The sequence below is a fragment of the Plectropomus leopardus genome, chromosome 17 (genome assembly GCF_026936395.1).
Source record: "Plectropomus leopardus strain MGB_pleo_1.0 chromosome 17, ASM2693639v1, whole genome shotgun sequence".
NCBI lineage: Eukaryota > Metazoa > Chordata > Actinopteri > Perciformes > Serranidae > Plectropomus > Plectropomus leopardus.
This window is the reverse complement of record NC_142192.1, coordinates 14187612-14309507: the sequence shown is the minus strand read 5'-3', so window position 1 is coordinate 14309507 and position 121896 is coordinate 14187612. Positions and strand designations below refer to the sequence as shown.

The 121896-nt window shown below is 39.9% G+C and overlaps 8 protein-coding genes and 1 long non-coding RNA gene across 18 annotated transcripts; 4 read left to right on the top strand and 5 right to left on the bottom strand.

The window, feature by feature from the left end:
* Positions 1 to 10311: 10311 nt before the first annotated feature.
* On the top strand, positions 10312 to 13769 carry LOC121958089 (interleukin-6-like). Its single transcript, XM_042506956.2, has 5 exons — positions 10312 to 10407; positions 10491 to 10684; positions 11726 to 11824; positions 11923 to 12066; positions 12957 to 13769. Exons 1-5 carry the CDS (start codon positions 10392 to 10394, stop codon positions 13191 to 13193), a joined length of 690 nt encoding a protein of 229 aa, XP_042362890.2. The 5' UTR covers positions 10312 to 10391; the 3' UTR covers positions 13194 to 13769.
* Positions 13770 to 14552: 783 nt separating this feature from the next.
* Positions 14553 to 18380, bottom strand: tomm7 (translocase of outer mitochondrial membrane 7 homolog (yeast)). Its single transcript, XM_088090500.1, has 3 exons — positions 18214 to 18380; positions 16203 to 16251; positions 14553 to 14962 (listed from the first exon to the last, which is right to left on the bottom strand). Exons 1-3 carry the CDS (start codon positions 18314 to 18316, stop codon positions 14947 to 14949), a joined length of 168 nt encoding a protein of 55 aa, XP_087946626.1. The 5' UTR covers positions 18317 to 18380; the 3' UTR covers positions 14553 to 14946.
* A 990-nt stretch (positions 18381 to 19370) lies between these two features.
* Positions 19371 to 44374, bottom strand: hycc1 (hyccin PI4KA lipid kinase complex subunit 1). 3 transcript variants are annotated; one of them, XM_042506196.2, is made up of 12 exons: positions 44194 to 44374; positions 34768 to 34849; positions 33971 to 34072; positions 32614 to 32793; positions 31444 to 31524; positions 31246 to 31361; positions 29687 to 29782; positions 28755 to 28871; positions 27409 to 27496; positions 25551 to 25713; positions 24122 to 24465; positions 21384 to 21567 (listed from the first exon to the last, which is right to left on the bottom strand). In XM_042506196.2, the coding sequence occupies exons 2-11, from the start codon at positions 34816 to 34818 to the stop codon at positions 24167 to 24169; spliced, it is 1293 nt and encodes a 430-aa protein (XP_042362130.1). In that variant the 5' UTR covers positions 34819 to 34849; positions 44194 to 44374; the 3' UTR covers positions 21384 to 21567; positions 24122 to 24166. The 3 variants fall into 3 exon arrangements, with proteins under 3 accessions (XP_042362128.1, XP_042362129.1, XP_042362130.1); XM_042506194.2 differs by lacking the exon at positions 24122 to 24465 and having other exon boundaries at positions 19371 to 21567; XM_042506195.2 differs by lacking the exons at positions 24122 to 24465; positions 44194 to 44374 and adding an exon at positions 39871 to 39965 and having other exon boundaries at positions 19371 to 21567.
* Positions 44375 to 44674: 300 nt separating this feature from the next.
* Positions 44675 to 49989, bottom strand: LOC121958258 (uncharacterized). The gene is made up of 4 exons (XM_042507143.2): positions 49559 to 49989; positions 47986 to 48064; positions 47644 to 47865; positions 44675 to 46914 (listed from the first exon to the last, which is right to left on the bottom strand). The coding sequence occupies exons 1-4, from the start codon at positions 49613 to 49615 to the stop codon at positions 46526 to 46528; spliced, it is 747 nt and encodes a 248-aa protein (XP_042363077.2). The 5' UTR covers positions 49616 to 49989; the 3' UTR covers positions 44675 to 46525.
* An 89-nt stretch (positions 49990 to 50078) lies between these two features.
* klhl7 (kelch-like family member 7) lies at positions 50079 to 58337 on the top strand. Its single transcript, XM_042505931.2, has 12 exons — positions 50079 to 50994; positions 51160 to 51262; positions 52341 to 52434; positions 52665 to 52789; positions 52957 to 53132; positions 53420 to 53594; positions 54207 to 54349; positions 54589 to 54829; positions 55419 to 55620; positions 56177 to 56274; positions 56424 to 56607; positions 57307 to 58337. Exons 1-12 carry the CDS (start codon positions 50866 to 50868, stop codon positions 57470 to 57472), a joined length of 1836 nt encoding a protein of 611 aa, XP_042361865.1. The 5' UTR covers positions 50079 to 50865; the 3' UTR covers positions 57473 to 58337.
* Position 58338: 1 nt separating this feature from the next.
* Positions 58339 to 65883, bottom strand: aste1b (asteroid structure-specific endonuclease 1b). Of its 2 annotated transcripts, none has more exons than XM_042505930.2 (7): positions 65744 to 65883; positions 64755 to 65005; positions 63257 to 63523; positions 61831 to 62813; positions 61184 to 61415; positions 60887 to 61079; positions 58339 to 59208 (listed from the first exon to the last, which is right to left on the bottom strand). In XM_042505930.2, the coding sequence occupies exons 2-7, from the start codon at positions 64990 to 64992 to the stop codon at positions 58887 to 58889; spliced, it is 2235 nt and encodes a 744-aa protein (XP_042361864.2). In that variant the 5' UTR covers positions 64993 to 65005; positions 65744 to 65883; the 3' UTR covers positions 58339 to 58886. The 2 variants fall into 2 exon arrangements, with proteins under 2 accessions (XP_042361864.2, XP_042361863.2); XM_042505929.2 differs by lacking the exon at positions 65744 to 65883 and adding an exon at positions 65368 to 65447.
* Positions 65629 to 74629, top strand: smarcc1b (SWI/SNF related BAF chromatin remodeling complex subunit C1b). The gene is made up of 28 exons (XM_042505928.2): positions 65629 to 65893; positions 66227 to 66346; positions 66815 to 66900; positions 66985 to 67066; positions 67156 to 67248; positions 67434 to 67503; positions 67605 to 67674; positions 67757 to 67832; positions 68063 to 68188; positions 68416 to 68498; positions 68594 to 68700; positions 68798 to 68857; positions 69596 to 69624; positions 69771 to 69886; positions 69972 to 70043; positions 70141 to 70254; positions 70550 to 70703; positions 70807 to 70917; positions 71367 to 71426; positions 71947 to 72205; positions 72289 to 72360; positions 72442 to 72488; positions 72588 to 72696; positions 72774 to 72907; positions 73563 to 73697; positions 73792 to 73924; positions 74079 to 74183; positions 74286 to 74629. The coding sequence occupies exons 1-28, from the start codon at positions 65717 to 65719 to the stop codon at positions 74351 to 74353; spliced, it is 2868 nt and encodes a 955-aa protein (XP_042361862.1). The 5' UTR covers positions 65629 to 65716; the 3' UTR covers positions 74354 to 74629.
* Positions 74630 to 74821: 192 nt separating this feature from the next.
* LOC121958040 (uncharacterized) lies at positions 74822 to 84955 on the bottom strand. 4 transcript variants are annotated; one of them, XR_015779542.1, is made up of 10 exons: positions 84837 to 84955; positions 84395 to 84548; positions 82511 to 84268; positions 82041 to 82170; positions 78395 to 81927; positions 77885 to 78024; positions 76155 to 77747; positions 75869 to 76015; positions 75538 to 75714; positions 74822 to 75369 (listed from the first exon to the last, which is right to left on the bottom strand). It is a non-coding gene; the product is annotated as an uncharacterized LOC121958040 (long non-coding RNA). The 4 variants fall into 4 exon arrangements; XR_015779543.1 differs by having other exon boundaries at positions 75542 to 75714; XR_015779544.1 differs by having other exon boundaries at positions 75538 to 75587.
* A 6787-nt stretch (positions 84956 to 91742) lies between these two features.
* cspg5b (chondroitin sulfate proteoglycan 5b) lies at positions 91743 to 110048 on the top strand. Of its 4 annotated transcripts, none has more exons than XM_088090367.1 (7): positions 91743 to 92374; positions 98518 to 99283; positions 100817 to 101005; positions 101537 to 101615; positions 103200 to 103262; positions 106354 to 106518; positions 108801 to 110048. In XM_088090367.1, the coding sequence occupies exons 1-7, from the start codon at positions 92293 to 92295 to the stop codon at positions 109476 to 109478; spliced, it is 2022 nt and encodes a 673-aa protein (XP_087946493.1). In that variant the 5' UTR covers positions 91743 to 92292; the 3' UTR covers positions 109479 to 110048. The 4 variants fall into 4 exon arrangements, with proteins under 4 accessions (XP_087946493.1, XP_087946492.1, XP_042362591.1 ...); XM_088090366.1 differs by having other exon boundaries at positions 101537 to 101699; positions 108801 to 110047; XM_042506657.2 differs by lacking the exon at positions 103200 to 103262 and having other exon boundaries at positions 91746 to 92374; positions 108801 to 110046.
* The last annotated feature ends 11848 nt before the right edge of the window (positions 110049 to 121896 follow it).

Here is a 121896-nt window from a genome sequence, read left to right as displayed (position 1 = left end):
TGTAATCATTGCAACTGATCTGATCAGCTTTTTGTTTTTAATGCTTTTGATGATATGATTTATCAGAATATGTCATCCATCCATCCATCTATCCATCCAGTTTATATACTTTATTGAAAGAGAGCACAAGTTGAACTTCCAGTTGATGATAACCTATTTTTTTGCATAGCAATCCAACATGGTAAAAAATAAAATAAATAAATAAAAGCAGCCAAATAATAATTAATGAAATTATTTAATATTAATATAAAAGAAAAGGCCAACCTATTTCTTTCAAAATACATAATTATTTAGTCAGCTGAACATCCGGTTCATTATGTCCACCTGTCAGGGCTGTACCTGTATTTTATGAATTCTGTATCTGGCCAAATTTAATGACCAAAGTTAGATTAAAAGGTGGGCAACTGGGACCCAGAAGTCAATTAGTGTTTCTAATTTTATATTTAGAAATTTGAGGGGGGGGGGGCTGTTTTACTGGGTTATTTTGTGAACCTGATATAAATGAGGTTCACTACAGAAATCATTGTTTTGTGGTGGTCAAAAACCTAGATATGAGAGCTGAAATACTGTAGTTTATATTGTGTTCACATCATGCATATTCATCATAGATTTAATTAAGTCTAATTTCAGCATATGAGTGCTGGCTGCACTGGATTTAACAGTGTTTTTATTTTGGCCATTGGGGGCAATATTGTAAATCAATGAGCAGAACTGCTTCATGGTAATACTGGAATTTCAGGATTTTTGCATTAGTGTGGTGAAGTGCCTTGACTTGACTCATTTTGTCACTGCATTAGCCAAAAACAGACATTCCCATCTGGTTATTACGATGGTTTCTCAAATGAATTCTTGGAAAATGTAATGTCATGGTACATATATTGATATTGATTTGTTGATATTGGTATTATATTGATATATAAATCAAATTTGATATATTGTATGTTTTTGTTCATTGTTCTAAAGAATTATTTTACAGAGATATTTGAAATGTGAAATTGCATGTTAGCTTAGTATCACATCTTTTTTGTAAATACAATGACTCATATTAATAAACTGTATGACATCTACAGTATGCCACAGTGCATATAGCAGAGCACATACAGAGAATATGGTGACACTAAGATGGATATATATATATATATATATATATATATATATATATATATATATACATATACACAACATGATGTATTTTTTCATAAAAAGTCATTAAATTATGTGCAAAATTCTCTGCAGCCTTATTTTGACCGATAAGGATGCAAATGCTGAATAAATTCATTCTCAAAGTATTTATACCAGGGGCGTCCAAACTTTTTTTGAATTGGGGCCAGATTAGATTTCTCTGCATAGTTCCAGCTTGATACATATCTGACTTTATAGTAGTCCTGCCAGTTTGAGGTAAACGGAAGATCTTGCTTATTTAACCAACAGTGTGGCGAAGCTGAGGGCCGTTTATCCGTCTGAAACCTGGAGTGAAATCACTTTTCTTGTACTCCTTTCAGACGCCTTTAACGAGTGTTTAGTACTTTGAACCTTTATTTAATTGGTGCAATTTCTTTCAAAAACATTGGAAAAAAGACCATGAGCAATTTAATAAGAAATGTTCCACAAATTGCAACAAATGAATAGATTTAGCGAATTATTTCAAAAAAATTTTAGGGGAAAATGTCTAGGGCAAAAAAAGAAGAAAAAAAATGGGTACAACTATATTTACAGCTAAGTATTATAATTACACCTTTAAAATTATTTTACAGAATTATTATATTTCAAGCAATTTTTCCAAGACATTTTCTTTCTATTCTTCTTTTTAAATTTAAACAGATTTTATCAAATCAAGCCAATTTGCTCAGGTTTCAAAGGCTTAAAATTGCTCCACAGGCCAGACTTGGGACATGGCTGATTTTACAAACTGTCCACTGTTACACATGTTCACCTTAATGATACTGGTTAAATCATTTTTGCACAAAGTTTGCACAAAATGAGCAGAATTCCCCAGAATTTAAGTATAGCTGCTAATGAAAGAACAAAAAGAGGATCTGACTAATTCAGACACCATTTTTTTCCCTTTCTGAGGATGTAGGCTAATTATGATGGTGTTGCCTTTGAAGGGATTGGACATTAAAGGGAAAGACCAAGTGGGAAGTTTGATGGATCTTACCCAATTATTAACCACATAGGATATATATCTATATTATATGTAAAAAAATATATATATATATTTTTTTTTTTTAAGCGATGCAAGCGAATGAAAAAAAACAAGGGAAGATATGGGATTACTGAGCAATTTGATCCCCCCTTTCTTAGTCATAAAAATTTTACAGGAAGCATAAGAGAAACAAAAACTAAACAGGAAGCCGGGAGGGACGTCAGCCAAGGCGCCACCGGTACAAATATGCTGAATAATGTTTTGAAGGATGTAATCAGCATTAATCCTTTCTGCTACATTGAACCTGAACATGGTTTAGCCTCTGTTCATTGACGAATGTGTTCTGTTGTTTTACTGTTCTGACTCACATTCCCGTAATAATAGTGAAAGGAGTGTCCCTGCATGTAGCTGCCTAACACAGCAAGGAGATTGTCTGGACTTGTGCCCTTTGACCCCAAGACCAATTTTTTTCTACAGAAGCAATATAGTAGCAAGGGAAATTGAGTAAGCTTCTCAAAACCTGTGACGATTTAGCTTCCACCAAGCTTGTTTGTTCAGGATATCCTCATTGCCTTTGCAGTAAGAGTGACACTCTCACTGCTTACTGTACAGTCTGTCATACTGTAGTCACCACAAGGTTCAAAATACTGTATGTGAGGTGCTCTTGTTCACTTTTCTTATATTCAGACACTATTCTTTATATTGTAAAGATGTTAGCTTGATAGTGTTCATAAGCCTTCGGGTGATGGGACCATTTTGGCTCTGTCTAGGTTTGGTAAAATAACAGCAATGTATTATAGATCCAACACTATGGAGAATTATTTGGCACCAAAGTGCTTTACTAAAGGTCTTATGTGTCATTTTTTGTTATTATTCAGGTATTTCAATTTAGACCTTGAGGAGAGATTATTTTAGACAACAGTTTGTGTTATTTGCCAAAAGATTCAGACAAACATTACAGATTTGAGAGCCTATAATATATTTTAACATTTGAACTCATGTGTCAAGGACATAGAGGAGGAATCTAATTAGCAGATTTTAAACCCATCTGAAGTGACAGTGCTAACTACTGACCCACCATTAAGTAATTTGGTCAAACACAAAATTGCAGAAATGAGAGTGAGCTAATGCTTTTGGCTTACCAGACTTTCTTCCTAAAAAAGAAAACACACAGTAACAATGCATGTATTAAATTCATGATTGTGCCTCAGTGCATTATAGGTTCAGAATTGGAAAAGGCATTTTCCAGATTTTTATTGCAAAGACACATTTCATAAAATTTTGCTCCATTTCCCAAAACTCAACACACACTAATACGAAACTGCACATTTATCTTCACAATATTAAACATCAGAATGCTTTAAAACCTGTTATTGCAGTGTATAATGGCACTTATGGCTTTCCCTCAAATAGACCTCTTACATGATGTGCATAACATAAAGACACAACACAAGTATACATCTTTACATTTCTAATGCCTAAATGTGCTGTGGAAGTGAAAAATTAAATGTACTGTAATCATCGACTGGACTTGCACCAGACACTATTTGTCCCCCTCCCCATCCCTTCCTCTTCTCTTCTGGTATTTGTGGATCTATTTGTCTAAAACAGGGGTGGGGGACCTTTTTCCTACCGAGGGCCATCTCAGTTTATATTAAGTCTTCCAAGGGCCACACTACATTTATGGACACATATGATGCAACGGTTATAGGTTTTGATAATATGAAAAACCACAATTGTCGCGGTTTCACGATTACTACAAGTGAATTAAACTCCTTCAAAAACTCTCCTTTCTGTGTGAGGTTTCAGCTTCTTAGCTATTAATTCACTCACCACAAAACTTGGCCTCCTGACATTGTCTCTGTCAGTCTGTGGTCTTGAAAGCTGATTGTTGGGCACCCCAACTCCGACGAAGAGTTCATTTTATCAAAACGCATTTGTCCTTTCAGCTCGTCCAGTTTAGCATGTTTCGAGCTGTAACGACGCTCGAGACTGGCCTTCATCACTGCCAGCGTCACGCCGCAAACTAGGCAAAGTTTGCCTTTTACTTCGTCAAAGAAATCATCGTCTGTCCATTTCTCCTGGAAAACGCGGTATTTTGCATCCAACTTCCTTTCCTTGGCACCGGCCATGATGCATTTCAATTGTGAATCAATCCCCGATGTTGTCGCGCGATGGCACGTAACCTCACGTGTTGAGTTCACTGACCCTGAACCTGACTCGGACCCCCGACATGCATAGGTCTCAGTGTTATCTTAGGAAAGTAATTGCTATCGACATTTTTTATATATATATTTATTTTTATAATTGCGTGGCGGGCCTGATAAAATGGTCTCGTGGGCCGTACACCGTTCCCCACCTCAGGTCTAAAACATGGGATCTGCCCCACTGCCCTTTTGTCTATCGTTTCCTGAGGTTCTGCTTGGTGTGTATGAGTGATTTTGACTTTCAGTGTTTCCAAATGGGGAATTTAAATATGATCAAAACTCTGTCCACAAACAATCTGCAAGAAATCTTGATGTGTTTGATCAAAATTAAAATTCTGACACATTAAGGAATAAGTTCAGTTTTATTTTTTGTTTTTTTAAACTCCGAAATATCGCCAGAACTTCTGCCTAAAAGTATAACAGAGTGAATATCCATGCTTTTACCCCTTCCCACTTGAATTAGTGTAACTCCTAAATTTTTTAAGTTTGCAATGCATGACTTCAATTTGCTCAGAACTAGGCAGGAAGGCTGTTGATAAAAGATATCACCATCTTTCCAGGCCACTTACAAAGGCTCCTGTGCATTTCAGAATCTACTTCAAGATCCTCTGATCACATTCAAAGCCCTCCATGGCATTTCTGATTGTTAGTAGCTGATTGCTCTGTACCAAGATTTTTCAGATCATATGACCTTTCAGATCATATGACCTTTTGCTCTTATATGTATATATATATATATATACCACGATCCACGCTCAGTACAAAGGGAGACCATGCCCTTACCACTTTAGCTCCAGCACTACGGACTTGCCTCCGTCTGTGTGGTCAGCTGAGTCTGTGCCACATTTAAAAAACTGGCAAAATCCCGTAAGCTCATGCAGGACAACCACTGCTCAACCTGGCTTAGTTTTGGCAAGGTGCTGGAAACATCAAAAAGTCCAAACTTGTAAAAGGAATTTCAGCACACTCAGGCCTTCATCTATGTAGTGCTTCACTTTGTTCTGAGCTTTTATCAGAGTATACATGAGTCAACATTGAGCTGGCAGGTGAAAGTAGCCCGTCTCAGTCTAATCACTGGCCGTATGCAACAGCACCTGTGCACTACCAAGTGGTAGAGACTCCGCCTCTAGATGTAGAGCAGGGGCTGGAACAAAATAAAAACAGAAAAACATATGTAAAATCAAGTTCCTTCTAAATTAGCTGCATTTTTTAATATATATATAAATTTGTTGCTTGTGATTCCTTTTGGTTTTATTTTTCTTTTAATTCTGTTATGTTTTTCATATATCTAGAGTTGAGTATCTTTTTCCATATTATACACTCCACAATTACCTGTTTCCATGCTGATTTATTATACATTTTTATTATTAACTGAATTATTTAAACTATTTATTACAAAGAAAAGTGAAAGTGTTTCTTGAGCTCTCCAGCTGGACGACAAATGTCCAGGATCGGTACTTCCCAATAACATCAGACAGAGCACTGAGCTATTCTAAAGTCTCAAATTGTCCTCCGAAAGTACATGAACTCTCCATGCTTAAAAGTGGTACCAAGCATGCTGTTACATCATCTTCCACAGAACAGATACTGCATCAACTAGTATGGAGGATACTTTTGTTTTATTTGACCCAATTTGGGAGTTCTCCAGTTTGATTCCCATGAGTAATCCTAATACCCCGGGGGGAAGTTACACATCAAAAATAGTCAAAACAAGCCAATTTTTTTAATATAACCCAATATCACGATCACAATTTGCCTCAGGGGGCTCCCCAGATGGACAGACGTGCAAAAGAAGTCGTGTGCAGAAGAGAGAAGAGGAACCAAGCTTGGCCACATCTAGACAAAAATACTCAGGTGCAAAACAAATCAGTAAATTTGTTTCTCTTTCTGTGAGGGCAAATTTTGATCTACAAGATCTTCATCAAGAGTGTACAGAACTGATCAACATATAAATAACAATATAGACCATCCGTATGACAAAATGATACACTGAATGAGAACATTTGTAAAGAATGGAGCAGGAGGACGTTAGCGGCATCCGTGTCTAGACTACACAAAAACACAAATATCGAAAGTGAAGTGCATCATTCACACAGATAAGAGAATGAACAAAAAGAGGGGCAGAGAGACGAAGAGGAGACTGAATCTTCTGGAGAGTGGAAATCCTTGTCCAACATTTGGAGTGTGGACAGTGAGGAGAGAGAGGTCCCAAAATGGTTGATGGTCTAGCCCCGAGAAGCTTCAGTTTAAGGGAAAGAGGAAGGGAAGGAGAGAGAGAGAAAACGAAAGAGAGCAGTGTTTGTGGGACACAAACAACAGAGGGTTATTAAGACGTAGTGCCTCAAAGTTAATATTATTCTCATCTGCAGGACAATTGGCCTAAATTATACATTGAAACTGAAAATAAGAAACCAATTGAAAGTTCAGGCAATGAGATGACTTTTGAGTTTGGATTTAAAGGCCACAAAAGAGTCAGACTGTCTGATGTCCATAGAAAGCTTATTCCAGAGGATGGAGGACACGATGGGAAAAAGCTCTGTCCTGCTGACTTCTTTTTCACTCTGAGGGCAGACAGGAGCACTATATTCTGAGAGCGGAGGGCCCTGGATAGAATAAAACGTTTTAAGAGATCAGACAGGTAGGAGGGGCATGTCCATTTACAATTTTGTAAGTCATCAGAAGCACCTTAAAGTCTAATCTGATGTGGACTGGGACCCAATGAAAGAAATCTTAAACTGGTGTATTATGGCCCAATTTTCTGGTTTTAGTTAGAATTCTTGCTTTAGCTTTTGCAACCATTTGAAGACTTCTTGGCAGGTCTGAAAGTTAACAATAATCCAGTCTTGATGATACAAAGGTCTTGGAGAACTTTTTAATGTGCTGGTCAAAAAAAATGGGATGTAATAATGTATGGTCAAGAAGGGCTCATCAGCATCTCAGTTTTTTCTGAGTTTAGGAGCAAGAAATGACATACAGTTTTTCACAGCAGACAAGCAGGCCTCTTATTTAATAATTTCAACTGATAAACTATCTTTATAAAAAAAAACAACATACAGCTGGCAGTGGAAATTCATTCCATAATTGTGTATAAATTGGTCTAGAGTTGAGATGTGTAGAGAGAAAAACAGAGGGACGATAACAGAGCCCTGAGCTACTCCATATTTCATACCAGAAAATATCAGTGTCAAATTATTAAAGGAAACAAACTGTGTTTTTTCAGAGTGGTGAAGCTGTGACCACGCAAGTGCCAGGACAGAGATCGTGTATACAAAATACACTGATCAATAGTGTCAAAAGCTGCTCTGAGATCCGATCGTACAAGCAACAAGGTGGAATCTGAATCTATAGTAAGGTAATCATTACAAATTTAGTAAGCACACCTTTTGTGGAGTAGCAGGTCCCGAGAACAGGTCGAAATAGCGGGAAAAGATTAGGCTACTATTCAATGTATGGTCTCAACGTTGTTGAGACACCACTTTCCGGTACTTTTGAAAGGACTGGAAGATTAGAGACTGGTTAATAGTTATTTAAAGACCCCGGATCAAGGTGTGTTTTTCTTAAGTAGAGATTGAACCACAGTTAGTGGTACAATGCAGGTCATAGTAGCTCCAGTGAAATCTATTACATTACAAAGCTTCTCGCAGAGCCTGCGGAGTAAATGATCACACATGTTCCAGTGCTGAATTGAAGGGAAGCAGCGTAGTTTGCATAATTAGTATGATAGAAGAATGTGAGGAAAGAAAGAAAGTTATGAAAACATTACTAAAAGTTGGTGGAGGAAGACAGAGTCACTTCTGGATCAGCAACAATAACTGGCACCATGATAACGAAATTTATCAGGATTTTTCATGGGAATGAAAAAACATCAGAGGATTTACGTCTGTTATTTTCCCGGAGATGTGTTCCAGGAAAGGGAAGGAGACGAGAAACCCTGCTGCAGCTTGCAGGATCACATACAGGAAGGACACAGTGCATGGTGGAAGGTTACATGGTAAACTGATAGCTCAAATTATATATTAAATCTTAAAACCTCCTCAAAATTATATCTGGCATGAACTGGAGATGTGTGTGAGGATTACTGTAGTCATACAGATTTCTCTAGTCAATACCCTGGCAGCAACTGAGAAACAGTTTATGCAGTAATTAAATCTTAGCATTTTGGACTAATATTTCCAGTCTACAACCACATTACGGGCTCTGTGCGGGTGTATGTATGTATGTATGTATGTAGGCACAGTGGTGGCTCACAGTGACAATGCCAACATTTACATGTTTGCCATGTTTTCTATCTTACTTCAGAGTGTCAGAAAGCTAATAACTGCTATTGGCACAAAACACAAATGGCAGCTACATTACACCATTTCCCATTCAGGCAACAAAGTCAGCTCATATTTGTGTAACCACAACTACGTCACTTTAAACATTGACTGGATTTATTGTTTTTTCTAGGTTAAGGTTTCGGAAGAGACATTATCAGATCTATATGAAAAGCATCAGGCACAGTGTAGGTGACTGTATATTATTTGATGTAAATAAAGATTAGAAAAAATGACTTGGAAATATTATTAGCATTTTAATGAAGTCATTAGTGTGCAAACACAGCTGCCCTCTTGTTTCACAAGTAAGTCCTACAAGTTGTGATCTTGTGATCATTCCCAAAGTGAGAAAGCTCTTTAAATCTAATGTGTAATTCCAGAGGTTCACATGGCTCACTATCTGTATTTCATGCAGCTGAGAACGTCATACACACCTGAAACATCACATAAAATAATAAAATCTGCTATTCTACATGTTTCCAATAGATATGTGAGGGGTTTTATGGAATCACAATAAACTTATTGATAACTTAATTTTTAGATGAGCTCAATTACCACTTTTTCGGAGCCTTGTTTTTCAGCATGCCGGCAAATTTTTGCTTCCACTCATCACCACGTCTACTGTATGCATGTATTTTGCTTGCTCAACACCACGATGCCTCTTTGTTAAGAATCATGTGTTTCCGCTTTACTTGGTGATCCACATACTATGACGCAAAAACAAAAACTATGGCGCTGAACAGGTTAACTATCAAACTCGTTCGTGGAAAAATCTAGTATTGTGAATAATGTTGGAAGTGGAACATGACACAGAACATCACAGTGAAGAAATAACAAGAAAATCACTGATTTCATGAGACAAAAGAGAGGCCCTACTTCACCTTGTATTATTTTACGGCTCAATGTGAGATATTGATCATGTCAGCTGGTCACGTGAGGTCTATCTATCTATTTGTCGATCTATCTATATAAATATATTTGTATATATGTGTGTTTGTGTGTGTATGTATGTACATATATATGTGTGTGTGTGTGTATATATTACACACACACACACACATATAGTATTATAGTATATGTACTTGTATATAAGCTACTATAGAGTTTACTGCACCGAATCCCTGTGTGTACTTAAAATGAAAAATCATTATTATTTACTATTATTTATTTACTATTTATTAATTGAATCTAAACTAGGTGTAGGCCCGCGGGTCACTGGAATATTGCTAGGCAAATTTATGGTTTTGAGTGGGTTTCCCTTTAAAATATTTGGCTGAAAATATCATAGGGATTTTTTTTTTTACCCCAGAATTATGTAAATACTGACTGGTCCGTGTGTGTGTGTGTGTGTGTGTGTGTGTTTGTGTGTGTGTGTGTGTGTGTGTATGAAACGTGCTTTTCTATTTTTCCAATAAATGATGAAAGAACACTCTAATTTCAACCAGGGAGCAAAGATGAAAAACACACTGCAGCTAGAGTAAATTTGTTTCATTTTGATGATAACCATTTGTTATCTTTATTAAAATCACAATCAACCACAGGAGGGATCCCGGACCGGATGCTTGACGCAAAGTCTTAATTCCGTGTCTGCTGCAGGGGGGTATTGGGAAATCCCTCCAGTCTGAAGTATATAAAATGACAGCCCATCGCACTGACAGAGCAACTGCCTCTGGCCCTCTCGGCATCACTCAAGACTCAACAAGTGCCTCCCCGCAGCGCAACATGCCCTCTACACTCAGTAAGTGATCCGCATCCTGTGGTGCGCACGTTTCCTGCGTTTCTTCCTCTTTCCGTTGATTCACGCTTTCCCTCTCCGCACAGACGCGTACTTGCTGTCTGCAGTGATGCTGGCTGCTCTGCTGCTGTGCGCCCCAGGAGCTCCGCTGGAAGACGCGCCCACCGAAAGCCCGGCAGGTGACCCCTCAGGTGAGGAGGAGCTGGACTCCTCTGACCTGCTGAGCAACTTAGAGGTCTGGGACAAGATCCTTCCCACAACCAAGCGCCACGAACAGCAGGTAAGTTAACTTCCGTCACTGATCATGTTGGGGTGTTGAGGTTAGAGCGGCCTGAATTTTGTAACATAGTTATATGCAAATGTATATATATATTTATATAATTATGATAATTCTGGACATTTTTCCCTAGAGGTTTTTATTTTATTTTAAATCTAATCTTGGAAAAACACAGCTCACCTGGTATTTGGACTTAGACTGAGATACTGGAGCTGAATTGTTATCAGTGGTGAAAAAAACCACATCTGCACACTGAAATCCATGTAAAAGTAATGTTTATCATGTTAAACATAGATAATCATGTTAACATGACTTTTGCACAGATCTGGCTGTGCGGATGTGCTTTCTTTTTCACTGTTAAATTATAAATCTACTAATTTCTTTCAATTTGTGGTACGTTTCTTATCAAGGTGCGCCTTACCTTTTTTTGCCATATTTTAAAAATAAATTAAACCAACTTGCTTGGGGTTTAAAGGTTTAAATACTTGTGAAAGGTGCTTGAGCCCAAATTGATGCTGATCCAGGTTTTAAAGGGTTAAGCTGTTGTATAGGATGGTATAAACCGTCAATATGCGAGTAAAGAAGTGGCATACTGATACACTTTGGTTTCTTATTTTGCAGTGAATATTAACATCAGTCTTGTTTTAATGTGATATGGATGGACATGTGTTAGGCAATTCATTGTTCTTCAGATAGGCTGGGTGTCCTTTTTTCTTAAAATGACAAATATACAGCTTTATTTAAAGGACATCATTAATTTAAAAAAAATACTGGGAAAAAGCTGTCTCAAGTTTGGGGGAGACTCGTGTACTAGCATGACAAGGTTGGTATCAAATGATATCTTAGTTTGTCTGATTTCACAAGATGCCACTATGAGCACCACTGCATCTTAAAGACAGTCATGTTGGCCTCCAGTGATTTTCGTCAGGAGTCAGGCTCTGCAGGGGTCTGCAATTGTATTCGGGTGGCCACTCCTGGAGCAGGTGTCTGATAAACCAAATTCTTGACCTCCATCCTTCTCTTTTATCATTTCTCCTTGTTCAGTTTGAAGATGAGTTCCAAAATGAGGTGAAATACCATTTTCTGGATCACTACAAAATCTCGTCTCTCCCAGCTTACTGCCCCCCCTCCAACTTCAGCAAGGTAACGTGTCTCCGCTCGTCAGCCTGTTACACTGACAAAAGAAACTGGGTGATGAGGTTAACTTGAGCACTGACGGGGACTTTCTTTCGTCTCTCCAGGAGGCATGTCTCCACAGGTTTGTCTCAGGCCTGCTCACCTACAGCGTTCTTCTCAAGCACGTGGAGAAGGAGTACCCCGGCAGCCTGATCTGCTCAGAGGTCAGACGCTTCAGCGTCATCCTGATCAACCAGATCAAAGAAAAGGTGAGTCTGAGATGCTGCATACTCTTCTTTCAAATTTCAGTTTGTTGCTGCATTAATAGACTTTAATGGCCTTTGTATTGGCCTTGCTTTTGTCTTTGCTTTTTTTTTTTTAATCTGACTTACTTCTTCATTACCTTTTCCACCAGAGGTGGGAAATGTATTTAGATATTTTATTTCAGTGAAGCAATATTTCACCTACTTTGAAGAGGGGCTGCAACTACCATTTGTTTTCTCTGTTGATTCATCTGTTGGTTATTTTCTCGATTATTAGATTGGTTGTTGGGTCTTTAAAATGTCAAAAAATGGCGAAAAACGTCCATCAGTGGCTCCCAAAGCTCAAGGTGACGTCCTCAAATGTCATGTTTTGTCCACAAGCCAAAGATATTCAGTTTATTGTCACAGAGGAGTAAAGAAACCAGAACATATTCACATTTAAGAAGAATATCAACTTTTTCTTTAAAAAAATCTCAAAAAGAATAAATGTACCAAATTATTTGACACTTAATTTGGTAGAAGACAAATAATCTGTTAATCTTTGCAGCTCGACTTTGTAGACTGTTAGGTAGTTGGCAAAGCTACATACTTCATCAATTTTGTATGTAATTTTCAAAGTAACTAGTCATTGCAGCTAGCAAATATATGTAGTTGAGTAGAAATGACATCATCTTCAGAAATGTTAGGAGTGGAAAAAGCACTGTTTGGAAATACATCAATAAAGTACTTCAAAATGGTACAGCTCATTAATTGAGAAAATGTACGTGGGTTCATCCCACCTCCAGTTATACCTTAATTAGGTATTTGTCCTATTTTTAAAAAAATAAATTTTTAGGTTTACTATTATGATAGAGGACTGCTTAGTCACATCACATCACCGTCACTTCTGCCCACAGATGAAGAACCCTGAGCGGGTGACGGCAGTGACCAGCAGCCAGGAGGCGCAGCTGCTGAAGGCCCTCGAGAACCCCAACACTTTCCACAGAAAGATGACTGCACACAGCATCCTGCAGCAGCTCCACTACTTCCTCCTCCACGGCAAAAGACAAATTGCTAAAAGAGAGAGGACCAGAGGAAGTTCGGTCTTCAGGACGATGGAACCTGTCAGTTTCTACCAAACGCTGAAGAGATGAGAGTATTTAAAACCAGTTATGGCGAATACCTCAGGGAATTTGTGTGGCGTAAACACTGCAACTGTCGTCACACTTGGGTGGTTTTTGTTTGTTTTTTTATGGGAGGGTGATGAAAATGAATGCTGAGTGCAAAAACTGTATTTACAGTATAGTTACAATCTATGATTGTGTACATCCTAAAGGCCTCATGGCAACAGTCCACTGTCGCATAACTTATTTAACCTATTTATACTTGGTGAAAAGTGTTATTTATTGGTTATGGGAAAACCCATGATTGTGGGCATCCTACACTAAAAAATATTTTTTATTTATGATTCTAGTGTTGATTAATGCATTGTTAGGACTGCATTGCTTTTTATACAAGAAAACATTTTTTGTGAAGTAATAATACAACATATCTTTGTGAACAGTGAGCTTACACCAACAGTATTCTTAATTATTTATTCAAAATTACATTTATTTATTTACAACTATTAATGTTATTAAACTGAATTTGTTATTGATTTAATTAAAGTGGGATGACACGTGACCAATTGGTGATTGGAAGAAATAAAAATGTATTTGTCAAAATATAAAGCAAGTTTGTTCATTTCGACAACACACACAAGAAGTGTCATTGCAGGGTTGCCTCATATCTTAAACCTGTATGTTATTGAATGACTCTGACCTGTCTCCTTATGTACGTGTTTCATAAGAGACTTCTCACACTTGAGGAGAAAAACAACAACAGAAAAGTGTTGATGTAATAATCATTATTTCAGAATTTTGTCTGGATTTTTCGTCATTTCTTTCAGCAGATTTTCAACCATTTTTTGCAATCACGCCCCAGTATGGTTGTTTTAAAAGGAACAGTGCTAAGAAATAAGTTTCATCTAGAAGTGAGGATTGCAGATTGAAACCAGCCGAAACTTCTCCTGTGTGCCAAACACGAAATCACGGTTAGAATTCCCTGTTTTCATTGCTCATCAGGTTTGTGCAGAGAGTCGAATTATCCCCAGAGGTCTCCCAAACACACGCACCCAGCGATTTACACAGCTAAAACACTAAATAAAGCCATTTAAAGTTGAAAAATTAGTGTTTTCCAAACGCTGTCTCCCTCGTCACGGAGGGAGCGCGAACTACAGCAACCAACACGAAAATGCAAAGGAATGGCCCTTTCTAGAGCCGCAGTGACATGACGGCGAAACGTGAATTTATCGGACGAGGACTTGCTAATTATTTAGATTATTTAGGGCTCAGATTATTTAGAAGACAACATAGTAATTATATTGTATTCCATTTATGCCAGTATATGACCTTACATCCTACACACCGGACATTAAATATTTAGTATCAACGCGACCCTTCATGAGACAAGAGTGACATTTCTTTATGGATTTATTCTCAGCAATCTTAAATTACAAATAAAAAGAGAAGGAAAAACTTGGAATGAATGGCATATCCAAACATCGCTGTCACACGTTCCCAACAAAACACAGACACAGAGTCCAGTCAACACTACATCACTTCAGGACGACGTCTTGATTCCAGCTCGTTAATCCAAATATCTTCTGTTCATGGAGCCGACGACCTACGCGTGTGTGGCCGTAAACGGTACGGCCACACATCACGATCATTCATTACTTCTCTGACGTTGGACAACATGAATGTTAAAGGAGAGCGAAGTGAAAAATAATGTCCATTTCCTGGATTTCCAATGACAGCTGGGTCACGTGGTCTTGATGATGGGGGGGCGGCTGTGTGGAGACATTCTTTAGCCCCATAACAAACTACAGGATTTAAAAAAGAAAAAAAGGTTAAACTCAACTCAAGAAACTCATTTCCAGCTGCAAGTTATAAAAAAGTATTTGAGTCATCATACTTAGCACGCTTACTACTACAGCCAAAAATAGTTAAGATTTAGACAAAAGGATGTGCAACATCTACAGGTGTAAAATGTTTAGGAGTGAAATCATCATCATCATCGTCATCATCAGGGAAGTTTACAGTAAAAAAAGAAGGAAATATAAACTGGTTGAGCTTTGTTTCTTACAAGCCAACTGTGCAGTTCACTCATTATGGAGTGAAATCCAAAAAGATAAACCTGCAGACACTGAAGTACACAGCAGGAGGAGAAACTGAAGATTCTCGTAAAGATGTTGGCTCCTTTTTTTTTTTTTTTTTACATTTCATGACACACTTTGTGACTGTGTGAATATTTGCGTAGCTAGTATTACAAAACTGAGATTTTCATGATACAACCATCTCTTTTAGTTGGACAAACATTGTATTCCTGTGCTCTACGACTACTGTGAAAAAACTTTTTTTTTTTTCAAATAAAAGTATGTGTAAAAAGTATTCCTTTTCAAATTACTAAAATAAAAGGGAAATTTTCCATCAAGCTGATTTTCAATAAAGTAGATAAGCAAACATACACAGTATGATAACAGGCTATTTTTATATTTATTTGCATATCGTCTATTTGTATATCTCTGCAACCCTTCAGTAGCTGTATGTCAGCATATATTTTTTCTCTGATTTTATGTATATGTCATCCTTTTTTTTCAATAAAAATTTAATATTGTGCATTGGAGACTTTGAGTAAAAGGGGAAAGTAACTTTTAGATGTTTGTAAGTGTTTTTTTTTCTATGTAAATTAAAAATATCAGACAGAAAATAGCAACAATCTTAAAAAGATGCGGCTTAATAATTTCCCCTTTGAAACTATGAAAAACAGTAATGTCAAAAAAAATTTAAACTTTTAATCTTTATCAAATTCTCTACACTCTCAAAACGTACATCACCGCGTGTGTAATTACAGTCTTCACTTTCCTGCCAGTAATTAAAACAGCCACCAGTTTACAGTTAGCTCAACTATTCAAAGAATACAGGAAATATGTCTCTGTGGTGCAAAGCTGTGAAAACTCCCTTTTAGTTTCACATTTCACACCATATTATGTGCTGCTTTTGACACCACATACAGTATATAACTGTACAGCAAGCACAAATTTCACACATTTCTGTCCTCACCTCAACACTGTGGGTTCAGGCATTCCTGGATCTGCTCCTCGTTTAAAACCTGTGAATCAAAAACCAAAATGAAGAATTTTAACATGCGGGTTTAAACTGTACAAAAGAAATACGATGTAAATGTTTGACACAGCAAAAACAGAATCAAGTTCGTCCAAAATACTTCATTACGACTAGCTGCAAGAATCTAGTAAAGAAAATCATATTAGATATATAGTACGGCCCACAGCTTGGAAGTAAATACATCTGACCAACTGAATTTGTGACTATTCACTTGTAAATGTTCTCTCAGCTGACAGTTGAGTTTTTCTTTTTCACTGACTCATTTCAGTTTGTCAGCAGTTATCAATGCATCAAACTTGCAGATTTCATTTCTGTGGAGGGCCTGAAGGGCCCTGGTATTCACATGCAGCATATCCGATTACTGCCTCCACCTCACACACACAGCAAAGGGACAAAACACTCATTTCTCGAATATTTTTTTCTGGCTTCATTCACAGGTCATCAGCAGGGTCATCTATGATGCAACTGATTCTTGAGAAAACGACAAGAGATTCCTAGAAAACTTAAACGAACTTCAACTGACTACTCCCTAAATCTAGGGGTTTGTCGTGAGTAAAAATCTTCAAATCCTCACATCAGAAAAGTTGAGACCTATAAAAGATTGGAATTTTTATTTTACTGATTTATCACCAAAAATAACTTAATTGATAAGTTGTTTCCAAGCTATCAGGTCACGATTGAATGAAATATGCAGCTTCATTCAGACTGTGGCGCAAGAGCAAGAAATGATGTTAACATAATTCAGTCCTCAAGAAGTAACTGAGTTGCATAAGAGGAGCGCGTGTTCAAAAAAGGGAGAGACAGGAGAAAGTATGACGTCAGCATTGGTGTTTCCAATATGCTGAAGTCAGAGAAGATTCACTTACAGAGGGCAACTCCACCGGCTGTGACGCCAGAAATGCAAAAATCTTAACTTCCCCATTTTTACTCTAAAACCAGTATTTTAGTGCATTTGACACAAAAAAATGTGCCCAGTCAGGTATTGGTGTAAAATTATTCATCTTGTAAGTCCAACTGCACAGGAATTATTTCTCAAGTAGTTCAAAATCAACTATATTCAACTTTTTTTTTGGCCAAGCAGACGGGAACTTGCACAGTCATTCAAAGTTATCTCTCCCTCTTTCACATGCGAGTATCAGAGCTAGAGCTCATGCATAGTTTCAGCATCACATTTTTGCGGTCATTAATTGATTCAAATGTTCACCCACGTATTTATATGATTTTCACCTCAAAACTCATTGTACTAGGGGTTGACAGATATTGGTTTTTCAGGGCTGATACAGATATCAATTGTTAGTAATTAATTAGACCAATAACCGATATTTGGAACCGTCGTGCATTTACAGTAAAAGTCTAAATCTTAATATGCCAAAATTCAGAGTTTGAATTATAACTCCAACACAAATCTCTGTTTATATGCCTTTAGCAAATGTTTAATTAAATCTATCATTTTCAACATCATGTACAGCAAGTTTTCAGTAGCTTTTTTTGTTGTTGTTTTAAGTCAAGTGAAAATTTGAATAAAAGAATAAAATTAACTCCCTGGGTTTTCCCCAGTTCCTCCCATGCTGACACTTTCTTTGCACTTTTTAATTGATTTATTTAATCTGTATAAATCTGTAAAATGCAAATAAAGACAATCTTCAAAATGCCAAATATTGGCCCAATAGTTTCAAAGCTGAACTCTACAACCGATTAAAATAGCTACTAAAACTGACTTGGGACTGGAAACCGTGTTGACTTATAATTTCTTATGAGTTATTCATATAATATGTGCAATTATTACCGGTATGAGCTCACATTTACAACTAACAACCCACCCTGGAGAAGAAAAAGTCTCATAAAGCTAGTTTAGCTGAAGGCTAGTGTGCTAAGCTAACTGGCTAACATTAGCGAGGCATGTCTCCTCAGCACGCCGTGTCCCCCCTGCTCCTGTCGGAATACTGACCGAGGTACAGCACGGTTGGGATAAAACCCCATCGGATGACAAACTGGCCGCACTGGAACAGCTGCTGCAGCCGCTGTTTGGTCTCTTTGCTCAGTTTAGCCATGTGTTTATCCCGAACAGCGAGGACGCTGCTGACACCAAGGACGAGGAAGAGGAAGTGACGTAGAGGAATTGCTGTTAACTGACCTCATGCTTCCTCTGTCACAGAGTGCCACCTCGTGGACAGACGTGTAACTGCAGGTCACGTTCTGAATTTAATAAATGCCATTAAAGCTGATGTTAAGCCCAAAAGCTAATATATATTATGTAATAAATTAACTTGATAACAACATCAGACACATTATTAGGAAAATATTTTTAAATTATATTATATAAAACATATCATAAAGTTAATACAATTAAGGAATGCTATTTGATATTTATCATGAGAATATTTTTATTTATATATTCAAGAATATTTTGGCAATCATTTCAGAACTGGATATCTGAACAGCATCCTCACGTAGCTATTTTAAATTATTATGACATAAAACTAGGGGTTTAAATAAAATAAATCAATAAAATTGGCCCAAGTTTTTTACAAGTTTTGTCATTAATATTAGGCATGCGTTTACATTTATTTTTTGCTTTGTTTTTATTGTTACTTCATTTTTTAAAAGCACCAGAGTGCATAAAACATGATTAATCACAACCTAATGACAATTAATGACAGTTTTCACAAGTAAATATTTGAAACCTGAGCAAATTGGTTGAATTTCTTTCAAAAACATAGGAAAAAGGCAACTTGGGGAGAAATGCCCCGCAAATTGCAAGAGATAAATAAAAGGTGATACGTTTTATTTGATGATCCAAGAATGGGGAAAATAATAATAATAAATATGTTTAGAATTTTAAATGTAGAATTATGTAAGAGAAAAATAGACACTACATAGCACTTTTTATAGGTCATTTTCTATTTTTCTTTTTTACCAATCCACTAAGCTCTTCATACTAATTGAATTAAACCACCACACACCTTTCTCAAGCAGTAGTGCTGAACAGCTGTCATAAACAGAAATAATAGATATCAAACAATATTTGTTTTAAAATTCTGAATTCATCTTTGTAATGTTTGGTGATGCTTTCCAGCAGAGATACAAAATGATCGAGTACACGAGTGAAATATAGAAACACTTTATTCCCAGAAGTTGTAGCAGTGAGTTATCTTCATACAGAGAAAGGCCAATATAAACCGACTAATGTACAACAGTATGATGTACAACAGGAGCTTACCCATTCATATTCGGTAAACCCGCATACAGAAACACGATGATTGTTATTGTTCCACCAAGCTATGGACACTCAACAGCTCTGGTACACAGATGACAGAAAACACATTTGCTGGAGGGTGGGGCAGCTTGATTTAGGACATCAACTGTAGCAGATTGGTGGAGTTTAATTCCTTTTTTGGTACTAGAGAATATCACCATGTCTTGGGATTTGATGACGAAGTGAACAACAAAGAGGGACAGAGGAAACACATCACCAAAGTACCACAAACAGCAGGAATGGTGGGTGGATCAGAGGAGGAAAGATGCCTTGTTGCCCACACACACATTCCCACTGCAGAACACACAGGAACAGATTTAGTAGCAGTTTTGGATTTCAACATCTTTACTCAGTGGTACCTCTGTGCAAGTAAGTGGACTTTGTATCTGTCTTGTAGAAATCCATACGGAACAACAAAGCGCATCTCTATCACAGGAAAATACCACAGTTGGAGAGTTAATCCTCACTTGTTCATTTTAAGAAAATACCAAAGTTGAAAACGCAACTCATTTGCTCTTTCAAGTGCAAAATTCAATACTTAACAAATCATACACACCCACCATCCCCAAAATCTAAACTGTCTTTGTCATTTGTCAGAAGTAGGAGTTTTATTTTTGCCATTGAATAAACGGCAATTCAGGAAGGTGCTAGAAAGAACGAGAGGGAAGGACACAAATATTGCTTCTCCATCATGATGACAACACTGTGCGATTGTAAACATAAAAAGTACAGATTTTTTTATCATACTGGCTGATTATTAGTGGTCATTTTTCTGACATTTTAGGGAAGAATGCAGATTTTCTGTCAAGGAGCACAGCTGTAACTGCTGACAAAAGAGAGAAATTGTCCCAAAAGATGGAAAACACTGAATAGGGGAGATTTGTATTGCTATGGTAAGGGATCTATTCATTAAAAAGTAGAAACATTTTTTTCAACTTGGAGAATCATACCTTTTCATCATATCAATCAGCAGCCTTTATTCTAAAAACAATTGTACATACAAACACACAGTACACGCACTCAAGCATGCTCACACATACTCAACATCTGCCCTCTCACAAACCTGGGCAAGGTCAGGGTGGACGTATGGAAAAGCCATGCAGGGCAACAAATGCCGATTAAAATACTTTCCAAATACTTTTCCACACAGTTTTTTTTTTAGTAATAAGTTTTAAGTACACCCATTTACAAACAGCTGCTCTGCGTCAGAGTGCAGTTTTGTCCTGGCACGACTTCACAGCAACAGTGCACTACTAAAAATCAGTGGCTGGAAGTGATATCCCTGACATCCCGGCTCCATCAGGCCCAGAGGAGAGCTGACAGAACTCCGGATGTCTGAGTGGAGCTGAGCAGCCGGCCGCTTCACAGCACAGACAATCAAAGACGTTAAAATGGAGCGACGAGGGAACCAGCAGGGGTGTTTGTTCATGTGGTCCGTTGTGGTTGGCATGGCTTGGAGTTCCAGGTCACAGGTACAGGGTCACAGGATCAGAGGCGACGGTTCAGGTAGTCAGAAGTCACAGAGGGTTCAAAGGTCAGAGCCAAGGTGCACGCTGATGCTAGGAGAGCGTTGCGTGTGGTTTGGCGCCGGACTCAAGTACCCCAGCCCATCCTCCTGCAGGCTGCAAGAATAGCGGCCAACTTCGGAGGCCGTGTGGTTGCTGGAGGGAGGGGCGATGCCGCTGGCCACCTGCTCAAAGGAGCGGGAGAAGACGGCGCTGGCGGTGCGCGTCAGGCTGGTGAGAGCTCCTGCCTTGGGCACTGATTGGCTGGAAGTGAGCGTCAGTCGCTTGACAGACAGCTCTGCGTTCTCGCTGGCGGCCCGGCCAGTTGTTAGAGGGCCCGTCTCCTTGTCCTTGTCCTTGCTGGAGCGCCCGCCGAGCCGACACTTCTTCATGGCCTTGGCCCCCAGGTTCAACGTGGTGACGCTGTTGCTAATAGTGATGGTGGGTGGGGTCATGTCAGGGCCCACCCCGCCAGGCCACACCCCTTCATCCACCTCCGAAATATCCATCAGCTCATCCGGGGAACCCAGATCCACTGCGTCTATGAGACGGACAGACAGACGGAGACAAAACAAGCACTGGAATAAAAAACAGGAGCACGGAGAAGGAAAAATAACCAACTCATCTGTCATCCAGCCCATCTGATGAACGAAATGATTAAGATTAATGTAATTTAAACACAATATTCAGTGTTTTGAATTTGGGAAAAGATACACTTCACAAAAATTTAAGTGCAACACGTTTGTTTTTGGCTCCCATTTTTCACAAAGTTCTAACATATTTATGCACTCAATCGACATTTTTTTCTCATATTTTGGGAACAAATTCATTAAAATCTGTCTAAGTGAGAACTTCTCTATTCTCAAGTCCACCTGACAGGTGTGGCATGTCAGGATACTGATGAGGCAGCATCATTTTTGCCTGGGGATAGTCAAAATAAAAGGCCACTCTAAATTGGTGATTTGATCACATAACTCAATGCCACAGATATCCCAAGTTTTGAGGGAGCGTGCCAATGGCATGCAGGCTGCAGGAATGTCCACCAGAGGTGTTACCCCTTGAACTCAATGTTCATTTCTATCCCAGCACATCCAATCGGCCTCACAACAGCACAAGGCAGTTGCGTTGACAAACTGATTATCAGGTCAAGACCCTGGTGAGGATGCCAAGCATGCAGATGAGCTTCCCTGAGACAGTTTCAGACTGTTTGTGCAGAAATGTGTTGGTTATGTAAACCATTAGCTGCACAGCTGTTCGGATGGCTGGTCTCAGACAGTCTTGCAGGTGGAGATGCTGGATGTGGAGGTCCTGGGTTGGTGTGATTTCACATCTGCTGTTGTGAAGCCTGTTGGACGTAGTGCCAAATTACCAGAAACGACTTTGGAGATTGCTTATGCTTGTATAATAAACAGTCAGTTCACGGGCGACAGCTCTGGTGGAAGTTCCTGCAGTTAGCACACCAGCGGCACGCTGCCTCAAATTTTGTGACGTCTGTGACATTGTGTTGTGTAATTAAACTAGACATTTTTGTAGCCTTTTATTGTGACCATTCCAAAGCATCAGCATCTCGATATGCAACACCTGTCATGTAGATGGATTGTCCTGGAAATATAAAGTGCTGCCTAACTGAAATCTGCAACCAAAACTTGAGAGAAATATATGATTTTTTTGAAGTGCAAAAAAAGTCTAAGACCTTAAAGTTAAACCTGTGAGAAATGGGAGCAAAAATGAAAGTGTTGCATTTAAACTCTTGTTCAGTATATGTCGGGCTGGATGACAGAGGAGCTCTATCACTGTCCAGCAGGTGGCGCCTTCACACAGTAAACCTCAGCTAACGGGGACATCTCGCCACCTGACATGAGACATTGTGAGTTCAGTATACAGCCCAGCACACAGATTAGTTTAACCAGCAGCACTGTGAGACAGTGAGTGTTTTTTGGCAGAGGAATGCATGTTTTGTCCCAAAGGCAGGAGAGGACAGAGTCTAAGAGCGTAAGCCTAGGAAAGACCACAAAGGGAGAGTAGAGGAGGGCAAACAAAGGCACAAAACCCTAAATGCACGCATCTTTGCCAACTCTAAAGACATACATAAACATCTGTCCTGCTCTGTTCAAGGCATGCATCCACACCCCTGTGAGTGGCCAACCACCTGCATGTGCACAAACACAGTTTTGACCTGATGCTATCACAGTAACAGAACCTGTAAATAGCTGGTGATCAGATAGATAGGCAGGTCCTTGTCAGATCTGTCACAGTCACATTTAGCCTGTTCAGAACAGTCATCAGATACAAGTCTGACTTCAACACTGAGAGCATCTTTTGCTTCAGATTATTCAAGACCTGCATATCTTTCCTCAGCTCTTAGCTACCAGTCAGAAGGAAGTGATCTGTCTCCAGGTGCAACCCAGGAGTATGTGTCGAGGCGTACCAAGGTGTGCTGTAAGAGACCCAAAAGCTTACTGATCTCTCCAGCAAAAAATAGAAAAAAAACCCCCACAGGTGTTATACCCCTAAATAACACTGTAAGAGCACAGCCTCACAGTACAGACACAGCTGACAGAGATCATATCTGGGCTTCATAATTCAAGGTTATCAGGCTTTTTTTTTGTTATCAGTGACCTCAGAGTGACTTTTACAGAATGAGATACAGCGAGCAAGAGTTTGCAGACTTATATCTACAGTATGTGTTTCATATCTATTGACAAATGTTCATAAAGGTACTTTTATAGCTGTTGTGCTGTTCCTTGTTTAACTGATGTTCTGCTGTTAATAGGTCCCACTTAATTTTGCTCAATGTAAAAACATCACATCATCTTGACTCTGGGATTCAGCCAAGCATATTTCATCTTTATGCATTTATTATTAGGTTATTGATCTGTTATTCGGTTAAATAATTAATTTCAGGGAACTCAGCAGGAGATCTTCATGAGGAAGCTTTAGCCACAAAGGAGAGAGTAGATGAATGAGTGACGTTGGATAGACAGATGAGAGGAATAGTGCAATTAGGCGAAAAGAGGATGTTGGAGCCCAGTGTAAAAAGGTAAAAAGGGAAGTCATCATGCAGCTTTTTAGACAACGCCCCAACACACGGTTACCTAGGTTACCCCAAGACTGGGGCAGGGGGAAGGAGGGGCAGGACCTTAGTACTGGCTCCTCCCTGTGGAGGCCGACCCAGAACCCTCATTCTCCACCATTCGCCTCACAGACTTCTGCCTCCTGACCTCCTGAACCCGCGTGCCGGAGTCATGGCCTCGGGAATCCAGGCTGACCTCGGAGGCAGCGCCCAACGGGTCGCAGTCGGGCTGGGCACGGCCGTCAGGGCGCAGCCGCATGGAGTCTCCGTTAGGCATTCGCTCGCCGCTCACACCTGTCACACTGATTTCGGGGATGGCCACGCCCCCCAGCGCAGCCTCACTGTCTACACTCACCTCCTGGGACTCTGGTGGCGGGGGAGCATGGGGGGTAGTGGGATAATACATAGACATATACACATACAAAGACACACACACACACACACACACACAAATGGACAAAAAGACATATCATGCACACATACATGAAAAAGACGGCCATGTGCACAGGCACACACGACCACAGTGACACAAGACACACAGAGGTAATCAATGTAATGTAATGGCAGAAAAAATAAAAAGACAAAAATCATAGTGATCAGAACATAACACATGGTCAAAGTGCATGCAATGTGGAGATGAACATGAACACTGTATTTGAGTGGAACCAAATTTCACACCGAGTCACCGCTCGCCCCTATACATTAATTATTATTTAATAGCATTTTCCTCAAACATCTGCTCAAAACAAAAGCTTTCTGCATTAATAAGTAACTCTGATACTGGCCCCAGTGAGCAAGATCCATGACATGATAAAGGGGTGTTTGGCTCATTAAACTAGCTGAAGGCTGCAATTTACCTGCCTTATCTGCACACTGGGAAAACACTCATAATTCTAAACCACAAAGTTTCGTTTGTTCCATGGCCATCTGAATACTATCAATTTCCTTTGGCTCGAGCTGAAACTACAAAAAACACAATATATTCTAAAGTGTTCACACTACAACTCAGATGCATTACACTACAATTACACTACCTGCTCCCTGGTTTCTTGCTCTCTCCTATCTGTCAGATGTCGTTCATGGGGCAAACCCTAACAGATTGGGCAGGAAGTCATGGTTCTGAATGAGGAGATACTGAGAAGGCGTTAGTCACTACCAAGCTGAGAAAGGATGCTCTACGAACTCAGCGACTGATGATGACAACAACACTCAGGTACACAGTGACTGTGGGACATGAAATGGTAGGGTGAGTGAACAATGGAGAGATCTAAACCTCTTGCTCTCTCCTTTGGTGTGGATTTGTTCTTAAATCAATAATTCTATTTTCATCAACCTGTAAGAACGTGATTACAAAATGTATATGAGACCTCATCCTGAGTTTCAGCAAGTTTACCTTCCACATTTGCATCCCTACTTCTCAACTTGCTTTATTCCCTGCTTGTGAAACTTACCGTGTCTCTTCCAGCGGTGTCCCCTGATAGAGAGGGAGGTGACAGCATTTCGGGAGATCCTGGAGGAGGTGGGTGTGATCTCCACCTGGATACTCCGTGCGCCCTCCTTATTGTTGCTCTTCAGTGCAGCGCCGTGCAATGACGACTTGATGGCATTGCCCACCTGAGGGTGAGGAGAAGCACACATGCACAAACATAACTGCTTTGGAAGATGCCCAAATTTCACAGAAGGGTTGCCATGTGGCTCTCGGCCAGTGAGGAACTGGGCTGGCTCAGAGTCACACTGACAGGTTTGCAAGTGGCCCAGCATGTTTTATTCAGTGTTAACCCCTTGAAACCTGAAATTGTCTCAATTTCTTTCAAAAAATGGAATGCCAGCAATGAGCAACTTAAAAAAAATGACCAAAAAATTTGCAAGAAATTAGTAAAAACTTATAAGAAAATTACTAAATTAGCCACACAAAAAGAAAAAAGAAAAGTAAAAGAACCAAAACAGGAAATGACCCAAAAAAAGTGATAACATAAAAACAATATTAATAGTAATAATAATTTCTAATAAATATAAATATAGTTTTTTGGTATTGGTCCTTAATCCTTTGAACATTTTCTAATGATTCTCTCTCTTTTTTAGCTAACTTTTATGGTAATTTTCTTTTGTAATTTTACATTTTATGCAAAGTTGCTTATCACCTTTTTTCTCCATGTTTTTGCCTGGTGTTTTAAAGTTTAAAATGCTTGGGAAAGGCACAAGAAAACAGGTTAGGTCAGGTGTATGCAGGGGCATTACTACAAATTTGAAGACAATGGGGCTTAGTCTAGGTTTAGGGGATATTCCCCTGGCATTTTTTTTTTTAAATCAACACGCTCTATTTTAATGTTTTTTATTCACTCTGGCACTTTATATACAGCTTACAGCTTTAAGTTAAGTATCACTGATCATCACATATCACTGGCATTTTTGCTCTTAAGTAAGACTGAAGTTCAGATTATGTTACTAAACCAACAAACCTTGATCAATAATCCAATTTCAACCAGATTTATACCAAGGGATAAAACAAAAAGCTCAGAAAGACTGCTCTACACAGACTAGTGATATAAGAAAAACAACAAGTCTTTGTGTTTCGCTCTATATAACACTATTTCACAAGTCTTTATATAATCACCCTTTGCTCTCGCTGGAAATTCTCAAGTGACACTTGCACTAATGATCATGCAACAGCTGAGTACGTAACATGAGGTAGAGGGAATTATAGTCACAATACAACATGTCTTTTGTCTGTAAGGCTGCAACACGTTGGTCTCATGAGGGGCACGTCAGCATGCTATGCTAAGATAGCAGCCACCTGGTGTATCCACTGCAACAAGTAAACACTCAAATCAACACACTAGACAAAAACACTGATAATTTAACCCTTACACACTAGTGTTCACGGCCTGTGCCCACACAGCTGTTTCTTTATTTTAAAAACATATTTTTAAACCTCACATTATTCTAATTAGTATGAATCCAAAGGTTGTGTGTTTTGAGTGTTGTGGAGGAGCACACCTTGACTTGTATAGTAATGCTGTAAGCTTAGGTTCAATCCTCTACTCCCTGGGCCTCAAGGATTAAAGCTTAACGGAGCAGAGTGGAAAGCATGTAAATAATCTAGTGGGATTACATTCTGCTTGCAGTCTCTGACACACACAGACCAACACAATACAGCATACTGTGCTGCTGTGCATGAATCCAAACCACAGGCGAGCGTGTGCATCTTAAATCACATGCTCTCTCTCAAACACAAACACAACAGGTCCGAAAACACAAATATAGGAGGGAGGTATGATAGTAGAAGATGGAAAACGTGATTGAACCCACCAACAGAGCTTCAGGGAACAACTCTAGCTGGGCCCGATACAGAACGTCATCCAGGGCTTTGGATCCCAGTTCAACCTCCCCATTACACCTACACACAGGGAAAAAAAACAGAGAAATATGTAAACAAACACAGTGCATGAGTCTAAGATTAAAGGTTCCCTGAGGATTTTTAGACCTCTAGTAGTGCTGTGGAGCTGTTTTCTATTTGTGTCCATTTTGTTTTTCTCTGACACAAACGTACACAAGTGTTATAACACAGAGTCCTACCAGTAGTGTTGCACCATCCCACTGATCACAAGGTGGTGGTAACCCAATTTTTTTAAACTCGAGAAAACACACTAAAAATAGGCAACAGACTCCTTTCCCATTGCCAGTTGATCGTAGCTGTGTATACAACTCTGCAGATGAGTACATCCTTTAGGTTTTTTTCTGGTTTGTAACGTTCAATGTTGTAAATTAGCATGTAGACCCAGCTGCCATGTTTCCATCACTGCTGATCAGAGTCGATCAGATCTAGAGCTGAAAGATGTTGCCCTTGACTACTGCACAGTCACTTGTCCCTGAAATGCATGCAGATAGTACCCTTTCCCAACTTGAGATAAAAACTAGATATTGAGTAAGTTTATTGTCAAGTTGGAAAGGTGCTCAAGATACACTTTTTAAAAGATCTGATTTACGAGGTAAGAAATGCAAAGAATGTGTTTTGCTGAGTAAAACTCGATTAACTCCTAACTAATAACTTTCGCTTAATTTTTACAAGAAAACTCAGGGCAGGGCACCTTTAACAGCTTGATTACCAATTGCTTGTTACCAATTGTAAATTGGTTGATCGTTTTAAGTCTTTTGTTTGTAAAAAAAAACTTAATGCTGTCTGTTTTTAACTTTTTAGTCTGTTGTTCTTTTATGTGAAATTCTTCATGCTTCTGTCTTGGACAGGACTCCCTTGAAAAGGAGATTTTGAAAATTAATAGGACAATTTCAGGTTAAATAAGGGCTAATTTAAAAAAAAAAGAGCAGAGACAGTAATAAAACTGTGCCAACTACTTATGTTATATTGTAATAAAGATGAAAAGTAATTTGTGAAATGCAACATAGCAATGTTAAACTGGTTCACACTCAAAATGCAAAGTGAGCAGGTTCAATGACTGGCACAGTCCAACCGTTTTTAAACAGGTTTATCATTAACGTGTATTTGTAACAAATCAAATGGTTTCATAGAGATTAGACACATGGAGCAGAATTGAAGAAATCACTCTGATAAATGTAAGACACAAAAAGATCAAGCTGATCAGTGAGTCTGTGCTGTGTTGATCTGTTTGTTTGTGCAGGCATGCGTGTACACTCACAAGGCGTAGTGTATCCCGGTGATGAGCTGAACCAGGAACTCTGACGTGACTGTCAGCCGTGTGCTAATGCCTTTGTAGCGCCGCATCTGCTGTCGAGGGTAGCCACATATACACACTCTGGAGGATAACAAATAAAAACCCAACAGGGAAGCTCGTATTAGTGAAACAGGGAAGCTTCAATCAGGGAAACCACTCCACTGAGCCACTTGGCTGCAGCTCCATTAAGGCAATTTACTTCCCTGTGGTGAGCAGATAACAAAAACAACAATAAGCAAACAATTGCTGGATTTAAACATGCACGCTCACACAAACCCACATGCGTGCACAGACACAGACACAGACACAGACACAGACACACACACACACACACACACACACACACAGTGCATGCTAAATAATGTTTTATAAATGGTTTACTACATTACCCACAAGATTTAAAAGTGCTGAATATTTTCTGTGCTTAAAACGTACGTCATTATTTAAAACAGATACAATACAAAGAAGATTCACCTGTGCATTAGAAGCAATCGCAGCTGCTATATGCTGTAATTGTACAGTGCACAGCTGACACACTGAAAACTGTCTTGGGGAAATTAAAGCTGATGACTTCTCTATAGCCCTCTGCTTATTGGAGCAATATTCAGCTACAGTTGGCAGATTACCAAAATCACTGAGCTGGGATGTGTGTACATCGTAGCTGTTTGCCGAATAGCGGTATCTTGGCGCTCTCTGGCAGCAAAGTCTATAAGAGGATCAGATAAGCAAGTGCTTACAAAAAGCTCCTGTGTGTTTATGCGTAGGGTTATTCAAGTACCCTCCTCAAAAACTTCCACAATCAAGAAGGTCATCACATAGTATCAAATTTGTGTGCGTGTGCATGCGTTTATAGTGTCCTTTCCTCATGAAAAAATGTGTGTGAGTGTATGTTTTACCTGGAGCTGAGCTGACAGAGGGACTGGAGGGAGGTGGGGGTCATGTAGCTGAGAGCGGAGTTGTAGCACAGCAGCAGGAAGGTCAGCACCTCAAATCTCAACAACACAAACACACACTTAAAATAGCACGTCTACATTACAGCATGACATATCGAACAAAATTGTTAATCTATCAGATCAGAAATCCACAGACACAGTTTCACTTCTTTACTACTGTCAAAAGAAATACCACAAAAAAGAGACTGGAAGATTATAAAAGCAGCACTGTATTCCTAGAAACAGAAATGTTTTATTTCATGCATTCGTCCTTCTTTTTAGACCCTGGCATCTACATTACCAACAGTGAAACTCAACTGCCAACAGTTTAGAAATTCGGGTGTGCCGTGCAAGAGGTCAGATAAGATTCCTTCTTTCAAACAATGCAACTCCAGATTTTCAAATTTGTGAACTTCAGTCCCAACCAATACTGACTTAAGGGACATCACTGAGACAATTCCCTCACAAAATCATTTTTTCACATATAAAGTAGTACTCCCAAAGACCTATAAACAGGCTCTAATACGTAACTCACGGGATTTTCCCCTTTAAAAACTATAGTCAGTGACAAATAGAGCATGCAATATTAAGATACCCGGCCACAACTTCCGACAGCTACTGCTACGCTGAAGAGATTGAGATAAAAGTATCTCTGCCTGATTTTAAAAAGAAGCCAGACTTGTTTTGTCACAAGAAAACTCCTCTCTATTTTAAATAATCTACTCAGTATAAGAAAACAGTGCTGAAAAAAGTTGAGGCCATTTAACTCAGACCATCATGACCTTCAGAGTTGGGCCGCAGTAGGGTCTCATTATATTAATGAATGCCACAAAGCAAAGACAACTGCCATGGGCCATCAGTGAGGCTGGTGCATGAAATAATTGGCCCTGGCAGCAGTTAAACTTATTATCACTGCATACATTTAAGGACAGGAGACACTGCAACTACTATATTTAATGAGACTGTAAGACTAAATTTCACAAAAAAGTTCAGCTGAAAGTCCAAAATGTTTCATGGATTTGTGTCACAACTGATCGTCTCATTGACTCCATCCAAAACGGTATCTTAAGTGAATGTATAATAGAATCTCTTATCAGTTTAGAAATGTAAATAGGTACAAAGGTGGTCAACACATTCAACACATTTCTGTCGAATTTCACTAATCGTATGAGTTATTTGTACTGCATTTAACTTCTTGAGACAACTCCCTTGGTGAAAACATTATTTTAGACGGACTCAAACTGTCACAAAAGAAGAAATAAATGCCTTGGCAAGATGTTGCACACTTCACTTCAAAAGCAACAAAAAACCCTACAAGTGCCTCTTTGTCAGACTGTTCATTCTCCATCATGTGTGTTTCTATTTCGGTTGTCATCTGGTATTTGCTGCCAATTCAAAGCATTCAGACTGGCAGCCTGCTACCGGGAGAGCCTATTTAAAAACGTGCAAAATCTCCACCCTGTTGACGCCTCATCAACGGCCCATCAGCCTTTCAAAACAAGTGCGGCCATGAAGTTTCTTACCTGTTCTGTGCTGTAAAGGTCTCTCTCTGGAGGTGTGGTCCGCTGTACACCACCCTGCTCAGCCCGTGATTGGCTAGAGCCCCTTCTGTGAGGGCAATGGAGCCGATGGCTGAAGGCTGGAGAGGAAGAGGATGTTTTTAAACTAAACATTTCTGCGAAGGCAAGAGTTGTTTTTGTGCATTTGTGTGCATTTCTCACCTCATGGTACACTGAGGGTTTGGAGAGGGAAGGGACGGTAAAAGATAATACTTTACTTTGTCCATCTTTATCAACAATTTCCTGTGAAAGAGGAAGACAGGAAGACTATGAGAAATGTTATTGTGGGCGAGAAAAACAGAAGCTTTTTTTTTTTGCATTTGCCCTGAACCTCTGAAGTGCGTGTGCTTATCACTTCAAGCACACTCATCTGTTATGTGTGGGTGTTTGTGTGTGGCCCTCAGGGTCTCCGTTTCCCAAATCAGTCTGCTAGTGTATGTGTGTTCGCTTACTTGTGTGTATATTGTGTGAACACACATACACAAACCCCAGGGTTTTGGTGTCCCCTGAAGGCATGTTAATGTCAAATAGATTAATGGGAGCCAGTGAGTGTGCTGAGTGACAGCTGACCTATTCTGCTATTCATAGAGGAAGTTAGGGGACACTGCACTTTGCTGATAGAACATCGAGAGCCAAAATGGATGAACATAGGACTCAACACACTTAAATAATTACTGGTGCTGGCATCTCTCTGTGGTAAACTTAAGGGTATTTGCAAGGTGCAACCCTTCCAAACTATGTATTAGCAAAGTCACTGTCTTCCAGTTCCTCTATTTCTAAGCCATATTTCCTGCCACTCTCGATGCATAGCTGTCTAACAAGGCAGAAAGCACAAGAAATAATCTTTCAAAACACATGACGCAGATCCCAGAAATAGTTGAGCAGCTAAGTCCCCTGCCTCTGGAACTGCATGATTACACCCTTTTCTTTTCCTTACCTTATTTATAACACTGGAAACTGATTATTTTTATTAACAGAAGCAGAAAGTTCACAAAAGCACGCACATCCAGACGACAAAAAGGCGAAGTGACTCTAGGTACTGCACACTTAATTTTTATCTGAAACTAGCGCTATTAATGTAATTCTTCCAGTGATTTCTAGTACTGTACACTGGGGCTATGTGTATATATGTAGATATTTCTACAGTGTAATATAGCATAATCTAGTGTGCGAACTTTGTATTTTCTTCTCTTGTATTAACGGAGGCAGCTCTCCTCCACAGGGAATAAATAAATAGATCAGCTTTACCATAAGAATGCGGTGCTGAATATATAAAACACACACAAAGACCAATACACACACTGCCAGCACCGGCTTCATCCTCTCCCCTACCAGGTTGTAAATGCCCAGCAGCAGGGCCTCGATGCAACCGGACGTGTGAGGGTCTCTGGCTGCGCTGACGGACAGGAGGCTCCACAGGAGCTCTGGCAGGAACTGTAGCGTGAAACGCTGCAGCTGCGGCTCACCGCTTCGGTAAAACTCAAACAACTGGTGACACACTGGCTCCAGCAACTGAGGAGGACAGAGACCAAAAAAATATAGGCGCATGGTTACATCCTCACATCAACTCTAAAAAAAAAAAAGAAAAAAAAAATCAGCCAACAGCAGCTGCTACTGTGACTGTAATACATTTTTCCATTTGGCATTCATGGTTAATCAGGAATGTCAAGATAAAGCACAACAATATTTACAGTGTGTTGGACATTCAGGCAGATCCATAAACCAAAACACAATAGGACACAAGAACATAAGACACCCAGGGATGTGTAAAAATATAATAATTACCGGTAAATGGTGGCACTAGAAACATGACAAAATACTCAAAGATTTTGGCCAAAAATTAGTATTGTGATATTATTTATAAACAATGTGATACAGGATATAGATCTTAATATTTAAAAAGCTCTTCTAAATTACTGCAGACAACTAAATACCAAACAACTAAATACACAACTGCTATAATTAAGTAAAATAAAGTAGCTGTCACATAATAAAGGTAAATTAAATAAAGTTAAACTACTGCTATAATAAAGTTAAAGTGCTGTTAAAACTAGGTTTAATGAAACTACTTTCATTGTAAAGTGTAATAAAGTGCTGTTGTAATAAAGTTAAACAAAGTACTGTTAAAATTAAGTTAAATCAAACTACTGTCGTAATAAGGTTTGTTTAAATCAAAGTGGAGCCACTGATGCTTTTATTCTGAAGCACCCAGCTCGGCACTTGCCGGAGGTCTTGACGTTTTTGAGTTGAACTTAAAGCTTCCAGTCAACAGTTAGGAAAGTTAGACCGTCACCTCTGCGCCATTAAACTCGAGGATTTATTCGCTGTGACCAGGAAACAAACAGCTCTCCAGTTCATATATAAAAAATACCTGCAAGTGGCACTGATGCTCAGTGGTCATAAAATGTAACTAAATGTTAGTGGCCTGGAGCCCTGCAGATACAAAACACATACCTCACCCGCTCAAATTACTGCCCAGGAGAGAGAGAGAGAGTGCCTAGTAGAGAACCAAAACACTAAAGCAAGTCTTTAAAAAATGACGCGACAATATACTCAATGTTCACAATAGTCATTTTATGCATCCCATGTGTGGAATAAGGCATGATGCATAAAATATAATCAATATATCACCACCCCTAACTCAAATAAATAAATTACATAAGTAAAACATTAAAGTGTGTAGCCATACATCACTGTAGTTCTCTCGGATGACTTTGTAGAGTGCAGGAACCAGGGCACCTTTGTCTTTTAGTGAGGCGGCATAGGTGGACACAGCACTGTCAGGGAGGGTCTGAAAAACACAGATACACTCAGCAGCTGAAGTCTGAAACACTAACTGACTGACCAATTCTAAAAATAAAAACACAGCATTACAGACTATGAGGTAATTAGCAGAACATTTGTTGATGTAGTCTAAATTTGATCTGTTTAAATTTGACACTGCTTATTTTCGCATCACATCGAAGACACATAGATATAATTTAAATCAACAAATCCGTCCTTGATAGCATAACAGGTAAATGAGACAGACTTGATGTCAATAAAATTGAACTATAAGCAGCATAGCAATAAATTCAGTTTGACATTTGAATGATATTATGACAGCATCTAAAGCCAGCAGAGACAGACAGCAACAGTGTTTTTAGAAGAAGCTGTCAGTCACATCAATATGTTTGTATTTAGAGGTCAAATTCACTGAGAGGGGACAACAGGTCCCCATACGTTCACATGTGCAGTTCCCCTCTGCTCCTTTATCATCACACCTCACCGAGCCTTGGCTTTGTTAGCAGTCACATATTGGTGAGCGCTCATCGTGTCTGAGTAGGAGCATGCAATTTTCTGGCAACAGCACGCTTCAGAGTGTGTGTTTGTTTATGTGTGTGGAACAAATAAGCAACAGCAGGGAATGTACCGCACATTAATCACGGGAATGTGCTTTTTGATATTGCGTTTCGTGCACACACACACACAGAGTAAAAGCAGTACCTTAAATTCTGACAGCCATTCCTCCACCACTCCTTGGTCCATAGCCAACATGTTCCCTCATTTGCAGTGGAGTCACCTCTACCTACGAGAGAAGGCAACAGTGTAAAAACACAAGCTGCGTAATTATTGACACACAGCATATATACAGGACATTTGCAAGTGCATACACACAAACACACACACACACACACACACACACACACACACACACACACACACACACACACAAGTAATTATAGCTGCCCAATGCTCCTTCCATGTTTTCCAGCCTTGTATTACTTTGTATCGTGATAGAAAAATAACTTTAAAAAAATACCCAAACAGCAAACAGTACCATGGCAGTGGTAAATAATGACTGTACAGGCTCCAGCCTCCAGGCAACAATTCAATACACCAAAGAAGCATAAGTCTCTTCTCCCCTCTCGCTCTCCTGTTTCCATCTCATTCCTCTCCAGACACACACCTCTACAAGCGAGCACCTCACCTTTTCTCAACCCAAGCGCTCAAATCGAAAAAAATCACCCACACAGAAAAGCCTGGCTGGCTTCACAGTCGAAGTACTGACGAGGGAAAAGAAAGTGGCACAGCAGAATTTAGACGCTTGCTGTACAGACTGTGCAGTTCCAATGTCCTTAAACAAAGAGACAGACAGAAAAAGCTTCTGCAAGCATGTACTTATAATGGTGAAATGAATGCCTTCCTTCATCTCTCCCTCCATTCCAGTTTTTTATACTCATCACTGCATTTGCACGGTGTGCATCTCTCTTTTTCCACCTCCAAGCTCTCAACTTGGATGCATGCAGCTTCTTTTCTGTTGAATCTCCACTGTTACCCCATCTTCTCTGCCTTATTCTCTGAACAGGGTATCTTTTGCTCTCAATGTAAACTTTAATTCTTTTGTGTGTGTGTGTTTTAATAAAGCTTCAGCTGGTTGCTATTTGACACTGCTGTCCTGCAATCACATATGAAGATGGGAGAAAGACAATAGAAACATAGGAGATGAAGGGAATATATAAGAAAAAATTAGAAGGGGCTTTTCATTATTTTTTTTCTTTTTTTAAAACTGTTGATCCGATACAGATATTAGTATAGGAAATGCCTCCGATACTGCCTAAAACACTGGATAGTATCAGTGTGTACACTAGTCTAAGCACTGATTCGATACCATGTAATTTATTAAAAACTTAAAATTACATTCACACCCTACTAAAACTGCAGTTTTCACAGAAATCAATTCTTCTTCATTACTTTCAAACAGTAGCCTACTTAACAAGTTTTCAGCAATATTAGCAGTATTTTATACTTGAAAGTACTACCGGTAAAAAGACAATTCCTAAAGTATGCAAAGCTTTACTTACAGGGTTAGTAGTATAAAATCATCAATTATTTTTCAAAAAATGATATCGGATCTGTACTTGGTATTTGCCGATACGCAACGTCAGGTGTAGGAATAAATACCAGGAAGGCAAAAAGTGGTATCAAAACATCTGTTTTTTCAAAATATCTACTGCAATGTGGGCATGATGAAGACAAAGGGCAGTATTTGATTGGTCGACTGAAGTTGCCATGCCCACAGCTTCTTGCGTGACTAAAAATGCCAAATACAAACAATTTTCTGCTTTTTTTCTTGTTTTATATTAAAAACTGAATACCATGGGCTCTGGGGAATTGTGATGTCTAATTTTCACCATGACATGTTCTTTCAAAAGAACAAACAATCAATAAATTGAAACAAACACAAAGAACTGATAATAAGAATAATCAGTAGTTGCAGTGCACTTGGGTCACCTTAACTGACTCTGCACTGTGACTGTCACCATAAGACATACGCCTTCTGCTGAGGAGGAGGAGGACATGCTCTCTGTTCATCTCTGACGGATTATCTGTTTTTCACTAGCAGTCTGTTTTCACTGCGGATTGTGTCGTGTCTGCACTCTGTCGTGTCTGTGCTGTAAAACTGCAGGCACAAAGCTGTATTGGCCATTGAATGCAAAAACAAAGTCCATGTTTGGTATGTCTGGTAACAGAGTCTGAGAAAAAGAACGTGGGAGGAAGAAGTCCTTGTATGTGCTCACTCATCATGCAGAAGCGTGCTCGGATATGAGCTGAAAGTGGCATAATTCCACCTTTTAATACTCTTACACTTGCGACACTTCACTTAGTGAATGACAGACACACGCAATCTGCTCTTAAAAAGCATTTCTGTCTGTAAAAGAAAATTTATCAAACCTATTCTAGAACTGAAGTCAAAGCAGGAGACCAGAGTACTGATTCAGAAGATTACAGGCTTGATTTTCAAAGACGAAAACCATTTAATGTGTAATTCATATTTGTGCAATACAAAATGAAAAAATACATCTATGGTCAATTTTCTTTTCATCATTTCTCCCTCTGTCCCTCCGCTTATCCTCCCACACAGCACCGCTTCTCTCTCTCTCTCTCTCCCCATCTTCCTTACTCCCTAATCCATCTTTCACACATTCAAATGCTTTCTTTTCTATTATTATGGTGCTTGGTCCCTCCATGGCAGCCAGGTGTCTATTTATGGACTGTACCAATGTCAGAAATGACAGGGGGGAGGGGAGTCAGTGACTCATGAAATGGGGAAGGATTATAAAACAGAATAGCCTCCATTTAGAGAAATTAGTCCTTTGTGGCGGTCTGTTGTTGCTGTTCTTTCATACTGGTGAAGACTACAGGGAGGACAGCGCCGATACCTAAAAGCCAGCATGCGTGTCTTTAATGGCAAGTTCACTGAATAACGAAAATAAAAGGCTGTGATTAGAGTGTGGATGAGTCAGTCCTGTAAGAGGACGGGCTCTCCTCCTACAGAGTCACTTTAACGCGATCAACTTTGTCCAGGCTGGCATCTGGGGCATGCCATCTATGTCCAGAAAAAGATACCTGAAGACTAAAAGCAGCAGCTGCCTGCCATTCCGCCTACCTGTGCGGTATATTCGCCTCCTACCTCAGCGGCAAGCTAAGAAGCAACTGCAGTGACATAAAAGCAGCAGCTGATGATGGACATTCAGGTACAAAGTTATTAAACAGGAAGTAGCTGTAAATCAAAGTGCATATTTAAATGTTGATTTGAATTTGACAGTTTAAACCTAGTCAATGTTGCAAGGTAAAAGTCAAATGATTATTAAAAAGTGCCAGAAAGAGTTAGCCGCTCTGCTAATGATTATTTTCACTCTGCTAGTTATTTCATTTGGTCTATTAAAAGTTAAGCCTGTAAAATTCAGGGGGGTTGAGTGGGGTCTAGTAGTGAGGATTGCATATCGCAAAAAGCTGAAGTTTCTCCTGGTTAGATTTTTTTTCTGTCTTGGTTCATTGTTCAGGAGGTTTTTACTGGCAGCCAAATTGTCCACAGAGCTCTCTTCCTCTCCAAAACACATGAACCCAGTGATTTTAACCAGTTAAAAACACTGAATAAAACAGTTTCACATTACAAATCAGTGTTTCTACGACGCTGTTTGGCATGTCAGAGACAGGCGGCTCGACCACCACATGCTAATGTGTGCTACTGTGCTTGCCTTGGTGTGTCCGTTCTGGGCTACTGTACAAATATGGCGGCGCAACATGTTGATCTCCTCAAACGAGGACCCACTCCATATGAAGTTATAAATGGCTGAGGTGACGAAAACACGACAATTTTCATTTCCACGTGATTATACACTGAAGAAAATATACTATTACACCATTTCTGCCAATATATCTTCCTTAATTCTACACACTGGACCTTTAAATGTCACAAAGTAGTAAAACACACCCATCATAATCAACATCGACAATATAAAACAAAATTTTACACACCCACATTTCACCCTCGCCCCTAAAAATTGCGACAATTCATTCTGAAACTGTGTTCAAACCACAAGAGACAGCAGTTCAAACACATCTTGCAGGCAGGCACAAGCAACTAGGGGGGATGAAAATAGCAAACTAATTGCCCTGAGAGGACACTATAGAGTGTAATTATGTTATTAAGCAGATGTTTGTGTTCCATCTCAGTCTATTTAAATGATAGCAATCTCTCAGTCACTAAGGACTTACAGATCATGACAGAAATCAATATAAGATAGAGCGAGCACGTTGTAAATGATGTAGCAGGTGGTGAGCTTCTTCTGAGCAGCACAAACAACACAAATGAATAAACCAGTGTTAAAGATAAGTGGCTGAGTAGACTTGACAAGCACAAGTAACAAACCAAGGGAGTGATGAACAAGTGAAAGCAGGAGACGGACAGAAAGGGGATGCTGAGGGGATGAAAAGAGATGAGATCAATAGCTAAATGAATGGAGCGAGAGATTAATGGATGTATAGAGAGATGCGAGGCAAAATGAATGTACTACAACCCAAGGGAAGGATAACTCAAAAGGAGTGAGACAATAAGGTCAATGAAAGAGGAGAGTTCATTTGGTTTGCAATCTGTGCTGCTGCCCCAGGCAACCTCCTAAGCTCTGAGAAGCACACGAGATAAGTGAGGATACTGAAACACACACCTCTCTGTGATCTACACAGGCTTTAGGAACAGATCTAACCAATGAGCTTGGTAGTCTAGCTGTGGCTTACTGACTTTTTCCACCAATGCAAAGTTCTGACGGAGCCAACTACAGGGAGTGCGAATGTGTCATGCACAAGTGTGTATGTGCAAGTGTGTTTATTCAATGTCTGGTTTGACAAAACCTGTTCCTGTGAGCTAGCTAAAGTTGACAGCTCGTTCTCTCTGAATTTACACCCACGCCTCTGTCTTAAACTCTGTGACGTGCGCGCGTGTGCGCGCACACACACACACACACACACACACACACACACACACACACACACACAGACAAACACACTGGACTGGCGGTTTAAATTAGCTTATTTTTGACTCCTCCTTCCAAAGACTTCTTCCAAGACAAATAGGTCTCCTTTGAGTTTACATTCCTAATCCTCGTTGGAAGAATACTAGCATGTCCAGACAGAGTTACGGCACAACACTTGAGGCAACCTGTCCATACACATACTTCATATGGATTAATACAAAAATCAGAGGCGATCAGCACTATCAAAGCACACGAGAGTCCTCTGGTGCTCTGTAGTTAAGTGAGAACATACCTGTCTGGGAAAGCTGGCGGAAAACTGACGCGAGTCCGAGTGAGAATGAATTAAGGACACACACACACGCACGCAGCCCTCCCTGCTGATTACCTCATTTCCTATTACACATATGCTTTGGAACAATCTTTTTTCAGGAAGTAAGAGGACCAATAAGACTGAATGGAGGGAGGAGGGGAAGCAGAGAGAAAGACGAAGTGGGTGGTTTTGAGAGTGGCAGGGCTGCCCCAGCTGCTTTTTCCTGTGGTGCAGGGTGCGAGCCACACAAACTACTGGTTACGCTGACAATAACAATGACCCCTATGTTACTAAGACTTCTACAAATTAAAGCTACAAAGAGATGTAAAACTGATCAAATAAACTGAAATAAAGCGAATGTATCTTCAGCAGACTTTACTCTTGTACAGACACGCCCAAACCACTAATAAACTGTTTAACGGCACTAACCAGCATCAGAATAAGGAACTGCAGCAACATGACTCCAACCGAAATCTACAAATGAGGTCAGCTGTCAGATGTCAACACGCTGGACCAGTGACTCCAAGCTTGTTTTAACTAGGGGTTGACAGATTATCGGCCTGGCAAATCATCAGGGCCAGTATTTGGCATTTTGCCTATTATCTATATTGACATTATGATATAATTTAATGATCTAAAATAGAATTAATTAATTATAAAATGCAAAGAAAGTGTCAGCACAGGAGGAACTTGCACTTTGTAAAACCTCAGAGAGCTATTGTTATTTATTCTTTTTTTATTTAATTTTTCACTTGACTTTATAAGAAAAAGTTGCTGGGAACTTGCTGTACATGATATTGAAAGTTTCAAAGTTTCAAAGTTCTGATTTAACATTTTCTAAAGGCATTTAAACAAAGTTTTGTGTTGGAGATTGTTATACTCCAAATTCTAAATATTGACAGAAACATTTGCATTTTTACTGTAAATGCATATTGTTCCAAATATCGGTTATCTGTCTAAATTAAAGACTAATAATCGGTATCCGCCCTGAAAAAACAATATCAGTCGATCCCTTTTAACTTGAATTGAAGCAAAAGCTATTAAGAAACTATTTTGAGGAGCTCTGTCCAAATAAAGGTGGTGGCAGGGTTATGTAACCATGGTCATAAAGGCCAGAGCCTCTAACGTGCCTAGAGCTCACGCTTCGCTCGAACTCATGCTCACCAGCCGTGCTGAGAGCTCTTTACACTGTTTGTCCACTCTTAAGACTGCAGCACTTTGTTTTGACATCTCTCTTCAGTTTGTATCAATTTTTTTCTCATGCTGCTTGATGCTATATTCTTTATTTGGACTATCATGACCTGCGGTTTACCCTGTTGCATCACCACCTCCCACCTTGCTCTCCCCCCTGGTCATCTTCCATAGCAGGTTGGTTATAGCTTACAGGAAGGGGGGGCTTCTGCTTTTGTGCTTGTTGTTTTTCATCTTTCACGCGTGCGCATGCGGGCGCGCGCGCACACACACACACACACAGCAGAAGAAGACTGCAGGTAGCTAAGTAGACATGACAACACATTCTGTGGCTTGTGTGTGTGGTTTTTGCTGCTGAGGGAGACAGATACAGAGATCTGACAAGGAGGAATCCTCTTATAGCAGCCTACACTCTTTCCTCCATTGCCTCTAAACCAGTGATGCATCTTCGTCCCTCCTCTCTCCTCCTTTCAATTCCCCATCTGCTTGCAGCGAGTCAGCCTGAAGAGACCAATGACTTACATCACGGATTTTTCAATTTTAACGCTCTCTTTTATCTCTCCATTTTCTAGCCACAGTTGGATAACTCTATCAATACACAGCCCTGGAATTTCACATTTGAATACCACTTTTATTTCAGAAAATTTGCTTGATTTTCTTTATTTTTCATGGAGCTAAAAGTATGCTACATCTACTGCTGTCTATACCTGCAAAAATATTGTTTTGCTCTGAAAAGTCAACTTCTGTGTTTCACTTTTATTGTGCTTGCGTATGCAGGATCTGGTGCAGAATTCAATGACAAGTATTGCTATGGTTTTCATTGCTCAAATTGCCAGGATATTTCATGAACCCGCAGGCATTGGGTGACAGTAGCTGTGATGCTGGATGACAACAGAGCCTGTGCGATCTTCTCGCTTCATGACCTGCTGGGCTTCACTGTCAAATAGCATTACGAGGCCTGGGACACTAGCAGCTTCGGATGCCACACATTAACAAGACTGTTTATAGTTATTACGTGTGCATGCACATACATTCACAACCTAATGACAACACTTTAACAGTGCACAATCACCCACCCAACAAACAAGTCTAATGCTAAAGGACAAGCCTCTCCCAAATAACAAAGACAAACATACACAGAAAGCAATGGTCAAATAGGAATGAAGCCCCAGACAGTATCTTGTTAAAATAATATCTGACACGCCACCAAGAGCACAGGCTTTGTGAAGGACACAGATTGTAAAACACAAAAAATATTTATTTTTCAACTTGAGAATGCGTGAGTTGTGTAATTTGGGTTAGGTGGAAAGTGAGTCCTATTCTCTCTTCTACTGAATAAACTATGACGACTGGAAAGAGTTAGTATTCCATGAAATGGCTCGTTTACACCCTGACATTTTCTAGTGCTCGGATGACCAAAAGCAAGAATGGTTGTTTAATTTTGATGTGTTTAATTTTGTCAATTTTGTTGAAAAAGCCTGGAAGACAGGGCAAGAGAGTTTGTTTAATTAGTACTTACTCTGACTTTTCTTTCAGTGCTACACAGTAACTGTCTCTGTGAACGATCCATGAACACCATTCGTCTCAATGATTTGGTTATGTATAATGCTTTTGTTGCTTTGCTTCGCTCTATCTTCTTTCCTTTAATGCTGTCTTTTAATATGAATGCTGGACTCTGGTCCTTAGCTAGCTTTGATTTTATGGTGTCTTGTAAACTCATGGGCATAACTGATTGCATGAAAAAATAATTTTCATGCATTTTTTCAACTTCTAACAGCGTGTTAAGTAGTTAAGGACCTCTTTTCATACAGCAGGATCGCCACAGGGCTCTGCAGCAAAGCTTTACACTAGTTTTTATCATACAGGAAACTGCTGCACTGGACGGGTGGTACAGGGGACAGATGCATCACATGATTGCTATCAGAAAAAATCTGAACTACGCATTATCTGACATACCAGCCTGCAGTGGTTTCTGTGCCCCTAACAAACTGGCACACACACACCCACATATACACCGATCACCTGATGAAGTATCTGAGGAAGGTCCTGACAACCCACACACACCCATACAGCTGATACTCACCAGGGGAAAGTCAGGTACAAAGTCTGTGACAAACGTGACTTAATCTATAACTAGCAAAACTGGTGTAAATGAAAAGCTTGTTTGCTTTACATATTGGGAAGACATTCCAGTTTTATTTCATGTTTTCCAACTTTTGCCACAGCACTGTGCAAAAGTCTTAGGCTACCGTAGATTTGTTGATTTCACAAAGTAGCAATGAGAATATATATGTAACTATTTATGATTTTATTTATTTCTCAGTCTCTTCATTATCAAGATACAAACAACGAATATAGATGCATTAAAACACCCCAAAAAAGTCCGTACAAAATGGCTTCTTCAAACCGAAGTTAATATTTAGTATGAAAATTGGAGTCGTACAACCATTATAAAGGGTAGCTCAAACTATCAATATTCAGCTTCGGACTTGTCTTAAATGCCACCTGGTGTAAACACACCTGAAGACTATCATCATACATCTCATATTTTCTGCCCGAGACATTTCAAGACATGCCAAGTGGAAAGGCAGGTCACACCAAATACAACATTAGCCTGTTGGAGGTGTTTTATTCTTAATTTTTTGCATTCTTAAGACTGTACACATATTTTCTTTATGCTCTGGTTGTATTTTTGTAAATATACTTCTGAGAAACAAATACGTATCATAATTTTTAACCTTGCTATACCAACACATTTTAAGGTGACCTAAGACTTTCGCACAGTGCTGTATTTTAAACAGTACTTGTCCCCAGGCACTGCTAACCGGCTAGTTTGCCACAATGACAACCGTTAAGTTAACACAGTTGTCAAACAAACTGAAATTCTGTCTCGAGGTACTGGTAGCTCTGTCGAAAATATCAGCTTTCCCAGACATATAATTCATTATATTTTTTCGCCAGTGTCAAGCAGAGACCGTAAGTTAATCCGTCTCTCTGTGTCTCTGCTCTCTGAATGACTCCGAGCTGTCACCACGGTTGCTTACAGATTAGCTAGTTAGCTAACTCGGCTAAGGCGCGACACCAAGTAAACCGGGGAAGTTACTGTGTACTTACGGGCATGCTATCTGTCAGTTTCCAGGTATCGCTGTCCTCTATCGTTCCGTCAAGACGAGTAAACAGCTATCACTTCGCTACTCCATAAATCTCCTCAATAATTCATCAACATCAGCTCCTTCCATCTTCATTACTTTCTCTACTCAGACTACCTTAGACGAGAGGGACTCGGTCTTTCCGGAGTGACAGGCGTCTGAGCCAATGAGTGAGCAGTATATATTCTGGCTGTCACACCCCCAATCGCAGTATCCAATCAGATCAGAGTTTTGGCTTCATGTTAATATTTCCACGATCACGGTAGGTTGTTGCTGTCAGTCACTGCTCTTTGACAGCAGTGATCTAACAGAGGTGATATTAACAATTCATAAAAATTAGTTATTTATTGATAGATGATTCATAATTGCATGGTAAGAATAACTGACTATAGATCATATATACTGAGGGTGAATGTTTAGTCAGTAACTGTCTTTGATCAGTGAGATTAAAATATATTCACATTTTAATTGTAAACATAATCAGTTACAGTTTTTTAAACATTTTTTTCCACACAAACATTTTATCAAAGTCATGAAGGACATAATTATAATTTTCCTTTATTAAACATGTGCATTTTTTCAATTAAATTTAAATCCAGTTTTTTACTTTAATTCCCAAACTTTTTTCATTTAGCGTTTAGGAACTCATTGTCAGGTTTTACTCACCCCATCATGCACTCTTGACGCAAAATTAACACAAATTAATCTGTAAGGCTTAAGGCGAAAGCAGTATCCTAAAACTGTCTCCGTCTGATAAATAATGCATGAACACTTGACAATGACCTCTGGAACAATGGATTTTCCGAAATTAATTATCAAGATGGCATATGACCGTGTGTTTGTTTGCTTTCACATTAATAGCAGATGGAAAGCTTGGATTTTTAATCAGTTAATAAATGCATGGGCTGTTGTGGATAATAATCAGCAAAGCTGCTCTTCCTGAGCGTTACAGACAATACACTCACAAAACTAACAAACCGTTACCGTTGCTGCTATAGGAAGCAGTGTCCTGTCTCTAACCCCCCCACCAAAAAAACTGCAGTATTTCACAACCAGAATACTTCTGCATTTGGCAAGCCAAAGAACGGTTTAAGTTTTTCAAAAATGTAAGCATCAAATAAGGCACAACATTCTTTTTTTCAAAACCCTTTATTAATCTTATACCTGATTCTGGAATTTAGGTAATCTTTATCCATGTAGGGCAATTTCTGATAAACAGAGAAATATGAATCAAAGAGCAGCTGTTAGAATTGTAAATTGAGTCTGCAGTGCTCTCTAGTGTTAGCTGGTGATATTACACCCATCCCGGAAAATAATGTCTATACAAACATTATTTTTGTTAAAGTGAGTCTCTGCGATATTAATTCCATTTTTTCTATAAAACATTTAAAAGGCAGATATATTCGCAAGTCTTTGTATTCTTGTAACGTGATACAGCATATACTTGGTACATTTAAGGTTCAGTGTGTAAGTGTTAGGGGCATCTATTGTCAAAAATGGTAAAATATTAATAACTATGTTTTTATTAGTTTATAATAAGGGTCGCTCAATATTTGGTTTCAGGGCCAATATCAAAAACGACTATTTGGAAACAATAAGCATTTACAATAAAAATGAAAATCTCAATATTTAGACAATATTTAATATTTAAAAACTTTGTTTAAATCCCTTTAGCAAATGTTTAACCGAAATTTTCAACATCATGTACAGCAAGTTTCCAGCAACTTTATTTATAATGTCAATTGAAAATTTAAATAAAAAATGAAAAAAGAGCTCCCTGGGGTTTTACAAAGTAAAAGTTCCTCCCATGCTGACACTTTCTTTGCACTTTTTAATGAATTAATTTTGTCGGTGCTCATTAAAATAAAATGCCGGTGCAGATAATTGGCAAAATGTAACATTTTGGCCCTAATAATCGTCCAGGCTGATAATCTGTAGGCCCGTAGTTTATAATCACCTACAAATATAAATCATTGTGTATTAGTTACCTTAGAGTGAGTTGTTTATATACACAAGTTGTTTCTACAGTAACCAGGAATGGACAAGTGCAATACTGGCTCACATTTTCCATTTTTTAGATCTAACCGCATAGGACTCCTACACACTCTGCACATGGTTTCAGTTCTGCAACCTCACCACTGGATGCCACTAAATCCTTCACACTGGACCTTTAAATGCATGAAGCTCTGGGTGTGCATAATTGTTAGAGAGTGTATGTTACCTCTGTAAATATTTGAATCCTGTAGGCATGTACTGTAATTGGTGGATTCCAATTACATATCTAAAGTGTGCATGAACTACAGAGAAGCCCCTGCTATCTGTGCAGCCTCAGTGAGGACGTCCCCGGCCTGTTGTCTGTATCTTAAGGACATCTCCTTCGCCCTCCTCACTTCCTTCAGATTCTCCTCCAGGTTCTCATGCAGTCTTCCTTGCTCCTGGTACGTTCCTGCAGCCGTGTACACTTGCTCAGCCATTTGATTCTTGCTATGGAGCAGCCAGACAATCAACTCCTGCAGCGTGGTGCCCTTTGAGATGGTGGCTTTGGCGCTATCAGAAATGCCCTTCACTTCATCCTGAGCCAATCGCAGATGTGGAGGCAGCGGCTCCTCCTCACTTTCAACCACAGGAGCCAGGCTGAGGGAGAAGTCATAGCCCTTTAACTTAAGGGAGATCCTGTAGCTGAGCTCTGGACGCAGATAGAGGGGGAGATCATTACAGAGAAACATGGGAAACAAAACATTTAATCCTTTGAAATCCCAGCAAATTGGATTTATTTATTTAAAAAATACTGAAAGATGGCAACAAAAGAGGAACTGACCCAAAAAGTAAAAAATAATTATTAACAAGTACAAAAAAGAACCTGAAAATCAGTATTTAAAAAAAGAAAGTTAAAAAAAAAAGGAAATGACACAAAAAAGGTGCTTTAAAATGTAATGTGAAACATGTTATTATGATAATTCTAAACATGATTTTTTCCCTAGCATTTTTCCTTTTTTTCCTGTCTTTTTTTCTTTTTTTCCAAGAAATTTTTCCCTAGCTTTTATATTTTTCCATTGGCATTTCTCCCTGGCTTTTTTTCTTTTGTTCCCTTGGCACTTTTCCCCATCTGTTTTCTTTGTGTTGTTGTTGTTGTTTTACCTAGACATTTTTTTTCTTAGAATTTACTATTCCTTTTTTCCTGGACATTATTCCCTAGCTTTTTTGTTTTTGTTTTCCCTAGCTTTTCAAAAATATTTTTGTTAATCCACTAATTTCTTACAATTTGCGGAACATTTCTTATCAAGTTGCTCATTGCCGTTTTTCCCCATGTTTTTGAAAGAAATCGCACCAATTTGCTTAGGATTCAGAGGGTTAAGCACAGAAGTCTGGCATCATGTTGTCTGTATTGGCAGGGAGCTCTGAGTATGTCACTCACCGTGCTCATCTCTGATCCTCCCCACACATTCAGATAAAGCCAGTGTATCATTGTTATTACAGCCGTAGATCTGACGCAGGTTGCTGATATGTCGGAGCATGGCCTCATAGCACTCGTGCTGTTTGTTAAAGGTCTCGGCCATGTCAGAAAACCTCTGGTCCAACTCTGGCACACACACTCGCCTCATCACCAGCTTACCGATACGCTTCACGGTCTGTGCATCTGAGGGGAGAAAACACACAAAAGCACAGATAAAAAGAATGAACGTCGTTCAAATTCATCTCTAATTTTGTGTATTGTAAGTGAGTGACAGACACATAAACATTTCGAGAGACGATGTACCGCTGAGTGCTGGCCGGGTCTGCCTGGCTGATCCAGCTTCATTCAGGGCTGATGGTTGGGGGTGCAGGAGAGGCTGCCTCTGAAATACAACAGCAGAGTTGTTTGTTGACTTCACATAGAGTCAGTTTGTTTTTCGCTGGCACTTTTCCAAATAAAACATAAACAATATTTTTCATCTACAGTATGTCTGATATTAATTGGAAGAAGAAGAAAAAGAACTAATACAGCTTGCATTCACCTGGATATGTAACTAATTTGTCATAAACTCAGTGCGCCAATCCAGTGTTCATGTTTCAAACAAAAAAATACATTTTAAGTGTCTCATGTGGTTCATATTGTCTTTATGGAGGCCATATTATACTTCAAGGTTCTGTTGTATCATTGCACTTTGTACTTTTGACAGAACAATAAAATTATAGTGATTTCATTTAGTTTTGCCGTCTCTTGTGTGACACCAGCAAAATAAGCTCACATGGGCTTTTTTGTGACGGCATAATTCAAATATATTTTATCTTTACAATGGAAGTAGTCATGGATGAATTACTGAATTACAGGCCCACCAAGTATAAGCCAAGGGGGGCAAAGTGTCCAAGGGCCCTTTTATTTTAAACTTCAAAATAGCTCAAACTAACACTTGCTGACCAGGAAGACTCAAAACAACAACAAAGGGACACAGAAGAACTGCAAAGATGCACAAACGAATTACACAATCTGCAAAACAACCACAAAGAGACAAAAAAATGACTACAAAGCAAAACAAAATTAGCCCAAAGATCTGTAAAATTACCTCAGTAAGACACAAGAAGACATCAATGAGACAGAAAATGACTTCAGAGACACACAACCAACTAAAAAAAACACACACAATTAATCACAAGGAGACACAAAATGATCCCAAAGAAGACATAAAATTACCTCTGTTAGACACTGAAGACACATAAAATTATTTTAAAGAAATTCAAAATAAAAACAAGAGACAACAACTACAAAAAAGACAAAACTGCACGAACTGCTAAGAGGCACAAAAGAATATAAAATGGGCAAAACAACCCCAGAGAGACAAAAACTGACTACAAAGCAACACAAAATGACACAAAATTAACCCAGAGAGACATAAAATGATTTCAGTAAGACATAAAACACATGAAACAGATAAGAACGGCTTAAAAAACACAAAATGATCAAAAACAGAGACACAAATTGCACCAAAGAGACAGAAAAGGATCAGAAAGCAATATAAAATGACACAAAATTATCCCAAAGAGAGACACAAAACCACAAAGTCACAGAACCACCAGCAGATGCATAACTAGCTGCTACAAAGAGATGCAAAGTGACCACAGTTTACTTGTCTTGCCCCTGTGTATTAGAGGGGGTCCTTTACATATCGGTGCCCAGGGGCCCAATGTCTCATAATCCGTCCATGGATGTTGTCCTCGTGGCTCTTAAATTGTAGCCTAATAGCAGTAATGGGTTCATCCAGTAATCTGAGCAAAGCAATGATCCATTTTCTTGTCTGAACTCGACTAGCACGCTCTGACATTTACACAAAAGCCAACAAACAAACACATACCTCCTCGATGGCGGAGTTTTCATTCGAGAGGCAGCAACAGCAGAGAAAACGGAGCATTTTCCTGCAGCTCTGGGGTCTCTCGATTTGTTTTCGGGTCAATTATTTCTGACAATTACATTTGTCGTCCGCACATTCCTACTGACGTCAACGTCACGCGACTGTTGCAAAAGTTTTCTTCCTGGTTTTATGATTCCTGGGTTACTGTACTGGTATGAGCGTGACAGACAGGTGAACCTACAGGTGAGCTGCAGCGAGGAAAACACAGCTCTGCTGTGGCCATTTTGCTGCATCAGTACCTTCACTGTATTAACTTTACTGACATATAACAACAACTAAAGTGTTTTTGTTATAAATAACAAAAACATGATCTGTATATCTACAGGCTGTTTTGATGCATAAATCAGTTTCGCAGTCCTGCAGGTTAATCTTTAATTTCACAGATCTGTCGGCGGAGGGCGAACGCGAGCATCTTCGACTAAAACACTAACCGCCGAAGAAGAAATCACAACCAGAGACGATGCTGAAGTTGGTTTCCGATTCGTTGCTTCCGTTTCAGCAGTTAAGGGGAAAGTAACTTGTTATATTCATTTTTTTTTCATTTTCAGTGTAAATGCATGTCTGCATGTCCAAATATCAGTTATCAGTCTCATTAAGTACTAATACTCATATTGCTATGGGCCCTGTTAACAAGGTGGACGGTCGGTCAACCCACAGTGGATTTTGATCTGGACCGGGTCTAATGTGGTCTAGAAGTGGAAAAACTCAGTGAAAAGTCCTTTATTTTGCATTTCAACAAAATAGAAAAACCTTCACAAATCTGAAAGTGGGTTTCAGATAACACTGAGGCTTTACTTAAAACGTCTAACACGCCTTCACCGCAGTATGAGGTGCAAAAAAAGAGAATGAGTCTTTAAGCAATGCAGAGTACGTTTCCCTTAACTCTCCACTTAACCACTGACTCGGAAGCTATGAATCTGAAACTAACTTCAGCATCGTCAACCTCAGGTAGTTGTAGCTTACTAAAAACACCAGGCTAACCCGGTCTGTCACTACCTGACGCGACAGTGCGCTCATCTGTATGATTTTCTTTCGCCCCACGAGTTTTCAAGGAGAAGCTCTCGTCAAACTTGCAGCTTTTTAGCTCATAAATGCGCCACCAGCTGCTGGCTGCTAGCAAGCAGAGTGTCAGCGGCTGATCGACAACAAAGAGGGAGAGAGAGCAGCTGCTGCAGCTGCACACCGCTGGAGAGGCTGCTCACGGTGCTGCAGTTTGATTTCACTGCAGAGTTTACAGTAATCTGGCTGACATGACGGGGGTGGCCTCTCCGGAGAAGGCGGCGAGCACCAAGAAGAAGAGCGAGAGGAAGTGTGCCACCAAAGAGGAGTACAGACAGCTGTCCAGCATCATGGGAGTCATGAACAACCTGCGGAAACAGGTGTGTGTGTGTGTGTGTGTGTGCGCGCGCGCGTGCGTGTGTGTGTGAGAGAGGGCGAGAGTAGTCTGTTACAGAGCTTTACACAAGGTATTTACTATAAGTGTGTGTCCATCTCTCTCTCTCTCTCTCTCTGTGTGTGTGTGTGTGTGTGTGTGTGTTTCTCAGGGTACTCTCTGTGATGTGACCCTGGTGGTTCAGGGGAAACACTTCTCTGCCCACAGAGTAGTGTTGGCTGCTGCAAGCCACTTCTTCAGCCTCATGTTTACCAGTAAGTGTGAACACAAATACACATAACACACTTAAAAATGTGTACATTTTTCCCCACTACATTTATGCAAAAATGGCCTCTGCTGCTATAAGAGGTAGCAGAGGTATTGTGGCAGGGGACACGTCCCTCTCAATATCTTGAACATGTGCATTTGTCCACCCCATATAAAAACACGAAAGTGGCAGATGACTTTATTTTTTTTAATTTTTTTGGAAATACAATGCAAGGCATATAAATCATGGAGAAAGCAAGCAACTTTGAATTCTTATAAATATTTCCATGTTTTCTCCCCTTACCTTCCTGCCCCCCTAGAGAGAGGCCATAACAGAAATTACACTAACTGCAAATATCATGACAAGACTTATGGGTAGCAGTGACACCAACGTTATCATTACAATACACACACAAGATAAGAAAATAATGAATAAATAGTCAGGTGAAAAATGACCAAAAAAAGCAAACAAATCGAGAGAAAAAAAAAACAAGGAGGCTCAGTCATCACAACCAGGCAGGGAGGTCAATGGATTTTAGGAGAGGTCTCCAAGTTTTTTTTTTAAAAGAATGAACCTTTTAGAGAAAATCTGAGTTCCTCCAGAGGACTTTTGTTTTTGACAAAAATAGAAAAACTCTATTAATTCATGCAAAAACAACACAAATGTTTGCATAAACAGTAACCAGAATGCAGGAAAATAAGTGTTTGACGCTTAAAACTTTCTGGCAGGGGATCCCCAAAATCCCCAGATAAGCCCATTTATGGTTAACTATCATAATCTGTACTGTTTTATTAATGAAAGTTTAAAACAAAGCCAAAAAAAAACAAAAAAAACTCCCAGTCATGTATTTAGATGTTATGATCATTATTATTTGTTAAAAGTAATTTTTTAAAAATTCAAATAAAATATATAGCATTTTCTCAACAAAAGGACTATTTTTGCTACAATTCTAATTTATAGCATTGTACATTATACATTACACATTGCTCCCCCAATTATTGCCAAACATAGCAGGATAAACATTTCTTGCTGCCATGTATTCCAAGTATGTGTTTATTTCTTTCTTTCTTTTCTCTCACCTCCAGCCAGAATGATGGAGTCGATGTCCCATGAGGTGGAGCTCAGGAGTGCCGAGCCTGAGATAATTGAGCTGCTGATTGAATTTATCTACACAGCTCGGTAAGAGTCTTGGCTAAAAGTAGAACGTTAGTAGTGACATGTTGTACACACTGTGTGAGACTGCGGCGTAAATGCTTTGAAAAGCTGCTAAACTTCACATCAGATTAGAAAAATCCTCTTTTAACTGTTTCTGTCACCCAATTTCATCAGAAATTCATCTTATAATCATCATCTCATCTCATCTGATAATGAAGTGCGGGTGTATTTTTATGTGTGTGTGTGTGTGCCAGGATCTCTGTGAACAGCAGTAATGTCCAGTCATTGCTAGATGCAGCCAACCAGTACCAGATTGAGCCTGTGAAGAAGATGTGTGTGGAGTTCCTCAAAGGACAAATCGATGCAACAAACTGCCTCGGTAAGAACAGAAACACAAACAAATGTTATTTGCTTTTACCTGACAGTGATGAACTATCAGACTGAGGGCCAGACATTTCTATCTGAGCGAGCTAGACTGGTACTCATGCCAGGTATGTACACAGAGGAGCATTTTTCTTTATTCTAGACTGGCTGCTCCTTGTGCAGGTATTTCCTCCCTGGCAGACTGTATGGACTGTCCCGAGCTGAAGGCAGCAGCAGAGGACTTCTTCCAGCTCCACTTCACTGAAGTCTACAAACTGGACGAGTTCTTGCAACTGGACGTCACTCAGCTCACACACTTACTGCATCAGGACAAACTCACCGTCCGTGCTGAGGCCCAGGTTTACAAAAATTCTTTGACTATATGCTTTATTTCTCTTGTGCTAGAATTTTTTAGAATATGCTTAAGATAAAACATTTCACTTGGTATTTTGGTGCCTAAGTTTGACGACATAGCAAAATAATACCTCCCCAACACTGTTTTGTGAAGTAATATATGCAAATTATGAGAAATGCTTCTTTTAACAATTTGGATTGTCAGGAAAAAAAATGGGTTTTTGATCACATCAGGAGAAAAACAATAGCCATTATAACCTATTTACACTTGTTCTGTTGCGTTTGTGTGCAGATTTATGACGCAGCGGTGCGCTGGCTGAAGTATGATGTGTGTAACAGACAGCAGTACATGGTGGAGGTGTTGGGGTGTGTTCGCTTTCCTCTGGTCTCCAAAACCTTCCTCTCCAAGACGGTGCAGGCTGAGCCCCTCATCCAGGACAACCCGCAGTGTCTCAAGATGGTCATCAGTGAGTAGGATGAGACACATGCACATAAACCTACAAACCATTATTTACGAGTGGACGCAATAAACACGCACAATACTGAGTGTGTTATATTCATGTTAAGAGCCACAAAAACACATGTAATGATGGCATTTTGATGGCATTGCCTGCAGTTTGTAGAAAAATGTTACATTATATTTGCGATATACTCTATTATAGTAGTGAGAGCTTAAATGTACGTATTATTGTTAGTGGAAAAATTCAAGGTTATTTCAGGGATCTAACAGAAATGCAGGTTTCCCAACTGTCCTTGAATAAGTAAAATCCTTGACTGTGTTGGAAAAATCGTGACATTTTGTTTTTTATAATACTTTTTTGTTGTTGTTGTTAATCTTTCACATCATTTAACAAAATGAATATACAAAAAATATACAAGCCACTAGCACAGATGTTGTAAACTCAAATAATTTCCCTACCCTGAATTAATGTATATATGTTAATATATTTGACCTACATTATCTCATATTGTAGATTAATTAAGATTAAGTTAAAACTTGCTTGAAATGTCTCCTGGGTTGATGTGAGCACACACACACATGCACACAAAAAATAAATCAGCCAATGCTTGTGTCCCAGGTGGGATGCGCTACCACTTGCTTTCCCTGGAGGACCGAGAGGATCTTGGAGAGAGCAGCCGACCGCGACGCAAGAAGCACGACTACCGCATCGCTCTGTTTGGAGGCTCCCAGCCTCAGTCCTGCCGCTATTTCAACCCTAAGGTACTGAGCTTCTGTCAGTAAATATTGTATAGATATACTCTTGTACAGCAAGGTTTGAAACCTCAGAACTGTCCTTAAATGAAACAATGTATTTGACCTCTTCAGCTTTACAGTGATTCTGACACTTCATTTCATATTTATCAGATCAGATATGGCGGAAATAAATGTTATAGCTGAAGTTTTGTAAAGTCTATCACATTTACCAGTTCTAAAGTGTCAGTCTGGCTTTTTCAATGCAGGAATCCACCTGGACAGACATCCGCTGCCCCTTCGAGAAGCGCCGGGACGCCACAGCTGTCTTCTGGGACAATGTGGTCTACATCCTGGGTGGCTCACAGCTCTTCCCCATCAAGCGCATGGACTGCTACAACGTCCTGAAAGACAGCTGGTACTCCAAGCTGGGCCCCCCCACACCTCGCGACAGCCTGGCTGCCTGCGCCGCCCAGGGCAAGATCTACACGTCTGGGGGGTCGGAAGTGGGTGAGCACCGGGAGGTGGAACGGGTGGACATGGGACTTGGGGATAGTAAATGGACTGTACTTGTATAGCGCTTTTCTAGTCTTATTGACCACTCAAAGCACTTTCACACTACACTGTCACATTCACCCATTCGCACACACATTTACACACTGGTGGCTGAGGCTACCGCACAAGGTGCCACCTGCTACTGAGTAATCATTCACACGCACTCACACTCCAATGACGTGGCATCGGGAGCACTTTTGGGCTCAGTATCTTGCCCAATGATACTTCGACATGTTGCCCGGAGGAACCGGGATCGAACTGCTGGCCCTCTGATTAGAGGATGACCCGCTCTACCTCTGAAACACAGCTGCCTTATGCTTACAGTGGACATAAATCCTAATTATGTACAGATCAGTACAGAGTTTTATTCACAGGTGAAGGATGTCTTTCTAAAAGCAATCGAAAAACAGCATTTCAGATATAACCTCCATAATTCGTGTGTTGCGTAACACAGTCAGCGTTGATGATCTGTCATGGAGGAAAGACATCTCTGTACTGAAAGCAGTTACTCACAGTGTTGTGTACTGTACATGTGTGTCTGCAGGCAGCTCTGCCCTCAACCTTTTTGAATGCTACGACACTAGAACGGAGTCTTGGCAGGTGAAAACCAGCATGTTGATGGCTCGCTGCAGCCACGGCTCAGTGGAAGCCAACGGGCTCATATACGTCTGCGGAGGCACGGTGGGCAACAACGTGTCAGGCAGAGTCCTCAACAACTGTGAGGTTTACGACCCCAACACTCAACAGTGAGTTTCACAAACCTACAGCTCAGGACTGTGCAAACCAAAGGATGATGAAGGACGTTTTTCTGCACAATAGCCTTGGTTACAGTATTGATGAATGAAATAATGAAAAAGAAATATTAGGGGAAAGAAGGTTGCCTTATTGATAGGCACTGGCTGACATCAGTAGGAAATGCAAGAAAAATGTCCTTATTATTTTCTGGTCTGCATATTCATATCGGCATTGTTTGATGAAAAGTGTGTACCCCCAAAATGTCTCAGGAAGGAGCATAAATCGCCTTCTTTTTAGATTAAATTTTAGTTTTAATTATTATTATTATTGAATGATTTTTTAAATCAGACCAATAAGTCATGGGAATTTCACAAAGAAGCAGAGAGCATAAAGATTAGAAACCATAGCTTTTTACCAGATAATAATCTTATATGCACATGACACAAAAGTAGTAAATCACATAATGTTGTGGTCTACCGCTGCAGTTATCCATGTTTATTGTTACACTCTCCCTGAATCCTTTCCTTGTCCCTCTGTCTGTCTTTGTCTTCATGTTTCTGCTCTCAGATGGAGAGAGTTGTGTGGAATGAGAGAAGCAAGGAAGAACCACGGGCTGGTGGTGGTCAACAGCAGGATCTATGCTGTAGGAGGGCAGGGGGCACTGGGTACAAAAAATATTAATATTAAGACTACAGTAGTAAGGAATGAATGATACATTAATAATACTATAGAATTACTACTACTACTACTACTACTACTACTGTAGCAAAATGTGGCCTCCGCATGATTCTTTTTTTGTGTGTTGTTTTTCTAGGTGGACTGGACTCGGTGGAGTACTACGACATTCCCAGTAACGAGTGGCGTGCTGCTTCAGCGATGCCGTGGCGAGGCGTAACAGTGAAGTGCGCAGCAGTTGGTGAGGTCATCTATGTGCTGGCAGGGTTTCAAGGTGTGGGGCGGCTCGGACACGTCCTGGAGTACCACACAGATAGTGACAGGTCAGTGTATTGACTAAATTTTACTTACATAAAACACATAGACATTGCGTTCTGTCACTAATAGGTGCAACTTATAAAACTATAAAACTTTAACTTATAAAAATCTGAGCACATGGGTTTAATTCTTTTCAAAAACATGGGGAGAAGGCAGTGAGCAACTTAAGACATAGCCCAAAAATTGGCACAAAAAAAATGAAGAAAAAAGTTACAAGAAAGTCACCTAAAAATAAGCAAAACAAAAAGTGAATAACAGCAAACAAATACCCTGGAAAAGTATAAAAACTGATTGATTGTTTTGTATATTTTATCCTATTTTTTTCTTTAACACAATTTAAAATATAAAATTGTTCTAATTGTATTTTTTTCAGGATATTTTCCGTATTTCTTCAGATAATTTTCTAATAATCCCCATCTCTCTTTTTTAAACTAATTTTTAGGTCATTTTCTTGTCACCTTAATTTCTTGCCGTTTGTGGTACATTTCTTGCCCAGTTGATCATTGCGTTTTTCCCTGTGTTTTGCAAAGAAATCTAAGCAGTTTGCTCAGGTTTCAAAGGGTGAAATATCTTGTGAGAGCGGCCAAACGCAGCACAAGAAAACTGATATCGATCCGCGTTTCAAGAGGATAAACCCTGAGTCTCATTACGCCAATATAACTAAAAAGTTTGATCCCTGAATCAGTTTTCTTCTGTGTGTTCAGGTGGGTGACATGCAGCAAGGTGCGGGCGTTTCCTGTCACCAGCTGCCTGATCTGCGTGGTCGACACATGTGGAGTCAATGAAGATGAAGACATGGACCTCATAGACTCTCAGTCACATGCTGCAGCCACTGCCTCTTCATCTGCCTCGACCTCATCCTCCTCATAGGACAAGAGGAGGATTCAGTGTATGTTAAATTGTGACGTTTGATGACTGTTGTGACAGTTTATGGATTCGTCCTTCAGTCTGGTATGCAGCTGATGGAGAGCTGTGCATATTTAGGCAGAAAACTGGTTTTGTTCTTTAAATAAGTCCATTAGCCACATTTCTTTTTAACTTTTAGCTGTGCCAGAATTGTAGGTCCTAATGTTTAAAGTGCCAATGGTACACTATTTCATAATTTAAGGGAACAAGGAGACTTTTTTTAGTTGCATACTTAGGCTAATTTCTTTTAAACAAAATTTAAAAAAAAGAAAAGCAAAAAAGTGGTAAATACAAGTGGAGCATTTTTTTTAAAAATTTGATTTCTCTGTCCTTATTTTAAAGAGCTTTGTAATGTTGTTTCTGTTGTGAGAATTGTATTTCATTCCAGAGTGTAGCAAGGGAGCTTTAAAGGTTGATTTTTTTTGTTTTGGGGTTAATTGTTTACTTTATGTTTCCATGGGATAGTAAACCACCTAGCAACAGCCTGTTGATGTTATACCCCATGAAACTTACACCTCGCAAATTTGTGGGTATGACAGTTGTCTTGACTTTAAACATTTATATCTCCACAGTGGCAAAATGCATTTTTTCGTCACATTTAAACGTCCATATCCCTTTGTTCTTTTGCAATTTGAACTGTTAACTGAACTGCATTTCTGAATTGCTGCATCTTGGTTGTGTTGTGTACATATTTATAAGAGTATTTTGTTAATACACTGTCACTTAAAACTGACTTTAGAAAGAATGAGTTAACATTTTTCTCAGCTGTATGTGGTTACGAGTAAAAAAAAAGTTGAATGTGAAAATTGAAATAAAAACGTGTCAGTAAGTTTGATTTATATTTTTTATTACATAAAGATGAGTAAACTCAAGCACCAAATTCAGAGTTTGAAGGCATCTGCGATAAAATAAGATTTACTCATTAAGATGACATTAGCTGCCAAACAGGAGATGATACGATAGGACATCTCTGTATATTCACCGTTTAAATCTTGTGGTGACGTTAAGTCAAGGTTGAAAACATGCATAAATTACAGTGGCGTTACTTTAATAAAAAGCTCTCATAAATCTGCTAAAATATGGCAAGAGTGGGCTTTAGGAAACTGCGACATTTTGCTTGATATATTTTGACCTCACTTGATTTTAGACAGCGACAGAAGTTTTCACAGGCAGGTAAATATCACTTTTGGAGGTTAAATTAGTGCAATAAAGTTATAGAGATAGAAGCTCAGTGGTCAACATTAAGAGGTGTAGTTATTCACTGGTGAAATCTGTAGCATCCCCTGAGTGTGTTATTGATAAACACTGGAATGTCCTCCCTCGTTTGGCCCCTAGCAAGTGCTTCTTATCGATCAGTTCATTTTTCTCTGCCTCCTCATCAATCGTCATCAAACTCTTCCTCACTCATCAGGAGAGCAAACCTGTTGTTAATCTCCTCAGCCCCTCTGTCCCCTCCCCTTCCTCCTCTCCCACCTCCCCCCCTTCCTCTTCCTCTTCCTCTCCTTCCTCGGCCTCTGCCTCTCCTCCCTCTCCCTGCTGCAGAAGAGGAGGGATGGCTTTTGGAGCCGCAGGTCCTCACAGCGTCCAGCAAGGAGGAGTAGAGTTGTCCAGATAAGAATCCCCCGGCAAGGAGGGATTCAGCAACTTGGCCTCCTTTCAGATACCTGAGGAGGCCGTGCACCAGCGTACCACTGTACAACCTGAGAGAGAGAGAGAGAGAGAGACACACACGCACGCACGCACGCACGCACGCACGCACGCACGCACACACACACACACACACACACACACACACACACACACACACACACACACACACGCACACACGCACAGGGAGGCAACCAGATCACAAAATTTACATTTTTTCCACTCAACCATGGTGGATAGTCAAGTCCTTCATGTATTTTTTTTTGTTTGTTTAAAATTTTTCAGGAGCTGATAAACTTTAAATTTATTGGATTTTTACGTTGGTTAACATTCAAAAAACACATTTTTTAAAAACAATGTCAGGTTCCAGGCTTGCAGGTGTTCACTTGTGGTGGCTAAAAAAATTATTTATTCATTAATTTGAACTTAAGCTACGGTAAATCATCTAGTTCTCATACAAATTAAACATGTTTAACATATCAACGAGTCTTGTCAAAATTTTGGAATTTCTAACTTTGATACAGTTAGAGATTGGTGGTTAGTAGCAGAGAACAGCAGAATGACTGCAGCAAACATTAAATATAAGAGACAGTGAGAAGAGCTCAGCAAGTACCGGTGTATCGATTCTGCAGAAAATGAGTATTGAAACTGTTTCATATAGTCCTTCAGTATATTGATGAATCAATATTTTTGACAACTCTAATAAAAATATAATTTTAACATAAAAATTCAAGCATCATAACAACATTTAAAAACACAAGTTTGTGTAAAACAGCAATTTGGATGCATTTTCTTTTAGTATTGTGAGCAGATTATTTCCTGTAAATACTGCATCAGAGATGAGTTTTCCTGATATTTTTAGGACATTTTTATATGATTCCCTTTCTTTATTACATTCTCCCTGACGCTTGTCCATTGTTCGGTTAGGTTGTTTTAACTGCGTACTTTTCTAATCCAGGACAAGGCTGTTTAGCAGAGAGTGGAGGCTCTGTGAAGATAGTCTGTGATCAGGTCTTCACTGTGCTCTTATCCTGTGACTAGGAATAAAGGGGAACACACAGGTGTGTATATATACACAGAAGGCACTAATCAAGACAACGACACACACAGGTGGACAAAGCGAACAGGAGGGAAACACAGGAATTAGCTAACAAATGCAGGTGTGGCAGGAAACTCAAGGGTGGTGCAAAAAAGACTAAAACAGAGCAGGAGTGCAGAGAAAACCCTAACAAGGAAGGACAAACAAGGCACAAGAAAGGTGAAACTAATCAGGGAAACACACAAAAGACTTGCGTTATTAATACTCTATAAATATTTCCTGTATGTTCGGGTTGTATTTTAGTGAAGAGACTACTGAGGAATAAATATGTACTATCATTATAACCTTGCTAAAACGACAAAGTTTAAGGTGTCCTGAGACTTCTGCACAGTACTTGTATGAATTCAAGAAATACATAATTTTTGTTGTCATGTTTACCTAGACGCAAGGGGTTCTGGGCTTATCCTGTGAGATTTTATTTAAATTAATATCTCGAACAATAATCTAAACTTTATAAATCATTTCATTTTGTTGTCTTCCTAAAAATTAATGAAATACTGAGATACAGGCCTAACCTGGACTAAATGATCCAAGAAATAACAGATTAATTGATCAAATAGTTGATAATTGCAACTCTGGTTTTCATCTGTGGAAAATACAGTGTTTTATCTCTCTCCTCTTTCAGGTCTTACCATGATAGGTGCGGTTCAGGCAGTGGCAGCAGCAACAGCTGATTAAGACACAGTGCGCTCCAGAGGCAGGCCTGCCATTGGCTGAAACTGTGAGCCGCTCCAACATCCAAGCCCCGTCTCTCCCCTGGCCTCACACGCTGTCGATCAAGCCCTGACCACACGTTGCGCTCTGCAGCCCAGTTCAGCTGAGGGACTGGGATGATACGCAACAGTTTTTTGATCATAAAGGATAGATGGCTGTTTGTCTTGTTGCTGGGATAAATGTGTTTTTGTAACAAAAGATACAACACAACTAACCGGTATGTTGGTAGTGGGTAGCTCCTGGCTGGTTGTTCAAGGTCAGCTCTCCGTAAACCATCCCAAGCACCAAAGCCTGGAGCTGAGGCTGTGAGGGCGTCGGTGTGGCCTCTCGCACCCAGAAGGCTGTCACTGCTACAGCCAGCCTCAGGTGGGGAGGAACAGCAGTTAGGGCAGACTCCTTCGTCCCCAAGACTTCTAACAGGACAGCAAGACGAACTGCCACAGGAGCCTGGATAAATCATAAGTGATTTCACATAAAAACTACAGTACTGTGCAAAAGTCTTAGGCCACCATAAATTTGTTGATTTTTATAATATATATGTCTCTTTATTAAGATACAAAGAATACAGAAAACATGTTCAATGCATTAAAACACAGAAAAAGACTAAAACAGAACAGGTGTGCAGAGAAGACCCTAACAAGGAAGGACAAACAAGATACAAGAAAGGTGAAACTAATCAGGGAAACACACAAAAGACTCGCATTATTAATACTCTATAAATATTTTCTGTATGTTCTGGTTGTATTTTAGTAAAGAGACTACTGAGGAATAAATATGTACGATCATTGTTTAAGGTGTCCTGAGACTTCTGCACAGTACTCTATGAATTCAAGAGACATATCATTTTTGTTGTCATGTTTACCTGGCCGAGTGTATCTAGACGCAGGGAGGTTCTGGGCTGATGTGCTTCCACCTGGTTTTTCTTCAAGTTCAGATCCACACGGTCGTACTCCTCTACACTGATTGGGGCATTAGAGCCCTGAGCCTGCACTGTAGCTGCTTGTTCAATGCCAAATCCTACATTAGCACCCTGCTGTGTGGGTAAAATGATGCCCTGACCCCTACCTCCACCAACATGACCACCTCCTCGCCCCCTTCCCCCTCGCCCTCGTGTACCCTGGCTGATGTTTTCTTGGCCCCTCATACCTCCTGCTTGGACATCTTGGCCTCTCTTCAGTAATATTCCATATATGGCCTGGCGTATGGCTCTGGCACTGCAATGACTGCTGGCTAGCTTGCTGTTCTCCACCTGTGGGATGAGCAGGACTCTATGCATCACTACAGCATCTACAACCAAAGGAGCCAACAGTCCCTGCGCTGCAGCCAGCGACAGGCACTCTGGCAGCCCAGAGATCCGCCCTCCAGGAGCCGCCTTACCTCCAGAGAACCAGCGAGCCAGAGAGCTCTGAGCGGTGATGTGGTACTCCTGCATACCTGCCCACAGCTGGGAACTGAGCCCACCCTTCTGTCCTCTCTTGCCCCTACCGCCTCCACCTTCCTCCCCCATTAGCCTGCTCACTTCCTCCAAAGCCTCAGCAGGACTTGAAAAAGAGCACAACCAGAGGAGAAAGCCCTCGATGCGTGAAGCGGGTGCTCTGCCTTTACCTCTGCCGCCACCTCTCCCTGCTGCACTCACATCTATCAGGCTCACAAGTGTCTCAGCATCTTTTGGAGTGCCGTAGTCATTACCAGCCAGGACGGCACACAGGGGCAGTAACTCCTGGTTCATGCCCCCAAACCAGCGACACAGCCTGTTAGTGGTGTAGCAGCGAGCCGAGATGTAGCGGTGAGAGGCTTTACCGTTCAGATTGGTCCACTGGAAAAAATGGAGTGGCAGATAACCACCTAGGAAAACAAAGCATATAAACAACATGTAAAACAACAGCTATATACTATCACTATCACTCATTACAAAGGTCTTTGTGGACTTGTGTTGATGGCAATTTTTTTTTCAAATTTAGGGAGAATTTTGAAGGGAAAAAGAAAAAAGCTAGGAAAAAACATATTTTCAGAATTACTATAATTACATACTTAAAGTTATGTTCCAGAATTATTAAGATTTTTAAAGCACTTTTTCCAAGTCTTTTTTGTCCTTTTTTAACTTTCTTTCTTTTCCTTTTAAAATAATTTCAGGTAATTTTCTTGATCTTTTTTTTTTAAACTAATTTCTTGTTAATTTTGGAGTAATTTCTTCATTTGTTGCTATTTGCCTTCTTCCCATGTTTTTGAAAGAAATCAAACCAATTTATTCAAGTTTCAAAGAGTTAAAGTCCTGTCTCTACCCACACCTGGCAGGTCAAAGATATAAAAGTCGCTGTCGTTGGTCAGAACTGGGCAGTTCCACTGTCGAGCCAAGCACGCAATTTCCCAGTCAGCCTCCGCTGGACACTGGAACAGTGGGACTCCTCTCTGGACGAGGACCTGAATGAAGACATCTCGTGTGAGGATGGGGAGTACAGAGCCGTTGCGGCCGTGGGAGAGACTGTCCGCCTCCTTTATCTTGGACTGCAGACGCTGGCGCAGAGTGGGAAACTTCTTTTCACTGGGGTCAATCCCTTATTAACATACAAAAAAGACAGAAAGAAATATCTGTTGGTGTTACAAATGCCGACAAACCTAATGGACAGTTATTTATTTAAGGAGAATTTGCCTTTCAAACCCAAAGGCAGGTCTTGTGGTTCATGGGAAGTCTTAAACTGAATGAAATCTCTGACTGATGTTTAAACATGGAAACATTCATATAATGAATTTTAAAAAGTTGAGTTTCCTAAAAAATAAGAAACTCATAGGCAGTGGTGTAGTTTATAAAAGTAACAATACTTTGTTACAATACAGAAGTATATTTTGGAAGCATCTGTACTGTACGTAAGTTTTTATATTTCTGTCACCTTTCACTTTTACTCCACTACATTTCCTAAATAAAAGGTATACTTTTACTCCACTACATTTCTATGTTTTGGAGTATTTTACTGTAGGAGCAGGGTGAGGGTTTCTTTCACAACTTCACCTACTACCAGGGTGCTTGGAAAAGATAATATATCAAAAGAGGTCCAAGCTCCAGCAACACTGGTAGTATTTCGAAGAACTTTATAGCAATAACAACATATTTTAGCTTGTGGCCTTCATCAAAATGACCTAAATAATCCACAGAATTCAGGCCGCTTTGTTTTTCTTTTTAAAACCAGCCTTTACTTGTTCGTATACAACGTGGTTAATGAGATTGATAATCAATATTTGGAATCGCTATGCATTTACAATAAAATTAAAAATCTGTCTGTCAATATTTAGAATTTGGAATACAACAAACTCCAACACAAAATTTTGTTTAATTGCCTTTAGCAAATGTTTAATGAAAACTGAAACTTTTATTAATTTATTTTTATTAAGTCAAGAGAAAATTTAAATTAAAAATGAATAAATAAAAATAGTTGCCTGAGGTTTTACAATGTAAAAGTTCCTCCCATGCTAACACTATACTAACAATTAATTTTATCGGTGATCATTAAATTTTCCAATACAGATAATCAGCAAAATGCTAAATATCGGCCCCAATAATCGGCCAGGCTGATAATCTGTCGACTCCTATTTAACATTATAACATTGCTTTTGATACTTAAGTACAGTAAATATCAGATACTTTAAGACTTTTACTCGAATAATATTCTAATAGGTGAATCAAACTTCTACCACAATCATTTTCTGGTTAGATATCTCTACGTTTAGTATGGCTTTTAGATACTTCATCCACCACTGCCGATAGACACTGCAATTCCAAAGCATCCTCACCTCCATCCAGTACCACATATGGCTGGATGTTGCAGGCCGCCAATGCAGAGAGGAACTGGGTGAGCAGGCAAGCAAAAGCATCATAGTCCCCTCCATGCTGCTGGTCCAGACCGTGGTTAAAGTAGAGACGGAAATACAAGCTGCAGCCATCAATAACCAGGCGGCTGTCCCTGAACTTCACATCCTGGAGGAAGTTTCTGTTCCCCTCCACATAGGTGGTCAGACCCTGGACACCCATAGGATCTCAGGGCCTGCAGGAGAACATGTAGTGAGAGGATGAGTTAATGAGTTACTCACAGGGGTGCTGCAGTGACACGAAGAGTAGTTTCCTGGTTGCTGTGAGGGGTGTGGAGTCTGCGGTTTTGGAGATATCCAATTATAGAAGGAGACGGAAAAATATCATGCGCTCCTTCTGCTGAGTAGACAGTCAGCTGCACAGGAGTTTGTTTTCCTGACAGACATTGTGACTGACTCTTGGAAAATTACAAGAAAGCGGAAGTTTTTGCAACAAAACAATTCGTATAAAACAATGCTAAGAGATTTAACCTTATTATATATACATTTTCAAACAATTATTCGACACGTAGCTTGAAATTAAAGAGTTGCCACCGACCTATGTCACTTTACTTCTGTTTACATGACTCGCGCTGTTATTTCCTTGTTGTGTGAAACTTCAAAGTAAAAGCCCTATATTTTAACAACGGTATGTATTCTGTTGTGCATAACAAACACTTATGGTGTATTTTAAAGGGACAATAATAAATCAAAAAAGCATACGATTAATTTGTAAAAAAAAAAAAAAAAATGTAAAAATAATACATAGTTAATTACTCAGAAATTGAAAACCCTTATGCCGAACTGCGACAGTCACGTTGCGTCTCGCGAGACAAAACGAGAACTCCAAAGCTAGCAAGCGCGCTAGCCAGTTTTGTTCTCCCATTTGAGAATATCCTCGTTTTATTATGGCCACAATGTCCGGAGGAACAAACCTCGGCATTCCCGGGACAAGCCAAACCAGCTCCGGAACATCCACACACCGGAAAAAAGACAGCAGTCCGTCCGCCAGGTTCTGGGAGAGCCCAGACACTTTAGCCCAGCTGGAGGTGGTGCGACAGTGGATCGGGAAGCACTACAAAAAGGTAGTTAGCTGGTCAGAAAGCTAGCTAACAAGCTAGCCGCCCCCTGCTAGCATGGCTCAGACTGTAAACAAACGACTCATGCTGAATAACGTTACGTTTACACTAGTCTGCAAGATTTGTGTGGTGAAGTTAAAGAGTGCCGTGTTTATTTAAAATAATAAATATAAAATATGAGGTCCAACTTTAGTTAAGTCTCAGAGGTTAATCAAAACAAATACAAGAGTTTAGGTGGCGATGCTATCGGTAAAACGCAGTGGGTTGCATTAAGCATGATGATACTACATTCTCCTCATATGCCTCATAAAAGCTCCGATTGTGTTTGTGTGTCTTCAGTATGTGCTGGTGGATGCTCCATCATGTCAGGCTCTGGCTGCAGTGATCCTACAGCTTCTTCAGTTTCAAGAGGATGCCTTTGGCAGACAAGCTACCAGTCCTGCGCTCACCAAACTGCCTGTAAGTCCGTTTTTGGAATCGTTACACTTCACTCTGAATTTATAATACCTGATCGTTTGATTGTTAGCAGTTCTCAAATTGCATGCCAAGATGTGATGATATGTTCTTGTAAATGGATAGATACATTTGTGTGACAACACTATTGCAATTATTATGCGTTTATGCAATCTATTCAATTTTTCCTATTTGTTATTTGTATTCTGGAGCTTGGTACAAAAGAATTGCACTACACCTTGTACTGTCTTTTTTTTTTAGTGTGACATATACAAGCAATTTGATTTTATCAAGTCAAGTTTTGATATTGTATATCTAGAATATTCAAGGATAAAAACACCAAAAATCTTGAAGCATCTACCAGTTGTGGTCCTCATTAGACAGCGAAAAGAGTAAAGTGACGGAAGATCTGGCAAGATGTGTTTAAAACATATAGAACAAAACAGACTGTTGATTTTTACAATTTCTCTGCAGGCACAGTACTTCTTGGACCTGCGGCCAGGGGGTGGACTCTGCCACATCCTTGGCACTGCCTACAAGTTCAAGGCTGAGCAAGGCTGGTGAGTAGCATGCCTGTAATGTCTTTGCATTTTTCGTAATAGTATCCTTCATATCATCTCTCTTCTGTTCTCTTTCTTTTATAGGCGCAGGTTTGACCTGCAGAATCCATCCAGAACTGAAAGGAATGTCGAGATGTTTGGTGCTATCGAAAGAGCACTGATCCAGGTGACATAGACTCATATAAATACACACAAATTAACCTCACCAGAGATGCAACACTAATAAATGTGTGCATGTGTTTTGATTGTCTACAGAACAAATGTATGTCACTGCCTGTGGTATATGTGGACCCTACACTGGATGAGGAGCTGACGAGCAGACTTACGGATATTATTACCAAACACCAGGTAAAGTTCTGCTCGAGTGAATTACCTTTGAGCGAACAGTGTGATGAAGACAAAAATGTTTTAGGTTGATGTACACATAGGCACGTCTAGATGACTTAAAAAGTAGCAAGCATATGAAACTCTGCATAGCTCTGATAATGTAGTTCAGTATCAGTGCTACAGGGTCACAGTTTGTCCCACCACAGGCTACACTCACTGAGGACCGAACGCTCGCCAGTCACCACATCTGCCCCTCACCCGCTTCGACAGAGGAAGGTGAGTTAAAGTTTTTGTGTGAATATGTGTTTGTTTTCCTTTAAAGGGCTACTTGGCACGTATATAATCTAATAAATTGTTTCTGACACATTTATTTTTAGATGAATGGATGCGTCCTGTAATGCGTAAAGACAAACATGTTTTGGTACACTGGGGCATGCACCCTGACAGGTAATACACGAGCACAGACAAACATGCTCATACATAAACACAATACTTATACTTATTGTGTCGCTTGCCACTTTTTTAACAGTTACGACAGTTGGCTGTCTGCGAGTGATGTTGAAGGAGAGGTTGAAGAGCCACCACATTCAGAAAAGCCGTGGCGGGTCAGTAAAGCAGCACACATACCAAAAACATGATGCTGTTAATGCTGTACTAGATTACACAACCATTTTTGTTTTTGCTACGTTTACATTTACACTTTATCAATAAGTCTAAGTCAATTATGTTGTTGTTTTTTTCTATATGTTCTTTTATGTGGGCTTTTTTTGGGCGCTAGATGAGATGCACCAGTATGCACATTAACGCAAATTTTGTATGGGTGGGTGTGCTCCAGGTCCATGCTGGCTGGGTTCTGGACACAGATGTTTTCAACGAATGGATGAATGAAGAGGACTATTGTGTGGATGAGAGGAATGAACCAATAATTCTCCGTCGACGTATTCACCTCAGAGACGACCAGGTTTGTGTGAAGCTGTTGGCTGTCTAGAGGGCTTGTGGGCAGGAAGGTGCTCTCAATTATTAATGCATTAATCCTCCTCTTTTTCCTGGCAGAAAATAGAGGAAATCGTAAATGAGGGGACTTTCATTTTCCAAACATCTTGATCTTGAGCTCTGATATTTCAGTCAATGATGTTTAAACTCTGGCTTTGTTGGTTTTTCATCATGTACCTCTTTGCGCTGTTGCAGGACTCCAAACCCACCCCTTCCAAAAAGAGAAGACGCTCCCCCTCTCCTCCTGCCTCTGAAGGCAGGAAGAAAGGAAAGAAGGGGTAAGAAACAACTGTTTTAATCAAACAGGAGGGTATGTTTTTGTTTTGGTAATTTAGTGTGTAGTCTCAACATTTATTTTTGTGTGTGTGCACAGGAGAAGGCGTGGACAACAGGAGGAAGAGCCAGAGGAGGACCTGACCAAAGACATGGAGGACCCTACCCCTGTTCCTAACATGGAGGAGGTTATACTACCCAAAAATGGTAAAACACTAAAAAATAATGACTAGGAAATTTGCCACATAGAATTATTCAGTAAAGTAGCAGTTTATCTCTAAATTATTTTCTTATGTTCTTGTAGTCAACCTGAAGAAGGACAGTGAGAATACTCCTGTCAAAGGAGGGACCATGGCTGACCTGGGTAGGTTAAGTGTTATAGCTAATGTTTCAAGGGATACTTCAAACCCCAAAATATCATTTGTACATCCATCACTCGTCTGGTATTACCTCAAATTCATAAAAAAAAACAATTCTTCTTGCATTCCTCCAGTAAATATGGAATCCAAAAACTTGAGAAAATTCTTAAAGAAATTACATAAAGGGGGGCTACGTTTAAAAACAGCAAAACTATATCAAAACATCAGTTTAAAGATGCTCTCACAACTTGTACAGTATAATCTACGTCTCATATATCCGTCAGTTGCTCAGTACTTTACATGCACATGCATTTTTGCTAAAACGTTACTATTTAAAAACAAGTAACGCATCTGGGCAAGTACGTGCGTGTGCATTCCATTGAAATCCTGCCTCTCCGCTCTGCCTGAGACTTGGATTTGCGTGAGTTGTGTGGGAGTTTGTAAACAGATGTTTTGAAACAGATTTGCGGTCATTAAAAACAGTCCCATTTGTTTCAAGAGTTAATCAAGAGTTGTCTTGTTTTTAGATAAGAAAAGCAATGTTTTCTTTATGTATTAATGCAACATCGGGTGAGTAATTGATATAAAAATGATCATTTTTGGGGTGAAGAATTTTTTCTATAAAGAAATGTAGCATTTGTAAATGATTCTTACAACAATAAAAAAGAATGAATTAAGGCTGGTATTTTGTTTGTGTTAATGCACCTTGAATTTTCACCCTTCCTGAAAATTTCTTCTTTCAGATGAACAGGAGGATGACTTCCCAGGAAGGGTAAATATGATGTCACTTCATCTTAGTGAAAATGTTTTCTAATTGCAGGAGGTCTGAGAAATCTGCCTCATGTATTGTCTTTGATGTTATAATGGTACTAAATGCACCTTGTGTCTGTATGTGTGGGTGTATGTGTGTGTGTGTAGGAAGATGAGGAGGGTAGAGCGGAGATACCTCGTCTGTCAGAGGGAGAGGATAACATCACAGAACAAACCCATCACATCATAATACCAAGCTACACATCTTGGTTCAATTATAATAGGTAAATGAAAACACACACAGATGCATTCTTCAGCACATACTCAAATTCATAACCTAATCCCCAATAACCTTTCCATATATTCCAGCACTCACTCCATAGAGAAACGTGCATTGCCTGAATTCTTCAATGGAAAGAACAAGTCCAAATCTCCAGAAATGTGAGTACTGCAGAATTTAAGACTTTTAACAATCAAGTCTGATCCAGTTATGGAGATGGTGTCACTAAAAAACCTTTTTTTGTCCTGCACACTGCAGCTACCTGGCGTACCGTAACTTCATGATCGACACATACCGGCTCAACCCCCAGGAATATCTCAGTTCAACGTCTTGCAGACGCAACCTCACTGGAGACGTCTGTGCAGTCATGAGGTATGACTTAGTGTGTGGGTGTTTGCCATCATGCATTGTCTCGCTGTATCTGCTTGAGTAAGTGCAGTATGTGGGTGTTCTGAAATATAAATGTGCGAACAAATTCAATCTGTTAGTGTTGGGATGAAACAATCGGTATGTGGTGCTTTTAATGCATCTCAAAAGCAGCTTTTACTTTTAAGTACAACGTGACACGAGTGGATTTGTCAGTGTATTTACATCCATATGTGGGTGCATTTTTATAGCTTCAACACTGTAGAAATGAACAGAAGGATAAAATATTCTTTGTGTCCAGGGTTCATGCGTTTTTGGAGCAGTGGGGTTTGATTAACTACCAGGTGGATGCAGAGAGCAGACCACTCCCCATGGGACCCCCACCCACCCCCCATTTTAATGTTTTGGCTGACACACCGTCCGGGCTGGCCCCCCTACAACACAAACCCCTGCAGGTAAAACAAACACACACACACATACAGGAGCACGTGACAGCAGCTCTACAGAGATGTCTGATTGCATCCTGATAAACTCGGCGCCCCACTCTCACTCCTGCAGGTGTCAGCCTCTCAGCACATGCTGTATTTCCCAGAAAAGAGCAGAGAGAAGCCTTCAGACTGCCAGAACTTTGGTCTTCGCTCCGACATCTACACCAAGAAGCACCCTAAGGTCTCACACAGTAACCATACAAAAATAGTGAAAATGGCTTTTTTTAAAAAAAAAACTTTTCTTGTTTTAAGATAGTTTAAATCATGTTTTGCACACAGGGTTGCAACGGTATGTTGTTATTGTTTGAATAAATGTTTTCCGTTCCATTTTCCATTCAGTTGCGTTTTTTTCAGAACATTAAATAAAATTAATACTGTAGATAAGTAAAGGTGCATGTGAAGTACACAGGATAACCACCAATTTTCTTTTTATTACGGTTTACTGTAAACTGATAATCCGTTGCAACCCTTTTTCGTAAAATTACCTAGTTTTACATTTACATGTTGACATATTTTTTCTCAATTGTTTTCCCCTTTTTAATATACTAATCTCTCTTTTTTTAACAATTTCTGTGAATTTTTAAATGTCTTTAAATAAGAATTGTAATATTTTTATGGCATCTGTCTCAGACGAAAGGAGCAAGTGCAGGAAGGGAATGGACAGAGCAAGAGACGCTTTTGCTTTTAGAGGTAAGACACTAACTTTTGGATTTCTATCATAGATATTAGGCCTTATAAGTCATTGAAGTCTTCAGTTTGAATGTATCTGCTGTAATTGATCCATCTTTTAATTTCTTTTTTGTCAAAATGCGCAAAAGTCCACCTTTCTGATGTTACAAATCTTAAAATATCTTTATGTCTTTTCACATAATACTTGCACTTACCTGTTGGCAAAATTTAGATAAGCCGAACTCATTCTAAATTTTGTATACCTGCATAAAAGACGGGACCACTTGTGTATTACTTTCCTTCTTAACTAGCTTAAATAAGAAAAAGATGATTTGTCCAAAACTTTCTTATATTTTTTTTTATTTATTATTTTGACAAGGAATTTATGTGCCTGACACCCCTAGACACCCTTTTTATACGCGACTCTTATCTTCCAGTGAAAATGCTTAATTTTTTTATTACATGGTGATTGACGTTTAACGTTTTACAATCTCTTCTCTGCCTCGCCTGTTATTCTGTCTTTCCCCTCTGTCACTCTCAGGCCTTAGAGGTCTACAGAGATGACTGGAACAAAGTATCCGAGCATGTAGGCTCCAGAACTCAGGACGAGTGTATCCTCCACTTCCTTCGTCTGCCGATAGAAGACCCTTACCTAGAGGACTCATCTGCCTCCCTCGGCCCACTAGCGTACCAGCCTGTGCCTTTCAGTCAATCAGAAAACCCCGTCATGAGCACTGTGGCCTTCCTGGCATCCGTGGTTGACCCGCGGGTGGCATCATCCGCAGCTAAGGCCGCACTAGGTGAGAGGACAGAGAAGGAGGAGTGTAAATATCTGTGTAGTATGGATTATTGTATGGTTTTGATTCTACATCTATGTCTTCAGAGGAGTTTTCCCGAGTGCAGGAGGAGGCGACGGATAAGGTCTCTGAAACATCCAACCAGCCTGACAAAACAGGTAATACATGCACATAATCACACACAAATAAATATTGTTCTCCCCAATGCATCTCTTATTCTGTCTTCCTCTGTCCTTCAGAGTCGATGGATGCAGACAAAATAGAAACAAACTCCACCTCCCACCAGGTGAGTCAGCTGTAAGATCTCAGATATAGTTTTGTTGCAGCTGCTCTCGATGTTTTTTGTGGCTTACCTTAAGTGTGTGCACATTTGGATCTGTTCCAGGTCCCTTCAAGGGCAGATGGGCTGAAGGCAGAACCCAGTGGGGCCAAAGTGGAGGGAGACCTAGTCAAAAGAGAAAACGCAGAAAATATACTTGCAGAGGACAGAGACGGTATATAAATGTGTCCAGTTAATGCACTATGTGTGCGCACGTGCATGTCTGTCTAATGAAACTCTTATCTGTTCCAGGAAGGGGGGATGACGATGAGAGTTTAGGGCGGGGAGACGTGGATGAGGGAAGAGTGATGGAGCAGGATCTGGTGGAGGGCAGCGTTGCCACGGCAGCAGCAGCTGCTCTTGCTTCAGCTGCCACAAAAGCCAAGGTAAAGCCCCGCCCTTCCACTTCAAAACCGACCAATCACAGGGATGGAAAGTGAAGCAATGGTTGTCATCTTAAATAGAGGGGTCTTTTTCAGTCTTGCCACTGTTTTTCTAGCAGCCAAGACAGACACCATCTTTCAGATCTTTCTTTGCACACGAGTGTATATGTAGGATATACAATATATCTGACAGATTATAGATGGGGTTTATTTGAAAAATGTTTTAATGCAGGTTATAAATGAAATAAATGGTCCTGTAAAGTGGGTTTGATTCCACATTGTGTTTTTTTTGTAAACCAAGAAGTTCTTTTCAGACTTTTGGTTTTTCCCAATCTTCCCTACATGAGTGAGATCACTTATGCGCCGCCTCTTGTTACCAATGATTGATTTTGTAGTTTCCTTTCATTTACTCTCTTAATTTATTTCCTCTCTCCCTCCTTGCCATGCTCTGTCACACCCAATTTATTCTACCTTCCTCGTACCTCTTTTCTCCTCTTCCTCAGGGTTTTCTCTCTTTTATCTTTACCTCTGCTACCTTTTTAATTTCCTTCCTTCTCAACTGTCAAATTTGCTTACCCGTGCACTTCTGTACTCATTTATTGTGTCTATTCTTCTAACCTCTTCTCACTTTCTGCGTCTTTGCCTCGTGTGATTGCAGCACTTGGCAGCAGTAGAGGAGAGGAAGATCAAGTCCCTGGTGGCTCTGCTGGTGGAGACCCAGATGAAGAAGCTAGAGATCAAACTGAGGCACTTTGAGGAGCTGGAGACCATAATGGACCGTGAGAAAGAGGCTGTGAGTGAACATGAATATCTGCCAAAGCCAATCTTTAATTCCTGAAATGTAAAAGAAAGAATCTAATGTCTGCGTGTACGTGTGTGTCATGCAGCTGGAGCAGCAGCGGCAGCAGCTCCTGTCCGAGAGACAGACGTTCCACACTGAGCAGCTGAAACAGGCAGAGATGAAGGTTCGCCAGCAGAGGGAGCAGCACAGTCAGCCGGGATACACAATGCAGCAATCAGGTCTGACCACACACAAAAATCTAAAGCTGTCTAAGAAGTGACACACCCAAAAATAATGTTATTTTTTTAAGGACAAAACCACTGACACATTTTCACCTTTAAGTAATGGTTTGTTCCTGCGCTTAACATCTCTGGTACTCTCATTTCAATTTAGCCCTGCCTCCTCCGTCAGGTCAGGCCATGCCCAACCGGATGATGCCTGGTGGGGGAAACACTCAGGTGATGGCCCCTCGACACCCTGGAGCTCCCAATGGCATGTGTGAGTTTTCGTTACTGGTTCAAAATGCTGTTTTTTGTTATTTTATCTATGGTCAGACTCTGTTGGTATAATGATACTATCTTCTTCTGTTTTGTGTCTCAGACCCGTCCTCACAACCTGATGGGATAGCACCAGCTCAGCCAGGTCCTCCTGCGTCCAGCCACAGCTGAACCGACCAGAAAAGACACACACACACACATACACACACACTTCCATTAACCACACATGAAAATGTAACACTGACAGAAATGTTCAGGAACAACTGTTAAGAAATTGAACTCTGTAACTCTTCATTAGTCACGTGTTTATGGACACAAGTAAGTACACTGTTAATGTGTAATTGGTCAACGGCTCAGTCCGTCTTATATCTGTGAAATATTTGTGCTCTGATGTCAGAGTTGGGAAAGACTGAACTCGACTCATTAAAGTTGTTTTACAAGAAACAAGATATGTCTTTTGTTTCAGTCCAGCTGGTTTCATTAAGTGCGCGTGTGTGCGTGCGTGCGTGCAAGCATTGCTGTTAAAAACATCCTAAAAATGACAACTTTTTTTGCCCCTTCTCTGAGATTGCTGAGTTTGTTCACTTAATGTACATAAAAAGTGGAACACTTGCCCTTTTATTAAGTATACTCCATGAATCAGGTTGCATAAATGTATTTATTGTTTTCAAAATCATACATATTCTTCCACACATTCTATAAACTACATATGTATGTAGTTTGTGGGGTGGTGGTGGTTGAGGGTGTATTAACTAAACCTGCTTTGTGTTTACATCCTCTGAACTCATCTTTGTATGTGACGACAATAAAGTTTCAAAGGTCTGTCAGCACACAGACCTTTGAAACTTTATTGTCATCACATATGAACTACAGTGTTAGGCCTCCCGGCCTGTTAGATGTCCACGCCTGGGCAGTGAATTTAAGAGGGAGAAATGATCATCAGAGGCTTGATGTCTTCGTTCAGTGGTGACTGAAATGGGCAGACCCAGAACACACTGGAGGAATTCAATAACTCGCCTGGTAAACTTAAAGGGCCCTAAGGGGCACTGGAAAGCATTGCTTGGGAGAGGAACGTCTGGAGTGCTTTGCTCTGCTTGGTGCTCCAGCGAACCCGCCATACGTGAACGGACAACAATGGACAGATGGATGGGTGGATGTATCCATTTTTTTCTTCCTCAGTTCCCTCCCTGTTTTGTAGGAAGTATGTAAAATGTGTAGGGAAAATGTTGCAAAGAAAAAGAACACATTTTTCTTTAGGAAAAATTGTGGAAGAAAAGTAAAAGTTGACAGAAATATCAAAATGAAAAGTAAAGATACCCAAAAAAATCTCAGCGTAACAAAGCATTATTACTTACTTACTGTTACATTACCCTGCTGTCTTCTTTTCAGCTGATTCCTTGTTTTCCTTCAATGACATAAGGCCAAGGATGACAATTACAAAAGCATTGAATCCACACGCCAGTTTAATTTCCATTTTGAGTACACCAGTGACGTTCAGCGCAATAATTCCAATGATCATCTTTGTAACATCTCTGAAAATACAGGAAGAGTAATTAATTAAAGATGAGTTTAGAATTGGCTGAGAATTTTATCTAGCTTCATAAATATCTCACAAGCTATAAAAATAACCACAACGTTACTAACTACTTTCAGTAAATGAATGGCAGGGAATACACGTAAACCTACCCTGAAGAAAGCTCTCTGGTCAGTGCTTAGATTCCAAGAAAGACCAATGAGATTGTTATTGTCACCGTCACGACTTCATAAGATGGAATTATGACATGTGCTGCTTTCACTGATGTCGCACCTCCAAATGTAAACACTAAATTTTTCCTGCAAAATGACAACAACAGAAAGAGATCACCAAAAGGTCAAACTCGGATTTCCACAAAAGAGGGCAGTTTTTAGATGTATATAGCAACAGCATAAGATGTATTAATACAAAGAGATGCACTGTGTCAGCTGTACTCACAGTTGGATTGGATCTATCATCGTGAGAAAAGCCCTCTTTGTTTCAGCAGTTGTGGCTTCAGTGAGATGACTTTTGTCTTGTCAAACTGTACTGAGGAGGCTTTGGAAATAAGCAGGTAATACAACTGGAAAGTGATCAGACAAACAAGACACAGGTGGTAAAAGGAGAGGAACACAGGGATTTGTTAACAACAAGGGTGTGGCAGGGAGCATTAGCGTGGAAAAAACAAGACTTTAATACTGAACAGGAGTGCAGGAAAGATTCTGGGATCAAGGAGGGACTAACGGGACTGATAAAAGACAGGTGTGACCAAAAACAGGCAGGAAACTTGTCCCTTGTTCAGCTGCTGCCTTCAGGCAGACGCTTCTGAATGCCAAATTGTATATTAAACTTGTTCATTTCACTTCATTTCTCCATCAAAACACTATAAGTCACTTTGACCAGAATGCTGCATCATATCTGATTTGGTTACACTTGGTTTTACAGTTTGACAGTGGCCTAGTTTATGCTTTCACTGATTTTATCAGATTTAATTCTGTGAAACAATTGTTTTTATCATTTTTATTATTTATAGGATGAATGAATTCAGGCACATCAATGCAAGTGTTCATATGTAAGATGTTTATGTGTATATGCTGTAAGACGCAGTGGCTTTAGATCAAATTTTCCTGTGGGACAAATAAGTATACCTTAACTGATTAAAACAACCAAAGAGCTAATGTAACAAAGGTCAAACCCTGGAAAGACGAAAACACGAGATTTGTCAAACAAATGAAGCCTATTAAATATGTATGATTGTTGTGAATAAAAAATTCTAAAAAATAAAAAAAAAATACAGCCACAGAATTGCATAAAAAGTTTATGAAAATGCAGGAAAGGAAATGTAATATTACATTTATATTCACAAGAAATAGTCTTCATCTGAATTGCTCCTTTTTTCACAAACTTCCTACAGTGATTGTGTTCAGTATCTGGGTTAATTGTGCATTTTTATCAGTTGTGCTGTACTGTTACTGTTATATGCTGACTAACATATGAAATATCCATAACATGCCTCTATGTTAATGGTTGCCAGCTTATTCAGTGATAGATGAAGAAAAAGGTTGATACCACTGAGATATGAAACACCTACCAACTGGGTTAACCCTTTGAGGGAAAAAACAAACACACATTGTCAGTAAAATGTATCCAGTGTCACTCAGTTCTTTATTTCGTATCTGTTAAATCACTGTTTGTACAATCTGTGGTTCTGTTGTTACATTTAGCCCTGCCTCCTCCCTCAGGTCAGTCCATGCCCAACCGGATGAGGCCTGGTGTATAAATGGAGGTGATGGCCCCTCGACACCCTGGAGCTCCCAATGGCATTACCAAGTATTCTTAACAATTGGTATAGCTTCAAAATACTGTTTACTGTCATTTTTAGTATGGTCAGCCTCTGTGGGTGTGATGACACTATTGTCTACTGTGTCTGTTTCAGTCCCATACATTATACACAGCTCATATTTGTTTTTAATTCAAGTTATGATTCCATCAATGTTTTTGATAGAAGAATGACCTCGTCAGTCAGAGATTCTTTTCCGAGTCATCGTTTTCCTATAAATAAAAAAACAAATTGACACTTGAATGACATTGTGGTTGTGTAACACAGCATTAAAATATAATATAGTATATATTCATTTTTTTTCTCAGACAAAATAAGCTTATTTTAGAGAGATTTTTACACCACTTACCATGATCTTCTACTGCCGCTCCCACTGCCACTGCCACTACCACTACTGCTGTCACTCCAAATATTGCCCATCCCACTGGTCCCATTCCTAGTAATGTACATGCACCAGTCATAACGACTACAAGACCCTTAGATGCAGCCCTAAAAAAACAGCAAAAAAACCCAAAACAGTCAGCATTTAAAGACAGAACAGCGTGACAATTACACAATTTTTTTTTTACCACATTTGGAACTGACATTTTTGTTCCTATTAGGATGATTTGCAAGTGACTATAGACTCAAACATGATGAGACCATCCAATTACAACACTAAAATTGCGTAACAAGTATCAAATTCAAGCCCTGGCCTCATGAGAATATTGCTTTGTTTGTTTAAATATCCAAAAAAAAAACATTCATTAGCTCTAAGCTATAATCTAGTATGGTGCATCAAATGGTAACAATTACATTAATTAATTAATGATATACAAACAGACTCCTATTAGCTATAGCTGAAGGTGAAATAACTTACATCTTATTTCTCTCTTCTCAGTGGGATCAGCTGTATCGTTGAGGTTCAGTGTGAAGTGTGGAGGTTGGTTTCAGTATGATGTGTCTAGCCCTTTTTGTACAGCTGCCAGAAGGGGCAGTGCAATGAACCTGTGCAATGACACTTTCAGTTTCATTCTTACTCAAAAATCCCCTCCATTAAATGGCAAGCCCTTTAGACACTCACCTGCATTGTTGCATTGCAACAATTTACTGGAAAACCCCACTTTAATTCAAATTCAGGAAAAACAACTTGACTTGGTGTTTCAACTGCAAATTAGACACATTTATAAGAATTGTCATATAACCGAGTGGCAGCACGACTAACTTCATTAAAGCACCTTGAATTTATTTTCTGTAAAATCATGAAGAGAAACTGAGACTTGTGGGTGGGAAAAGCAAACATGGAAGGGGAATTTTGTCACACAAGTTATTTGAAGCCAAAAGAAATGCTGCAGCAGCTAAAGTTTTTTCACCTTGTGAGGCTTCGTGTGTCTTCCGTGGAATCATTATGGTGAAATGTGATGCTGGTGAGATCTACTGTAGAGGGAAGTATCACAGAAACTTTCTGTCTTTTTGTATGTCTGTGGAGATTTTTTAACACTGTAACACCACAACTGTGCAAGATGCAGTCATGAAACTTTTCAGGTGTGTAGTTACATCACAATGACGGCTGTGTTTAAAGTTGAGTGTGGCACCAAGGAAGTATGTGGCAGTAAGGAATCTATTAACTTTTATTGCAAATGTCAGTGTACTCCAAACCACCAATGGTCAGTATTAATATTATTATTAGTTTTGTTTGTTTGTTAGTTTTTTGCAGCTAGGAATACCGGTATTTGTGTACATGCATATGTGTGTGTGTGTGTGTGTGTGTGTGTGTGTGTGTGTGTGTGTCTGTGCATGTGTGAGTGTACTTATGTATATACAGTACATGTGTATGTGTGTATATGGATGTACATATATATTTTTATAGAAAGCATATTAACTAAATATTTAAGTTATAGTATATATGATAAATTGTTTAGAAATTAAATTCTATTTTTTAGGACATATTTGGCTACAAATGATATATATAAATACATATATACTGTATTTGTATGTTTATGCATGTATACATGTTGGTATGTGTGTGCATATATATATATACATTATTTCTATTTATTTTGTATTCATGAGTTATGTTTAAGTAAGAAAGCATATGTAGATTTATTAGTTAATGAATAATGGAGAGGGGGTGGGATTTTGTTTTGTTTTGGGGTTTTTTTAATGCACTAATCTTTTGTTGGTTTGTATATTTATGGTCTTGGGGAAAAAAAGGTACGTTCGAAATAAAGATTTCAATCAGTCTGCATTTTGTTTTTATTGCAGAGTTATGACTCTGCTGATGCTTTTGAAGGATAGATACACTTCATTAGACAAATATAATTACAACAAACATTACAGCTAAAGACAGACATGAAACCGCAGAGCACACCACAAAAATATCAGGCTTTGATTATAGGCGATGAAAATGCAGGAAACAAGCACAAACAGACATTTCACAGGAACTTGTTGGCAATGTGCAGTTCCATACACTCTATCTGAGAGGAATAAACTTGTCTGTCAGATTTCCTTTTCTTTGTCCTAAAAAACAGAAAAAAGACTTACTGCCACTTGAAAGTTGAAACATAGATTGTTGAAGTGTAATGTGTAAATTCATATATGTAAATATGGTGCAGTTTTTATTCTTTTTTTTTCTCTTGGAGAGATTGTTGAGTTACTTAACAGGTGTTTGTACACCAGTACTCCTGCTGCCACAACTTCAATAATCAGTAAACCAGTGGTGGTTATAGCCAAGCCCGTAATATTTATGTCATACTAACCTCTCGCCAAAGAAAGAGATTCCCTTAAAAGGAAAGATAATCAGTCAGCGTCTGTCTGTGCAGCATGACACTATTTCATATGTCATGACAGATATTGACGTCCCCATCAGGATGAATTGTTATTACTTTGGTAACCCCCTGGCTTTTTATCTAATGCCATCATCAGGTCATATTTTTAACTTTTATTTTTTAATCTGTATTAGTGTTTGATCACATACCTGCAAAACTACCCCCATGCACATTCAGTTTCATTAAATTAGCTGAAACTTTTCCAAAGCTACTTATAATAAGTGCATTCAACAATGTGGGTAAAACCCCAAAAGTGCAACCTACATTCATGTACATCAACTTCATTGAATATGTTGAATTGCTTCAAGTAGAGACTATAAAAGAAAGAGAATGCTTTTTTTCATTTAGTATTTTACATTATACAGGCAAAGGTGCATATCACACCACCAGTCATACAAACAGCTATCATCTACATATTTGCAGGTAAAATTATTTACAAACTCACAACAACAGCTATCATCGGGATCTTATTTCTCTCTTCTCAGCAGCTTTTTGGGATAAACTATTTCAGACGCAATGTGAAGTTATATGGTTGGTATCAGTTTTTACCTTCAGCCTGTCATGGATAGCTGCGAGAAGAGGCGTGTTATAGCACATTCTAGCAATCGAAAAAAAAAAGTTGATCGGCTTATGTCTTCCAGTTAACAGTTTTAACAGTGGTGGAGGAAGAACTTAAGTGCTTTGTTTAAAAATAGCAATACCACATACAGTCTGAGGAATGAGTAGCTCTTGTTATCTTGTCTATCCTGATGTTATCAAATGTTATGACCATATCTGGAAGTTCACAGGTTTTTAACATACAGGGTTTCTTGTTTTTGTTGTTGTTGTTTTTTGCTGCTAAGGTGTAAAAATTCTGGCATGCATTACTCTTTTGGTTTCATTTTTACTCATTCAAGGTTTGTATGTATGCATTCCAGTCTTCTCACAGAAAACGATACAGGATGTTTCTGTCTAATAACTTTCACTAGTGGGAAAGCGGCCTACCGCCCTCATATTTATGCAAACTGAAATGATAACAACAGACACAACTTGAAAACATATGCAGTCGAATGCAGACAACAGTAAAGAGGGCGAGGTCATCAAATAGTTAACCTACATGAGTTGCAAGTTAAAGTCCAAATCCATTTAGTCTGACTACCTCATCTGTTCAATAACTATCCTTTGAAAACACATGGCTCATCTGTAAGCACCAAAACACGTTTGCATTCAGGTTAAAATGTGTGATGATTTGTTCAAAATGTTTAAAAATGCAGCTGACAGTGAGGAGTCCACAAACTATTAATTGGAATAAATGTTGCAAATGTCAGTGTATTTCAAACCACAGATGGTCTGCAGTTTTTTTTTATTTAAGAGTTATGATTCCATAGACACACTTAGTTGTCAGGAAAATATAATCACAACAAAGACTGTCAAAGACGGACATGGAACAGCAGAGCACCTCATAACATCATGAGGCTTTGATTATAAGGCAACAAAATGCAGGACATGAAAATGATCAGAGTGACGAATCACAGGCACCAGTTGCCACTGCGTGGAGCCATGCAGAGAGGAATTAACTCGTCTGTCAGTATCCCTTTTCTTTTCTCTACAAAAAAAGAAAGAGTTATAGACACTTGAAACTTTAACATTTAAATTTAGCATGTTATTAATTTCTCAGACAAAACAAGATTATTTTGGGGAGATTGTTGCATCACCTACCTTTTGGTTTTGGCTGTACACATACACTCCTACCCCCACTGATGCCACTACTACAACTCCAATAATCGCTAAACCACCGGTGGATATAGTCAAGCCCGAAAGTGAAAAACCACCATAAGAAGCAGCTTGCCTAAAAATGAGTGAGAAACAGGAAGAGTCTGTACTCACTCAGTGCACTGACAATGTTTCATTTCATTTCCGCCATGACATTTGGCACAAATATTTATGTTAACCCCCGGATGAATTATAGTAACATTGACGATCCTCTGACTTTTCATCTAACCCCATCATCGGGGCATATTTTCTTATTTGTATTAGTATAAGTAACAAAACTTTTAAATTCCATTTAACTAGCTGACACCTTTATCTATGTATGATTAGTACATTCAACAATGTGCACATCAACTTCTTCAAATATGCTGAACTGCTTCAAGTACAGGCAATAAGGGACAGAGAGTGAAATTACTTACACACTCACAGCAGTCCCCATCCTCGATATTGTATTTCTCACTTCTCAGTAGCTTAGATTGGCTGTATTATTCAGATGCAATGTCAAGACATGTAATGGGTAGAGTTCTTTGTCTCCGCTCTTAAGATATAAACAGGACGTGCTATGTTAACGCCCTTCCTCCTTGGCTGTACTGGTCTGGAGTCTGCCTGTGTTGAGTTGCTGCTGTTTGAGTTCCTGCTGTCTACCATCTAATGTAATGACAGGCTTTTTTTTTTTTTTTTCATCGACGGAAGGAGCCTCACCATTTGACGCCTAAAAATTCACCAAAAAAAAAAGTTTTTTTTGGTGAATTTTTAGGCGTCAAATGGTGAGGCTCCTCCCGTCGATGATGTCTGCAGAAAAGGGTTTCAAAATGGCCTCCAGAAAGTCATGTGACAAATTTAAACATTGCTATTGGTTTACTTAGAACCCCACCTCTTTTTTAATGCATTTCATCATAACTTGGAATGTATTATCTATGTAGAAGGCTTAAAATGGGGTTGTTGTCATGTGGCAACACTGTACCATAGAGGGTTAAAAAAATTGCTGTGATGGAACAGTGCTCCCCACCAAAGACTGAGAGTTGAAATGTACAGTTGCTAAGTCTATTTATTAAAAGCTTTTTAACTTTTGCAAAGAAGTGTTTCTTTTTTTTTTGGTTATGACTGATTGACAAAACAAATTACAAGGTGAACCTCTCCCTTCTCTTTTTGAGAAATTTAAAAGATGAGATTACACACTGCTCTGAACAAACCGGATTGCTATCTGCCCATTGTTAGCCATACATATCGTTGGCTTTATGATTGTAGATATAGTTTAACATGCAATCTCTTCTCCCCAGAGAATATGTTGCAATAGACACACTCACTGACACGCACAGGCAACGCGCCAGAGGAGATTTGGACGTACCATCCACCCCACATAGTTCAACAGTGCTGTAATGAAGTTTAAGACTGGATTGGATCTGTCATCTAGGGAAAACCCTCTTGTTTTTTTTTTTTTTTTTTTTTTTTTTTTTTTCAGTGAAAAGGCCCTGTCTTATAAAAAGTCCTGAGGCAGTGTTGATCATGAACACGTGATGCATTTGTTTTCTCGTTATATATTTTGTTATCAGTCTGTAGGCAGTTACAGTATCAGGTGTTCCATATAAATTGTGTTCATTTTAGGTCACAGTCTGAAGTCTGCATTATCTTTTAATGAGGCTACCCAATTGGAAGCAGTGGATTTTTTTTATTAGGTTGCATTTTTTATTTTCTTTATGCAATAAAAGTCGATAAAAAAAAAATCTCGACTGACTAATATAACTGAAAACCTCTAAAAGCTAGACTTACTGCCTCGAATTCTTATCAGTTCATTGTTTAGACTAAATGGTGATTGTGCCAAATTTTAAGACATTCTCTAAAGGTGAAAACTAGATTACAATATACACATGCTGCATGCTACGAGTGCACTCTGCAGTTTTTTTGGGCCTAATTTTCAGAACTCAATCAAATGCAAAAAAAATTTGAATAACCCTCTTAAATGATGTGTTCAGAATATCTAAAATGCAGCCGGCGGCAAGGTTTTACAAACTATATGTTGGAATAAATGTGAATGTCAATACAAAAATAAAAACCACAAATTGTCTTCCATCTTTGTCTTTATTCTTTATTGCAGAATACTAACTTCATCAATGTTTCTGCAGTTGATTTTGGAGGAAGGAACTCGACCATCAGCCTTTCTTTTGTTTCTTGTTTTCCTACAAAAAAGAAATTGTGGATTTCTAACATGCTGTTATGTTTAAATTCAACATTTAAATATTGTGCTGTTTATTCATTTATCAGACCAAAACTTCTTCCTGTGGAGAGATTGGCGATTTACTTACCATGAAATGGTCCACGGCCACGACCACTCCCACTCCTACCCCCACTACCGCCACCCCAGCAATCAGCGCGCCACAAAAGGGGGAAATAGCCACGCCCTGCGCTGCAACATTAACAGCCGCCCCTGCAATCCCTAAAGAACAGGCACAGCTTTCCCTACAAAGAAGTAAGAAACAGTCAGCGTAAAAAGTTAGTATGCTAAGTCAAACATTATATCTGCTAAACATCAACTAATTAAACTAAAACATTGTAAACAGTTTTAAATCAAAGCATGAACTTCATGAGAATACTGCTCTGTTTGTTCAAATATGAAATGTAAGTACTGTTTAATTGGCAACTGACACTCTAATGACTCTTAGAAATGAACACTGTCTCTTCATCACTTAGCCACCTACAGAATGCATATAGAACCCAGTAAACAAGAGTTACGATAAAAGTACTTACATAACGCAAGCCATATTGAATATGTTATTTCCCTCCTCTCAGCAGTGTCCTGGGATTATCTGTAATCTTCAGGTTCAATGAAATGTTTTGCAGTTGGTTTCATTTTTACTCATTTCAGCCCCTTATATATGTACAGTTCCCACTCCTACAGCTGTCAGAAGGGGTGGGTTTTAGCTGTTTTTAGCACAATGCAGCAATTTAAAAAATCACTGACTGAACTAGCTGTCTGCCATTTTACGCAGTGGTGGAGAAGATCTCTTATCTAAGTAGCAATACCACAGTTTAAAACAATACTTGTTAAAAGGTAAAAGTCTGGAGTAGCTCTTTATATAATTTTTGTCCTTTTGTTATTCAATATTGTGACCGCATTTAAAAGTTTACAGTTATTTAAAACAAAAAAGTATACATTTGTTCTGGACAATCTACATATCTATTTAGAGATAATGTTGTATGGTTACAGTATATAATGTCTGTGCCATGGTGGAAAACACTGATATGCACTGATTCAGTAACACTGAGCGGTAACTGAGCAGTAACAGTGGCAGCTCTGCTGTCTTTGTTTAAGCACCTTGAGTTTACTTTTTGTTCATCTATCCAGTTGCTGAACACCCTGTACTTTAGTGACGCCTTTACTGAGGTTCAAAAGTGAGATTTAGAATGTGATAAAAGAATGAATATTTCCAAGATGAGATTCCAAAGTGGTCTGAACAAACTTCTTGTTTGTTTTAGCAGTTGTTATGCCAACAGTCAGATGACATTTGTCATGCAGTCCAACAATCCTGAGCCAGTTTTATCATGAACAAGATGATTCTGTGGTTTCCTTCTTTTCTTATCTTATCAGTCTGTAGGAAGTTACAATGGCGGGTGTTCCATATAACTTACTTTCATTTTTGGTTACAGTCTGAAGTCTGCAATATCCATTTAACCAGGGTGGTTCAGCCATCACAGTACAAAAAATAAAGAAATTAACAAAAATCTTGCATTCTTTTATCTGGGTGTTTGCTTTATTATTATGGTTGTTAGCTATGCTGTGTATTTTCATTTATTTTTTCCTTAGCGCTTGTTCTTTTATGTAGTATATGTGAAAGACATTACTACTACTACCACTAAATTATTGCTACTTTGCATTTCTTAGTTTCTGCAAGCAATACAAACAGATTTTCTTTTAAACTAAAAACAGTTTTTTTTATATGAGCCTCTACTTGGGTTTGAGGTGTTAACTTGACTAATTTAACATAGTATATATTTAAAATTCACATTCACATTAGGATTTCCACAAATAAACATTGGACTAGGCTACCCTTTCATTCACTGACACTGACAAATGCTTCTTTGTTATTAGAAAATTGTGTATTCTGTGGCAATATTCAGTTTTAGTACTTTTTCAATAAGAATAAGAAAGTTTAACTGTCAGAAATGCACTTATGCCATCAATGGACAGATGTTTGTTGAGGTTTTGTTCAATGTTCTTTTTTCAATGTTAAAGGTACACTACCCACAATTGCAGGTTAGTGTTTATTGATACACTGGCCAATGGATTTCAGATGATCAAATATCTTTACATAAAATTATGTTTCATAACTGAATGTTGTATGACATCCTGAGGTAGCTGAAACTAAAAGTATATTGTTTAACAAACAGTGACACAGAGTGTCACCTTTAAACACCAACTCAAGTTTGAATTCAGGCTTAAATGTATTAATATCCTAAAAAAGTGTTCAAAATGTTAAAATACAGACAGCAGTAAGAAATCCACCAACAAATGGTTGGAATAAATGTGAATGTCAATACAAAGAAACATGCTTCAAAACCACAGATTGCCTGCCATCTTTATTTTTATTGCAGTCATGATTCCGTTGATGCTGGTTTATTTTAGAGGAATTAATTTGTCTCCATCTGTGCTGCTTCCACTGATTGGTCGTCATTGTTCTACAAAAAAAGAGTATTAATTACAAACAGTGTAATTTATTAATTTCTGACAATGAAAATGTTTCATTTGATTTATGTCATAATATTTGTATCTAGCTCAGGATGAACTGCAAATAGTTTGGTGATCCTCTTACTTACGCCATTATCAGGTCATGCTTTTAATTTGTACTTTGTGTGCGACGAAAGAATCCTGCAAATTCAATAACTTTAACATAAGCCTCAACTCTAATTTTTCCTTTGGACTTATATTAGCAGATAGTAGCATGCCAACATGCTGAGCATGCTGGGTTGAACATTAAACCAGCTAAACATCAGCATGTTAGCAGCGATGTATCATCAAGTGTTAATTTTTCCTTTAAGTTTGATTTTAATTAGTTTTTGATGCTTTCGTAGCATCATATTATTATAGCAAAGGGGATGTGATGTCATAATTGACAGCTGTGTGTGGCAATCAGTGTTTTGTGATCAATTAGGCTGCTTGCTATTGGTTGTGTCCATGGCAGGGGGCTTTCTGCACAGAAGGGCCCTCGCCACGGACTGAATCCCATATTAACCCAGGATCGGACCAGGGACCCTCTTGTTGTGAAGCAACAGTGCTAACCACAACACCACCATGCCGCCTAGAAAATGTACCTGAATTAATATGTAGGATATTACTGCAAACTTTACTGTAATCTTTTGTTGCAGCATCTACTGTGTCCTAGACAGTAGCTCTAATAAAGATGGACGACATAACAGCTCCCCAAAAGTGAAGCCAAAAGATCTACATCAACCCTAAAAACTCAAAACACACGTCAAATAAATGATTCCAAGAAGTGATTTTTTGGCTGTGAAAGGAGACGTTATATTTATCTAAAAATTATGATGCTTTACACACCAGGGGAAAAAAAGATTCAGTTAAATGTATACAGTGTCTTATTCAGTTTGTTATGGATTATCACATAATGTCACAATCAAAATTTTACATTTGATTTACTTGATACTGGGTAGATGATTTTGGTGCTCTCTATAATCAACTGAAGGTGCGACATTTGTATAATGTTTCTACATAGACTGCACATTAAGATACATATAGGCAAACAGTCTGTGTAGGGTTTGTTACATTGTGTTTTCAGATTAGGGAATTTATATGTAAATTTTTATGTACTGTACATTTTCAATATATATGAATAAAACCATGATCAGCATATAACATAAATTTAACACTACTAAATTACAAATTTTATTGAGAACCCACACAAATGTCCTCCTCTTGGGCCCAGTGTACTCACTAGAACACCTGTGCAGCCTCACAGAGCTCAGAATGATAATTAGAAATGATCTCTCTGTCTCACTATCACTTAACCACATACAATATGCAAAACAGATAATATCATCGATAGTTGAAGGTCAAATTACTTAAATCTTGTTTCTCTCTTCTCTGTCGTGTTCTGGGATCAGCTGTAGATTTAATGTGAATTTTAGTGGCTGGCCTCTGTTTCCAGCTATATATGTCTCCCTTGTCACTGTTTCGAGGAAGTACTTAGGTCTTTAACATATGTAAAAGTAGCAGCACCACAGAAAAAAAGTTACATCTGTTCTGAACTACATGTTTATTTTCATATATTTTAAGCTAGATTTTCAGTACAATATGAGCAGTGCTTTGATGAACTGGTGTGCGAAGAATCTTTCAGTTTCATTCTTAGTCAGTCCTGATTTAAAAAAAACTGCATCAAGACAGCTGACTGGAATTTCGGTTGTTCATTAACATATATAATATAATGCTACAATTCTTGAAACACTATTGCATGTCAGCAATTTACAGGTTAACCTCACTTTAACTTGAAACTAATTCGGAAAAAAAAAAAACTTTTCTAGTTTCTATCTGTATCTTATGCAGGCCCTCACCCCACTGATGTTATCTCACACAGTGGATTGTTATGCTGCTCCGCACAGATTTATGATTGTTTTACAGTGGTGGTAGTTAAGGAACAAAGTCCGGTTAAGTTAAATTAAGAGTTAATCAAAAACAAAGTCCTGAGACTGAGCAGGCTGTGCACTGTGTATACACTTTCCCACAAAAAGTAATGCACCAAAATTTGCACATAATGTAATCATGAGCCAGTCTACATACTTAAAATAGCTGCATCATGTGACCACGGCACTAACTAGCTTAAAACAAGGAAACGGTACCGTTAAGTGGGGTGGTAGCACAGGCTGTTTATAAGATATACGTTTATTGCAGTATATAAATAAACCTACAGTCTATGGGTCTTAAAAAACAGGTCACAAGACATAAAGCCGTCTCCCGGTACTTTCCCAGAGGCCTGAACCAAGTGAACTCTGCGTTAGTTCAAGGTATGTCATCAAATGTTACTTTTGCTAAACCAAACCACATTAGGCTAACTGTACGTGCTTAAATTTAAAGACGCCCAACCATTGTGTCTTTTATGAAACGTGACTACAGTTACTTCATTTGCGTTTGCGAAGATGCGTTTACTGTTTTCCTCCTGCCGACACAGTTACAGTGAACTATGCTGCGGACTGTGGAGCCAAGGTCTTGTGGTTGCTTGTGTGCGTGTGCGCGCGTGTGTATGTGTTTTTGTGTCTGTGTGTGTGTGTGATCACGAGTCTGTGGGCCTGGAAAGGTTGTGGCTCCCCCTGCTGGGATGAGGGCGTCCTTGTGCTGGTTGCCTATAATTAACCCCACCTGTGTATATTGTTGGTGAAATTGCCAGAATACATGATGATCTCGCCTGGAATGTGTGAGTGGCCTTTTTTTAACAATCCAACACAGGTCTAATCATGAGTTGAGCACATTTTGTGTCTTCTAAGATATTATACAACGCTTTTTTTCTGTGACGACATATGTTTAGAGGCCAGTCCAAAAGAGATATTCAGAATGTGGTAGAAGCTGGCGTACACTGAATGTTTTAAAAATGTGATTCCAGCTATCTCTACTATCTGCCCATTGTCAGACATGCAAGGCTTTATTGATGTATGTAGAGTATAATAAGCCGCCTTTTCTTCTCCCTACAGTGGAGACTGCAACATTGGACTCACTGACACACACACAGGGAATGCACCAGAGGGGTTTTGGACATCCTGTTTGCCCCACACTGTTCAACCCAGGAACAGGATGGAAAAAACGCCGTGGCCTGAGCACAACATGCACAAACACATGCACGCACAGAGCTTGGCGTCGACTAAGGTGAGTTATTCTTCCATTCTGCTTCTCAGTAAGATCCATCTGTTCATCCTGCACAAGACAACATGTCTCTCTCTTCCCCATACAGTCTGAAAACTAACCTATGCAGCCTGTAAAAAAGCCAAACACTGGATTAATTCAATCACTATAGGAAGATGAGAGTTGAAAGATGTACGTGTTTGTGTGTATTTTTCATGCCTGATATGCATGTGTGTGTGTGTATGTGTGTGTGTATGTGTATGGGGGTAGGCGGGTGCGGAAGCAATTTCGTTCTGCTCTGTTTGGCAGTGCATCAGTGAACATTTTTCTGTTTCTCCATCTCTACCACTCTCCAGCTCCCTCTCTCCAACACTCAGTCCATCCTCTGAATCCCATCACACACACCCTGTCTTTCTCTCTCTTACCCTCTTGTGGCTGTCCCTCTCTCTATCTGTCCCTCTCTCGCTCTGTCCCTCATTCAAAATCCCATTCTCCCGTCACTGACAGTGGGAATTTAAGGGAATGGACTCAGTTTAGGTTGTTTTTTTTTTTTTTAGAGGATGATTGATGGGGAGCAGCAGGGCGCTGCATAAAGCAGGCTCAGATCAATTCACTCCTGATTCAATGAGAAATGGGTGAAGCTGCAATTTTTCTTCTCACTAGGAACAGAGCATTTGGTCTCAATTATTTCATAATGTGTTTGACTTAATCCCATTTAGGAGAGTGGGTAGTCAGCCCTCCACAGGCCGTTTTGTTTGCAGTTTGTGACAGTAAAAGAGACAGCGAAACAGGAAAATGGATTAGTGTCACAGAGCAGTGATTACATAAATGTATTTAAAAGCAATTCTATTATCTATCATGGCATTTAGGATAGGGGGAATGATAGTTAAATTAAATGGTGTAAAGGCAGGGTGAAAAGTGTGCTAGGGTGTGAATAATACTGGGAGAGTGTATTAATGGTGGATGGGGGGCATGTGGAAAGGGGGAACATTTAAATTTTCATGGTCTGTGTGTGTGTGTGTGGGGGGGGTGGGGGGGGCATTGTCTGGAGCATATATCACAATATATAACAGTAAGAGGATTACCATGCTCACACATACACTTGTCTTTGCTGACTACCCAGTTAACTGCCGACATATAAACACCACCCAAAGTAAAAGAGAAAGAGACATTTCCTGCTACACTGCAGCGTATATAAAGTTCTTTATAAAAATTACTCTACAAGATTTTGATATGCTCTGAGCAGATTAAAATGTAGCATCAGCTTCAAGAAAATAGTGTCAGCATCGCAGAAGCTGCAATAAATGTCAGACTCAAACGACACAACACATAACAGCTGGAGTTCATTTTACAGCTCACACTACCTTTTCATTTAGGCAATTACTCTTACTTTACATACGTTATTACTAATTTCGAAGTAATATATTGTTGTTGTTTCTTTGTTGATATGTATGTATGTATGTACAGTATGTAGGGGAGAGACAGAATGACAGAAGACAGATGCACCTCTAAATTTGATATAGGCTATATGGGATGAATGACTGTATATGGGTAAATTGACTTTATTTTGTGTTATTTTGCTTTGTAAGCTGCTTTTGCAACATCATATTTTTGTTCATGCTCATAATGCCAGTTGAATTTGAATTTGAGACTCTTGGACATGATGTTCACACACATTAACTGTCGTGTAAAATGGAGCATACTGACTCCCAGTGACAACAGACGCTGTTTAAATCCCCCACTCAGCCCCATTCTTCATCAGCTACAGCAGACTGGACACTGTCGAGCACCTACTCGTGTGTGTGTGTGTGTGTGTGTGTGTGTGTGTGTGTGTGTGTGTGTGTTTGCGCGCGCACTTTGACACCCAAACGCACTGTGCGCGCACGACGTGCCGTGCCGTTCTGCGCCGCGCCGTGCTGTGCCGTGCAGTGCTTTACCGCTCATCTTCTATGCAGCCAAAGGCTTAACGGATCGCACACAGACAGGCAGGCAGCGACAAACCTGGCTCATTAAAATCTCGTCTGCAGACCCTCCGCAGGTCGCGCGCAGCCACTACTACAGCTCCTCGCGGTGCTGCCGACGGACTCTGAAGCGCATACGCGCGCGCTGAAGGTGTGGATGAGAGGGCAGCCGCTCGGTACAATGGACCCCAGCCAGAGCCGTTAAACGGTCCAGAGATATCACAGCATCTGCGAGGGAGGCCAAACGTTGGGGAGGTTAACGGCGACATGGCGAAAACCGGCAAGATCTGAACTTTGAAGGATCCGCCGTGAGGATTATCGTACAGCCCCAAAATCTGACCGGCGAAACGAGGAACGGTATCACAGTTTGCATCAGTGTGTCTAAAAGATAGCCAACGGTATGGCGCGTGATGACCGTCGTTTGGGCACCTGGCAGGTGTTGCTGACCATCTCAATGGTCATCATCCCGCTGTCTGCTCACGGTAAGTCCACCGCACTACCGGAGTCCCACCCTGTGCGTGTGTATGTGCATGTGTTTGTGCAAGCAAGCGCGCACGTGCGTGGATCGAATCACACCTGCATTGGCATACAATATGGAAAATGACAATTGTCCACGTATGTGACATGGGAATACAATTGCCATTTAATGTCTGGGGATTTATTAATCACATCTTTATAGTCTGCATCAACTGTCTTTGAGCCTTTTGATAGTGGCACGAGACGTTGACGTTTTGAATTCTGCTTTATGTGGACACTGATATTTTAAATATGCTGTTAATTCATAGTATTTTGGCGTTAATAGTTAATATCTTATTTGTTTGCTTTAAAATTGCACTCAAATGTTGTAAATCACGCCTGTTGTATGTTGCATATGTTTTGTCACTGCTTTATTAATGACATTTGAACCCCTTGCTGTGTCAAGCCATTCTCACGTCAAATCAGTGTGGCGGAAAAAATCTCCCTCCTGTAACTATGGCCTTTTTAAAGGTAAATGACTTGTTCTCAATTTTACAAGCTCCAGTAAGGAACATCTGTATAAAGAAAAAAAGACGGGCCTGATCAGAGACATTTGACAGCTCAGTGCTGCAGCTGGGACTCGCCGCCGCGGTGCGTGGCCCAGACAAAGGCGGGATTAGGTGCACCGTGGTCAGGCTACAGGAGGCCCATTCACCGTGCTGAAAGGATTGAATTCCTTCAGACATTCCGAGGAAGCCCGAGACAACCACCTCTCCCCCTCTTCGTCTTCTCATTTACTGCCAGTCCATCCCTGGAGACACGGATGAAGTCAGTGTGGGAACGAAAATCTGACAGTCTCTGCGATGTCTGTCTGGCGTACACATACGCGCGCGTGCGCTGAGAGTAGTGAAAATGTGGCAAATCTAGAAATATAGAAATGGGCGCTGCTGACGCTGCCCAGCAACAGGGTGGCGCGTGCACACCGAGGGTCGCCGGGGTTCACGTGGACACGAGCTGCCACTGCACCCCCTCCCCTTCTCGCCGCATCTCGCGCCCTCAATGTGTAACCAGGCGTTAACACAGTGACATATTGACCGGTAAATAAACGCCAGGCGTCCTGTCTGTCATGCTTAAAGCCCCAGAGACCACGTGGCTGTGGACATATGTGATTCATTAGGAGTGCTGTGTAGGTGGATCTTCATTAATTTCTTTGGGTATCTGGGGAGAGTATGGGGAGAGTGAGAAGTAGATTTTTTTTTTCTCCATGACCCATAATGTATGGCCTTCATATAGCGTCCTTGGGTCCCTTGAAAGGAGCTATAAAAATTCAAGCTATTAGGCCTGCAGACCATGCAATAAAAAGAAAAACACACAAAACAGACAATGGAAAAAAATCCTAAAGGGGACCCTAGACCATAATTTACCACGTTTTTGTGTCTAAGTGACAAGGAGTATTGAGGGAGGCCACTGCTGCAGTAGTTGTGAACCAGACTGAATGCAACCCCTACAGTGGTAATTGTGCAGCATCAATTTACATCCACTGACAGTGCTTGTTTTTGCCACTGACAGACTCAAACTGCTATTATAAGTGTCTGACAACATTATGAAAAAGTCTAGAGAAAAGAAACATTTTTTTATTTTATAATTTTCACCTTTGAGAAGTAGGAATCAGTTGGTATTTGGGATTTTTTCTTTAGAATAACTTAAACTTAACTAATTGACTAATCAACTTTTCATTTCACCACCACATAAAACAGATAAATCAATCCACCCATACACACAATTATACAGAAACACAGATTGCTCTTGATAGCCGTGTAAAGCAATATGGATCAAATCCAGACTCTTGGGTGCTCCGCTATGTGAGTGTGTGTTTGTGTGTGTTTCTCAGTGAGCGCATACTGTGAGGTCCATCTGCCCTGTAGCCCCAGAAAGCTCATGATATGTCACGATAGATCAGATCATCAGCATCTCCCCGACTCCCTTTTATCCACACGCACGCACGCACGCACACACAAAGATGGAGAGGAAGAATACTTTTTATATGCATGGATATATTTGATCATTAATTGGCTGTTATTTAGATTACACATTGTCACTGGGCTCTGTGTATTAACTGGGACCTAATCCCGAGTGCTGACTGTGAATTAGGTGGTTGTAGCAGAACAGCGTGCAGGATACCTACCCATAATTCCCACTGAGTCCTGTCCTGCTGGTAAGATGAAAAAGCTGCTGAGAATCTGCACTCTAGCCAATCACAGTGACCTCAGGTGAATCTTGTTACCATGGTGACATGCTCAGCATGATGCCAGAGGTGAAGAGATGATCACGAGTTAAAGGTGCAAATCACACTATTTCTAAGACGGAAATTGCTAAGCGGAGGCTCTAACATTCAATTTACGGGTCTTGCCCTCGTAATCTCTTCATGTTCCCTTTTGCTCTTGTAATCACTATAAGACTGCCAGCTGCTAACAGGATGCTGCATCTACGGCTCAACGGGGAACAAATTGGCAGATTGAACCTTTAAATGAAATTTGAATCAGCTGTAATCACTTTTAACGGGTGGAGCATGTCTATCTCTTTGACAAACTGTGAAGCATTCGAGCTCACTCCGGCTCGGTTTTCCCAGAGATGGAGTTGGCATGTAACGCTTACTGCCTGGCTGGCTGATTGATTGAAAAACAAGAGAGAGAAAGCGTGAACACTGGATTCTCTGTTTCCATTGCAACTCCCTCGCTCTAATTCTCCTTTCAACATGGCACCTCTTTACATCTCACCATGGCAACTGCAGTGTGTGTTTGTGTCTCTGTGTGTGTGAGGTGAATCTCATGGTTCCTCAGCCACCACTAGTCTTCGTGACTCGAGGCACGTTCAGATGGTTTTAGTATTAGCTCTGAATGAAGTGCCAGACACTGAAAGCAGCGATCCCATTGGACACAGAGATTTCAGGGTGGCAGTGGGAGAGAAGCCGTCCAGCCAAGAATTTGGTTGAGTTTGGCTGTTTGTACCAGACCAGTGGAAAAGCGTGAAGAGGTGGCTTCTTGAATTTCAGTCAACTGTGGGAACGTTACATTTCCCAAACTGTATACTGTGCATCTTTCTTTTCCTTTCTTTTGTTCTTTTCTTTCTTTCTTTCTTTTTTTCTGTCTCTTTTCCCTTAAAGGTAACATTTTTGGATATGCATATTTGTTTTCTTGCCAAGAGTTAGATTACAAGATCTCCTTATCTGACTCAAATAAGTGTATTTTCCAGCTATTATGACTAATGTTACTGCAACCTGGAGGCGAACAAAGTGGCTACGTGTCACATTATTTTAGCTGCATCAGTTAAAATTGCTGTTTCAAAAAATGCCCAAGAGGCAACCTCAGAGATTGAAAATTAAAGCCAAGGCTGAAGTGCCAGAACTGCAGATCATCAAGTGGCCACTTGAGGCCGGCTCCAAAAAAGAGTAAATCCTCACAGAGCCCCGTCTGTTTGTGTATTTTTATGCAGTCTATGGTCTATTCATATACCATCTCCCCTCGACAAAGCTCTGATTAAGTGCAGATATTTCTCAGTGAAGCTTCGATGCTGCAAACCTAGCTTTTGGGACAGCCTCGAAGTATCTCTATCAGCCTCCAACTCTTTCCCACGCTTGAATTAAGCCATGTGATGTTTATGCTGAGTTAAATGTACAAACCCAAGATTTCATGTTTTTACTGCTGCAACATTCTATGAAATGGAAATCAGCATGATGCCATGTACTTTTTAATATTATTTTTTACACCTTTAACCAAAATTGACCCTGTAAGGTTTTGTATGTTTGGAAACTTTGGGATCTCTACTTAAATTTAAAGGAGTTCTGTGGGTTTGAAATGCCTGGCTGCACAGCATGAGTTTTTCTGTCTCTGTCCATCTCTCTGCCTATTTATGTGCATCCTTTTTTGCAGATTGCCAAGTTCAGGAGAAGTGCCTGACCAATCAGCCTCTAACCTATTGCTCTAAATCCCAATCTAATCCTCACCCAGTCTCGGTCAACAGAGCACATTAGTCAGTCACTCGATGTGCCTAATCCTACATCATTACAGTCTGATTACACGGCAGTCTTCACCTCTTGTTCTGATTTCTTTGACAATTAATCACTTAGCTCACAAGCGTGAACCCCGACAGGCTTTTTGCTGAGCTGCACTTCTTCACAAATCAGCTCTCTGATGAGAACACATTGCCTGTATATTGCATATGTTTTATTGTATTGTATTCATCAAATTCAGCCAAATATATGGGGAAGGATATTGTGACATAATAGTTTCCTGTTAGAGAACTAGCCTGCACAGCCTTAAGGCATCTCTATGTATACTGTAGGGATCCATTTAAATTATTTATGCTTCATCCTTGGGCCACAATCTTTATCAAACAAAACACACTCAGTACCTTGGGATTAGTTAAAAAAAAGGATTTGTGTGTGTGTGTGTGTGTGTGTGTGTGTGTGTGTGTGTGTGTGTGTCTAAGTCTTTTTTTCTCATTTTATTGTCTACATTAAGATAAGATCACAAAGATAAGTGACGAACTCTGGCACGAATGCAGTGTTGACAATAAGATTATGTTAAATCAATCAGTTTTACACATTACAGTCACTTTACCCATCACATGAAGTGCCACTCAGCCTGTATGTCATCAGTAGCTCTGGAAGAGCTACAAACGCTGGTGATGTCATCATGGTTATCTCTCACCTTGGACTCGGATTACTTACAATTGCTATATTTTAATATACCGGTTCCACAATTTGGGAAATGAGCTTTCTAATAGCACCATAGACGATAGTATTATTACCCCTGTTATACCTATCCATTAAATAAATAGCTACAGCCTGTCAGCCTAGCTTAGCATAACGACTGGATACGGGGGGAAAAAATTTGCCTGGCTCTGTCAAAAGGTACCAAAATCTACATACCTATCATTTATTAACACATTTTTGTTTGTTTGATCCGTACATAAACTAAAGTGTTAAAATGACAAGTTGTGGTGTTATGGTGAGTTATATGTGGGCCTATTTCTTGCTCTGCTTCCAAATCGCATAGTATGCTCTACAAAAACAATATGTGTAGTACTGCTTAACATATGTTTGTGTGAAAAAACGGTAGTATGTATTTTTTTACTGAGCTGTAATTGTCATGTAGTAACCATGGCAACCAGTGCCAAACTTAGCTTTGCCAGCATCTGCAATACAGAGACAGCAAGCATGATGAGCATCTTGAGTTGAATTAAATCTTACACTTTAAATTAAACTGAAGCGTCATTGACGTTACAGAGCTGTCTTTGCTGCTGTCTGCAATTGTCTGTTATAAATTTTGTTGTCACTAACACATGGCATCGTGGGATATTTATACTGGCATAGTGTCAAGTGCATATACGTAAAATGTAATATTTTACCAGAAATAGTATGCAATTTATATTCTATCAGTTTCAAACTAATGTTTCGCACATATTAAATAAGTCTGACATACTAACATATAAGCGTGTTCGGCCCCAGTCAGACACAGAGTGCATTTAAGCAGCCCTAGGTTGGTTTTTAAAAAAGTTGTCAGTAAGAGTGAGTGTTTTTGCAGGAGCACCCTAGACCCCTCGAGTTGAGAAAACAATCACAACTTAGAGCGGAAAAATTGCCAGACATTATTATCATTTTTTCTCATTGTCCAGTCAGATTATTTGGGAGGTAGGCCCTCTGTGGTCGCAGTGATAACAAGTAGCAACGTACAGTGTCGGATCACAAGGTATAGATCTGTGAGATTGCTTCACAGCAAAATTGTGGTTAGGATAAAGACCGATGTTTCAGTGGTTGTCTCAAAAACAACTTGGGAAAAAAATGCCCAGCACTCAGGGAAAAAGTGTTCCCTTCGAGTGGGGCAGGCTTCAACAAAATGCAACTTAACTCATATTCCTCATAATGCTGAACCATTTCTTCAAAGACATAGGTGTTAACCATGTCTGATGAAAAGATACAATGGAATTACAGAGTATCGAGAGAATCAAGAGTTTTTGGAGGTTGGCCCATAATTTGGACTAAATGGTCTGGTTTTGACAAGTCTCTGTTTAACGTGACTCTTGCGAGTCTCTCAACTTTATCAAAGTGCAATACGTAATTGCTGGATTGCTTTGTTAAAACTTTTTTTTTTTGGTGTCTGATTTACAGGGAGGCATACACTGGCCAGGCACCATCATCACCACAATCAATCATCTGTCAACAAGGAGGCCTTGAACACCAGGATGGTGCTCAGTGACGACTCAGCAGAGAGGGACCACCTGATTGGGCTCGGAGCTAAACTCCCACTTAGCTCCACTAAGCGTCACCATTTGCATAAACATGCCCGCTTAGATGTAGTAGACGAGGATCCACCTGTTGGGGAAGAGCTCACTGCTGGAGGGGCGGGTCCAGACCAGCCCGGAAACCCCATGTCCGATGATGTTATTACCGTAGAGTTCCATAGCCCTGCGCCGGATATTGTACCCTCTGACGATGCTCTGGCTTGGGCCAAAGCACCACAACCCCAGAAACAAAAAGGAGGAGACCCCACTGCATGGACGCTTTCTGACTTTTACGACTACCTATCCCCTGATGATGACCTCTCTGCGCTAGATTCAACCCCAGAACCTGAGCCCAGCCCCTCACCTCCGCCTGACATGGAGGACGAGAATCCGCTTCTGGCTGGTTCTCCTGCTGTTCCCGACAACGTGAGGCCTAAGATGGATAGCGGACCCTCCTTACCAGCTCCTCCCATGCCAGGGCCGGATAAGGGTAAAGGGTTGGGCTTTGGTGGGGCCATGGGGGCCGACGGCTGCAGGCTGGGCTTTGTGCGCTCTGGACCTGGGGTGTGTGTGTCTGAATGTGATATTGAACCCAATTTCTGCTTCAACGGAGGGGTGTGCACCGTGGTGGCAGGAATGGGAGCCTTTTGCAGGTGAGAAAAACACAAAAACTTGTTAATTACACTAACTGGTTTGTTGTCCTTGAATGGAGAAATGTTTTTTCATAGCACTTGCAAGAAGGCAGTGACTTTTTAGAGGAAAAGTGGTACACACTGCACAGTATGTGAAGGCAGCAGGGCTATATGGGGTTGGGGGTTTGTCAGGCGCTTAAAAAGCATTCCCCTTTTTAATTATCTTGTTGGTATGATTTCCAATATGTTGCCTCTGCAACACAAAAGAAAAGATTTAGGACACTTCAGACAAGCGTACAGACACTGAAAACACAGACACGCACATAGATAGGAGGTTGGCTTAATGTGTCATTGGGGTTTGTCAAGATCACAGCAGGGTCGCCAAAGGATTAGCTCAGTTTTGGGGCCAGGGGGGTGGGGAGAGAATGTGTGCACATAGGCAAGGCAGCTGTATTGGTATAGCACGTTTCATACAGCAGAGCAATTCAAAGTGCATTGCGGAGCAATAAAATATGAAACATAATAAAGGATACAGATTTACAATAAAAAAAAGTAAAGAGATAAGATATAAAAGATAAAATAAATTACAAAATGATTTACAAATTAAAATAAAGAGGTGCAAGAATAAAAAGATGATTTAAAATAATCAAAAATCAAGTTTAAGAATAATTTTGTAGTCATTACCGGGTGGAGTAAGCAGTGTAAAAAAATGGAACGCTTTTAGCTTTGACTTAAAAGTAGTTAGAGTCGAGTTTGTCTAACATCATCTAGAAAGTAACTGCAGGTTTGTGCGGCATGATAACAAAATGTGGTAACTCTTGGTACAGTCAGTAGGCTGGCCCCAGGTGTCCTAAGGGTCCTAGAAGGTTCACATGTCACAAACATGTCAGAGACACTTTAAGAACCTAGGCTTGTGACAGCTGATGCAGACACACACAGCATGTGCACAGAAAGTATAAGGACAGTACAGTAAGGTCAGGGAGGGATACACTTCTCGTGCACACACCTTCACAGACACACACGCTCATGCACATACACTACCACACCTTGATAACACCATCTGTCCTATCCAGCAGACTCAGTGTAAGCTCAGAGGTAAACTGTTGCTCACCACGTTTACCTGCTGAGTAACAGTGCACACATGCATACACACACTCACTCGTGCAGACACACTTTAAACTCACGTTCGAACACAAGCAAGTGCGCGGAGAAAGACAGGACTATCGCAAAGATGCACACACACAAACACATGCACGCACGTATCCTGATCCTTTGATCTCATTAAGAGCTAGGATGCAGGCCGAATCCCTGCTTTGCAGGACAGACCTCGGGACACCATGTCATCAGCTCTGAGTACCATTTTACACTCTTTACTCAGGCTTACATGCTGTGGCTATAAATATTGTAAACATGCTAGAGCAGTGGGCACACACTCATATTAAACCTCTCAGCTTTTTTATACAGCAGGTCAGGAGAGAGGTTATTTTGTGCTGTTTTTCTGACCTACAAAGTGCTTGTCAAAAAGGCCAATAATGCTGCTTTTTGTGCATCCAGGTGCAACGTGCAGGACTACATCTGGAACAAAGGCACGCGCTGTGATTGGGCCGTCACAGAATTCCAGGTGATGTGTGCGGTGGTGGGCGTGGCCTCCGTGGTGCTCATCCTCCTCTTTATGATCATCGTATTCTTTGCCAAGAGGCTGCACCGCCTCAAGAATGAGAACAAGCGCCTTCGCAAACGCAGGTGTGTGTGTGTGTGTGTGTGTGTGTGTATGTGACCTGGAGGTGTGAATGTAAAAAAGTGTGTGCTGTGAGTTGCACTATGCAATGGGTGCTGAGGGAGGCAGCTGTGACTGTGTATGTGTCAGTCTAATTCCTGGTAGACTTTACAACCTAATGATTGAGAGAGGATGTTGAAATCAAACAAGAAAGGAAGCGTAGCAGCAGCAGCACAGAGGTGAGAACGGAGTAAAATGGAGATGAAGTCAAGTGTTGACAAGCAGTGAACAGTGAGAAAAATCCATCAGATCACATAGGATTTTATAGCTGCAATATAGTGTTTACAGTGGACCTAATTTCTTGTTGATATCCACTAAATTATTTCTGTTACTGTGATGAGACATTTTTGAGGTTTTAACCCCAGTTTCACACGTGGCAGAGCAGTGTAGGGAAATGGACTGAAAGAGATACAAATGCATAGGAAGCTAAAATAAAAACCCTCCACGTATTAACTGCAATATTTATGACACAAATGTCTGTCTTTGCCCTCCTGCAGTAAGTACCGCCCACAGAGCAGCGAACCACAGACGGACGGCCTCTCCGTTTCCACAACAGCTGACGGCTCGCAGCCAAACGTAAGGAAACTGTGTGACACTCCTCCGCCCGCTCCCCAAGCTCACACTCACAACCTGGCATACTATGACAACATTATCTGTCAGGTACGCCCCAAACTCTCCTCATGTTTATTCTCCTTTTTATCTCCTTCTGTTCATCTTCTCCTCTGTTGATCATTTTCTAACTTTTCCACCCCTTCATCGCATCTTCGATTTCTTTTCTGTTTGTTTTCTGTTGTAACCTCCATCTGTTGTCCACTTTGTTTATGAAGCCCTCTCCTTTTTTTCCCTCTCTGCCAGCTTAGAGATTTGATTTTTGTATCTGTCTGGGTTTGCCTGTCTTTCTGTCTTCGCGCATGGCCATCTATCTGCTCCAAACCACTAAGTTAAAGGGGACCTATTATGCTCATTTTCAGGTTCATACCTGTACCTGGTTTACTACTAGAACATGTTTACATGTCTTGATTTTCAAACACACTTAACTTTCCTCATAGTGTCAGTGCTGGAACAACTATATTTGCCCTCCGTCTGAGACGGTCCATGTTAGTGCCTGTCTCTGGAAGTCACTCTCCAGAAAAAGCCCAATCTGCTGATTGGTCAACATTTTGCTGGTCTTCCCGTCTCAGTGTCTCTTCTCCATCATTGCAGCAGGGGGGGAATGACTATAATGGAGAACAGCAGCACTTTATAGCATGAAAAATCACCAGTAAAAGCTACAAAATCTAAAACCTACAGGGCAGAAAAATGAAGCCAAGGCAGAAGTGCCAGAAATAACAGTTTCTTGTATTGCCACTTAAAGCTGGCTCCAGAAGCGAGTTAATCTCCATAGAACCCCATGTTAAAAGGCTCAACTTTGCAGCAAAAATAAACATGTTTACAGCCTGGTACAAAAATGATTTTAGTCTCTGTAGCTAATTTCAACAATTATGACAACTGAACGGGGGTCAGTTTTGATATAACTCACCCGTTTCAGTTTCCTAAAGGCTTAGAGTTATGCATAATTAAGGGTGGGGCCACTTTAAGGACAGACTATCTGTGAGGCGTCGCTACATCTGGGTCAGATCCACCCATTGCTCCTCCACAACCTCATCCAAATGTGGTCACGTCTGGCTCTGAAAAAATAAGAAGGTGACATGCAAAATGCCAAACTCAAGGCTACAAAACATCATTGTGACATCATTGTATCTACATCCATTATTTCATACAGTCTATGGTAAGCACTTGTAGCAACACACGTGGAGCAGACAACCATTTATAGAAATCCATCACAAGCTGATGTCACATTGTCTCAAAAGTGGAAAAAACAGTTGGAAACAGAATAATCTGAACTGTCAAGACCTTGAGGTTTTTGCTCACAGGGATTACTTTTACAAACATTTACCACATCATTTGAAACTTTGGCTATGTCTAATATAATCAGCCAACACTGTAATATTATATTCAGAAACGAGGAAAAGCATAATAAGTCCCCTTTAAGCTGTGCACACATCTGACTCACCTTAGTACCCTGATACATGAGGAACTTGTCATTTGGATTTCCACTTACAATTATAAATGTACAGTATGTGTGTGTTTAATGCTTTTTACACTCACTGATCCCCTCAGAGGCCACCAACAACCAGCTATACCTGGGAATATAAACCCAGAAACCCTTATAATCACTTACAGGTAAGCAGAGCGGAAATGTCCACATTGTCCCTCAGCAATTTCCCTCCCTGGCTTTGCTTTGAACTTTCCCTACTGTGCAAGCGCTAGCCACCAAATTTCGGCCCTTCATCTACTTCAAACCTCACTTCCACAAACTCTTGTTATCAGCTGTATTCCACGTACTCTGTAGGTTAAAATAATTAATCACCTCCCCGCAAGGAATCCTGCAACTAGTTGTTCAAAGGTGTTACGTGGTGACAGCTGTGTGATTAAATAGAAAGTTCCCCTATTTGCTACCTTTCTTGCCCATCTGTGAGGAAGCTGAGCCTCCATTTTGTTTTAACTGCTGGCTTCACTCTTGTGCCCATAAAGCTCAGACAGCCATTTTAGGGTCCTTGTGCAGCAGGTTCCCCTCTTTTTACCCAAATCTCTTGCAAAGGTCATGCATGTAGTGCTGCTATGACGTGAGCTGTAGCAGCATGTGTGTCTATGCATATGATACTTGTATGCATTGATGCAGTTATTTCTATCTGTGTTTCTGAGTGTTTGTGGGGTTTTGTGTTTGCAGGCAGATTTGTGTGTGCCCCTGTTTGGTATTCATCAATGATGCTCGCCTACTGGGTTACTAGGCCAACACAGTGTGTACTGTAGGGTTACTAATGCATGGTTAAATTTTAATCTAAATAAACAATGAGGAATCTTGTTGATAGAGGCAGATATAAGCAGGGATGAACCATAAACAGCACATAAAGTCTATGAGATTAACAGAACATAGACATTTTCCCCCAACGACTTTAAGCTTGTTGAGCTTGTTGTCTCTGGTGTGAAAGGGCGTTTAGCGAGTTTTGTCCAGCGGTAGCCAGTCTGGCTGATCAATGGTGCCCTACTTATTGCCTGCTGTGCGTGTGACCTTCAGATGTCTGTGACATGCCAATCGATCGATGGCTTGGTCATTTGCTAAATGACACATGCAGACGAACATAGTAGTTTCATAGCCATACAAACACAGATCTCTGACTCATGATTGCATAGGTGTCGATTTCAGGCGGGACGCAGGGGACACGCCCCTCTTACTATTTAGAACCTGTGCATTTGCCTCCTCCAATAAAACTATTAAAATAGCAGAGGAGTTTTATTTTAACACTACGAAAAAGCACAAGTTGGTGCATAAAAAATCCACCAGAATGCAGGAAATGAGGTGTTTGATGCTTAAAATTTTCTGGTTGAGCATCCCCAGACCCCCCATGTCATATTTGTTCCCCTAAATGTTGAAACAAAACCCACGTACTTAAATAATTGCATGTATTTACTGCATCTAACACCCGGCAACTACAAGCACACACTAATGGATTTTCCAAATCATATATTAATTTTCAGTTTATTAGCCACACCTGGCTGGGCTAAATGAAATGAACAAATAGTGACGTGCTTTTCTTATGTAAGCCACTGCTCTCAGAGCTCTGCTGGCATTTCAGTGTAGTGCTTATAGATGAGTGTCTGTGACTTCCGGATGCTCTAAATGTCAGGTCTAGAGGCTAAAAAGCCCCTGCAGACACATGGCCTGCAATACAGTTTTTAAAATGTCAGAGGTCCGACTGGCATTCTTTTAAATGCTGCGGCGTAATTGTCTGATTAGATAAAACTCTGAGTATGCAGGTGCAGTATTAGTCTATAAAGTGACCCGATATGAGCTCAGGAGTGATCATCTCTAACATGCAGGAGAACTCCCTGTGAGATATTTTGCTTCAGACGGTACTGATTTACTGATTTATTTTACATTTTCAGTTTGTTTAGTCCAAGCTAGTCCAAAATTCCGATATGTGCCTCCTCCAGTACATGTGAGGTAGCCATGAAGCCTCTTCTTTCCACGTTTTGACCCAGAGCTTACCTGTGAGAGTGTAATGCACCACCTGCCTGAAATCAGAAAGAACTGTCAACTCATTAGACTGATGAGGGGATGAAGTGCAGGTGGAGAACAGGCAGGAAGCTGATTGGCTAGGTGAAACTCAGGAACAGGGAGGGACTAACGAGGCCGATGCAGGACAGGTATGTAGATGGGTGAATAAAGGAAAGTTAGCACAGGAACACAGGAGGGGAAAACACTGTAACTGAAATCCAAAACGCAAGAAAACATGATATTCACAATAATAATCTGACCTAGTAAAACAAAGCACTCAACAAAACGACAACTGACATGCATGAATTAAGTAGATGATGTCATCATTTCCCAGACACTCTTTTAAACACTATTTTACATGTCCACACAGACACACGATGACTGAGCTTTGAAAAATCTGTCCTTTAGATGGCGTTTTAAAAAAAAATCTGTTTTAGTGACCTCAAACTCTGTGTGTTCCAATACTCATACTACCATACTATATAGTGTGCCAGACAAAGATTTAGTATGCCCCAATACATAGTAAGTCAGGTGCAGCATGCCAAAAATACCAGGATGCTCTACTACATCCGGTCGGATTTTGCAATATGCAAGCCAGCATGATTATCTGGCTACTCTTACCCACAATCCTCTGTGCAGTGAGAGAATATGTCACACTGACTGAGCCGCAAACAGATAACAGCTGATTGACAGCTGACAGACGCCGCAGTGACTGACGACATTACAGTGACTGGAATCGAGGACTTAAATAGTAATATAATTGTATTATATAAGCTTTAATTGTTTAAATGAACGAAATAATCATAAAGATTAGCAACAAGGGCAAAAAAAACAGAACAACAATAGATAAATGTATATCTAGGCTAATTTTAGTGACATAAAATGTTTGAGTCCACAATGTTAAAACTTAAAAATTAAACATTATGAAGTATCAACAGCAGAGCTCTTTAGGTTGATATCCGACAAGCTCTGCAGATGTTTTCTTTGATATATGAACAAGGGGGTCAAAAATTAGGGCACAGTGTTATGAAGATCTAGTATGTCCCGATTGTGTGCCTACTGCATGTAATAGTACAGACCTACTCTGTAATGGCAGCCCTGTTTACTAAAATATCTGTATGTGTATAGACAGGGTCTCAGGGTGCAGAACATCTACTCACCTGTGTCCCATGTGTTCTGTGTGTGTCTATATTCAGTAATAAACTCTCTCCACAGGATGATCCTCAGAAGCAAGAGGACCCAGCAAAGTCCCCACAACCCAAGGAAGAGGGGTCAATGAACATCCTCAACTCTCACTCTCCCAAACACGAGAACAACCGTCCAACCTCTGTCGTCCACGACCAGGGCCACACCCCTAACAATGCAGAGGAGGGCGCCGAGGTAAACACGCTCCAGAACAACCTGGTATAATGTCACCTTCTGTCAAAGTGTGCTGCTTGAGAATCAGACCAAAATTTTTTAACACGCACACAAACTGCAACAAATTGTTATCTATTGTTACAAAGTGCATACTGTGTGTTTTAAACAGTCCAATCAGGCATAATGTCAAAAGTAAGCACAACATGAATTTAAGGACACAACTTGAGAAGCACAATAGTCCTGTTTACAAGGCGGCCATGCCAATGCTGATCACATAGTGGCGCCTCGCCTCCTTTCTTTCCTCTATCGCCTCTTAATAAGCTGGACTAAAATCACTGGCTTGGACCATCTAATGACTGACTTTCCTCTCTACTGATGCCCTGCCTTGGTCTTTGGCCAATGAACGCTCCTTCATTGTCTCCTCTCCTTTTTCCCAAAACCCTCCCTTCGCCTCTGCCTGCCCCGCCTTACTGTCTCTCTCTGCCCGCATGCATTGGTGTTATCGAAGAAAAGTGTCTGAAAACGTAATATTTGCAAAAGAAGTAAGTGGAAATCAAGTGAATCTGTATTTGCGAAATATTCATATTTGACATTGCTAATAAGTGGATACGTCTAGATTACATGAGGTCAAAGTAATTGCTTGGAGTTGATATTTGAATCTATATACATATATTAAACACGCTGTGTCTTGGTTTTCAATGTGATTTATAATACTTTAATGTACTTGAGGTTCTTTTGTACTTTTTTGGGTATACATGGAGGATTATAGTTCACAGTTGTTGGAATAAATCTTTTTAATTTTATCCAGCTTGTCCCTGAGTGTTGCTATTAGCTCTACTTTCCCTCTCTCTTTTTCTCGCTCTCTCTTTCTCTGCATGTCTGCTCATGATGAAGCTAACTACTGCCCAACTGCTCCCCTGCTATTAATGAGTGAATGCACGGCTGACCCTGCTTTTGTGCTACAGTAGGCTGCTCACAGATTACACCAGACAAACAATGGCTACCCGGGGCCCGATCAGCACCACAGACAGCTCTCCAAAATGAATGGAGGATACCACAAGGGCTTGAAATATAATTTCTTTTCTTATTCTCCCTCTCAGAACAGTAAAAAAACAAGCTGGCTTTTTACTTAAAGGGGCAGCTCACCCCCAAATCAACTATAAATAGTGGCCTTTTACCCGTAGTGCTATTTATCAGGCTAGATTGTTCTGGTGTTAGTTGCCTAGTGTTGGAGGTATTGGTCGTAGATATCTCCAACGCAACTTGCACCAAAACAACCAAAACTGATAAAAAAGTACTACAGGTTAGAGATAAAATACTTATTTTTTGGGATAAATTGTTTCTTAAAATATTGATATGGAAATTTATTTTGAACATGTAAAAAACAAGAAAAGAGTTATTTATTATTATTATTGTACAAACAAACAAGCATGCAGACAGGGGAAAAGTAATATTTACAAACTATGAAAATAATAAAGCTTAATCTTTTTTTTAACACTTGATACTTGGTACACATATTCAAAAAGGAGTGAGAAGAAGTACAAACTTATTTAACCCCACTCCTTCTCCATAAGTCATTGATTTATAATTTATCAGCATCCTTATTGATTTAAGCGTATACTCTAATACACTCTAGCTAATTTTCCTAAACTTGTCTAACTATTATATTTATTACCTTTTATCTTTGTCATACATAAAATATAAAGTCATAACTGATATAAATTCGTATCAAAGAAAAACAAAGTCATTATTTGCATATTTATATCAGTCAAAAATACAAATTCATTACTCAAATGACCAACCAACTTACCCAGATTTTCTCTAGATGTCCCAGGACATGAATAACCTGTTTCTGACATTCATCCTGGATGATCATACCATATAATTATATTTGGGATATGGCGTTTACATGAGTACAGGGAAAATCCCATCATGTGTATTCCTGGTATACATCCTAGTTTCTTTCAGAGTACTCCAGCTAGCATATTTGGGCTTCTCATGAACAGAATATGGTGTTTACATGCTCAAACACATAAACAGGATAGTCCAAAACCCTCATCGTGAACAGGTTATTCATGTCCACGTAAACGCTCTCCCTTTTTTTTGTTCACAGCGTGTTTCCACCCTCCCTGGGTGGCTAAGAAATCTACAGATTTATGACAACATGTCTGTACCAATGGGTTTCATGTCTAATGATTCAAACATGCCTGTATTTCTTTGTTTATTTTTCTGTCATTATTTTTGTCTCTCTGAATGTTCCTACATTGTTGCATGCTTCTCTACTTAACATATTCCCACATCAGGATGGGGTCACTATTGGCCTGGAAGTGCTCCTCCCCAAAGAGGCTAAGCTCCACCCAGAGACCAGCTCGCCTCTTCAGTATGACGTCTTCCTCTACAAGGTTGCCAACAATGGAGACTCCGCCTCTCCCAGCCAAGCCCCTCCCACTCACAGCGCCAACTCTTACTCCTCCTCTCACCCCATGCCTAAATCGCCCAAATCGCCCAAGACACCCAAGACGCCCAAGTCACCCAAGTCACCGAAGGTGCCAAAGTCACCCAAATCACCCAGACACACCAGGGACCACCCACCCGGTAACCGTGAACCATTGTCTGTGAGGCACTCCTCACCTGGTCGTCACCCCACACCTGGTTGCCACCCCTCACCTGGCCGCCACCCATCACCTAGTCGTCACTCTGCACCTGGTTGCTATTCCTCCCCCACTCGCCATCCATCATCCCATCACTCTCCCTCCATGTACAAATACATGCCGCCTTCCTCCACCACCCCGCCTCAGCTACGCAGGCCCAGAGGTCGGTCGCAAGCTCCCAGCTCAGAGCGCTCAGGGAGTGGGAGAGAGTACCAGAGCGGACATCTGCGTCCATCCCCCTCCTCCCCTCACCTCACCCAGCCTCCTCCATCACCATCCAGGGCGAAGTACAGCCCTGCCAGCACCCGATCCCTGCCGCCACTCTCCTGACCTGGCCTCCGCCCAGCCTGCCATCCATACGCACAAGCATCTGTCATAATCTAATCTGTCCAGCGATATGTCCATCATGGCTCTAACTTTTTTTCATAGTGATTTATAGATTATCAATCATCCATCTTTGCACCCTGCCTCCTCACATTTATACTCAGAGGAGGTGCACATCACCTGGTCTTGGTCCATGGAGCCAGAAAACTAGAACTGGGACAGCTGAATGCACCAAAACACACATTCAACACCGCTTAGTTATGCTGCAGCCATTCACACTTCCGTGTAAATAATAACCTCTCAAAGCTCAGGTTACTGCTCACAAAAGCACAAAGTGAACCGCTACATGTGAATTTGCTGTTATAGCACGGTGCCAACGTCAGCAACTGCTGAGGATATTGTTCATTGAGGTTTCATAGAGGTTTACTACATTAGCCTTAGTGTTATCAAGTGTTTATATAAATCTTTTGGTATTCGGTGTGTACGATTATTTCATGTTTTCACAGGCTTTTTTGTATGTTTTTCATGTTTCTAATCCTCAATAAATAGATAATACAACAAAGTGTGCAGTACTGTGTTCGAAAGATGGAGAGAGCTGAGAGGAAAAGCAAACAAAGACTAAACAGACAGCAAAAGCCATAAGAAGATACAGGGGATTTGCCTTAAGTGTTGCAAAGCTACATGATTAAAAACAGAGTGACTCTGCTGCCTCCGTGTGGACGGAACAAACACTGGCGCTCCAGGAAGATTTCAGGCTGTAAAAGCAGTAAATCACAGGGGTAAAATCCCTTGTTAGCCTCCTTGTTTATTCTGTGACTTTTTAGAGCTCTGTTTGTGTTAGTCTACAGTATGAACTACAGTGTGTTAATCATGTACATGTGTCTATGCATGAGACTCACATTTAACCCTTTGAAACCTGAGTAAAAATTTCTAAAATATTGGAAGAAGGCAGTGAGTAACTGTAGAAGAAATTATCCAATATTTGCAGGAAAATTTGTAAATAAATAAAAAATAAATAAAAACCAAAAGAAAATTCAACTGAAATAGCCTGAAAATTAGAAAAAAAAAAAAACAAAAAAAAAAAAAAAAAACTAAATACATAAAAAATAAACGAAAGTAAAAAAAAAAATCCAAGAGCATTAGTCAAGAAAGAAAGAAAAATAAAGTTTAAAAAAATGAGCTTTTGTTTTACTTTCTATTTTTCATTTTCAATAATGTTGAATTTGGATTTTTTTTCTTTTCAAAATTTGAGGTTTGGAGTATTTTTTTCCACCAAAATAATTTTAACTGCTTTGAACATATATATATATGTATATATATATTGCTGTGTGTGTGTGTGTGTGTCCCTAATAATCTTGAAGTTTAGTATTGGGTATTTTCACTTTTAATATGCTACTTTAAGTACCATTTCCTGATTATACTTACTTACTTGATTACCTTTTTCAAAGCAGGACTTTTACTTGTAACAGGGCATTTTCATTGGGTGGTATTAGTATTTTCACTTTTAAGTGAAGGGTCTGAAAACTCCTTCCACTACTGCCTTTAAAAAATTAAATCCATGGGATTTCATTTTTAAAAAAATTAATTAAACAACAGCTGGCATTAAATGGGTGCAGTTATACAATTCAACAACAGCTGGACTTTTAACTCCTCATATATCACTCCGCTTCTCAGCTGCTCTACCTGTTAATTAGGCCTACATTAACGCTCGGGTGTTATCTACTTTAGGTTGCAGTGTGACAGACTGCTCTGTGTGTCCCTCTGGATTTGCCATATAGCAGGGAAAAAAAAGTTGTGGGGGGAACTTCCACTCTTTTTGGGGCTCATGCATGTGTGAGAGTTTTGGTAAGGGAAAGTAAAAAGGGCAACAGTTGCTGTTGGAGCTGTCACACCGTCTTCCGTCCGGTTTATTGTTTTATTAGTTATCCAGTTAGGCGAACCGAGGACGCTCGGTTACATTGGTGGCAGCGGTGTTCTTCAACAAGCCGCCATGAGGACTTTTCTGTGGAGTTGTGGAGCCATTACCTGAGCTGTTGTTTTTAGCTTAGCTGCCTCAGTATAGCTAGCTAGCTAACCCAATACAGCACTTCAAGACTATGCACAACTATGTTACAAAGATGTGGCGAGGAGACGAGGGCCCTTTTAAAGCCGGGACATTGATGTCTGACAGTCTCAGGGACTCTAACCTGCCCTCTCCCTTCACTGGCGTCAGGAGCCAAAGTTTCCTCAGCTGGGTGAGGCAGCTTAAGGTGGCTCTCAGTGTGTGTGCGGGAGGCGGCGGACACTGCGGTCATGAGCCGGTAAGGATTTTTACTAGTGGCCTGGACAACTCCAGAGAGACACAACCTATTTCAGTGGAAAACCCACAGATAATTGTGATACTAAGAAGCTGCCCTGGGCATAGCATATAAACCTAACTAACACAAAGTAGCTAGTTAGAAAAAGTTCTGTGTTGCTAGGCAACAGCTATCACTTCCAGCAGAGCCCTTTAAGAGATTATTCTTGTGCACTAACTTTCAGGTTGCAGGACTATGTGTGTCGGTGGAGCTAAAAAAAATCATTAGATGAACAAAAAAATTGTTAATCTGTTGTCGCGTATTACTGTAAACTAATAAATGATGCTTGTGGAACTGTTGTATAAAAGCAATATCACAGTCGAGATCGTGCTGTTGCACTGTATGGCTGTCATCATCTTCGGCATTACAGCCTGTGAATCACAGCCGTGATGGTATACAGTACCACAGCACTTCCTGTCATTTGATATTGCTTAAACATGCAAACAAGACTATTAAAATCTCAGTCAAAGAGGCAGCAAGTAAGACAGAGTTTAAGGGTTACATTGAAGAAATATATATACATATAAATATAAATATAAATATATATATATATATAGAGAGAGAGAGACTTCAAGAATAAAGTCATAATATTATGAGAAAAATGTTATAAAATTACGACAAGTAGTAGTTTTACAAGAAAAAAGTGGGAATTTACCAGAATAAATTTGTAATATTACCAAAATAAAGTCGCAATTTTATGAAAATAAAGTTACATTTTTACAGAAATAAACTTATTGCCAGCAAATTATAAAACAGGCAAGAGCACAAACAGCCTTCTTGGCAACCACTGTCCCTGAGGTCATGCCGTGCCACATATAGTCAACAGGTAACCTGTTCTCCTCTCTTTTATAGTTTGCTGGCTATATGTTTATTTCTGTAATATAATATCCCTTTCTCATAAAAATACAACTTAATCTCGTTAAATTCAGATTGTTTTCTTGTAAAATTACAATTTTTTTCTTGTAAAATTACAATTTTTTTTCTTGTAAAATTACAACTTTATTCTAGTTATGTTATGACGTGATTCTCAAAAAATGAAGACTTATTTTCTTGTAAAACTGGTTGAAAAGTTGATTCTTGTAATATTATGACTTTTTTTTCTCATAATATTATGACTTTATTCTCAAAATTACAAGTTTATCCTAGTAATAGTCTGACTTTTATTCTTGAAATCTAACTTTAAGTTTTTTTAAACATTGCCCTAAACCTCCATCGTAAAACAAGAACAGCAGTCCCCAAAGCAGAAGCCTCTCTCCTCTGTTGCTGGAACACACGCTTTTAAGCAGCTCCTTCTCATGTGCACCTTGTTAGGCCATACAGCACACGTGGGCAGAGCTGCAGGAGAGAAAAGGGACAACATCACAGAGCACATAAAGCTTAACAGGTCATACCAGAAAAACTAATACTGTAGATGCAACATTAAGTGAGTTAAGTTTGCAGTAGTGCTTGAAGAGTGAGAACACTAGCATCTAAACTGACAGAAATGACTCTTGCAGTTAAGTTAAGCTGCTGAATATATATCAGCTGACCAACCAATTAGTTAACCTGCAAACTGATATCAGTAGTGCATTTCCTGGGTGAATGTCTGGTCACTCATGTTTTATTGGTTGTTTGGTGTGTGTTTTTGTGAATTTCTGGCTACCATCTTTGTTTGGATTAGGAAAACTGGTGATCACTGGTTAGAAATATTCTTTTTTGTTGTGCAAGAAACAGAATATTTTTCGAGTCTTTGAAGACTTTGAAAGTATGCTCAGAACAGCAGTTGTCAGTGAAGTTTATTTGGGCTCAAAACATGCCAGATAAAAGACACTCACCTACAGATACTGACTAAACAAGACTTACTTTATTCAGTTAGTATCCATCTAGTTCAAACACAGAAAGGAGACAGCGTGTTATTCTCTTTGAATCCCTTTATAGTTTCTTCTGCACTTCTCCCTCATGTTGTTACTGTATTATTCATTTTGTGAGGGGTAGTGCTTCTATCCTCTTTCAGGGTGAGAACGTGCTCACCTCTTGCAGCACGCACTTCTATTACTTTAGGCAATTCAAATTAAACTTCGAACATAGTTCCCACAATGTGACCTCCTCCACTGTGGTTAACAGCTGTAGGCTGCAGTGGCTCAGCTCTTTTGTTCTCTGACTATATCCTGGATGAAAAGCACCCTCTCATTCTAGATGGATCAGTTGAAGGTGAAGTTATCCTTCCCGCTGTACTCATTCATCAAAAATAGGCTGTGTTGACATGAAAAGAGTAATTGACAGGCTTTTAGGTGGAGTGTCCGTGTCCCTCAGTGACACTCAGGGCCTCTGAAGAGCTCTACTGCCCTGCTCCACCTGCAAAGTGCTTACAGTGTGTCCTCAGTATGCCCTCACTTGTCAGGTTTTTCGAGAATTGCCCCGGTGTTTTGGTTTTTTTTGCAAGGGCGCGAAAGACAGTTTAATTTTGGAGTCACATTTAAACTGAAATAGTACTCACTTGGAAATATGATTACATTTTCTGGGAATCATGTTTCTATATTGGTGCATGAAAGCACATTTAGTTCAACATTTTACTTAAAATTTGGCTGCAAGGAAAAGAATTGACACACATCTGTGGGTCTATAGATGACCTGGCTGTCCTCTTTATCTTGTTATGGTCCTGAATTATAGAGGAAATCACATAATACATTTGGCAATATTACAAAGCAGATTCTTGCTTACCTATATTCAAAGAAAATGTGAGAAAAAGTGAGTGGTTTAAAGTAAACAACTACTCAAATAACACCAGCTGAATGTCTTATTTTTGCTGACATCCAGTGGTTAAACTTTCCAGATCATTTCAAAGGATTAATGGCTTGAAATAGGTTCAGAGGATGCCACATTCTTGCTGCCACTAAGGCTACATCCACATTACAGGGCTTAATGCTCAATTCAGATTATTTCCCCAGATCCGATCTGTCTGCCAAGACTGTTCACATTCATGCAGTGACCCAAATCTGACATCAGTATGAATATACCTCTGCCCTTAAATGCCTCACATGCAACCAATAACATCATGTTTGAAAAACAAAAATTAATAGCATAACAATGCAAGCTTCATCTCAGAAATGGACTCAGTGGGAAGGTGCGATGACAAAATCCTGCGCAAAAATTAGCCTTGATGTGGAGGGCTTCATGAAGGACCCATTCTTTCAAACTGTGGGATATCTAGGTCCAATATTTATTTTAGTGCCTTACCAAAACACTGTCATGGCATATAGGCAAGCTGCTCGCAGTTGGGGCTGGTGTGCACAGGGCTAGCAAGTGGGGCAGCGTACTGCAAGAGTGGTACAACCTTGGCAGCCTTCTGTAATAATGATGAGATAAAACTGTGGATGTTTGGGAAAGTCGCATGTGATTTCCAATAATCTCACAGTGGTCGTGTGGTCAGTGATCAGTTATGTATCAGATTTAGTACGCATATAAAAGTGGCCCAGATCTAATTGAAATACACTAGATTTTTGTTTCTGCAGGACTCTGAATAAAATCAGATCTGTGTCACATGAGAACAAAAAGTCAGATTTGCTTGTAACCACAAAGCCTAGATCTCAGACAAGAATCTTGCAATTACTTCAAAATTTGAATCCAGTGAGAAATTAACTTATCAAGCTGTTTGTAGACTTTGGTCCCATTATCCAAGCAGGGCACGCGTTTGAGGGTCAATCCTGTGATAATTTCTACCCATAAAGAGGTCTGTTGTTGCAGATCACAGCCAGGTGTACAAGTATTACAGCCTGCTCAAAGTTGATAATGTCCTATAGGGCTTTGTCCGTGTGTCTCACAGTCAAGGCCAATAAAATCTTTAGATTAAGGGTGACATCATCCACAAAATACAGTGAATGAGTCAAAAATATATTAATGGAGAATGTATTTGATACCTCACAGTTTGATTGTAAAAATATAACAACTTAAATTTGCAGAGTTTCATAAATGTTTCTTTTGTGGCCAACTGAGCAGAGAGATTTTTCACAGATCTTTGCAGGTCTAAACACCTAAATCGGCTTTCTGAATGCAGAAACACAACCTTGAACATGCTCTTAAGAAAAACATCACTTTTCTGCACTCTTAACTCCTCTGATATATCACCTTGCGCAACCTTCTTTCCAACCTGCCCCACTTGTGTGTGTGTGTGTGTGTGTGTGTGTGTGTGTGTGTGTGTGTGTGTGTGTGTGTGTGTGTGTGTGTGTGCGCGCTCACGTAAGTGTGTCTGTGTGTGCAGCTCCTAAGCAAACCACTGAGTGGCAGTGTTGCCCCACAGACCAACATCACACTGCTACTGTAGATTCAGATAAGACCCACCGGCACTTTGAAACCGCTGATCTGCATCTTCATTTGCATTCACTCTGTGTCGACTGAGGGAATGTGTGCTGATTCAACATGATGCTGTGATAATTGATATTGTTATCATGTAGCTATCTGGGTGATCGCTGATGATCTCGGACACATTTAATGCTTTGCAGGGGAGGAGATAAGAGCTGGGATAGTGCACAGGTGTGTGTATGGGTGTGTGTGTGCAGGATGAATAAGATGTGATCTGCAGTTAATGCTTTGCAGGGTTGATGGGATGATATGTTTGCATACTATATGTGAAAATTTTGTGTGTGTGTGTGTGTGTGTGAGAGAGAAAGAGAGAGAGAGAGAGAGAGAGAGAACTGCTTGAGTGGATTGCCTGCTGGCAGCTTCATTACTGCCTCTTTAAGTAAGACTATAAAGTGTTTTTTCGCTGACCCAAAACAGATGTAATTTCTCTCTCACTTGCTCCCACTCTGCCCTCCCTTCTGTCTTTAATACACACACAAACACATGCATGCATGCACACACACACACACACGCACACGTCTCCTGAGACGCCTTCATAGCAGATGAAGGTTTTTATAATTAGTGGAAAACCCACACAGTGCAGAGAATTGACTGCATTTTCACATAAAACCCAATTCGGTTTTTAATCATTTTTTGACAAAGCTTTGATTCATCTGTTTGTTTACTTTCAGTAACAAAGAAAAGATGGTGAAGACACAGGAGTGCTAAAACAAGCTATAATAATCTATAGAATCCGGATAATCTGATGGAGTTTATGCATCTATTGTTCATCCTCAATACCTACAATTACTCTATATTTGGTTTTCAAGTTTTTATGCTCTTTAATGTCTTTTACTCTCTACAATATTAAGAGTCCCCCCACTCTTTCCCTCTCTCTTTGTGCTGTTGCTTTTGTGTCCGCTCCTCTCTGTGAGTCAGGTTAAATGGCTTTCTATTCAGGATTGAGAAATGTCATCACTTTGTATGTGTGTGTGTGCAAGAAAAGAGTTTATGAGAAACGACATTGTAAAGGGTCACCTCACCCAAATCACAGAAAAGATTTAAAAAAAATATTCCCAATTTTAACATAAAGGTATCTAGCCATGAATTTTACATTTATTTATATGAATTTGTTTTTTCTTTTTCTTTTTTTATGATTTGGATTTTTCCATCTCCTTTGTGTTGGAATTGTAACAATGGCCCTACCTACTGTAACATCAACCACTGGTTTGTAGAACACGTTTTGAAGCCTTGACTTGACACTATCAGGAGCTAGCCTGTCTCTCAAAGCAGCCGCATCTTTAATTATGTGTAACTTTTTAGTAGAATGTAAATGGGTGAGTTGTATAAAAATTCACCACTGTACAAATGACGCAAATGTGGAAATTAGCTATTGAGATCGACACGTTTTTTTTTTTTTTTTGGTACCAGGCTGTAAATATGTTTATCATATCTTAACTCAATAAATTTCACACACACACACACACACACACACACACACACACACACACAAAGTGATAATGTCACAGATTAACTCTCACTTCTTCCATCTGCCTCGTCTTCCTCCTTCTCTCCTTCTTGTCCTCCTTTTGCTGCTGTCATTTAGTTTTTCACCTGCGGTAACATCGCTCTCTCTTTATCTTTACCCCCCTCCTTCAGCCTCCTCCCTTGGCTTCCATATTGATTTACTCAGTATCCCGTGGTCACATTCTTGTGGTGAAGGTTTCCGGCTGAAAACTGATGACATTTACCTCCCAGTCACCACATGGCTCATTTAAGCCCCACAAAACAGCGCACTAGCTTATACAGTGCATGCCGCTGCTGTGAAAGTTAAAGGATGATTGCAGACATTTTGAACGTTGGATGGTGTAATGAGCTACTCTGCTATATCTGAGAAGCATAATTCAAAGGCCTGAGTGCTTTTGATAACTGTATAAACACAACTATGAACATGATGTTTGATATTCGTTCCCAAACTTTCTCTTTGTTCTCTGTAGACCGAATCACTGACGTTATGCCAACACAACCGGGTAGACAATTGTAGACAATTGTTTTGATATGTGAAACTTCTCTCCGTTGTCATTTTCAGCAGTAATGTTTTGAGGTACAGAGGTAAAAACCGTGGTCAGACCTATCTGACATTTCAGCTGTGCCTCTTTTATATACTGTGTGGCTTTGCTCACATGTTTGATAAACCAAATCTAAAGGCACAGAATCTAAGCAGTGTGTTGATGTGGATAGCTTCCACAGCAAAATATTTCTGCCAACTGAAAAATCAATATATTTCTAGCTATAAGTGTATTCTTTATATGGAATATTTGCACTGCTTTACCTTACACGTTAACCAATTGAGGCAGTGGTAGACCAGCAACTCGGAAATAAGTTGGTTTTTTTTCTTCAACACAGTCTGATGGCTTTGAGAAAACAGCTTTCGTGTCCTTTCAGAGACGGCTGTCTGGCGTCAAGCTAAAATGCTGAAAATATTCAAAATATAGCTTACGCCTAAACTGATTTTTTATTAGGTGGGTCTTTTCTTTCAGTGGCAAAAAACGTGTCATTTGAGACAGCATTTATTTTAGCGCTGTTCAGTTTTCTGTACGTGAAACAGAGATTTATAACAGGAAGTTCTTGTAAATAGACATTGATATTCAGTCTATTTTCACGCCAACTCTACTTTGCCATTCTTCCATTGGTCCTTGTTACCATGGAGATGTCTTGGATCCAAGGTGGGCTTTACTTGAAGGAAAAGAGTGTGACAATGAAAGGTAATGAGAGACTGTTTTGTAAGGTCAAATAAGTAGAGCCCCTGTACACACACCCACAGTCATGTTTTCATCCCATTCGGATGAGATTAAATTGCCTTATTCATTTCATTGATACCCTTACCATGACTTGCCTAACGCGACTACCCTGTGAAAAGATAGAGGTCCGCACACCGGGAGCTCCCCTTAAAGGACGTCATTCTGCGAAATAAGTGAAGTTTTGAGCCAGACGCTCTTCCTCAGACTTATACGTTTTCTAATGAGTCGCCATCTTAAATACATGTCAACAATCACGTAACTCAAAAAACAGCTGAGGTCATTCAATCTCGGGTGAGGTAGTAACCGAGTACCCTAACATTAAACTAACCGTACCCTAACTTTATGTATCATCCCATAGAGATCACGCTGTAGGGTCACAACGAAGCCCCTTCTTTACACGGAGGGTAGAGAGCCCCTGAATCTCATTATTTTCCCATTTTGCAGATATTTATAACTGCTGTTCTTCTTTGAAAAGCCACTAATTGCTAACAGCTGTTTTTTAAATATCCCACAATGTGGTCACCAACATAATATGTGATCAAAAGGTCAAACGTCCAACCCAAGGTCATGTCTTTCAGGCTTTACATTTTACCTAGTTTTGGCACTGTTGCTACCTTTGGTCCCAGCTCAGAGGCGAGACGACTCTATCCCCCTTTTCCATGATTGGTCGTTATAAACAAAACGGCAAGGGGACATAATTTATATTCCCACTTTGAACAGGCAGTGTAAATGCAGCTTTTAATCCAGATCTTTAGCCTAAAATTTAATGATTTAGGAAGACAAACAGAAAGAGAAGTCTCCACAATGTGACTGTGACAACAACTTTGTCCTTACAGTACACGTGTAAACACATACACACACACACACACTCACACACAAAACAAAAAAACATATCTGAGGGCAGGGTAGAAACACCTGTGGAGAGGAAAGTGGGGACCCAAAGGCAGCACCCTGCTTTCACCCAGTGGTGCTGGAAGGAAGGAACCCAAATTTACCAACATGGGTGGGAGGCATCACACACACAGCACATGCACATAGACACACACACACACACACACACACACACACACACACACACACACACACACACACACACACGACGCAGGTGTGCAACGATTGGGAGGGGCACACCACAGCGGGACCACCGTCTGTGAGGCTTAGAGGGATGATAGTCATGCATGTGAAATTACAAGCAGGGTTCTTCTCTCTTTCCTCATGTCGTCCTGAAAATACATTTCATTGGCTTAGATTATAATAAACAATAAAAAATCAAATATCTATGATTAGGAATCAGTGTGTATTCACATAATTTAAGGATTTGAGTCAATTGTGCAGCTTTCTTGCCATGATAGAAACAAAACATTATGCAATACATGATGCAAGAGCTCGAGCCAGAACAATCAATTCACTCGTGACTCTATTATAAACTTCAAATGCCACTCAGACGCCTGTTTGCAGACTGTAATTGTATTCAGTCTAATAAAAATAACTTAATGTTCTCTTCCTGGTGAAAAGATTAATTCATTTTATTCCTCATGTTAATTGACTTGAGAGCTTATATAAACACTTTATTATATCATTGCCTGCTGATGCTGAAGTCAGTGTGAAATTGCATTACCATTCTCTCATTTTTTCCCCCTTCTTTCCGTTTAGTCACTCGCTCCCGCCACTGTAGACTTACGACTGGCTCTCCGGCTGAGGGAGTTAATGTGTTCGAGAGCCAGCTGTCCCTCAAATAACACACTCAATAATTCATATTGCACAAGCACACACATGCTGATCTGTGTGTGTGAGTGTGTGAGTGTGTGAGTGTGTGTGTGTGTGTGTGTTAAGATGCAGGTCACTTCAACACTTTTTGTGTAAACTCGGCAAAGGAAGTTAAAGGAAGTGCTGACCAGTCTTGGACGCAGAATTGTTGCTTGCTAAGGAGGCAATAAAACAATGTATGTGTGTGTGTATCTGTAAGAGATAGAGTCACAGTAGGTGTGTGTGTGGGTGCGTGAGGAAAGCAATAGAAGGGAGGCTATGTCCTCTTTACTAATGGAAATCAGATCTCTCATGTGTTGAGCCAGCAGAAGTAGAGAGGTAGATCCATCATGTCAGACTGGGGTCAAAAACGCAGGCCGACCTTCACTCACACACTCCAAGTAGTTTCCCCAAAATGCTCAGATTGGCCACCTCTTTAATTTACAAATGGAAACGAATGCAGGGATTAGATATCAGTTTGACAGACAAGAGAATGGGTGGAAGCGCTTAATATGTCTAGATTTGCAAACTTGTGTTTTGTGGGCCAGCTGCAGTGTCTTGCTTGGGCATGTTGTCTTAAAAATTGTTTATTGCTCCCACTGCTCAACAGCTCATCTGTTTTTTTTTCTTTGCTTTTTTTAGCTGCTTTGGGTCAAGCCGATGCCCAAGTCTCATTGAAGCAAGTCTGGAATCAAGCCCAAGGTATGACAAACGTCTTCATAAGCAAGTTGCAAGTCAACTGCAAGTCTTGAATATCTCTGAATGCTGATCATTAAAATGTCACACCATAGGGACATTTTGTCCTTTCAGAGGTGTGTTAACACTTTATTTAAGTTATTTATAGTAAATATACTGTCAAATGTGAATAATTAAGCAATATTACACGAGAGCACCTCCGTCTTGTGTTATCACGGTCGTGCCAACAATGACGGTCAACCTCACTCTCAAGCGTAATTTTGCGATTCTACAACAGTCACCAGCAAAAAAAATTAGATAAAATCAAAATGTAATTATATTGTGGGGAGGGTCACTGTCAAAATAAAACACTTTTTCTAGTGTTGTCTCCAGACAATGAGTCACGTCAATAGACCCCTTTGACATCTAGTGTAAGAATTTGGGTGGAGTAGCACACTAAAAACTGACTCACCGGCTGGTCTTTTACCACATCCTAACACACACACACACACACACACACACACACACACACACACACACACACACACA

Coding starts and splice junctions, on each gene's coding strand:
- tomm7 (XM_088090500.1), bottom strand. CDS start 18,316: ATGGCTAAACTGAGCAAAGAGACCAAACAGCGGCTGCAGCAGCTGTTC. Junction 16,252..18,213: donor CCCAACCGTGCTGTACCTCG/GTCAGTATTCCG, acceptor TTTGATTCACAG/GTTTTAAACGAGGAGCAGAT.
- LOC121958258 (XM_042507143.2), bottom strand. CDS start 49,615: ATGCTCCGTTTTCTCTGCTGTTGCTGCCTCTCGAATGAAAACTCCGCC. Junction 48,065..49,558: donor AAAACTCCGCCATCGAGGAG/GTATGTGTTTGT, acceptor GTTGTATTTCAG/AGGCAGCCTCTCCTGCACCC. Junction 46,915..47,643: donor GAGGATCAGAGATGAGCACG/GTGAGTGACATA, acceptor ATCTGCGTCCAG/AGCTCAGCTACAGGATCTCC.
- klhl7 (XM_042505931.2), top strand. CDS start 50,866: ATGACGGGGGTGGCCTCTCCGGAGAAGGCGGCGAGCACCAAGAAGAAG. Junction 51,263..52,340: donor CTTCAGCCTCATGTTTACCA/GTAAGTGTGAAC, acceptor TCTCACCTCCAG/CCAGAATGATGGAGTCGATG. Junction 56,275..56,423: donor AGGAGGGCAGGGGGCACTGG/GTACAAAAAATA, acceptor TTGTTTTTCTAG/GTGGACTGGACTCGGTGGAG.
- hycc1 (XM_042506194.2), bottom strand. CDS start 34,818: ATGTTGGCTATGGACCAAGGAGTGGTGGAGGAATGGCTGTCAGAATTT. Junction 32,794..33,970: donor TCCGAGAGAACTACAGTGAT/GTATGGCTACAC, acceptor TGTCCTCCTCAG/TTGCTGGAGCCAGTGTGTCA. Junction 29,783..31,245: donor ACCTTTACAGCACAGAACAG/GTAAGAAACTTC, acceptor TGTGTTGTTGAG/ATTTGAGGTGCTGACCTTCC.
- LOC121958089 (XM_042506956.2), top strand. Junction 11,825..11,922: donor CCCCCTCCAACTTCAGCAAG/GTAACGTGTCTC, acceptor TCGTCTCTCCAG/GAGGCATGTCTCCACAGGTT. Junction 12,067..12,956: donor TCAACCAGATCAAAGAAAAG/GTGAGTCTGAGA, acceptor TTCTGCCCACAG/ATGAAGAACCCTGAGCGGGT.
- aste1b (XM_042505930.2), bottom strand. CDS start 64,992: ATGGGTGTCCAGGGTCTGACCACCTATGTGGAGGGGAACAGAAACTTC. Junction 63,524..64,754: donor ATATGTGGTACTGGATGGAG/GTGAGGATGCTT, acceptor TATGTTAATAAG/GGATTGACCCCAGTGAAAAG. Junction 61,080..61,183: donor TACCCACTACCAACATACCG/GTTAGTTGTGTT, acceptor GTATCATCCCAG/TCCCTCAGCTGAACTGGGCT.
- cspg5b (XM_088090366.1), top strand. CDS start 92,293: ATGGCGCGTGATGACCGTCGTTTGGGCACCTGGCAGGTGTTGCTGACC. Junction 103,263..106,353: donor ACCCTTATAATCACTTACAG/GTAAGCAGAGCG, acceptor CTCTCTCCACAG/GATGATCCTCAGAAGCAAGA. Junction 106,519..108,800: donor ATGCAGAGGAGGGCGCCGAG/GTAAACACGCTC, acceptor TTCCCACATCAG/GATGGGGTCACTATTGGCCT.
- smarcc1b (XM_042505928.2), top strand. CDS start 65,717: ATGGCCACAATGTCCGGAGGAACAAACCTCGGCATTCCCGGGACAAGC. Junction 69,887..69,971: donor TCTTGGTTCAATTATAATAG/GTAAATGAAAAC, acceptor CATATATTCCAG/CACTCACTCCATAGAGAAAC. Junction 72,206..72,288: donor CGCAGCTAAGGCCGCACTAG/GTGAGAGGACAG, acceptor CTATGTCTTCAG/AGGAGTTTTCCCGAGTGCAG.